Genomic DNA, 144179 nt, shown 5'->3' with positions numbered 1-144179 from the left:
CCCTTCCGGTATACCTGAATGTGTCATCATACATTTCAGTGATATTGTCTAATAAATTTGCAAGCGCAGATATATATTTATAATTTATCACTCCTCTGGCGGTACGAGTGGTATCTAACGCGATTAGGAATTGAATCCCGGTGGATTCATGGATCAGGTCAGAGGCCGGATGCTCTGTTCTTTCTATCAGGTGCCGTTTAACGAGGTGCTCGTAATGAGTGTGAGTATAAGAAGCTTGGGCACTGCGGTGAATATCCTTCATTTTAGTGTGGGATACGGTCATTACCTCAGGCAGTACTTTTCCAATATAACATAACCCTTCTGAGTTTGGGGCAAGCCACTTATACGCCTTCCACCCGCATATGAAATATGCATCATCGGGGAGAACATATGGGACGGAGTAGGACATAACCATATTAGAGATGAGCGCCTGAAATTTTTCGGGTTTTGTGTTTTGGTTTTGGGTTCGGTTCCGCGGCCGTGTTTTGGGTTCGAACGCGTTTTGGCAAAACCTCACCGAATTTTTTTTGTCGGATTCGGGTGTGTTTTGGATTCGGGTGTTTTTTTCAAAAAACACTAAAAAACAGCTTAAATCATAGAATTTGGGGGTCATTTTGATCCCAAAGTATTATTAACCTCTAAAACCATAATTTACACTCATTTTCAGTCTATTCTGAATACCTCACACCTCACAATATTATTTTTAGTCCTAAAATTTGCACCGAGGTCGCTGTGTGAGTAAGATAAGCGACCCTAGTGGCCGACACAAACACCGGGCCCATCTAGGAGTGGCACTGCAGTGTCAAGCAGGATGTCCCTTCCAAAAAACCCTCCCCAAACAGCACATGACGCAAAGAAAAAAAGAGGCGCAATGAGGTAGCTGTGTGAGTAAGATTAGCGACCCTAGTGGCCGACACAAACACCGGGCCCATCTAGGAGTGGCACTGCAGTGTCACGCAGGATGGCCCTTCCAAAAAACCCTCCCCAAACAGCACATGACGCAAAGAAAAAAAGAGGCGCAATGAGGTAGCTGTGTGAGTAAGATTAGCGACCCTAGTGGCCGACACAAACACCGGGCCCATCTAGGAGTGGCACTGCAGTGTCACGCAGGATGTCCCTTCCAAAAAACCCTCCCCAAACAGCACATGACGCAAAGAAAAAAAGAGGCGCAATGAGGTAGCTGACTGTGTGAGTAAGATTAGCGACCCTAGTGGCCGACACAAACACCGGGCCCATTTAGGAGTGGCACTGCAGTGTCACGCAGGATGTCCCTTCCAAAAAACCCTCCCCAATCAGCACATGATGCAAAGAAAAAGAAAAGAAAAAAGAGGTGCAAGATGGAATTGTCCTTGGGCCCTCCCACCCACCCTTATGTTGTATAAACAAAACAGGACATGCACACTTTAACCAACCCATCATTTCAGTGACAGGGTCTGCCACACGACTGTGACTGATATGACGGGTTGGTTTGGACCCCCCCCAAAAAAGAAGCAATTAATCTCTCCTTGCACAAACTGGCTCTACAGAGGCAAGATGTCCACCTCATCATCACCCTCCGATATATCACCGTGTACATACCCCTCCTCACAGATTATCAATTCGTCCCCACTGGAATCCACCATCTCAGCTCCCTGTGTACTTTGTGGAGGCAATTGCTGCTGGTCAATGTCTCCGCGGAGGAATTGATTATAATTCATTTTAATGAACATCATCTTCTCCACATTTTCTGGATGTAACCTCGTACGCCGATTGCTGACAAGGTGAGCGGCGGCACTAAACACTCTTTCGGAGTACACACTTGTGGGAGGGCAACTTAGGTAGAATAAAGCCAGTTTGTGCAAGGGCCTCCAAATTGCCTCTTTTTCCTGCCAGTATAAGTACGGACTGTGTGACGTGCCTACTTGGATGCGGTCACTCATATAATCCTCCACCATTCTATCAATGTTGAGAGAATCATATGCAGTGACAGTAGACGACATGTCCGTAATCGTTGTCAGGTCCTTCAGTCCGGACCAGATGTCAGCATCAGCAGTCGCTCCAGACTGCCCTGCATCACCGCCAGCGGGTGGGCTCGGAATTCTGAGCCTTTTCCTCGCACCCCCAGTTGCGGGAGAATGTGAAGGAGGAGATGTTGACAGGTCGCGTTCCGCTTGACTTGACAATTTTGTCACCAGCAGGTCTTTCAACCCCAGCAGACTTGTGTCTGCCGGAAAGAGAGATCCAAGGTAGGCTTTAAATCTAGGATCGAGCACGGTGGCCAAAATGTAGTGCTCTGATTTCAACAGATTGACCACCCGTGAATCCTTGTTAAGCGAATTAAGGGCTCCATCCACAAGTCCCACATGCCTAGCGGAATCGCTCCGTGTTAGCTCCTCCTTCAATGTCTCCAGCTTCTTCTGCAAAAGCCTGATGAGGGGAATGACCTGACTCAGGCTGGCAGTGTCTGAACTGACTTCACGTGTGGCAAGTTCAAAGGGCATCAGAACCTTGCACAACGTTGAAATCATTCTCCACTGCGCTTGAGACAGGTGCATTCCACCTCCTATATCGTGCTCAATTGTATAGGCTTGAATGGCCTTTTGCTGCTCCTCCAACCTCTGAAGCATATAGAGGGTTGAATTCCACCTCGTTACCACTTCTTGCTTCAGATGATGGCAGGGCAGGTTCTGTAGTTTTTGGTGGTGCTCCAGTCTTCTGTACGTGGTGCCTGTACGCCGAAAGTGTCCCGCAATTCTTCTGGCCACCGACAGCATCTCTTGCACGCCCCTGTCGTTTTTTAAAAAATTCTGCGCCTCCAAATTCAAGGTATGTGCAAAACATGGGACGTGCTGGAATTTGCCCATATTTAATGCACACACAATATTGCTGGCGTTGTCCGATGCCACAAATCCACAGGAGAGTCCAATTGGGGTAAGCCATTCCGCGATGATCTTCCTCAGTTGCCGTAAGAGGTTTTCAGCTGTGTGCGTATTCTGGAAAGCGGTGATACAAAGCGTAGCCTGCCTAGGAAAGAGTTGGCGTTTGCGAGATGCTGCTACTGGTGCCGCCGCTGCTGTTCTTGCGGCGGGAGTCCATACATCTACCCAGTGGGCTGTCACAGTCATATAGTCTTGACCCTGCCCTGCTCCACTTGTCCACATGTCCGTGGTTAAGTGGACATTGGGTACAACTGCATTTTTTAGGACACTGGTGAGTCTTTTTCTGACGTCCGTGTACATTCTCGGTATCGCCTGCCTAGAGAAGTGGAACCTAGATGGTATTTGGTAACGGGGGCACACTGCCTCAATAAATTGTCTAGTTCCCTGTGAACTAACGGCGGATACCGGACGCACGTCTAACACCAACATAGTTGTCAAGGCCTCAGTTATCCGCTTTGCAGCAGGATGACTGCTGTGATATTTCATCTTCCTCGCAAAGGACTGTTGAACAGTCAATTGCTTACTGGAAGTAGTACAAGTGGGCTTACGACTTCCCCTCTGGGATGACCATCGACTCCCAGCAGCAACAACAGCAGCGCCAGCAGCAGTAGGCGTTACACGCAAGGATGCATCGGAGGAATCCCAGGCAGGAGAGGAATCGTCAGAATTGCCAGTGACATGGCCTGCAGGACTATTGGCATTCCTGGGGAAGGAGGAAATTGACACTGAGGGAGTTGGTGGGGTGGTTTGCGTGAGCTTGGTTACAAGAGGAAGGGATTTACTGGTCAGTGGACTGCTTCCGCTGTCACCCAAAGTTTTTGAACTTGTCACTGACTTATTATGAATGCGCTGCAGGTGACGTATAAGGGAGGATGTTCCGAGGTGGTTAACGTCCTTACCCCTACTTATTACAGCTTGACAAAGGGAACACACGGCTTGACACCTGTTGTCCGCATTTCTGTTGAAATACCTCCACACCGAAGAGCTGATTTTTTTGGTATTTTCACCTGGCATGTCAACGGCCATATTCCTCCCATGGACAACAGGTGTCTCCCCGGGTGCCTGACTTAAACAAACCACCTCACCATCAGAATCCTCCTGGTCAATTTCCTCCCCAGCGCCAGCAACACCCATATCCTCCTCATCCTGGTGTACTTCAACACTGACATCTTCAATCTGACTATCAGGAACTGGACTGCGGGTGCTCCTTCCTGCACTTGCAGGGGGCGTGCAAATGGTGGAAGGCGCATGCTCTTCACGTCCAGTGTTGGGAAGGTCAGGCATCGCAACCGACACAATTGGACTCTCCTTGTGGATTTGGGATTTCGAAGAATGCACAGTTCTTTGCTGTGCTGCTTTTGCCAGCTTGAGACTTTTCATTTTTCTAGCGAGAGGCTGAGTGCTTCCATCCTCATGTGAAGCTGAACCACTAGCCATGAACATAGGCCAGGGCCTCAGCCGTTCCTTGCCACTCCGTGTCGTAAATGGCATATTGGCAAGTTTACGCTTCTCCTCCGACAATTTTATTTTAGGTTTTGGAGTCCTTTTTTTTCTGATATTTGGTGTTTTGGATTTGACATGCTCTGTACTATGACATTGGGCATCGGCCTTGGCAGACGACGTTGCTGGCATTTCATCGTCTCGGCCATGACTAGTGGCAGCAGCTTCAGCACGAGGTGGAAGTGGATCTTGATCTTTCCCTAATTTTGGAACCTCAACATTTTTGTTCTCCATATTTTAATAGGCACAACTAAAAGGCACCTCAGGTAAACAATGGAGATGGATACTAGTATACAATTATGGACTGCCTGCCGAGTGCAGACACAGAGGTAGCCACAGCCGTGAACTACCGTACTGTACTGTGTCTGCTGCTAATATAGACTGGTTGATAAAGAGATGTCTATGTAACTATGTATGTATAAAGAAGAAAGAAAAAAAAACCACGGTTAGGTGGTATACAATTATGGACGGACTGCCTGCCGAGTGCAGACACAGAGGTAGCCACAGCCGTGAACTACCGTACTGTACTGTGTCTGCTGCTAATATAGACTGGTTGATAAAGAGATGTCTATGTAACTATGTATGTATAAAGAAGAAAGAAAAAAAAACCACGGTTAGGTGGTATACAATTATGGACGGACTGCCTGCCGAGTGCAGACACAGAGGTAGCCACAGCCGTGAACTACCGTACTGTACTGTGTCTGCTGCTAATATAGACTGGTTGATAAAGAGATGTCTATGTAACTATGTATGTATAAAGAAGAAAGAAAAAAAAACCACGGTTAGGTGGTATACAATTATGGACGGACTGCCTGCCGAGTGCAGACACAGAGGTAGCCACAGCCGTGAACTACCGTACTGTACTGTGTCTGCTGCTAATATAGACTGAATGATAAAGAGATGTCTATGTAACTATGTATGTATAAAGAAGAAAGAAAAAAAAACCACGGTTAGGTGGTATACAATTATGGACGGACTGCCTGCCGAGTGCAGACACAGAGGTAGCCACAGCCGTGAACTACCGTACTGTACTGTGTCTGCTGCTAATATAGACTGGTTGATAAAGAGATGTCGTAGTAGTATGTATGTATAAAGAAGAAAAAAAAAACCACGGTTAGGTGGTATACAATTATGGACGGACTGCCTGCCGAGTGCAGACACAGAGGTAGCCACAGCCGTGAACTACCGTACTGTGTCTGCTGCGACTGGATGATAAATGATATAAAAAATATATATATATCACTACTGCAGCCGGACAGGTATATATTATATATTATATAATGACGGACCTGCTGGACACTGTCTGTCAGCAGAATGAGTTTATTTTTATAGAATAAAAAAAACAACAACACACAAGTGAAGTCACACGACGAGTGTTTAACTTTTTCAGGCAATCACAATATAAGTATACTACTAACTATACTGGTGGTCAGTGTGGTCAGGTCACTGGTCAGTCACACTGGCAGTGGCACTCCTGCAGCAAAAGTGTGCACTGTTTAATTTTAATATAATATTATGTACTCCTGGCTCCTGCTATAACCTATAACTGGCACTGCAGTGCTCCCCAGTCTCCCCCACAATTATAAGCTGTGTGAGCTGAGCAGTCAGACAGATATATAATATATATAGATGATGCAGCACACTGGGCTGAGCCTGAGCAGTGCACACAGATATGGTATGTGACTGAGTCACTGTGTGTATCGCTTTTTTCAGGCAGAGAACGGATATATTAAATAAACTGCACTGTCTGGTGGTCACTCACTATATAATATTATGTACTCCTGGCTCCTGCTATAACCTATAACTGGCACTGCAGTGCTCCCCAGTCTCCCCCACAATTATAAGCTGTGTGAGCTGAGCAGTCAGACAGATATATAATATATATAGATGATGCAGCACACTGGGCTGAGCCTGAGCAGTGCACACAGATATGGTATGTGACTGAGTCACTGTGTGTATCGCTTTTTTCAGGCAGAGAACGGATATATTAAATAAACTGCACTGTCTGGTGGTCACTCACTAGTAAACTCTCTGCACTCTCTACACTTCTACAGTACTCCTCCTAGTCCTAAGCTCCAGTAAATCTCTCTCTCTTATAATCTAAATGGAGAGGACGCCAGCCACGTCCTCTCACTATCAATCTCAATGCACGTGTGAAAATGGCGGCGACGCGCGGCTCCTTATATAGAATCCGAGTCTCGCGAGAATCCGACAGCGTCATGATGACGTTCGGGCGCGCTCGGGTTAACCGAGCAAGGCGGGAGGATCCGAGTCTGCTCGGACCCGTGAAAAAAACCATGAAGTTCGGGCGGGTTCGGATTCAGAGAAACCGAACCCGCTCATCTCTAAACCATATTACACATTTTCCATATGAAATCTCCTAACCCTAATTCTCCCATCTGTTTAGTACACGTATCTGTTTGTACGATATGTGCACAGTATCCTGGTGATACTTCTCCAACTCTCATGATCCTACTTCCTAGGGTATACCTATATCGGAAATATTTTCCACTACCGGCTATGTGGCGTATAAGTTCTGTATCTGTAGGCAATCTATCGGCTCTGTATGAAAAGGTCATGGTTTGGTTATTCCATGACGCTTCCCAATTTCCCGGCTTTCGGTGATTGGAAATTTTAAAACATACTAGGGATCTATCCACATGATATTGGTGGAGCTTCAAACTAGGAGGACTAGAGATATTAAACCTCTTGTCCACCGGCCTCCCACCACTTAGCTCAAGTACCTCCCCTATAGTTAAAGGGAATGGTACTAATCCTGATTTGCTATGGCCTTGAAGTACTTGAGAGCATACCCAACAATCTGTCTGATTTAACACTTTACCCACTAAGGAGTGATAGTCACTCAATGTATGCCGGTCCATGTTAATGTTAAAACTGGACTGACATTTCTTGATGCACCCATACTCAACTATACTGTCACAGTGTCTACAGATACAGTTCTCTTCAGCTAACAATCCTTCACAATGTCTATAAATAACATGGCTGCTGGATGGTTTCCGGTACTCGCCTTTGCTCAGTGATTGTGTTGCTATTGGAAATTTACACCTCCGTCTCAGTCATCAGAAACCCTTCTGGATCCTTTCTCGACCTCACTGGTACTCTCACCGAAACAGACTGCTTTGGTCAACATCATGGTCAACAGGAAAATCCATATCACAGTCTCTTGGGGCAAGTCCATCTTACAGGAGGAGAAAAGGAGAAATTTGTAATGGGGGTACAGAAAAACAGTTTGAGGGGGAGAGAAACTTGTTACGATAATTAGTTCTCTAGTCTTGTTGTTCTTCTTGTTCTGCTGTCATCTCAAAGATGCTGTCTCTCAGTCTTCTAATCATTCTGATGATACAATATTTCTTCTAGCTCAGCGCTCTTTCTGTAAGGAGAATAAATCTTGCATTACCATTTGTCCAACTAATGTGTGACATACCATCTGTAACGTTATGAGACCATGAGAAAGAAGAGAGATAGAGAGAAAAGAAAACAACAAGAGAGAGAGAACCGTTCATATATATATATGCGTCACATAAATCAACAATAAACAACAACAGGAAGAAAAACATTTTTCAAACATTTTTTTTCAGGAGAGAAAAAAAACATTGTCAAATCTTCCGTTCACCATCAGGCTGTCACATCTACATGTCCAATGGTATCCTTGCGCAGTCCCTCCCACCAGCATTTCCATACTCCACCCTTTGTATCTGGCCAGGATACATTGATGCGGGTAGGTCATGCTGGGGTTTGGTAGACTTCTGCAAAGACCAAGTAGCTATGTAATGTTTGAGTCCTACCGATAACCGTAAGAGATGGGGAGAAAAAAAAAACATTTTACAGATACTTAACAAATTTTACCCCGGTCATTCCTGTGTCTTCAGGGAATGACCTCCCAATTTATTAATCGTTACCTCAGGCTTACCATCAGTCCTAATGATCACCTTTCCTGACTACCTTTCCTGATTGCATGTTACAGGTGCGGCCCAAACTCCTTCCTATGTGATCTCTGATTACAATTTGGTGTATCATAACTTTGCTCATATCTTTGTCTAGGGGGTTTATATGAATTTGGTCTATTTCTTGATCTACAATCTCTTGCAAAGTGTCCCTCTTTATGACAATTGTAACAGACTACCACATTTGAATTTCTCGCAGGGGTTTGGGGCTTATGCTGGAGTGGCCTTTTGGTTAGAGCCTGTATACTTATGGCCATCAGCTTATTACTCCGTGACTCCCTGTGTCTGGTGATGTTCCGATCATGATCAATAGCGGCCTCTCTTAATGTAGCCACCGAGATATTTCTCCAGTTTGGGTTGGTGGTCTGTACCCTTGTTCTCAACACCACCTTTAAACCATTCATTAATAACTTAACCGCTACTTCTTTATGCTGTGCATTTGTTTTGATGTCTGTGATCCTAGTGTCTCTAGCCATTACTTGCAGTGCTTGATTGAAGTAGTCAGAAGTACTTTCCCTTTCTCCTTGTCTTATGGAGAGGATTTGTTCCACTTGGCAATGGCTGGGAAATATACTCCTAACTGCTGGTTGATCTGCTTAATACATTCCTGATTGTGTTCCTCCGTACGAGGTACCTCTGTGTTTAATTTACAATCAGCAATAAATTTCGCAGGGTCAACACTGGAGGGCAAACATGCCCTCAGCACTGTCCGCCAATCTTTGTTGGTGGGTTCTGTGGAGTTTCCTAGTTCTTTAATAAATCTCTGACATGCAACTAGATCTTTCCTAGGATCAGGGAATTCAGACATAATTGCTCTCAATTCTATCCGGGACCAGGGACGGCGCATTGCACTGTCCCTGGCGGGAATGATTCCCTGAGCGTCAGTCTTCCCATTGGGGACTGTGATCACCCTGACAGGACTAAATTCAATTACATCATCTTGCGTTGGTTCTACAATATGAGGTACATTTGTTTGTGCGTGATATATAACACCGTACGTACCTGTGGACACGACCTCACCTGACCCTCCGTTAGGGGGTTTGATTACTGCCTTTACCGATTTGATCATGTCCACCTGGATGTCTTGTGTGATGGCTGCTGGAAAAGGTGCCGACATCGTGCTGGGCCCACTTTCTTGCTGGTGATCCTGAGGGAAGTTTAACATGGGGTGCAACTTGCATGGGTTAATAGTTGTACATTTAACAGTATTACGATTATTCTTGTTACATTTATTACAATTGTTACTTTCAGTCTTAATACAGTTACTAAGTGCATTTTTATCGTACACCATCGTGCCATTCTCTGCAGCCATAATCCTCTCCATTGCCATGTCTCTCCTCCCAAGATGAGAGTCAGATATGTAAGTTAAATTTCTTTGCATTTCACTTTCCTGTTGCCACAATTTTAAATAGTCATAATGTCTAATATGCCTTTTTGAAGATTTAATCAGGCAAACTCTTCTCTTTACATTCTGTAACACTTCTGGGTTAAAACTACCTACCCGGGGAAACTTTTCCCCGTCATGCACAGTCATCCTTTCCCATTCATTGCACAACATTTCTGTGTGATGACCATATTTCTCACACATGATATACCTTGCCGACCCGATTGGTCGGTTTACCAAATCAACCTGAACCTCGGTTGATCGCCCCTTACCTGAACAACTGGCCCCCATCTTTGCAGGTGCTGCTTTCACTACCTCTGACTTCAAATCAGGGTCTTCGGCAACCCTTACAAAAACCAAGATGTCCGGGGTAAGGCTGCGGTGGGGGTTTTGCTTCGAAGTCCGCCCACTTAACTCCCGCCCACGTTGGCCAGTACTGCAATCACTGACTCAGAGCTGCTGTACCCAACCTAGGGCCCCTATGAACCTTTATTTACTGGGGCGTGTTGGACCTTCCAGTCCCCAGCAAGTATCGGTTGTTGGAATGTCCCTGAGTAATCAGGCTACTTCCCTTAAAATAAAAAAAATTACACAAATCACGTTAACAATGTGCAAGTAGCGTTCTTATGAATATTCAAGACACGCTAATGCACACAATCACATGCGGTACAATCGTATCTGCACACAAGCAACTAATCTTATGTGCGGAACGATCAGTGGAATTGAAAATTTCTGCTGCAAATTCCTTCAGCGATGAGCTTCTTTGGCCTATATGGGTCTCGCACCAACCCTCTTCGGTTGTGCTCTCTACTTCTAGTCTGCTGTACCTGAACCTCCTGTTCTGTGACCTCCTGGTCTGTTATGTACAGCAGACTCTACTGCTCATTAATATGTCGAGACTAACAAGGGACGCCTCCCAAGCCACCCCACGATATCACTCTCACTGGTGTACCTCTTTCTACTGGCCTATGGTTCCCACTTCCGTAAAAAAAGAGAAATCTTATATATATATATACACACTCTTACATTCGAACACTCTTATTTCTGTACAGAATTCCTTTCATTCGGTATTAGCCTAACCCAGAAGAATTGCAACAGAGAAGGTTTTTTCTTTTAACTTTAAACTTTTGGATTTGAGATAGATCTGTGTTATTATCGCGTTATTTCCTTATTGCCTACTAAACAATACTATCGTGCGGTTTGTATTATGTGGGTGTATCCGTACGCTCCGTTGCGTGATATACGCTCCGTGCGTCGACCCTTGCATTGCGTACGCCCTGCCCTTGTAAAGACACGTGTACGCAGACCAAGTACGTCCACAGTAACACACTACACGTTTATCAATGTGAATGATCTTTAACAGTATTCCTTCACTGAACACCACTCAAATCTCCCTTGTATTCAAGGCGAAATTGTGTGCGTGCCTTTTACAATTATTCCCTTAAATATTGCTTTTTATCTTTTAACTATTAATAACAACAAATGTCTCAGCACGTTTATCACTAGTGTGTGGCAATCAGGAGAATGAGGTACGGACAAATAATGCTAAACACGAAATACAGATGTGTGTGCTTATGCGTACGTTCGCAAAAACAGAAACTAAACAGGTTTTAAAAAATAATAACGTACTGTTCCTACCTTCCGGTTCCGGATTCCTTCAGCACTCCTTACTACGCGAAGCAGACGCTTATCTGGTCAGCACTACGAGGAATATTACCTCCCGCCTTTTGCTGACCGATAATGTCTGCTGAAATTACCTAGTGCAGATATGTGAAGAGCGGGCGAGTCCCCAATTGACAAAGCCTAATATATATCCTATATTAAACACGCTTAAAGGTTAAGAGACTTAGTACGCTATTGGAGTAAGTGGTACCGTAAGGGTACGTACTCAGCGTAGCGGACGCTTAGCCGTGGACGAGACGCACGAGCGGCACGTTCGCTCACGGCTTAATGCGTAAAGGCAAGCACGCTATAGGCTGCCGATTACCGTAATGATACGCTATCAGCGTAGCGGACGCTCGAGATCACGAGTGGCGCTGACGCTCACAGAGTTAAACCTTTGTAACAGTATCATAAACAATGTACTTATATTGTAAACCTTTGTGCAGTGATAAGGTGTAAATGCAACACAGTGTAACCTTGTTAGTTTAAAAGCTGTATGAGCGACTCTTACGCTCTGAGAACCCTTTAGCAATATAATAAACACTCAAATACCGGTCTAAGGGTCTAACACCTTTTAAGGGAATGAATGAACGTTCAATCGCAAAAGAATACACAATACAAGTTATACACTACCAAACTAACATAAAATATCTAACCGAGTTACTACACGTTAAAATACAACAAAGACACAATTACATTTAAGGGGGAAGGAGAGAGAGAATGGCTTACAACAAAATAGGAGATAAATATGGTTGCAGAGAACTTACGCACAAGGGGAACAATCGCAAGCGCCTTTCTGGATATCCAGCTCCCGATTATCAGTGATGAGAACCGTTGAGAAGAGTAGAGAGCTGGCCCAGATCGGCTTGTCTTTTTATACACTACACACAATACAGTACAATGGTCCCTACATTCTTATTGTTCATTGGACACAGGAATTCGTCTTCGCATTATAACAAAAGGTCATAGGTTGGTTCATACAGGTGGGCTGTGACTATTCCAAACTGCTCAGGTGGGAAGGAAACTGGGTTTCCCGCCGCATGGGTAATAAAGTGCAAATATAGTAAATGTCCATAAACTTCTTATGTCCATAACTATACGCACGAGCGAGTAATCCGCTTCAAACCAACACCGGAATATTGCTAATTATATTCTCTTCCGATGGATACTAAACACCACTGTGTAACCCCTGTCTGACCCTTCGTATCAAACAAAGAGGAATCTCTTTGTCCCCGAACATGCTACATTAACTAAACTTTCAGATTCTATCAAAGGGACCATAATCTACAAAATACATTATATGACTAAAATATGTAACGATCAAGTCGCCCGCTAGACGCACACAAACTCTACCGTAAATGCGCATACTGCGCGCCTGCGAGTGCACGCGACCGCGAGTATATGCACGCACGGGAGGGCTCATGCACGTGCAGCGGGCACACGCATGAGGTGCATATATGGCAATGTGCAGCGTGATATTTTTCTGACTTTGACAAAGGAGCCGCGCGTCGCCGCCATTTTCACACGTGCATTGAGATTGATAGGGAGAGGACGTGGCTGGCGTCCTCTCCGTTTAGATAGAGAGTGAGACACTTTATTTAGTAATTTAATTTTAGTAATTTTGGGGAGCATTAGGAGTACTCAGAGAGTGCAGAGTTTTGCTGATAGTTATACTAGTGACCACCAGTTTTATTTATTATTTAAAATCCGTTCTCTGCCTGAAAAAAAACGATACACAGTCACATACCATATCTGTGCTCAGCCTCAGTGTGCTGCATGATAATATCATCTATGTATCTCTGACTGTGCTGAGTGCTCACTGCTCACACAGCTTAATTGTGGGGGAGACTAGGGAGCAGTTATAGCAGGAGTACATAACAGTGCACACTTTTGCTGCCAGTGTGACTGACCAGTGACCACCAGTATATTGTCTGCCTGAAAAAGATAAACACTCGTGTGGTGTTTTTTTTTTTATTCTATAAACGCATTCTGCTGACAGACAGTGTCCAGCAGGTCCGTCATTCATTATATTATAATATATACTAGAGATGAGCGGGTTCGGTTCCTCTGAATCCGAACCCGCCCGAACTTCAGGTTTTTTACACGGGTCCGAGCAGGCTCGGATCTTCCCGCCTTGCTCGGCTAACCCGAGCGCGCCCGAACATCATCATCACGCTGTCGGATTCTCGCGAGGCACGGATTCTATCGCGAGACTCGGATTCTATATAAGGAGCCGCGCGTCGCCGCCATTTTCACACGTGCATTGAGAGTCATAGGGAGAGGACGTGGCTGGCGTCCTCTCCGTTTAGAGAAGAGAGAGACACAGTATTTTCGGGGAGCATTATTAGGAGGAGTACTACTGTATACTACTATACTACTTGCTGAAGTGATATATAGATTAGATAGTGTGACTGTAAGTGTATTATCTGACTTGTGGGGGAGACACTGACAGTGGGGAGCAGTTAGAGTCTGAGAGCAGGACTCAGGAGTACATATAACGTACAGTGCACACTTTTGCTGCCAGAGTCAGTGCCACACTGCCATTGTTGTGACCACACTGACCACCAGTATAATAATATATTTTGTGATTGTCTGCTTAGGCCTCGGAGTACTAGTTGCAAGTTGCAACGTGACCTTTCCTGAAGTGACCACCAGTTTAATAATCAATCACCACCAGTTTAATATATATATATATATATATATATATAATTGTATATAATATATATATATATATATATAATATTGTATACCACCTACCCGTGGTTTTTTTTTTTTCATTCTTCTTTATACATACTACTATAGTAGCTTACTGTAGCAGTCTGCGGTGCTGTGCTGACCTGACAGTGTCCAGCAGGTCCGTCATCAGTCATTACATAATAAATATATATAGTACCTGTCCGGCTGCAGTACTAGTGATATTATATTGATTTCATCTCATTATCAATAATTTATCATCCAGTCTAGACTCTATATTAGCAGCAGACACAGTACGTTAGTCCACGGCTGTAGCTACCTCTGTGTCGGCACTCGGCAGTCCATCCATAATTGTATACCACCTACCCGTGGTTTTTTTTTTTCTTTCTTCTTTGTAAATACTACTATAGAGTATAGTAGCTTACTGTAGCAGTCTGCGGTGCTGCTGAGCTGACAGTGTCCAGCAGGTCCGTCATCAGTCATCATTACCTAATAAATATATTATCTACCTGTCCGGCTGCAGTACTAGTGATATTATATATACATACATATATATATTGATTTCATCTCATTATCAATCATCCAGTCTATATTAGCAGCAGACACAGTACGTTAGTCCACGGCTGTAGCTACCTCTGTGTCGGCACTCAGCAGTCCATCCATAATTGTATACCACCTACCCGTGGTTTTTTTTTTTCGTTCTTCTTTGTACATACTACTATAGTATAGTAGCTTACTGTAGCAGTCTGCGGTGCTGCTGAGCTGACAGTGTCCAGCAGGTCCGTCATCAGTCATCATTACCTAATAAATATATTATCTACCTGTCCGGCTGCAGTACTAGTGATATTATATATACATACATATATATATTGATTTCATCTCATTATCAATCATCCAGTCTATATTAGCAGCAGACACAGTACGTTAGTCCACGGCTGTAGCTACCTCTGTGTCGGCACTCGGCAGTCCATCCATAATTGTATACCACCTACCCGTGTTTTTTTTTTTTTTTCTTTCTTCTTTGTAAATACTACTATAGAGTATAGTAGCTTACTGTAGCAGTCTGCGGTGCTGCTGAGCTGACAGTGTCCAGCAGGTCCGTCATCAGTCATCATTACCTAATAAATATATTATCTACCTGTCCGGCTGCAGTACTAGTGATATTATATATACATACATATATATATTGATTTCATCTCATTATCAATCATCCAGTCTATATTAGCAGCAGACACAGTACGTTAGTCCACGGCTGTAGCTACCTCTGTGTCGGCACTCAGCAGTCCATCCATAATTGTATACCACCTACCCGTGTTTTTTTTTTTTTCTTTCTTCTTTGTACATACTACTATAGTATAGTAGCTTACTGTAGCAGTCTGCGGTGCTGCTGAGCTGACAGTGTCCAGCAGGTCCGTCATCAGTCATCATTACCTAATAAATATATTATCTACCTGTCCGGCTGCAGTACTAGTGATATTATATATACATACATATATATATTGATTTCATCTCATTATCAATCATCCAGTCTATATTAGCAGCAGACACAGTACGTTAGTCCACGGCTGTAGCTACCTCTGTGTCGGCACTCGGCAGTCCATCCATAAGTATACTAGTATCCATCCATCTCCATTGTTTACCTGAGGTGCCTTTTAGTTGTGCCTATTAAAATATGGAGAACAAAAATGTTGAGGTTCCAAAATTAGGGAAAGATCAAGATCCACTTCCACCTCGTGCTGAAGCTGCTGCCACTAGTCATGGCCGAGACGATGAAATGCCAGCAACGTCGTCTGCCAAGGCCGATGCCCAATGTCATAGTACAGAGCATGTCAAATCCAAAACACCAAATATCAGTAAAAAAAGGACTCCAAAACCTAAAATAAAATTGTCGGAGGAGAAGCGTAAACTTGCCAATATGCCATTTACCACACGGAGTGGCAAGGAACGGCTGAGGCCCTGGCCTATGTTCATGGCTAGTGGTTCAGCTTCACATGAGGATGGAAGCACTCAGCCTCTCGCTAGAAAACTGAAAAGACTCAAGCTGGCAAAAGCACCGCAAAGAACTGTGCGTTCTTCGAAATCCCAAATCCACAAGGAGAGTCCAATTGTGTCGGTTGCGATGCCTGACCTTCCCAACACTGGACGTGAAGAGCATGCGCCTTCCACCATTTGCACGCCCCCTGCAAGTGCTGGAAGGAGCACCCGCAGTCCAGTTCCTGATAGTCAGATTGAAGATGTCAGTGTTGAAGTACACCAGGATGAGGAGGATATGGGTGTTGCTGGCGCTGGGGAGGAAATTGACCAGGAGGATTCTGATGGTGAGGTGGTTTGTTTAAGTCAGGCACCCGGGGAGACACCTGTTGTCCGTGGGAGCTCACGCAAACCACCCCACCAACTCCCTCAGTGTCAATTTCCTCCTTCCCCAGGAATGCCAATAGTCCTGCAGGCCATGTCACTGGCAATTCTGACGATTCCTCTCCTGCCTGGGATTCCTCCGATGCATCCTTGCGTGTAACGCCTACTGCTGCTGGCGCTGCTGTTGTTGCTGCTGGGAGTCGATGGTCATCCCAGAGGGGAAGTCGTAAGACCACTTTTACTACTTCCACCAAGCAATTGACTGTCCAACAGTCCTTTGCGAGGAAGATGAAATATCACAGCAGTCATCCTACTGCAAAGCGGATAACTGAGGCCTTGGCATCCTGGGTGGTGAGAAACGTGGTTCCGGTATCCATCATTACTGCAGAGCCAACTAGAGACTTGTTGGAGGTACTGTGTCGCCGGTACCAAATACCATCTAGGTTCCATTTCTCTAGGCAGGCGATACCGAAAATGTACACAGACCTCAGAAAAAGAGTCACCAGTGTCCTAAAAAATGCAGCTGTACCCAATGTCCACTTAACCACAGACATGTGGACAAGTGGAGCAGGGCAGGGTCAGGACTATATGACTGTGACAGCCCACTGGGTAGATGTATGGACTCCCGCCGCAAGAACAGCAGCGGCGGCACCAGTAGCAGCATCTCGCAAACGCCAACTCTTTCCTAGGCAGGCTACGCTTTGTATCACCGCTTTCCAGAATACGCACACAGCTGAAAACCTCTTACGGCAACTGAGGAAGATCATCGCGGAATGGCTTACCCCAATTGGACTCTCCTGTGGATTTGTGGCATCGGACAACGCCAGCAATATTGTGTGTGCATTAAATATGGGCAAATTCCAGCACGTCCCATGTTTTGCACATACCTTGAATTTGGTGGTGCAGAATTATTTAAAAAACGACAGGGGCGTGCAAGAGATGCTGTCGGTGGCCAGAAGAATTGCGGGACACTTTCGGCGTACAGGCACCACGTACAGAAGACTGGAGCACCACCAAAAACTACTGAACCTGCCCTGCCATCATCTGAAGCAAGAAGTGGTAACGAGGTGGAATTCAACCCTCTATATGCTTCAGAGGTTGGAGGAGCAGCAAAAGGCCATTCAAGCCTATACAATTGAGCACGATATAGGAGGTGGAATGCACCTGTCTCAAGCGCAGTGGAGAATGATTTCAACGTTGTGCAAGGTTCTGATGCCCTTTGAACTTGCCACACGTGAAGTCAGTTCAGACACTGCCAGCCTGAGTCAGGTCATTCCCCTCATCAGGCTTTTGCAGAAGAAGCTGGAGACATTGAAGGAGGAGCTAACACGGAGCGATTCCGCTAGGCATGTGGGACTTGTGGATGGAGCCCTTAATTCGCTTAACAAGGATTCACGGGTGGTCAATCTGTTGAAATCAGAGCACTACATTTTGGCCACCGTGCTCGATCCTAGATTTAAAGCCTACCTTGGATCTCTCTTTCCAGCAGACACAAGTCTGCTGGGGTTGAAAGACCTGCTGGTGAGAAAATTGTCAAGTCAAGCGGAACGCGTCCTGTCAACATCTCCTCCTTCACATTCTCCCGCAACTGGGGGTGCGAGGAAAAAGCTCAGAATTCCGAGCCCACCCGCTGGCGGTGATGCAGGGCAGTCTGGAGTGACTGCTGATGCTGACATCTGGTCCGGACTGAAGGACCTGACAACGATTACGGACATGTCGTCTACTGTCACTGCATATGATTCTCTCAACATTGAAAGAATGGTGGAGGATTATATGAGTGACCGCATCCAAGTAGGCACGTCACACAGTCCGTACTTATACTGGCAGGAAAAAGAGGCAATTTGGAGGCCCTTGCACAAACTGGCTTTATTCTACCTAAGTTGCCCTCCCACAAGTGTGTACTCCGAAAGAGTGTTTAGTGCCGCCGCTCACCTTGTCAGCAATCGGCGTACGAGGTTACATCCAGAAAATGTGGAGAAGATGATGTTCATTAAAATGAATTATAATCAATTCCTCCATGGAGACATTCACCAGCAGCAATTGCCTCCACAAAGTATACAGGGAGCTGAGATGGTGGATTCCAGTGGGGACGAATTGATAATCTGTGAGGAGGGGGATGTACACGGTGATATATCGGAGGATGATGATGAGGTGGACATCTTGCCTCTGTAGAGCCAGTTTGTGCAAGGAGAGATTAATTGCTTCTTTTTTGGTGGGGGTCCAAACCAACCCGTCATTTCAGTCACAGTCGTGTGGCAGACCCTGTCACTGAAATGATGGGTTGGTTAAAGTGTGCATGTCCTGTTTATACAACATAAGGGTGGGTGGGAGGGCCCAAGGACAATTCCATCTTGCACCTCTTTTTTCTTTAATTTTCTTTGCGTCATGTGCTGTTTGGGGAGGGTTTTTTGGAAGGGACATCCTGCGTGACACTGCAGTGCCACTCCTAGATGGGCCCGGTGTTTGTGTCGGCCACTAGGGTCGCTTATCTTACTCACACAGCTACCTCATTGCGCCTCTTTTTTTCTTTGCGTCATGTGCTGTTTGGGGAGGGTTTTTTGGAAGGGACATCCTGCGTGACACTGCAGTGCCACTCCTAGATGGGCCCGGTGTTTGTGTCGGCCACTAGGGTCGCTTATCTTACTCACACAGCTACCTCATTGCGCCTCTTTTTTTCTTTGCGTCATGTGCTGTTTGGGGAGGGTTTTTTGGAAGGGACATCCTGCGTGACACTGCAGTGCCACTCCTAGATGGGCCCGGTGTTTGTGTCGGCCACTAGGGTCGCTTATCTTACTCACACAGCTACCTCATTGCGCCTCTTTTTTTCTTTGCGTCATGTGCTGTTTGGGGAGGGTTTTTTGGAAGGGACATCCTGCGTGACACTGCAGTGCCACTCCTAGATGGGCCCGGTGTTTGTGTCGGCCACTAGGGTCGCTTATCTTACTCACACAGCTACCTCATTGCGCCTCTTTTTTTCTTTGCGTCATGTGCTGTTTGGGGAGGGTTTTTTGGAAGGGACATCCTGCGTGACACTGCAGTGCCACTCCTAGATGGGCCCGGTGTTTGTGTCGGCCACTAGGGTCGCTTATCTTACTCACACAGCTACCTCATTGCGCCTCTTTTTTTCTTTGCGTCATGTGCTGTTTGGGGAGGGTTTTTTGGAAGGGACATCCTGCGTGACACTGCAGTGCCACTCCTAGATGGGCCCGGTGTTTGTGTCGGCCACTAGGGTCGCTTATCTTACTCACACAGCTACCTCATTGCGCCTCTTTTTTTCTTTGCGTCATGTGCTGTTTGGGGAGGGTTTTTTGGAAGGGACATCCTGCGTGACACTGCAGTGCCACTCCTAAATGGGCCCGGTGTTTGTGTCGGCCACTAGGGTCGCTTATCTTACTCACACAGCTACCTCATTGCGCCTCTTTTTTTCTTTGCGTCATGTGCTGTTTGGGGAGGGTTTTTTGGAAGGGACATCCTGCGTGACACTGCAGTGACACTCCTTGATGGGCCCGGTGTTTGTGTCGGCCACTAGGGTCGCTTATCTTACTCACACAGCTACCTCATTGCGCCTCTTTTTTTCTTTGCGTCATGTGCTGTTTTGGGAGGGTTTTTTGGAAGGGACATCCTGCGTGACACTGCAGTGACACTCCTAGATGGGCCCGGTGTTTGTGTCGGCCACTAGGGTCGCTTAGCTTAGTCATCCAGCGACCTAGGTGCAAATTTTAGGACTAAAAATAATATTGTGAGGTATTCAGAATAGACTGAAAATGAGTGTAAATTATGGTTTTTGAGGTTAATAATACTTTGGGATCAAAATGACCCCCAAATTCTATGATTTAAGCTGTTTTTTAGTGTTTTTTGAAAAAAACACCCGAATCCAAAACACACCCGAATCCGACAAAAAAAATTCGGTGAGGTTTTGCCAAAACGCGGTCGAACCCAAAACACGGCCGCGGAACCGAACCCAAAACCAAAACACAAAACCCGAAAAATTTCCGGCGCTCATCTCTAATATATACCTGCAGTAGTGATATATATATATTTTTTATATCATTATCATCCAGTCTATACTAGCAGACGCAGTACGGTAGTCCACGGCTGTAGCTACCTCTGTGTCGGCAGTGCTCGTCCATAATTGTATACCTACCTGTGGTGGGGTTTTTTTTTCTATCTTCTTCATACTAGTAGTTTAGGAGTCTGCTGCTGACAGTGTCCAGCAGGTCCGTCATTATATAATATATACCTGTCCTGCAGTAGTGATATAAATATTTTTTTTATATCATTATCATCCAGTCTATACTAGCAGACGCAGTACGGTAGTCCACGGCTGTAGCTACCTCTGTGTCGGCAGTGCTCGTCCATAATTGTATACCTACCTGTGGTGGTTTTTTTTTTCTATCTTCTTCATACTAGTAGTTTAGGAGTCTGCTGCTGACAGTGTCCAGCAGGTCCGTCATTATATAATATATACCTGTCCTGCAGTAGTGATATATATATATATTTTTATATCATTATCATCCAGTCTATACTAGCAGACGCATTACGGTAGTCCACGGCTGTAGCTACCTCTGTGTCGGCAGTGCTCGTCCATAATTGTATACCTACCTGTGGTGGGTTTTTTGTTTTCTATCTTCTTCATACTAGTAGTTTAGGAGTCTGCTGCTGACAGTGTCCAGCAGGTCCGTCATTATATAATATATACCTGTCCTGCAGTAGTGATATATATATTTTTTTTATATCATTATCATCCAGTCTATACTAGCAGACGCAGTACGGTAGTCCACGGCTGTAGCTACCTCTGTGTCGGCAGTGCTCGTCCATAATTGTATACCTACCTGTGGTGGGTTTTTTGTTTTCTATCTTCTTCATACTAGTAGTTTAGGAGTCTGCTGCTGACAGTGTCCAGCAGGTCCGTCATTATATAATATATACCTGTCCTGCAGTAGTGATATATATTTATATTTTTTATATCATTATCAACCAGTCTATACTAGCAGACGCAGTACGGTAGTCCACGGCTGTAGCTACCTCTGTGTCGGCAGTGCTCGTCCATAATTGTATACCTATCTGTGGTGGGGTTTTTTTTTCTATCTTCTTCATACTAGTAGTTTAGGAGTCTGCTGCTGACAGTGTCCAGCAGGTCCGTCATTGTATAATATATACCTGTCCTGCAGTAGTGATATATATATATTTTTTATATCATTATCATCCAGTCTATACTAGCAGACGCAGTACGGTAGTCCACGGCTGTAGCTACCTCTGTGTCGGCAGTGCTCGTCTATAATTGTATACCTACCTGTGGTGGGGTTTTTTTTTTCTATCTTCTTCATACTAGTAGTTTAGGAGTCTGCTGCTGACAGTGTCCAGCAGGTCCGTCATTATATAATATATACCTGTCCTGCAGTAGTGATATATATATATTTTTTATATCATTATCATCCAGTCTATACTAGCAGACGCAGTACGGTAGTCCACGGCTGTAGCTACCTCTGTGTCGGCAGTGCTCGTCCATAATTGTATACATACCTGAGGTGGGGTTTTTTTTTTTCTATCTTCTTCATACTAGTAGTTTAGGAGTCTGCTGCTGACAGTGTCCAGCAGGTCCGTCATTATATAATATATACCTGTCCTGCAGTAGTGATATATATATGTTTTATATCATTATCATCCAGTCTATACTAGCAGACGCAGTATGGTAGTCCACGGCTGTAGCTACCTCTGTGTCGGCAGTCACTCGTCATCCATAAGTATACTAGTATCCATCCATCTCCATTGTTTACCTGAGGTGCCTTTTAGTTGTGCCTATTAAAATATGGAGAACAAAAATGTTGAGGTTCCAAAAATAGGGAAAGATCAAGATCGACTTCCACCTCGTGCTGAAGCTGCTGCCACTAGTCATGGCCGAGACGATGAAATGCCATCAACGTCGTCTGCCAAGGCCGATGCCCAATGTCATAGTACAGAGCATGTAAAATCCAAAACACCAAATATCAGTAAAAAAAGGACTCAAAAATCTAAAATAAAATCGTCGGAGGAGAAGCGTAAACTTGCCAATATGCCATTTACCACACGGAGTGGCAAGGAACGGCTGAGGCCCTGGCCTATGTTCATGGCTAGTGGTTCAGCTTCACATGAGGATGGAAGCACTCAGCCTCTCGCTAGAAAAATGAAAAGACTTAAGCTGGCAAAAGCACAGCAAAGAACTGTGCGTTCTTCGAAATCACAAATCCACAAGGAGAGTCCAATTGTGTCGGTTGCGATGCCTGACCTTCCCAACACTGGACGTGAAGAGCATGCGCCTTCCACCATTTGCACGCCCCCTGCAAGTGCTGGAAGGAGCACCCGCAGTCCAGTTCCTGATAGTCAGATTGAAGATGTCAGTGTTGAAGTACACCAGGATGAGGAGGATATGGGTGTTGCTGGCGCTGGGGAGGAAATTGACCAGGAGGATTCTGATGGTGAGGTGGTTTGTTTAAGTCAGGCACCTGGGGAGACACCTGTTGTCCGTGGGAGGAATATGGCCATTGACATGCCTAGTGAAAATACCAAAAAAATCAGCTCTTCGGTGTGGAAGTATTTCAACAGAAATGCGGACAACATTTGTCAAGCCGTGTGTTGCCTTTGTCAAGCTGTAATAAGTAGGGGTAAGGACGTTAACCACCTCGGAACATCCTCCCTTATACGTCACCTGCAGCGCATTCATCATAAGTCAGTGACAAGTTCAAAAACTTTGGGCGACAGCGGAAGCAGTCCACTGACCAGTAAATCCCTTCCTCTTGTAAACAAGCTCACGCAAACCACCCCACCAACTCCCTCAGTGTCAATTTCCTCCTTCCCCAGGAATGCCAATAGTCCTGCAGGCCATGTCACTGGCAATTCTGACGAGTCCTCTCCTGCCTGGGATTCCTCCGATGCATCCTTGCGTGTAACGCCTACTGCTGCTGGCGCTGCTGTTGTTGCTGCTGGGAGTCGATGGTCATCCCAGAGGGTAAGTCGTAAGACCACTTTTACTACTTCCACCAAGCAATTGACTGTCCAACAGTCCTTTGCGAGGAAGATGAAATATCACAGCAGTCATCCTGCTGCAAAGCGGATAACTGAGGCCTTGGCATCCTGGGCGGTGAGAAACGTGGTTCCGGTATCCATCATTACTGCAGAGCCAACTATAGACTTGTTTGAGGTACTGTGTCCCCGGTACCAAATACCATCTAGGTTCCATTTCTCTAGGCAGGCGATACCGAAAATGTACACAGACCTCAGAAAAAGACTCACCAGTGTCCTAAAAAATGCAGTTGTACCCAATGTCCACTTAACCACGGACATGTGGACAAGTGGAGCAGGGCAGACTCAGGACTATATGACTGTGACAGCCCACTGGGTAGATGTATGGACTCCCGCCGCAAGAACAGCAGCGGCGGCACCAGTAGCAGCATCTCGCAAACGCCAACTCTTTCCTAGGCAGGCTACGCTTTGTATCACCGCTTTCCAGAATACGCACACAGCTAAAAACCTCTTACGGCAACTGAGGAAGATCATCGCAGAATGGCTTACCCCAATTGGACTCTCCTGTGGATTTGTGGCATCGGACAACGCCAGCAATATTGTGTGTGCATTAAATATGGGCAAATTCCAGCACGTCCCATGTTTTGCACATACCTTGAATTTGGTGGTGCAGAATTATTTAAAAAACGAGAGGGGCGTGCAAGAGATGCTGTCGGTGGCCAGAAGAATTGCGGGACACTTTCGGCGTACAGGCACCACGTACAGAAGACTGGAGCACCACCAAAAACGCCTGAACCTGCCCTGCCATCATCTGAAGCAAGAAGTGGTAACGAGGTGGAATTCAACCCTCTATATGCTTCAGAGGTTGGAGGAGCAGCAATAGGCCATTCAAGCCTATACAACTGAGCACGATATAGGAGGTGGAATGCACCTGTCTCAAGCGCAGTGGAGAATGATTTCAACGTTGTGCAAGGTTCTGCAACCTTTTGAACTTGCCACACGTGAAGTCAGTTCAGACACTGCCAGCCTGAGTCAGGTCATTCCCCTCATCAGGCTTTTGCAGAAGAAGCTGGAGACATTGAAGGAGGAGCTAACACAGAGCGATTCCGCTAGGCATGTGGGACTTGTGGATGGAGCCCTTAATTCGCTTAACAAGGATTCACGGGTGGTCAATCTGTTGAAATCAGAGCACTACATTTTGGCCACCGTGCTCGATCCTAGATTTAAAACCTACCTTGGATCTCTCTTTCCGGCAGACACAAGTCTGCAGGGGTTCAAAGAACTGCTGGTGAGAAAATTGTCAAGTCAAGCGGAACGCGACCTGTCAACATCTCCTCCTTCACATTCTCCCGCAACTGGGGGTGCGAGGAAAAGGCTCAGAATTCCGAGCCCACCCGCTGGCGGTGATGCAGGGCAGTCTGGAGCGACTGCTGATGCTGACATCTGGTCCGGACTGAAGGACCTGCCAACGATTACGGACATGTCGTCTACTGTCACTGCATATGATTCTCTCCCCATTGAAAGAATGGTGGAGGATTATATGAGTGACCGCATCCAAGTAGGCACGTCACACAGTCCGTACGTATACTGGCAGGAAAAAGAGGCAATTTGGAGGCCCTTGCACAAACTGGCTTTATTCTACCTAAGTTGCCCTCCCACAAGTGTGTACTCCGAAAGAGTGTTTGGTGCCGCCGCTCACCTTGTCAGCAATCGGCGTACGAGGTTACTTCCAGAAAATGTGGAGAAGATGATGTTCATTAAAATGAATTATAATCAATTCCTCCATGGAGACATTCACCAGCAGCAATTGCCTCCACAAAGTACACAGGGAGCTGTGATGGTGGATTCCAGTGGGGACTAATTGATAATCTGTGAGGAGGGGGATGTACACGGTGATGAATCGGAGGATGATGATGAGGTGGACATCTTGCCTCTGTAGAGCCAGTTTGTGCAAGGAGAGATTAATTGCTTCTTTTTTGGTGGGGGTCCAAACCAACCCGTCATTTCAGTCACAGTCGTGTGGCAGACCCTGTCACTGAAATGATGGAATGGTTAAAGTGTGCATGTCCTGTTTATACAACATAAGGGTGGGTGGGAGGGCCCAAGGACAATTCCATCTTGCACCTCTTTTTTCTTTCATTTTTCTTTGCGTCATGTGCTGTTTGGGGAGTGTTTTTTGGAAGGGCCAGCCTGCGTGACACTGCAGTGCCACTCCTAGATGGGCCAGGTGTTTGTGTCGGCCACTAGGGTCGCTGAGCTTACTCACACAGCTACCTCATTGCGCCTCTTTTTTTCTTTGCGTCATGTGCTGTTTGGGGAGTGTTTTTTTGAAGGGCCATCCTGCGTGACACTGCAGTGCCACTCCTAGATGGGCCAGGTGTTTGTGTCGGCCACTAGGGTCGCTGAGCTTACTCACACAGCTACCTCATTGCGCCTCTTTTTTTCTTTGCGTCATGTGCTGTTTGTGGAGTGTTTTTTGGAAGGGCCATCCTGCCTGACACTGCAGTGCCACTCCTAGATGGGCCAGGTGTTTGTGTCGGCCACTAGGGTCGCTTAGCTTAGTCACACAGCTACCTCATTGCGCCTCTTTTTTTTCTTCTTTGCGTCATGTGCTGTTTGGGGAGTATTTTTTGGAAGGGCCATCCTGCCTGACACTGCAGTGCCACTCCTAGATGGGCCAGGTGTTTGTGTCGGCCACTTGGGTCGCTGAGCTTAGTCACACAGCTACCTCATTGCGCCTCTTTTTTTCTTTGCGTCATGTGCTGTTTGGGGAGTGTTTTTTTGAAGGGCCATCCTGCGTGACACTGCAGTGCCACTCCTAGATGGGCCAGGTGTTTGTGTCGGCCACTAGGGTCGCTTAGCTTACTCACACAGCTACCTCATTGCGCCTCTTTTTTTCTTTGCGTCATATGCTGTTTGGGGAGTGTTTTTTTGAAGGGCCATCCTGCGTGACACTGCAGTGCCACTCCTAGATGGGCCAGGTGTTTGTGTCGGCCACTAGGGTCGCTGAGCTTACTCACACAGCTACCTCATTGCGCCTCTTTTTTTCTTTGCTTCATGTGCTGTTTGGGGAGTGTTTTTTGGAAGGGCCATCCTGCCTGACACTGCAGTGCCACTCCTAGATGGGCCCGGTGTTTGTGTCGGCCACTAGGGTCGCTGAGCTTAGTCACACAGCTACCTCATTGCGCCTCTTTTTTTTCTTCTTTGCGTCATGTGCTGTTTGGGGAGTATTTTTTGGAAGGGCCATCCTGCCTGACACTGCAGTGCCACTCCTAGATGGGCCAGGTGTTTGTGTCGGCCACTTGTGTCGCTGAGCTTAGTCACACAGCTACCTCATTGCGCCTCTTTTTTTCTTTGCGTCATGTGCTGTTTGGGGAGTGTTTTTTGGAAGGGCCATCCTGCGTGACACTGCAGTGCCACTCCTAGATGGGCCAGGTGTTTGTGTCGGCCACTTGGGTCGCTGAGCTTAGTCATCCAGCGACCTCGGTGCAAATTTTAGGACTAAAAATAATATTGTGAGGTGTGAGGTGTTCAGAATAGACTGAAAATGAGTGGAAATTATGGTTATTGAGGTTAATAATACTTTGGGATCAAAATGACCCCCAAATTCTATGATTTAAGCTGTTTTTTAGGGTTTTTTGAAAAAAACACCCGAATCCAAAACACACCCGAATCCGACAAAAAAAATTCGGTGAGGTTTTGCCAAAACGCGTTCGAACCCAAAACACGGCCGCGGAACCGAACCCAAAACCAAAACACAAAACCCGAAAAATTTCCGGTGCACATCTCTACGTAGCTGGCCTGCTCACAAGCAAACTCTGGCCAGATGGATTAGAATGGTGATTGCACATGCTTATGTGAAGGCTGGTCTCTCTGCTCCTGATCACATTAAGGCCCATTCTACTCGGTCTGTTGGACCTTCTTGGGCTGCCCAATGTGGTGCGACCCTTAAACAATTGTGCAAGGCGGCTACGTGGTCCTCTGTGAACACGTTCATAAGGTTCTATGCCTTCGATACTGCCGCTTCCCAGGATGCTTCCTTTGGATGCCGGGTTCTTGTGCCCGCTACAGTGCGTCCCCTCCCATAAGGAACTGCTTTAGGACATCCCCATTGTCCATTCCTTGTGGAGCCCAGTGTACCCCGCAGCAGAAAACGAGTTTTATGGTAAGAACTTACCTTTGTTAAAACTCTTTCTGCGAGGTACACTGGGCTCCACAAGGCGCCCACCCTGACGCACTTCGCTTCTTTGGGTTGGTATGGCATTAGCTGCTGACATATCTCCTGTCGTGAGAATGCGGTGTTGTGGCTACTAACCGTTGTCGTCTCTTTTCCTGCTACTGCATTGGACTTGTTGAACTAAAAACTGAGATCCTGTGCAGGGAGGCGGGGTGATATAGGAGGCGGCGCTATGCATTCTGGGAACAGACAAAGCTTTGAGCCTGTTGGTGCCTCGGATCAAGATCCTACTCTACACCCCATTGTCCATTCCTTGTGGAGCCCAGTGTACCTCGCAGAAAGAGTTTTAACAAAGGTAAGTTCTTACCATAAAACTCGTTTTTCCAATGTGAACATGCCTAGCCTAAGAAGCCTTTCCTCGTAATCTAGAGTCTCCATCCCCTTAAACAATTTGGTCACCCGTCTCTGAACCTTTTCTAGTTCCAGGATATCTTTAGAGATGAGCGGGTTCGGTTTCTCTGAATCCGAACCCGCCCGAACTTCATGGTTTTTTTCACGGGTCCGAGCAGACTCGGATCCTCCCGCCTTGCTCGGTTAACCCGAGCGCGCCCGAACGTCATCATGACGCTGTCGGATTCTCGCGAGACTCGGATTCTATATAAGGAGCCGCGCGTCGCCGCCATTTTCACACGTGCATTGAGATTGATAGTAGAGATGAGCGGGTTCGGTTTCTCTGAAACCGAACCCGCACGAACTTCATGTTTTTTTCACGGGTCCGAGCAGACTCGGATCCTCCCGCCTTGCTCGGTTAACCCGAGCGCGCCCGAACGTCATCATGACGCTGTCGGATTCTCGCGAGACTCGGATTCTATATAAGGAGCCGCGCGTCGCCGCCATTTTCACACGTGCATTGAGATTGATAGGGAGAGGACGTGGCTGGCGTCCTCTCCATTAGAAATTAGATTAGAAGAGAGAGAGAGATTGTGCAGAGTCAGACAGAGTTTACCACAGTGACCAGTGCAGTTGTTGTTAGTTAACTTTTATTTATTTTAATATAATATATCCGTTCTCTGCTATATCCGTTCTCTGCCTGAAAAAAAACGATACACAGCAGCAGCCAGTCACACAGTGTGACTCAGTCTGTGTGCACTCAGCTCAGCCCAGTGTGCTGCACATCAATGTATAAAAGGCAAAGCTTATAATAATTGTGGGGGAGACTGGGGAGCACTGCAGGTTGTTATAGCAGGAGCCCCCAGGAGTACATAATATTATATTAATTTAAAATTAAACAGTGCACACTTTTGCTGCAGGAGTGCCACTGCCAGTGTGACTAGTGGTGACCAGTGCCTGACCACCAGTATAGTAGTATATTGTTGTATGTATTGTATACTATCTCTTTATCAACCAGTCTATATTAGCAGCAGACACAGTACAGTGCGGTAGTTCACGGCTGTGGCTACCTCTGTGTCGGCAGTCGGAACTCGGCAGGCAGTCCGTCCATCCATAATTGTATTACAATATATACCACCTAACTGTGGTATTTTTTTTTCTTTCTTTATACCGTCGTCATAGTGTCATACTAGTTGTTACGAGTATACTACTATCTCTTTATCAACCAGTGTACAGTGCGGTAGTTCACGGCTGTGGCTACCTCTGTGTCGGCAGTCGGCAGGCAGTCCGTCCATCCATAATTGTATTATTATTATAATATATACCACCTAACCGTGGTTTTTTTTTCATTCTTTATACCGTCGTCATAGTGTCATACTAGTTGTTACGAGTATACTACTATCTCTTTATCAACCAGTGTACAGTGCGGTAGTTCACGGCTGTGGCTACCTCTGTGTCGGCAGTCGGCAGGCAGTCCGTCCATCCATAATTGTATTATTATTATAATATATACCACCTAACCGTGGTTTTTTTTTCATTCTTTATACCGTCGTCATAGTGTCATACTAGTTGTTACGAGTATACTACTATCTCTTTATCAACCAGTGTACAGTGCGGTAGTTCACGGCTGTGGCTACCTCTGTGTCGGCAGTCGGCAGGCAGTCCGTCCATCCATAATTGTATTATTATTATAATATATACCACCTAACCGTGGTTTTTTTTTCATTCTTTATACCGTCGTCATAGTGTCATACTAGTTGTTACGAGTATACTACTATCTCTTTATCAACCAGTGTACAGTGCGGTAGTTCACGGCTGTGGCTACCTCTGTGTCGGCAGTCGGCAGGCAGTCCGTCCATCCATAATTGTATTATTATTATAATATATACCACCTAACCGTGGTTTTTTTATACCACCTAACCGTGGCAGTCCGTCCATAATTGTATACTAGTATCCAATCCATCCATCTCCATTGTTTACCTGAGGTGCCTTTTAGTTCTGCCTATAAAATATGGAGAACAAAAAAGTTGAGGTTCCAAAATTAGGGAAAGATCAAGATCCACTTCCACCTCGTGCTGAAGCTGCTGCCACTAGTCATGGCCGAGACGATGAAATGCCAGCAACGTCGTCTGCCAAGGCCGATGCCCAATGTCATAGTACAGAGCATGTCAAATCCAAAACACCAAATATCAGAAAAAAAAGGACTCCAAAACCTAAAATAAAATTGTCGGAGGAGAAGCGTAAACTTGCCAATATGCCATTTACCACACGGAGTGGCAAGGAACGGCTGAGGCCCTGGCCTATGTTCATGGCTAGTGGTTCAGCTTCACATGAGGATGGAAGCACTCAGCCTCTCGCTAGAAAACTGAAAAGACTCAAGCTGGCAAAAGCACCGCAAAGAACTGTGCGTTCTTTGAAATCCCAAATCCACAAGGAGAGTCCAATTGTGTCGTTTGCGATGCCTGACCTTCCCAACACTGGACGTGAAGAGCATGCGCCTTCCACTATTTGCATGCCCCCTGCAAGTGCTGGAAGGAGCACCCGCAGTCCAGTTCCTGATAGTCAGATTGAAGATGTCAGTGTTGAAGTACACCAGGATGAGGAGGATATGGGTGTTGCTGGCGCTGGGGAGGAAATTGACCAGGAGGATTCTGATGGTGAGGTGGTTTGTTTAAGTCAGGCACCCGGGGAGACACCTGTTGTCCGTGGGAGGAATATGGCCGTTGACATGCCAGGTGAAAATACCAAAAAAATCAGCTCTTCGGTGTGGAGGTATTTCACCAGAAATGCGGACAACAGGTGTCAAGCCGTGTGTTCCCTTTGTCAAGCTGTAATAAGTAGGGGTAAGGACGTTAACCACCTCGGAACATCCTCCCTTATACGTCACCTGCAGCGCATTCATAATAAGTCAGTGACAAGTTCAAAAACTTTGGGTGACAGCGGAAGCAGTCCACTGACCAGTAAATCCCTTCCTCTTGTAACCAAGCTCACGCAAACCACCCCACCAACTCCCTCAGTGTCAATTTCCTCCTTCCCCAGGAATGCCAATAGTCCTGCAGGCCATGTCACTGGCAAGTCTGACGAGTCCTCTCCTGCCTGGGATTCCTCCGATGCATCCTTGCGTGTAACGCCTACTGCTGCTGGCGCTGCTGTTGTTGCCGCTGGGAGTCGATGGTCATCCCAGAGGGGAAGTCGTAAGCCCACTTGTACTACTTCCAGTAAGCAATTGACTGTTCAACAGTCCTTTGCGAGGAAGATGAAATATCACAGCAGTCATCCTACTGCAAAGCGGATAACTGAGTCCTTGACAACTATGTTGGTGTTAGACGTGCGTCCGGTATCCGCCGTTAGTTCACAGGGAACTAGACAATTTATTGAGGCAGTGTGCCCCCGTTACCAAATACCATCTAGGTTCCACTTCTCTAGGCAGGCGATACCGAGAATGTACACGGACGTCAGAAAAAGACTCACCAGTGTCCTAAAAAATGCAGTTGTACCCAATGTCCACTTAACCACGGACATGTGGACAAGTGGAGCTGGGCAGGGTCAGGACTATATGACTGTGACAGCCCACTGGGTAGATGTATGGACTCCCGCCGCAAGAACAGCAGCGGCGGCACCAGTAGCAGCATCTCGCAAACGCCAACTCTTTCCTAGGCAGGCTACGCTTTGTATCACCGCTTTCCAGAATACGCACACAGCTGAAAACCTCTTACGGCAACTGAGGAAGATCATCGCGGAATGGCTTACCCCAATTGGACTCTCCTGTGGATTTGTGGCATCGGACAACGCCAGCAATATTGTGTGTGCATTAAATATGGGCAAATTCCAGCACGTCCCATGTTTTGCACATACCTTGAATTTGGTGGTGCAGAATTTTTTAAAAAACGACAGGGGCGTGCAAGAGATGCTGTCGGTGGCCAGAAAAATTGCGGGACACTTTCGGCGTACAGGCACCACGTACAGAAGACTGGAGCACCACCAAAAACTACTGAACCTGCCCTGCCATCATCTGAAGCAAGAAGTGGTAACGAGGTGGAATTCAACCCTCTATATGCTTCAGAGGTTGGAGGAGCAGCAAAAGGCCATTCAAGCCTATACAATTGAGCACGATATAGGAGATGGAATGCACCTGTCTCAAGTGCAGTGGAGAATGATTTCAACGTTGTGCAAGGTTCTGATGCCCTTTGAACTTGCCACACGTGAAGTCAGTTCAGACACTGCCAGCCTGAGTCAGGTCATTCCCCTCATCAGGCTTTTGCAGAAGAAGCTGGAGGCATTGAAGAAGGAGCTAACACGGAGCGATTCCGCTAGGCATGTGGGACTTGTGGATGCAGCCCTTAATTCGCTTAACAAGGATTCACGGGTGGTCAATCTGTTGAAATCAGAGCACTACATTTTGGCCACCGTGCTCGATCCTAGATTTAAAGCCTACCTTGGATCTCTCTTTCCGGCAGACACAGGTCTGCTGGGGTTGAAAGACCTGCTGGTGACAAAATTGTCAAGTCAAGCGGAACGCGACCTGTCAACATCTCCTCCTTCACATTCTCCCGCAACTGGGGGTGCGAGGAAAAGGCTCAGAATTCCGAGCCCACCCGCTGGCGGTGATGCAGGGCAGTCTGGAGCGACTGCTGATGCTGACATCTGGTCCGGACTGAAGGACCTGACAACGATTACGGACATGTCGTCTACTGTCACTGCATATGATTCTCTCAACATTGATAGAATGGTGGAGGATTATATGAGTGACCGCATCCAAGTAGGCACGTCACACAGTCCGTACTTATACTGGCAGGAAAAAGAGGCAATTTGGAGGCCCTTGCACAAACTGGCTTTATTCTACCTAAGTTGCCCTCCCACAAGTGTGTACTCCGAAAGAGTGTTTAGTGCCGCCGCTCACCTTGTCAGCAATCGGCGTACGAGGTTACATCCAGAAAATGTGGAGAAGATGATGTTCATTAAAATGAATTATAATCAATTCCTCCGCGGAGACATTGACCAGCAGCAATTGCCTCCACAAAGTACACAGGGAGCTGAGATGGTGGATTCCAGTGGGGACGAATTGATAATCTGTGAGGAGGGGGATGTACACGGTGATATATCGGAGGGTGAAGATGAGGTGGACATCTTGCCTCTGTAGAGCCAGTTTGTGCAAGGAGAGATTAATTGCTTCTTTTTTGGGGGGGGGTCCAAACCAACCCGTCATATCAGTCACAGTCGTGTGGCAGACCCTGTCACTGAAATGATGGGTTGGTTAAAGTGTGCATGTCCTGTTTTGTTTATACAACATAAGGGTGGGTGGGAGGGCCCAAGGATAATTCCATCTTGCACCTCTTTTTTCTTTTCTTTTTCTTTGCATCATGTGCTGATTGGGGAGGGTTTTTTGGAAGGGACATCCTGCGTGACACTGCAGTGCCACTCCTAGATGGGCCCGGTGTTTGTGTCGGCCACTAGGGTCGCTAATCTTACTCACACAGCTACCTCATTGCGCCTCTTTTTTTCTTTGCGTCATGTGCTGTTTGGGGAGGGTTTTTTGGAAGGGACATCCTGCGTGACACTGCAGTGCCACTCCTAGATGTGCCCGGTATTTGTGTCGGCCACTAGGGTCGCTAATCTTACTCACACAGTCAGCTACCTCATTGCGCCTCTTTTTTTCTTTGCGTCATGTGCTGTTTGGGGAGGGTTTTTTGGAAGGGCCATCCTGCGTGACACTGCAGTGCCACTCCTAGATGGGCCCGGTGTTTGTGTCGGCCACTAGGGTCGCTAATCTTACTCACACAGCTACCTCATTGCGCCTCTTTTTTTCTTTGCGTCATGTGCTGTTTGGGGAGGGTTTTTTGGAAGGGACATCCTGCGTGACACTGCAGTGCCACTCCTAGATGGGCCCGGTGTTTGTGTCGGCCACTAGGGTCGCTTATCTTTCTCACACAGCTACCTCATTGCGCCTCTTTTTTTCTTTGCGTCATGTGCTGTTTGGGGAGGGTTTTTTGGAAGGGACATCCTGCGTGACACTGCAGTGCCACTCCTAGATGGGCCCGGTGTTTGTGTCGGCCACTAGGGTCGCTTATCTTTCTCACACAGTCAGCTACCTCATTGCGCCTCTTTTTTTCTTTGCGTCATGTGCTGTTTGGGGAGGGTTTTTTGGAAGGGACATCCTGCGTGACACTGCAGTGCCACTCCTAGATGGGCCCGGTGTTTGTGTCGGCCACTAGGGTCGCTTATCTTTCTCACACAGTCAGCTACCTCATTGCGCCTCTTTTTTTCTTTGCGTCATGTGCTGTTTGGGGAGGGTTTTTTGGAAGGGACATCCTGCGTGACACTGCAGTGCCACTCCTAGATGGGCCCGGTGTTTGTGTCGGCCACTAGGGTCGCTTATCTTTCTCACACAGTCAGCTACCTCATTGCGCCTCTTTTTTTCTTTGCGTCATGTGCTGTTTGGGGAGGGTTTTTTGGAAGGGACATCCTGCGTGACACTGCAGTGCCACTCCTAGATGGGCCCGGTGTTTGTGTCGGCCACTAGGGTCGCTAATCTTACTCACACAGCTACCTCATTGCGCCTCTTTTTTTCTTTGCGTCATGTGCTGTTTGGGGAGGGTTTTTTGGAAGGGACATCCTGCGTGACACTGCAGTGCCACTCCTAGATGGGCCCGGTGTTTGTGTCGGCCACTAGGGTCGCTTATCTTACTCACACAGCGACCTCGGTGCAAATTTTAGGACTAAAAATAATATTGTGAGGTGTGATGTGTTCAGAATAGGCTGAAAATGAGTGTAAATTATGTTTTTTGAGGTTAATAATACTTTGGGATAAAAATTACCCCCAAATTCTATGATTTAAGCTGTTTTTTAGGGTTTTTTGAAAAAAACACCCGAATCCAAAACACACCCGAATCCGACAAAAAAAATTCGGTGAGGTTTTGCCAAAACGCGGTCGAACCCAAAACACGGCCGCGGAACCGAACCCAAAACCAAAACACAAAACCCGAAAAATTTCCGGCGCTCATCTCTAATTGATAGTGAGAGGACGTGGCTGGCGTCCTCTCCATTTAGATTATAAGAGAGAGAGATTTACTGGAGCTTAGGACTAGGAGGAGTACTGTAGAAGTGTAGAGAGTGCAGAGAGTTTACTAGTGAGTGACCACCAGACAGTGCAGTTTATTTAATATATCCGTTCTCTGCCTGAAAAAAGCGATACACACAGTGACTCAGTCACATACCATATCTGTGTGCACTGCTCAGGCTCAGCCCAGTGTGCTGCATCATCTATATATATTATATATCTGTCTGACTGCTCAGCTCACACAGCTTATAATTGTGGGGGAGACTGGGGAGCACTGCAGTGCCAGTTATAGGTTATAGCAGGAGCCAGGAGTACATAATATTATATAGTGAGTGACCACCAGACAGTGCAGTTTATTTAATATATCCGTTCTCTGCCTGAAAAAAGCGATACACACAGTGACTCAGTCACATACCATATCTGTGTGCACTGCTCAGGCTCAGCCCAGTGTGCTGCATCATCTATATATATTATATATCTGTCTGACTGCTCAGCTCACACAGCTTATAATTGTGGGGGAGACTGGGGAGCACTGCAGTGCCAGTTATAGGTTATAGCAGGAGCCAGGAGTACATAATATTATATTAAAATTAAACAGTGCACACTTTTGCTGCAGGAGTGCCACTGCCAGTGTGACTGACCAGTGACCTGACCACACTGACCACCAGTATAGTTAGTAGTATACTTATATTGTGATTGCCTGAAAAAGTTAAACACTCGTCGTGTGACTTCACTTGTGTGTTGTTGTTTTTTTTATTCTATAAAAATAAAACTCATTCTGCTGACAGACAGTGTCCAGCAGGTCCGTCATTATATAATATATAATATATACCTGTCCGGCTGCAGTAGTGATATATATATATTTTTTATATCATTTATCATCCAGTCGCAGCAGACACAGTACGGTAGTTCACGGCTGTGGCTACCTCTGTGTCTGCACTCGGCAGGCAGTCCGTCCATAATTGTATACCACCTAACCGTGGTTTTTTTTTCTTCTTTATATATACATACTACTACGACATCTCTTTATCAACCAGTCTATATTAGCAGCAGACACAGTACAGTACGGTAGTTCACGGCTGTGGCTACCTCTGTGTCTGCACTCGGCAGGCAGTCCGTCCATAATTGTATACCACCTAACCGTGGTTTTTTTTTCTTTCTTCTTTATACATACATAGTTACATAGACATCTCTTTATCAACCAGTCTATATTAGCAGCAGACACAGTACAGTACGGTAGTTCACGGCTGTGGCTACCTCTGTGTCTGCACTCGGCAGGCAGTCCGTCCATAATTGTATACCACCTAACCGTGGTTTTTTTTTCTTTCTTCTTTATACATACATAGTTACATAGACATCTCTTTATCAACCAGTCTATATTAGCAGCAGACACAGTACAGTACGGTAGTTCACGGCTGTGGCTACCTCTGTGTCTGCACTCGGCAGGCAGTCCGTCCATAATTGTATACCACCTAACCGTGGTTTTTTTTTCTTTCTTCTTTATACATACATAGTTACATAGACATCTCTTTATCAACCAGTCTATATTAGCAGCAGACACAGTACAGTACGGTAGTTCACGGCTGTGGCTACCTCTGTGTCTGCACTCGGCAGGCAGTCCGTCCATAATTGTATACCACCTAACCGTGGTTTTTTTTTCTTTCTTCTTTATACATACATAGTTACATAGACATCTCTTTATCAACCAGTCTATATTAGCAGCAGACACAGTACAGTACGGTAGTTCACGGCTGTGGCTACCTCTGTGTCTGCACTCGGCAGGCAGTCCGTCCATAATTGTATACCACCTAACCGTGGTTTTTTTTTTCTTTCTTCTTTATACATACATACTACTACGACATCTCTTTATCAACCAGTCTATATTATTAGCAGCAGACACAGTACAGTACGGTAGTTCACGGCTGTGGCTACCTCTGTGTCTGCACTCGGCAGGCAGTCCGTCCATAATTGTATACCACCTAACCGTGGTTTTTTTTTCTTTCTTCTTTATACATACATAGTTACATAGACATCTCTTTATCAACCAGTCTATATTAGCAGCAGACACAGTACAGTACGGTAGTTCACGGCTGTGGCTACCTCTGTGTCTGCACTCGGCAGGCAGTCCATAATTGTATACTAGTATCCATCTCCATTGTTTACCTGAGGTGCCTTTTAGTTGTGCCTATTAAAATATGGAGAACAAAAATGTTGAGGTTCCAAAATTAGGGAAAGATCAAGATCCACTTCCACCTCGTGCTGAAGCTGCTGCCACTAGTCATGGCCGAGACGATGAAATGCCAGCAACGTCGTCTGCCAAGGCCGATGCCCAATGTCATAGTACAGAGCATGTCAAATCCAAAACACCAAATATCAGAAAAAAAAGGACTCCAAAACCTAAAATAAAATTGTCGGAGGAGAAGCGTAAACTTGCCAATATGCCATTTACGACACGGAGTGGCAAGGAACGGCTGAGGCCCTGGCCTATGTTCATGGCTAGTGGTTCAGCTTCACATGAGGATGGAAGCACTCAGCCTCTCGCTAGAAAAATGAAAAGACTCAAGCTGGCAAAAGCAGCACAGCAAAGAACTGTGCATTCTTCGAAATCCCAAATCCACAAGGAGAGTCCAATTGTGTCGGTTGCGATGCCTGACCTTCCCAACACTGGACGTGAAGAGCATGCGCCTTCCACCATTTGCACGCCCCCTGCAAGTGCTGAAAGGAGCACCCGCAGTCCAGTTCCTGATAGTCAGATTGAAGATGTCAGTGTTGAAGTACACCAGGATGAGGAGGATATGGGTGTTGCTGGCGCTGGGGAGGAAATTGACCAGGAGGATTCTGATGGTGAGGTGGTTTGTTTAAGTCAGGCACCCGGGGAGACACCTGTTGTCCGTGGGAGGAATATGGCCGTTGACATGCCAGGTGAAAATACCAAAAAAATCAGCTCTTCGGTGTGGAGGTATTTCAACAGAAATGCGGACAACAGGTGTCAAGCCGTGTGTTCCCTTTGTCAAGCTGTAATAAGTAGGGGTAAGGACGTTAACCACCTCGGAACATCCTCCCTTATACGTCACCTGCAGCGCATTCATCATAAGTCAGTGACAAGTTCAAAAACTTTGGGCGACAGCGGAAGCAGTCCACTGACCAGTAAATCCCTTCCTCTTGTAAACAAGCTCACGCAAACCACCCCACCAACTCCCTCAGTGTCAATTTCCTCCTTCCCCAGGAATGCCAATAGTCCTGCAGGCCATGTCACTGGCAATTCTGACGAGTCCTCTCCTGCCTGGGATTCCTCCGATGCATCCTTGCGTGTAACGCCTACTGCTGCTGGCGCTGCTGTTGTTGCTGCTGGGAGTCGATGGTCATCCCAGAGGGGAAGTCGTAAGCCCACTTGTACTACTTCCAGTAAGCAATTGACTGTTCAACAGTCCTTTGCGAGGAAGATGAAATATCACAGCAGTCATCCTGCTGCAAAGCGGATAACTGAGGCCTTGACAACTATGTTGGTGTTAGACGTGCGTCCGGTATCCGCCGTTAGTTCACAGGGAACTAGACAATTTATTGAGGCAGTGTGCCCCCGTTACCAAATACCATCTAGGTTCCACTTCTCTAGGCAGGCGATACCGAGAATGTACACGGACGTCAGAAAAAGACTCACCAGTGTCCTAAAAAATGCAGTTGTACCCAATGTCCACTTAACCACGGACATGTGGACAAGTGGAGCAGGGCAGGGTCAGGACTATATGACTGTGACAGCCCACTGGGTAGATGTATGGACTCCCGCCGCAAGAACAGCAGCGGCGGCACCAGTAGCAGCATCTCGCAAACGCCAACTCTTTCCTAGGCAGGCTACGCTTTGTATCACCGCTTTCCAGAATACGCACACAGCTGAAAACCTCTTACGGCAACTGAGGAAGATCATCGCGGAATGGCTTACCCCAATTGGACTCTCCTGTGGATTTGTGGCATCGGACAACGCCAGCAATATTGTGTGTGCATTAAATATGGGCAAATTCCAGCACGTCCCATGTTTTGCACATACCTTGAATTTGGTGGTGCAGAATTTTTTTAAAAACGACAGGGGCGTGCAAGAGATGCTGTCGGTGGCCAGAAGAATTGCGGGACACTTTCGGCGTACAGGCACCACGTACAGAAGACTGGAGCACCACCAAAAACTACTGAACCTGCCCTGCCATCATCTGAAGCAAGAAGTGGTAACGAGGTGGAATTCAACCCTCTATATGCTTCAGAGGTTGGAGGAGCAGCAAAAGGCCATTCAAGCCTATACAATTGAGCACGATATAGTAGGTGGAATGCACCTGTCTCAAGCGCAGTGGAGAATGATTTCAACGTTGTGCAAGGTTCTGATGCCCTTTGAACTTGCCACACGTGAAGTCAGTTCAGACACTGCCAGCCTGAGTCAGGTCATTCCCCTCATCAGGCTTTTGCAGAAGAAGCTGGAGACATTGAAGGAGGAGCTAACACGGAGCGATTCCGCTAGGCATGTGGGACTTGTGGATGGAGCCCTTAATTCGCTTAACAAGGATTCACGGGTGGTCAATCTGTTGAAATCAGAGCACTACATTTTGGCCACCGTGCTCGATCCTAGATTTAAAGCCTACCTTGGATCTCTCTTTCCGGCAGACACAAGTCTGCTGGGGTTGAAAGACCTGCTGGTGACAAAATTGTCAAGTCAAGCGGAACGCGACCTGTCAACATCTCCTCCTTCACATTCTCCCGCAACTGGGGGTGCGAGGAAAAGGCTCAGAATTCCGAGCCCACCCGCTGGCGGTGATGCAGGGCAGTCTGGAGCGACTGCTGATGCTGACATCTGGTCCGGACTGAAGGACCTGACAACGATTACGGACATGTCGTCTACTGTCACTGCATATGATTCTCTCAACATTGATAGAATGGTGGAGGATTATATGAGTGACCGCATCCAAGTAGGCACGTCACACAGTCCGTACTTATACTGGCAGGAAAAAGAGGCAATTTGGAGGCCCTTGCACAAACTGGCTTTATTCTACCTAAGTTGCCCTCCCACAAGTGTGTACTCCGAAAGAGTGTTTAGTGCCGCCGCTCACCTTGTCAGCAATCGGCGTACGAGGTTACATCCAGAAAATGTGGAGAAGATGATGTTCATTAAAATGAATTATAATCAATTCCTCCGCGGAGACATTGACCAGCAGCAATTGCCTCCACAAAGTACACAGGGAGCTGAGATGGTGGATTCCAGTGGGGACGAATTGATAATCTGTGAGGAGGGGGATGTACACGGTGATATATCGGAGGGTGATGATGAGGTGGACATCTTGCCTCTGTAGAGCCAGTTTGTGCAAGGAGAGATTAATTGCTTCTTTTTGGGGGGGGGGGCAAAACCAACCCGTCATATCAGTCACAGTCGTGTGGCAGACCCTGTCACTGAAATGATGGGTTGGTTAAAGTGTGCATGTCCTGTTTTGTTTATACAACATAAGGGTGGGTGGGAGGGCCCAAGGACAATTCCATCTTGCACCTCTTTTTTCTTTTCTTTTTCTTTGCATCATGTGCTGATTGGGGAGGGTTTTTTGGAAGGGACATCCTGCGTGACACTGCAGTGCCACTCCTAAATGGGCCCGGTGTTTGTGTCGGCCACTAGGGTCGCTAATCTTACTCACACAGTCAGCTACCTCATTGCGCCTCTTTTTTTCTTTGCGTCATGTGCTGTTTGGGGAGGGTTTTTTGGAAGGGACATCCTGCGTGACACTGCAGTGCCACTCCTAGATGGGCCCGGTGTTTGTGTCGGCCACTAGGGTCGCTAATCTTACTCACACAGCTACCTCATTGCGCCTCTTTTTTTCTTTGCGTCATGTGCTGTTTGGGGAGGGTTTTTTGGAAGGGCCATCCTGCGTGACACTGCAGTGCCACTCCTAGATGGGCCCGGTGTTTGTGTCGGCCACTAGGGTCGCTAATCTTACTCACACAGCTACCTCATTGCGCCTCTTTTTTTCTTTGCGTCATGTGCTGTTTGGGGAGGGTTTTTTGGAAGGGCCATCCTGCGTGACACTGCAGTGCCACTCCTAGATGGGCCCGGTGTTTGTGTCGGCCACTAGGGTCGCTAATCTTACTCACACAGCTACCTCATGGCGCCTCTTTTTTTCTTTGCGTCATGTGCTGTTTGGGGAGGGTTTTTTGGAAGGGACATCCTGCGTGACACTGCAGTGCCACTCCTAGATGGGCCCGGTGTTTGTGTCGGCCACTAGGGTCGCTTATCTTACTCACACAGCGACCTCGGTGCAAATTTTAGGACTAAAAATAATATTGTGAGGTGTGAGGTATTCAGAATAGACTGAAAATGAGTGTAAATTATGGTTTTTGAGGTTAATAATACTTTGGGATCAAAATGACCCCCAAATTCTATGATTTAAGCTGTTTTTTAGTGTTTTTTGAAAAAAACACCCGAATCCAAAACACACCCGAATCCGACAAAAAAAATTCGGTGAGGTTTTGCCAAAACGCGTTCGAACCCAAAACACGGCCGCGGAACTGAACCCAAAACCAAAACACAAAACCCGAAAAATTTCAGGCGCTCATCTCTAGATATCTTTTTGTAGTATGATGTTCATAGCTGTGCACAGTATTCGAGATGTGGCCTTACTAGTGATTTATATGATGGGAGTATAACACTCTCATCTCTTGCATCAATTCCCCGCTTTATGCATGCTAATACCTTGTTTGCTTTCTTTGCTGCAATCCTACTTTGGGTACTACTGCTAAGTTTGTTATCTATGTGAACACCTAAATCTTTTTCCAATACAGAATCACCTAGTTTTTCCTCATTTAGTATGTAGGTAGTGTTTCTGTTCTTGCTACCAAAATGCATTACCTTACATTTGTCTAAGTTGAACTTCATTCTCCATTTTGCTGCCCATGCTTCCAGTTTAAATAAGTCGTTCTGAAGAGACTCAGCATCCCCCTCCGAATTTATAACCTTACACAGTTTGGTGTCGTCTGCAAAAATTGAAACTGTACTCTCTAGACCTTCTGCTAGATCATTTATGAAAATGTTGAACTATTTATGAAGATGTTGAACTTAGTTTATGAAGATGGGATTTCTTAGTTTTTTATTTTTAATAAATTTGCAAAAATCACAAAAAACTTTTTTCACGATGTCATTATGGGGTATTGTGTGTAGAATTTTAAGAGGAAAAAATTAATTTATACCATTGTGGAAGAAGGCTGTAAAATAACAAATTATGGAAAAAGTGAAGTGCTGTGAATACTTCTTGGAAGCACTGTATAATATCTACAGGGCCGGTTCTAGACCCGGGCGAAAGTTCCTTCCCCCCCCCCCCAACATGCAAAACAGGGTTAGTGCGTGCCGAAGACGCGCACAAATAAATAGGGGCATGGCTTCATAGAAAGGGGCGTGGCCACAGGACATTACCGATTCACATTACACCGCACAGCAATGTCTGTCAGTCACATTACACCACACAGTAGTGTCCGTCAGTCACATTACACTGCCAGGTGTGCCCCCAGTAGTTGTGCCTCCAGGAGTTATGCCCCCAGTAGATATGCCCCCTGTAGATTTGCCCCCAGTAAATGTGCCCCCAGTAGTTGTGACCAGGGCAGTCGAGATCCGGAATGGGCCCAGGTACTTTTCAAGGGGCGTGGCCTAATCACAGGAGGTGTAGTCATGTACCCTTAGAAAAAACTGCTGAAACAAAATAGTATTTTAAGCACCTCGATGGCCACACTGCAGCCCAGTAAACAGCAGCATGTCATGGGCTGAGGAAAAGAGCTGCAGCTGCTGCTGCTGCTAGGTAAGGAGGAGGGGGCCTGGCCCCTACTGGACCCTCACTGGGCCCTTCCATCAGACCTGGGCCCGGGTAATTTGTACCCTCTCCCCCCGTCTCTCTGCACTACTGGTTGTGCCCCTAGTAGATTTGCCCCCTGTAGATTTGCCTCCAGTAGATGTGCCCTCTGTAGATGTGCCCCCAGTAGATGTTCCCCAGTAGATATGCACCCTGTAGATATGCCCCCAGTAGTTGTGCCCCCAGTAGTTATGCCCCCTGTAGTTGTGCCCCCTATAGATGTTCCCCCAGTAGATGTGTCCCCAGTAGTTGTGCCCCCAGTAGATTTGCCAACAGTAGATGTACCCCCTGTAGATTTGCCTCCAGTAGATGTGCCCCCAGTATATATGCCCCCTGTAGATATGCCCCAGTAATTGTGCCCCAAGTTGATGGGCCCCCTGTAGATTTGCCTCAAGTAGATGTGCCCCCAGTACAGTAGATATTCCCCCTGTAGATATGACCCCAGTAGATGTGCCTCCAGTAGATGTGCCCCCTGTAGATTTGCCCCCAATACATTGCACCCCAATAGATGTGCCCCCTGTAGATGTGCCCCCAGTAGATGTGCCCCCTGTAGATTTGCCCCAATACATTGCACCCCAATAGATGTGCCCCCTGTAGATTTTCCCCCAATAGATTTGCCCCCAATAGATGTGCCCCCTGTAGATTTGCCCCCACTAGATGTGCCCTCTGTAGATGTACCCCCTCTAGATTTGCCCCCAGTAGATGTGCCCCCTAGTAGCACCGCTTACACACACAAATAAAAAAAAAGACACAATATTCACCAGCCCCGCTCCTGCTTCCCGACCACTGCTGCCCTCCGTCTCTGGCTGCCTGCTCCTCGGATCTATGGGAGAAACGTCATGACATCTCTCCCATAGCGCTGCACAGACACTAGAGGTCAATTAGGACCTCAAGCGTCTGACTGCACTGGACTACACACTCCAATTCTAAACATAAGAGGTGCTACCATGCTGAGACTTATAGCGCCACATAGGAAAATGGGAAAATGCAGGTGCAAACTAAAAACAGTGATCAGAACAATTAGAATAAACTCTGCAATTTAACACGGAGTAAAACTGAGGTAGGTTCTTAGCATAATTGTTGTCCAAAAATTTGGACCCACCTACCACGGCTAGTTGACCTCTTCGGGTGGGTCCATAACACTACTAAGGTTCAAGTCCACAACACGGGACCCCAAGGCCAGCACAACCCAACCGCCCTAAGGCATTACACTAGTAAGAAGTAACAGTTTAGGGGGCACATGTACTAAGCAGTTATAAAAGTGGAGAAGTGAGCCAGAAGTTATCCATGGCAACCAATCAGCTGCTCTGTAGACTTTTATAGTATGCAATTTATAAATGTTACATCAATGATGATTGGTTGCCATGGGCAACTTCTCCACTGGCTCACTTCTCCACTTTTATCACTGATTAGTACATCTCCCCATGAGTGTTATAAAGTGCCATGATTATCAGTGTTCTTAGTGCTTAGAGTAGGCACTTGCATTTTCCTAATGTTTGAATAATACTTGCTGTGTTGTGTTTTTATTATAGTTAAGCATAGATTCAGTTGATTATCTTAATTCACTAAGGGGTCTATTTACTAAGCCTTGGATGGAGATAAAGTTGCTGGAGATAAAGTACCAGCCAATCGGCTCCTAACTGTCATTTTTCAAACACAGCCTGTAACATGGCAGTTAGGAGCTGATTGGCTGGTACTTTATCTCCAGCGACTTTATCTCCATCCAAGGCTTAGTAAATAGACCCCTTAGTGTGTAACTGAAATCTGCCAATAGGACATTTAATGATAATAAATGTGTTCAATGGTAAGGCTTTTCACTACTTTGGTCTCTATTACCCCTTTCACACTGCCAATGCCGGATCCCACCAGGGAATTGGAAACGGGTCCTTCGCGGGTGGGATCCGGCATTGGCAGCTGCTGCAGGCTTCCCCGACCCGGCAAAATGCCTGGTGAGTTGCCATAGCAGCAGGGGGCGGAGGTGGAGGCGGCACTGGGAGATGAGATCATCTCCGCGCCGCCTCTCCCTGCTGTGGTAAACGGGTCCCGGGACGCATCGACCCGGGAGCCCGTTTACGCAGCCACTGACCCGGTATTCAACCCGTGTATTACACTGCTTTATTCCCGGGTTGAATTGGCGGGTCAGGCGACCCGTGATTTCGGCTATGCCCCTTTCACACCGCACGCCGACCCGTGTCGACCCGGCAATATGCTGGGTCGATACCGGGTTATTTTTGCGGTGGGAAAGGGGTATAATTAACATAATAATGGTTATCGCAGGGATAACAAATATTTATGCCTGTGACTTAACAATATTTATAGCCCTGACGCTCAGCTCCACAGTTATACCCAGTGAAGGTACTCCGTCCTCTGTTTATAAGAAAAAAACAGTAAATATTGTATATACAGTAAAAGGCAGACAGGCACAGTCATAACAATAAATCTACTTTCTCTGTAAAAATATTTCTGGGAGCTGGGCAATATCCCATTAGTTACGTAAAGGCAGAAATAAAAGAATTATTGCAGTTTGGTATTCCTAATGTGGAATGAAAAGCCCCTCTAAGCTCCTGCCACTCAGTTTTACTCTGCAGAAAAGGAATACATTGAGAGAGATGGTTTTTAGGGCTCTCACAAAAACCGCAAACATTTGGCTGTGAAAAGCCGGCCACAGACGCCACGATTAGAAAGGACCCAGGCGCAAGAAGACAAAGCACACCCATCGTCTTTACAACAAAATCTGTTTTGTGTTGAGTTGAATTGTTGGTCTACTAAACCAAAATGTTGTTTTCTGAATATAGCTGAGAACACACCTGAACGATGGTGCAACCCAGCGACACGGTGATGCGATGTACCAATATAATGCATTGCTGTACAGACTGCACGATCCACTGTGCGCCAGCAAAATATATCGTTACAGGCTTCCTGTAGCAATTACCACATCAATGGCGGAGTTGTCGCTTTGGACGTGCAGAACATCCAGTGGGACAATGTGACCACCCAATTCATCAAAAGGTGAATTGGCTGAATTTGAGGGTACACACATATGATGATCATTGTTATCCTAAACGGATCCCAATATCATCCAATGGGCCTAATTCAGACCTGATCGTAGATGTGCAAAAAAAACGCCCGACTACTATCAAAATCTCTGGCCCGCCGTACAAACAGTCCCGATGTGCCTGCGTTGACCAGACCGTGCCCCAAAAATACTGCCAAAATGACGTTGACACGCCGCGCAACCACCTCTGCCTGTCATCTCACTGTGTGCACACTCGCTGTACAGCTGCTGTGCGTGCACACACAGCACAGGGCTTCAGCCTGCATTCGCTGCAGCGACCAGGTCTACATTAGGCCCAATATAATGTATTGTATATAGGGTCTAATTAAATGCTGATTGCAAAACAACATTTTCCTCTCATGGGCAAAACCATGTGCACCGCAGCTGGGGCAGATATAACATGTGCAGCGAGAGTTAGATTTGGGTGGGGTGTGTTCAAACTGAAATCTAAATTGCATGGTAAAAATAAAGCAGCCAGTATTTACCCTGCACAGAAACAAAATTAACCCACCCAAATCTAACTCTCTCTGCACATGTTAAATCTGCCACACCTGCAGTGCATGGGGGTCATTCCGAGTTGTTCGCTCGCAAGCCGTTTTTAGCAGCTTTACACACGCTAAGCCGCCGCCTACTGGGAGTGAATCTTAGCATAGTAAAATTGCGAACGAAAGATTCTCAAAATTGCGATTACACACCTCTTAGCAGTTTCTGAGTAGCTTCAAACTTACTCGGCATCTGCGATCAGTTCAGTGCTTGTCGTTCCTGGTTTGACGTCACAAACACTCCCAGCGTTCGCCCAGCCACTCCTCCGTTTCTTCAGCCACTCCCGCGTTTTTCCCAGAAACGGTAGCGTTTTTTCCCACACGCCCATAAAACGGCCAGTTTCCGCCCAGAAACACCCACTTCCTGTCAATCACATTACGATCGCCTGAACGAAGAAAAAGCCGTGAGTAAAATACCTAACTTCATAGCAAATTTACTTGGCGCAGTCGCAGTGCGAACATTGCGCATGCGCACTAAGCGGAAAATCGCTGCGATGCGATGAAATTTACCGAGCGAACAACTCGGAATGACCCCCATGGTTTTGCCCATTGGAGAAAGATTTTCCTGTTGCGATCAGGTCTGAATTAGGCCCATAGTGTGTGTTCTCTTTAAGTTTGCAAGGTTTTTGCTGAGGGGGGAGGGGGGGGGGGGGTTAGTCTCATTTTCCTTTAAATGTAATCTAAGCATATTTATCTGGATTTGTGCAATTTTTAGGTTGTCATAAGAGAACAGATACAAGTGATAGTGGGTAACAGTTGTTGTGTGGTTCATGTTGTGAACGTGAATGTCAGGAGATGTGTTCCTCCTACGGTGAACTGGGTTTAGTGCTGACTCACAGAACATGTTTTCTGAGGGCTTCTGTCAGCTATGACCTATATAACTTCTCCTTAGCTTCAGTTATGCTCACTGTAATGTAAAATTCAGGAACTAGGGAATTGAAATAGGTTGGGCACCGCATAGATGTTTTTTGTCACTCTCATTTCATTAATAGCATCAGCCAAACGTACATATATAATGCTACTACTAATACGTACATATATAATGCTACTACTAATGCGTACATATATAATGCTACTAACAATTCTTGGGGGAAATTTTACTAAAGTTCGTCTTTGATCGATTTTCATCTATTTAAAATCGATGAAAATCAATCAAAATTGATGTAGTACTTAATATTTAAAAATGAATACAAAAAATCACCTGTTAGCACATGTGTGTTTCAGGCCCTGAAACCCAACATCGATTGAGATAGATTTTAATCGATTTTCATCTATTAAAATGGACCAAAATCAACCTTTAGTAAATTTTCTCCTTACAGTGAGTTTTCTCATTATCCAGATGGATTTCCTGTCATAACTTTTATCAATTGTCTCCGTGTCTCTGCTAGTAGGTACTTACCCTGTATTCAGATTTCCCTTGCCGCCGTCACAGGCTTTCCATCCTCCGGTGCAAATAGTGGCATGTAGCGTCAGCGTTGTAATAACAGGGTGGGAAGGTGAAGCACGTTTTCAAATATTGATAAAGGGATATTTTGAAAAAGGCAACTATACAGGTGGTGTGGTACAAAATGTCAACGAGCAGAATGCCGACACCAAAATGCCGACATATACTGAACGATTTCAGTTCTGAATGTTGACTTTCAGACCATACTGTACATACCCAATACATTATTATTTTAGACTATTTGCCAGCCAATGCATTGATGTAATATATAACAAGGAAACAAGTCTATAAACCGCAATCGATTATGATAAAACTTACTGATGGGTAGATTGGTAAGTAAAGAGTTAATCAAGGTATAAGATAGTGAAGCCATTAATTATTTTTAACTTACACTTGAAGTATTCCAGTATACAGTTTTCCTCAGGGGCGTTTTAAGAGAGGAGGAGGCCCGGGTGCAGCTCTCCTCCATTCGGGCCACCTCCTCTCTGCCGGCTGCGCTGAGAGTCTGAGCACTAGAGCGCTCAGACTCTACTGCGCATGCACAGATCTCCGTGAAAATGGTGCGGTGGCCATTTTCCCTGAGATTTCTCTACTGCGCATGGACATCGCCGAGGGACTTTGGAGGGGTGAGTATTCAGAAAATGGGTGCAGCGTGTGCGGTGGGGGCCCCCTCTGGACTCAGGGGCCCGTGTGCACCGCACAGACTACACCCATTATAGAAAGGTTGATTCTATTTCGGAGTGGGAGAAGGGACCTTCTGACGTATCTAGGGGAGGAGACACGTCACCAGGGGGAGGAGCTACGGGCGAACAGGGTACCCGAAAAGTACCCTCGCGGGCTCACTTCGCTCGCCACGCTTCGGGCTCGGTGGCTCGCTTCGCTCGCTACCTGATTACTAAAGGTAATAGTTGGTGGCGTGGATAGTAGAGGAACTATCCCGCTGGCATAGCTCCTCCCCCTTGTGTCATAACTCCTCCCCCTTATGGAAAAGGTCCCTTAGCCCACTTGATTCTACCATCTACCATTATAGAAATGCCAGTGGTTTTCCGTCAGTTCAACAAAGCACTCATTAACTACAAGGCAGAATAACCCATTAAAAGTGCAGACTGATGATAAATTACATAGAGACATCCTAAAATATTTACTTTTTTTTTTAAGTGTTCGCTCTATCTTTTACATTTTCTCATTATTCTGACTAATTAACATTGCAATGCCTCTCTTAAACAATAAGACCACGCACGCTGGACAATAAGTTCACGCACGCTGGGAGGGAACTAATTTTTTTACGTTGACCTTATCTCTGGCACTGAAACAGTTAAGCGTCCTCTAAATACATCATGGTACAGCTGTGTCGCTATCTGCCAAAACCAATTCTTAAAGTGAACAAAAAAAAAAAAATCACAAAAAAAAAAAATCCTTGCACCAGTCCTAGCCAGACTTAATAATGCCTTGAGGATTTTGGCTGCATGAACACAAAAGGACAAGTGGTTAAAACTCCGGCTAGGCTTCTTTTATGATTACAAGAATTAATGGAATCCTTTCAGGGGATTGAGAGACAAAATCTGACTTGTAAAGACAGCAGTCCACACATAGGAAGAAGACAAAAACAATCATATGCTTGCCAACTTAATACAAGATCCCATCTTCACGATCTCTTCTACATTGGGGGAAAGGGAGTTTTGCCTGGGACCTCCCATGTATGGGACGTATTCTGGTTTAAGGGATGTCATGGGTTTCCATCACAAATTCACATAATCCTTATACGGTGGGGAGATCATCAGCGTGTAGAACAATAAAGGAATGGCTTACAAAAGATTTACTAGCTGTGAGACATTAGCATAATTTTATTTAGTTTCTACTCAACCTAGTACATATGTTTTTACAATTAGTGGCCAACTTTGTATTTTCACCTCTAATCTCCATTCAAGGAGACCGTCAGGGGGCACACATTATTAAGTCTTTCTCTCTGTCTGTTTATTAACGGCAAGCTGTTGTAATAAAGCTTTCATGTATTCAAGATACGACTACAACTAACGTAATACTGAATTTAAATAATATATTAAATCGGGAGGATCCTGATCCCAATAGTCATCTGTTATAAGTCTGCTTAAAATGTAAAGCTAATGCGAAAAAAAATAAAAAAAATGAATGAGTGGTAAGATGATGAATGGTGTACAAAACTCTTACTGGGGAAAAAACACCCAGATCTGGTTATTACTAAAAATGAGAATCAGGTTCTGCTAATATATGCTTACATATAAAGTGTAATCGTTTTTTTTTTTAAAAACTGCGTTTCATGCACCTAGTCTACTATGTAAATTGCTCTCAGTTTTAGGATCATCAGAAGTCAGATTGCAGCAGGAGATTGTTGCTTTTGTCAGTAAAGTTTTGGTGGCAGAAAGGTTAACACATTTCTGGGGCTTCTGGTGCATGAGCAATAGGCACATTCTGTGGCCAGAAGTGACTGGATATATCAGGGCCGTAACTAGGGTGGTGCGGATGGTGCTGCTCAGCACACAGCTCATAAGGCCTGTGGGTGGAGAACTGGCCGAATCCACCCACGATCGCCTATGTACTATCGCCGCCGCTAGCAGCAGTGCTGCCTACTGTAATGTATGTAGCAGTGTACTCAGCTCCTTCTCTGCCAGGTGCACCGCTACATACATTACAACAGGGAGCGCTGCAGCTGCTTGCCCATGTGCTACGTCCCCTCCAGTCTCCCACAGTGTTTCTTGGGACTGGGAGAGACATAATGAAGTCTCTCCCAGCCCATACCCACAGTGCCCTGCACTGAAGTGCCACAGAACACTGATTCTATAGTGCAGGTATGATGGTGTAAGGGGCATTGCTGTGTGAGGGTAATGTGTAAGGGGCATTGCTGTGTAGGTATAATGTGTAAGGGGCATTGCTGTGTGTATAATGTGTAAGAGGCAATGCTGTGTGGGACTAATGTGTAAGGGGCATTGATGTGTGTATATAATGTGTAAGGGGCATTGCTGTGTGTATAATGTGTAAGGGGCATTGCTGTGTGTATAATGTGTAAGAGGCAATGCTGTGTGGGACTAATGTGTAAGGGGCATTGATGTGTGTATATAATGTGTAAGGGGCATTGCTGTGTGTATAATATGTAAGGGGCATTGCTGTGTGTATAATATGTAAGGGGCATTGCTGTGTGGGTATAATGTGTAAGGGGCATTGCTGTGTGTGTATAATGTGTAAGGGGCATTGCTGTGTGGGAGTAATGTGTAAGGGACATTGCTGTGTGTGTATAATGTGTAAGGGGCATTGCTGTGTGTGTATAATGTGTAAGGGATAATGCTGTGTGTATAATATGTAAGGGGCATTGATGTGTGTGTATAGTGTGTAAGGGGCATTGCTGTGTGTATAATATGTAAGGGGCATTTCTGTGTGTGTATAATGTGTAAGGGGCATTGCTGTGTGTGTATAATGTGTAAGGGGCATTGCTGTGTGTGTATAATGTATAAGGGGCATTGCTGTGTGGGAGTAATGTGTAAGGGGCATTGCTGTGTCTTGCAATGTGGAAAAGGGACACTACTGTGTGGTATAGGTTGAATTGGGGTACTATTGTGTGGCAATGGCACTTCCCCACCCACTTTTTTTTTTGTCTGGTGCGGCACTGGGATACATATATATGACTGACTGCTAGACAGTGCAGCACAGACTATGGCACACGGAGTAGAATCTTTGGTCTGAGGAGCTACTGTAGAAATTCTCCAGTAAGTGCAGCAAAACAAATAAGAGGAAAATCATTACTCCATTTCCAATGACTACAGGCTAACTAGCACACTGATTCATATTTTATTTGTTTTTTTTATCATTTACTTATATGACCCTCTTCCCTTCTGTCTTCTTTCCTAACACTGCATCCTTGTCTCACCTGTTTCCAGAGCCCATTCTCTTGGACATTAGCCTGTCTCGCACAGGTGCTACTTACCACTGTGCTCACTGCCTTGTCAATAGCCAGATCTGCAAGTCATGTATTGTGACTATATGTATTATCCATTGTTGTCTGCACTGGCGTGCGCAGCACATTTTATTAGGGGGTGCACCATCGGAGGGGTGTGTATAGCATCGCCTTTTGGGCGTGTCTAGCACCATCTATTGATGGTCAACGCATATAAAATATCCACCTTTGTACCAATCCTTATAAAGCAGATACATTGTCAGATGTTGTGGTGTGCACCAAACAAACACCCCTGATGGCACTCACTGCAATTACACTGCTCCTCCTCAGCCTGGTCTGGCTCCCCCTCTCTTTCCCCTGCAAGCTGCAGCAGCTTACTTACAAGTCAGTCACTCACTGACACTGACAGTCGCAGACTAGTACTGCTGCTGCCGGAAAAACGAGTGACGTGTCACTGTTGCTGCTGACCGCTGCTAGTATTGAATTTGTCTTCCTAAGAGGAACACTGGCTGCATGCTGCAGCTCATCAGTGGCTGGCATTGGCATAGCATAGAAGGAGAGAGGTGTGTATGTGGCGGGTGTGGCGGGTGGGCGTGCGAGCAGCATGACGTATTCACGTCACATCACACTGTTTTTGTACATTGAGGTGGAGCCAGGAGTTTGAAAGCCGGTGTCAGTGGCACCCTTGATTAACCCAGGCGTCCGGTCAGTAATGCAATCCTGACGGTGCAGCGCAGAGGGGACAGTAATCAGCCTGCTCGGCGATCGCTGCATCAGGCATGTGAGATCGGGGTGCCAGACATTAGGGGGTGCCTGTGCGCACCAGGAACCCCCCCTGCGCACACCTATGGTTGTCTGCATCAATACAGTTAAATATGTTCTCTGTCCACATCCTATGTACAGCACTGCAGATCATTTAAGGTGCTGTATAAATAAAAGAATAATAATCAAGTAGATTTTTAATAATCACTTTTTATATATCCTTTAATTGCTAGAAATACCACCGAGCATGTTTTATTATTAATAATATTATTTATATTTTTCTATAGTTTTCTTTACCAGAATACTTTTAATATTAACTATTAGAGCCTAAATAATAAAGATAGGTCGTAACAGGGCAATTCAATTGTTTATGTCCACCCAATCTCCTGTCTAAAGTGACAGGAGACGAGTGGTGCTATCCAGTGTGTATGTGTGTGTGTATGTGTGTGTGGGGTGGGGGGTTGCGCTGATCTTGTCCTGCAATGCTGGGTTTAGCTGTGTAAAATGGCGAAACCCGACCAAAGTGCTGAGCACGACACGAAAAGTACGAGCAAAAGAGAGGAGTGGGCCTATGTACAGCCTCCATGTGAGCCCCCTCCTCTCTAGCAGCCGACACATGTCAGTAGACTCTGGCACTATGCCAGAATCTACTTCACATGCACAGGTCTCTGGAAACATTGTGCCCCATGTGATTTGTGCAGTGCCACCACAACTGACAAAGAGGTTTTAAACATGCCTGTAGGCAGTGTGGTGTGTATCCCCCAGACCCAGTGGCCCTTGTGCGCCTCCCACCCTGCAACCATTATGGATACATCACTGATTGGAAGCCTTGTTTAATTCTCCCTTGCATCTACTTTGACTTATCTGCGCTGTGTGAAGATCCTTACTTCCGCATTTGTAATAGGAAATAAAGCATTAGTCACTGGGTATGATACTCAGAGGCCAAACTGCAATGTTTCTGGCCTTGGGACCAGACACCAGCTGGTCATCAGTTTGTGTTGTCGTGTAAGTAAGTGCAGCAGCAAGGCTTTGGTTCATGTGAGTAGGACAGGGATGACATTAGCCAACTATCTTTATTTATGAATATATCTCCCTATATTCATTTCCATTTTTCCTTTAATGAATGGGAATTTTTATTTTTTTTACTGGAATTTTTTTTTCATTTCGGCTAAGCACTTCACTCTCTTTATTACATAAGGTGGCAATTCTGCTATTCTAGTTTGGCACAAAAGACACTTCATTAAATAATTGTGAATGAACACATTGGAATGCATTCTTCCTCTTTCTCAATATTAGCCTGATGCTGGCATTTGCATAAATCCTTTCCCAAACATTCATTGTGTGCAATGTAAAGACTGAGTAACTAGCCCTCACTGAATGCGCAATCTTTAAGTTATTTCTTTACTATGTGTTTTAATCTATTTCTACATTTCCATTTTAGATGGAATCATTAGACGATGTTGAACTTTAATTATACATGCACAGGACTTACCGGAGCATGGGACTCTGACCCGCAGAAATTGCCATCTAAGAGCTCATTTTGCTTTACTCCAGATATCAGTTACCCTTGCCAAGCCATAGCCAAACTTTCCAGTTACACTTTCACTACATCTTAGGAAGTTATTAGACAGATGAAGCAAGTTGTTTTCTTTGCATTGAAGTGTAGGATGTACTCTGCCTTGAAAAATATTCACTATCCCTGAGTGGAGATAGATAGATAGATAGATAGATAGATAGATAGATAGATAGATAGATAGATAGATAGATAGATAGATAGATAGATAGATAGATAGATAGATAGATACATGCAAAAGATGTCCGGAACTCCAATAAAAATCTTAACACGCCCAGTGCCCTTACAGCCACAGAAGAATGAATAAAGAATGATAACAGGCGGCACTCACAGCATCACAGAAACTGGTAAATAAACGGCCACAATCCGTAATAGTAGATCAACGTTTCAATTTCATTGTAAATTATCGACAGGATCCTGACGACAATTTACAATGAAATTGAAACGTTGATCTACTATTACGGATTGTGGCCGTTTATTTACAAGTGTCTGTGATGCTGTGAGTGCCGCCTGTTATCATTCTTTTTATATATATATATATATATATATATATATATATATATAGTGATAAAAGCAGCCCAGAGGCAACAGCAAGTCACCATAGAAGAAAACCACCAGACCTTAAGAGAGGTGGTGCAGAAGCTAACAGCTCGGTCTGGAGATGCTTCTACTGATGTTTCAGCTAACACAAGCTCCATACGGACCAGTCACTTTCTGCATAAGATGGCCCAGACTGATGATGTTGAAGCTCATCTTACTGCTTTTGAAAGAACAGCTGAGAGAGAGAGAGAGAATTGGCCTAAAGATCAGTTGGCAAGTCTTGTGGCATCCTTCCTGACCAGACAACCGCAAAGGGCATATTGTGACTTGTGCCTGACTGATGCAAAAAACTATAATAAATTAAAACAAGAAATCCTAACTCGATTGGGAGTCACAGTGTTCGTTTGTGCCCAAAGAGTTCCTGTTGTGATCGGTAGCTCAAACAATTGAATAGCTCCAGTCACTTCAGATGGGAGATACAGGTGCACAAAACAATTAAATCCCCCCTAAGAGTTATTTGACATTACCATTCATTTAAAGATGCTCTGCAGATTTTTTTTTTTCCAGAACAAATATCTGTGTAGCTTAGATTTGTTTAATTGTTATTTGGTCAATTTTTGAGTCACTTTGCATATTTCCATCACACAAGCATAAACAATCAAAGCTAATGCATATTGTTTTGCATATGCTACAAATACATGTTACTGAGCATAAAATAAACATAGCATCCTGTGTATTATACAAATGCTCTATGTCCCGGATGTGTACACAGCATAATGCAAAAAACTTCACTAGACACAGGTGTTTGCTATTTTGTTTATAGAAAGAACATTTATGCATTACTTGGAGTGTAACAGATACATTACGTTGCATATATTTTAATATGGATCAATTCCCATCTTCCTGTAGGCCTATCTATTCTGTCTGCGTTTATACATCAAATGTACTTTTAAATTAAACATCTATGTGAAGTTTATCATTTAAGTTTAACAATATAATGCTTAAAAAATGCTGGTCATAATTAACAAAGAATATGCACTCTATTTTTAATTTATTGTGTTACCTTTTGTGGGCTAAAAACACAAATATAATGAAACCTTACCCTTTCTTTCTCTCACACACCCACTGACATACATTTACTCTCTCTCTCTCTCTCTCTCTCTCTCTCTCTCTCTCTCTCTCTCTCTCTCTCTCTCTCTTCTCTCTCTCTCTCTCTCTACTCTTTCCTACACACACACACACTAACTCTCCTCATACACACACACTCACCCTCCTCATACGCACAAACAATCTCTCTCCGCATACTGGGGGTCATTCCGAGTTGATCGCTAGCTGCATTTGTTTGCAGCACAGCGATCAGGCTAAAAATCGGCAATTCTGCGCATGCGTATGCGGTGCAATGCGCACGCGCGATGTACGGGCACAACGAACGATGCCGTTTTGCACATGGTCTAGCGATGCATTTCAGTCGCACTGGTTGCCGCACAGTGAGTGACATGAAGTGGGCGTTTCTGGGTGGCAACTGACCGTTTTCAGGGAGTGTTCAGAAAAACGCAGGCGTGCCAAGGAAAACGCAGGTGTGGCTGAGCGAACGCTGGGCGGGTGTGTGATGTCAAATCCGGAACTGAATAGACTGAAGTGATCGCAATCGCTGAGTAGGTTTTGAGCTACTCTGAAACTACACAAACATTTTTTGCAGGTGCTCTGCTATACAACCGTTTACACTTCTGCTAAGCTAAAATACACTCCCAGTGGGCGGCAGTATAGCGTTTGCACGGCTGCTAAAAGCTGCTAGCGAGCGATCAACTCGGAATGACCACCTCTATCTCTACATCTGCTAACACACACTTTCCCACACACTCTCCCTCCTGCACACTGAAATACAGTACACCGTATCTCCCTCTCATACACCCACTTACACACACACTCTCACTCACAGTAACACACTCTTCTTTCCCACACACACACTCTCCCTCATACACACTGAAATACACACTATCTCCCTCTCATAATCCCACTGACACACTCTCACACTAATACACACTCTTCTCTCTATTTCTCGGTCTCTCTCTCTCTCTCTCTCTCACACACACACACACACACACACACACACACACATTTCCTCTTATACGATGACATACTGTACACACTTTCTCTCATACACCCACTGACACAATTCTCACTCACATACTCTCCCTCATACACACTGACATACATAAGGTCTCCATCTCACACACTACACTAACACAGACACGTTCAATAATGTAAGTCATTTTTACTATTTGGTTCTTGTTCTGTCATGACCTATTTAAGATGAGAATAAAAATATCCCTCGTGAAAAATACAGGTGCAAGCTGTCCATCTGCATAATGTATGTGGGAATTACATTCATATAATGCCAGCAGGGCAGCTGATAGTCTACTTTTGTGTAAGAGGGTGGCGGTGCGGTGTAGTGCCTGCTGTCGTGCAGGTGTAGACTCACTACTCACCAGGCGCCGCACTCTCTCACCTTCAGGTACCGGAACCTTCAACGGACCTGGAAATCTTCAGTCGGACCTGGACACGATGACCTAGGAGGAAGGAGATTGCTGAGTGCCGTTCCTCCTAACTGTGGACCGAAATGCCCTCGGAAAAACAGAAAAAAAGCTTGGTGAAGGTCATCCTGGGCGCACGGCCTCAGAGCTCGAATTTCACCTATCGGTACTCTCACAACAGGTGTAAATTCGACCTTGCACCGGCGTGCAAGGTTCACCGTTCGCCCTTAAGGAAGGGAGACAGATAGGGACAAACACATGCAGAAGGACACACGGACAGATGTTACTCACCGTCCCAAGTCTTGTACTCCGATCTTCTCCACTTACAGGTCACTGTAAGGAGGCAAAGAGAAAACAGCCGTGCAGGGCCAAGAACTACCCTAGTGTGCGTCCGCTACACTAGCTACATGAACAGAGCCCTCAAACTAGCTCAAGTGTGGGTGGTACAACACAAACTATGCACAAACTTTAAAACAACACTTTGCCCTGCACAGTAACAACAACACACATTACAATATCAAAGTACAATATTAAACGGTGCTGTTACTTTAAATCCCTACCTGCTCTATGGGGGGGTGGCTGCCGTACAGCCGACCACTTCCCGCACCCCTATTTGGGCCTACTGCCCCCTATTTATCCACAGGCCCGAGGCCTGGCTTCATCCTTGGGCCTAGCGCCCGCCTAACTTGGTGCCCGTCGGGCGACCTGGGCCTAATTCCCAGGGTCACCATATATCCCTAACGGCCGCAAATGAACTAGGGCCTAATGCCCTCTAATGTGGCCCAGGCCTGATGTTATCCCATGGGCCTAGTGCCCGCCTAACATGGGGCCATTGGAGATATCTGGGCCTAATGCCCAGATCACTCTTACAGGTTGAGTATCCCTTATCCAAAATGCTTGGGACCAGTGGTATTTTGGATATGGGATTTTTCTGTATTTTGGAATAATTGCATACCATAATGAGATATCATGGAGATGGGACCTAAGTCTAATCACAGAATGCATTTATGTTTCATATACACCTTATACACACAGCCTGAAGGTAATTTTAGCCAATATTTTTTAGAACTTTGTGCATTAAACAAAGTGTGTCTACATTCACACAGTTCATATATGTTTCATATACACCTTATACACACAGCCTGAAGGTCATTTAATACAATATTTTTAATAACTTTGTGTATTAAACAAAGTTTGTGTACATTGAGCCATCAAAAAACAAAGGTTTCACTATGTCACTCTCACTCAAAAAAGTCCGTATTTCGGAATATTCCGTATTTCGGAATATTTGGATATGGGATACTCAACCTGTATTGAGGTACTCCTATTGAATTCGGGCCTAATGCCCACTATGTGCCCTCGGGCCCAATGCCTGCCTAAAAGGGGCCACGGCCCGGGAGGGCCCGACTACATGTGGCCACAGGCCTAGTGCCCGGCTAATAGGGCCACGGGATTGGAGGGACCGACTATATGTGGCCACGGGCCGAGAGGGCCCGACTATGTCCCCAAAGGCCGGGAGGGCCTGACTGTGCCTACGGGCCTAGTGCCCGATCCCTGATGGTCTAGGGAGGAAAGGGGGGATGAGTAGCCTCACTGAGGCCTAACCTGGTCCGGCGGTCCCTGGCGCCCTCTTCTGCCGCTGACCCGTCCTGGCCAGCGTTGTCGCCTCCGCTCCTCCGCGTCCAGCCGTCGCTGGACATCTTCTTTCAGGAGCCCGACGTCTTCTGGCCTCTTCAGCGGCCACCGGAGCTCTTCCTCCCACGTCTGCCGTCCTCTTCTTCCGACACGCTGCTTCTCCTCGTCCGGCTCTTCGCCGCTCTTCAGCACGGCCTCCTTCTTCGGCTCCCGCCCGGCGTCTTCTACGCTCCTCCACGCGGTCTTCACCTTCGGCTCCCGCGGTGTCAGACGCTGATTGGCTGCCGCTCCGTGAGCCGTGATTGGCTCATGGAGGGCGCCAACATTCAAATGCCTCCAGTCCGGTGCAGGGAAACGTCTGGTCCCTGCACCATACACCCGCCGCTCCTGCACACTGACAGGAGTTGGGGACAGACATGAACTGCAGGGGACGCAGATCCCCTGCACCCTGCCGTTCTGATGTGCCCTGGGACACGGGGCACATCTCTACATTTGTGTTGAGAACATGATACTTTTGGTGGTCTAACATGTGGCCCCTGTGGATGTATGCTGTGTGGTTGGCGGAAGTTTCACGCCATCATCTCTCTGTTCAGGCCATTATCCTTGTTGGCTATTTGTTCATCAAGTAAAGACACATTTCTGTTATGCTCTGGCATCCTGTTGTGTTTCACACACAAACAACTTTTTATATAGTATCAGAAGATTCGCAGTGATGGCTCAGGGTCTCTGGCATATAGAACCACTGGTCTTTGATGAAGCCATTACGGACGCTGGGCTCAAGTTCCTCAAGAGGGAATGGCACATATACTGCTGATCCGGATGTTGGATAAATCAAAATACATACAGGTATTTTTATACTGCTCTGGTGTACATTTGTCTACTCAGAGAGGGAGGATAATGAGGATCCAGACATTAATTAAGAAATGTTATTAATCAAACATACCTGTAAAAACCAACAACATGGACAGTCATACTTTCTGCTGTGCAGACTACCTCAATTATATAATGTCAGACTTAAATTTGTCAAGAAGTGTGATTATGGAGCAATCACAAGTGAGCTTTTAAGGATTGTTAACATTATTTACAATAATGCAACATGCACACACCTATCATGGGAGAAGAGGTTAACACTTACAATCCCCAACAATCTAACAAAAGTGTCCTAGGGCCAGATGTAATGGCTTGCAAGACGTCCGTGATCCAAGACTCTGGCCCAACTTGTATGTTTTTTTAAAGCTGCAAACAGTTACAATGCAAAACCAACCAGGTATTGCATTGTAAACGTTTGCTGGTTTAAAAAAAACTTCAGAGTTCGGCCGGAGTCTTGGAGCTCGGCCGTTTTCACCAAGATCTTCAACAAATCGCTGGAGCTACAGAAAGTCCCTTCCTGCCTCAAAAGGTCCACTGTCATTCCAGTCCCCAAGAAACCCTCTATTATGAACCTAAACAACTACAGGCCAATACCACTGACGTCTGTGGTCATGAAAACGTTCGAGCTCTGGTTTTGAATCACCAGAAAACTGTGACTGGTCCCCAACTGGACCCCCTACAGTTCGCCTATCGATCAAATCAGTGTGTCGAGGATGCAGTCAACCTGGGCCTGCACTACATTCTACAGCACCTAGACATTCCCAGTACCTATGCGAGGGTCCTGTTTGTTGATTTCAGCTCGGCTTTCAATACAATCGTCCCCAGCATCCTCCACCCCAAATTACTTCGGCTAGAGGTCCCTGAAGCTACCTGTTCCTGGATAGTAGACTTCCTGACAGATAGGACACAGGTGGTGAAAGCGGGGGAATTCACCTCTTACGCGTGGTTCATTAGTACAGGGGCCCCTGAGGGCTGTGTCCTCTCACCCCTGCTCTTCTCCCTGTACACAAGTGACTGCACCTCAGAGGCACAATCAGTAAAGATCAACAAATTCGCCGATGACACTACAGTCATCAGCCTCATCAAGAACGGGGATGAATCAGCCTATAGACGGGAAGTAGACAGGTTGGCCCAGTGGTGCAGCCACAACAACCTTGAGCTCAACCCCCTCAAAACTGTCGAGATGATAGTGGACTTCATGAAGAAGTCAACTAGTGCACCTCCGCTAACGATTGCTGACAGTGTGGTATCGCAAGTGGACTCCTTCAAGTTCCTAGGGACCATAATCTCCCGGGACCTTAAATGGGGGTCCAACGCTGACGCCACTGTCGGGACAGCACAGCAGAGGTTGTTCTTCCTCAGGCAACTAAGGAAGTTCAACATCCCACAGAAACTTCTGCTCCTCTTCTACTCCACGATTGTGGAATCGGTACTATGCTCCTCGATACTGGTATGGTACGGCTCCACCAGCGCGAGGGACAGATGCAGGCTCCAGAAGGTGGTCAGAACTGCAGAGATGATCATCGGGGCCAACCTTCCTTCAGTCCAGGACCTGTACCTGTCCAGAGCTAAAAAGCAGGCAATGAAGATAGAAAAGGACCTGCTACACCACAGCCACAACATGTTTAACTTGCTTCCTTCAGGCAGACGTTAAAGGGCCGTCCCTGCTGGTTCCACCAGAAGCCTCAAAAGTTTCTTTCCCCAAGCGGTCCGCCAGCTGAACTGCTGAACACTGACTGACTAGAAGTACATGTAACTCACTTGTGTCCCTACGGTATACCTATCTGTATGACTCCCCCCCCCCCCCCCCCACGCCTGCTTATCTGTTATCTACTTGGCTGTTGTATAGCAAACTGAAGACAAATTCCTAGTTACGTGGCCATTAGAGCTGATTCTGATTCATTCCATCCAGCCCCAAGTGTTCAAAATAGAGAAATCCAGCCTCACACCTAGCAATTTCTGCTTTGTGGTTTGTGGTTGTCATCATTTCTATAAGCATCATAAATTTCCCATGTTTTAAATACTCTGCAATGTTTTGGACACATTGAACCACTCTACCTGATGGTGCAGATCAAAGTACAAGAATGAAGACCGGCAGCCTTAAGTTGCACGCTTTAATACCAGAAACCATACAGTTGGGTTACATTCAATATCCTGGCTGTCAGGATCCCGGCTGCCGAAATACCAATGCCAGAATAACATCACCCATCAGAACACCGCCATCCAGAAAACATTGGGATCCTGATGCCGGAATCACGACAGACAGGATCCTGAAGGTAAGTACAGCCAGGAGGTTAGGGTTAGGCTATGTGTGTGTGTGTGTGTGGGGGGGTTTAGGGTTATGCTACGGGGGTAGGGAGGTTAGAGTTAGACTGCAGACAGGGGGATTAGGGTTAGGCACCACCGAGGGGGGAATTGGCTTTAGGCACTAGTCGGGGAGGTTAGAGTTAGACTGCAGACAGGGGGATTAGGGTTAGGCACCACCGAGGGGGGAATTGGGTTTAGGCACTAGTCGGGGAGGTTAGGGTTAGGCACTAATGTGGGAGGTTAGGGTTAGGCTGTTGTAAGGGAGGGTTAGGGAGGTAGGGGGGTGAGTTAGAAAGCTTAGCTCACCCCTGTTGGGATCTTCATCATCGGGATGTCGTCGTCGGTATTTGGACCGTCTGCATCCCAAGCACTGGTATATTATACCCAACCCATACAGTCAGTGCCAGGCAGAAACCAAGCCAAATACTTGCTCGCTCTGTGAAAGCATTGACCTTAGAACTGAAAAAAGTGACATATTTACCACCATAGCAGATAATGAGACCAACAATGCTATCAAGATTTTTAAAAATGGCACTGTCGCTAAGTGTAAGGTCATGTCAAGCTAACTCCAACCCCAACACACCCTTTGCACATTCCCATACTGTAAACTTAATTAAATTGCCTCTGATAGCCAGGTAATCAAGACTGTGGGCCTAATTCAGATCTGATCGCAGCAGCAAATCTGTTAGCAAATGGGTAAGACCATGAGGGTCATTCCGAGTTGTTCGCTTGTTGCCGATTTTAGCTATGCTGCTATTTGTTGCAAAATGTGCATGCGCAAGGCACGCAGGGCGCATGCACTTAGTTATTTAACTAAAAACTTAGTAGATTTGCTGTAGATTCTGCGGCGCTTTTCAGTCGCTCTGCTGATCGGTGAATGATTGACAGGAAAGGTGCGTTTCTGGGTGGTATTTGAGCGTTTTCCGGGAGTGTGCTAAAAAACGCAGGCGTGTCAGGGAAAAACGCGGGAGTGCCTGGAGAAATGGGGGAGTGGCTGGCCGAACGCAGGGCGTGTTTGTGACGTCAAACCAGGAACTAAACGGACTGAGCTGATCGCAATCTGTGAGTAGGTCTGGAGCTACTAAGAAACTGCAAAGAATTATTTATTAGCAGTTCTGCTAATCTTTCGTTCACTATTCTGCTAAGCTAAGATACACTCCCAGAGGGCGGCGGCCTAGCATGTGCAATGCTGCTAAAAGCAAGCAGCTAGCGAGCGAACAACTCGGAATGAGGGTCCATGTGCACTGCACCGGGGCAGATATAACATGTGCAGAGAGAGTTAGATTTGGGTGGGTATATTGTTCCTGTGCAGGGTAAATACTGGCTGCTTTATTTTTACACTGCAATTAAGATTCCAGGTTGAACACACCACACCTAAATCTAACTCTCTCTGCACATGTTATATCTGCCCCCCCCCTGCACTGCACATGGTTTTGCCCGGCCCATTTGCTAACAAATTTGATGCTGCGATAAGATCTGAATTAGGCCCCGTATTTGTGGTTAAACTCCCCTCCACAAGCTTCCAGGTGCAATTCTATGTCTTTGCACATGAAGTTCGTCAATGGCCCCCTGGATATATAGCCACCAAGCGCAGTGCTAAGGACGTCCTGTTCTGGCCCTGAATATCGGCTAATATTTGCTGACTGTTACTGCTTATGCTCCCTGCAATGCTATATGGACTTACCACACCATGGACTCTGCATGATTTGTTTGACCTTCCTTTGTCCATAGTAGCCACTGACACTGGAACGTGAGTTGATCCGTCGTATGTAGGCACATGATGGGTCGTAAGACAGTGTGCGCATCGTATGCACATCGTGTGTCCAAAAAAAAAAAAATTGTGGGCCCGGGAACCTGCCTAACAGAGAGATTTGCATTGGGAAGATTCATTGATTTGAGATCTGAAAAATCAGATTACATTGATCTAACTTGTACAAAACTTGCCGTTTAAAAACGTTTTTTACTGTATGCATATACATTATAAGGTTTTTCGGTTGTTTTTTAAATTTAGCAAAACCTGGATTGCTGAAGTTTTAACAGGCCTAGTCCTGTACGTAGGCCAAAGATTTGCTCAGTTTTAACACCATTGTGTAATTAGTTAGGTCCATTTATTGCAGTGCCTAAGACACAGATCATCGCTCTGTAAACAAGATGGTTGCTGCTCAGTGAATAATACAGCTGTGAATATCTTTACAGGTCCTTGGGAAAGGAGAAGGGACAGGCACAAACCCCACCGGACTGGAGGAGCTAATTATGTCCTGAAATGAAGTGTATGCCATTAAATAGATGGCATCTTTGGACTATTGATTGCAGTTCACAGGGAAATCTCAGCTTGTCGTGTCGAAAGGTTAATGTAATTACATGGTCGGGTGGTGGGATCAGCTACAGCTGGGGACATGGGGTAGCTGAACACTTAGTCCAAGACATATAAAGTTGTCAAAACATAAATAATATATTCTGGCTTTCTATGGAGAATCTTCTCTTGCGGTTAATCATCTCCACTTTGCAATACCAGTTCCAGCTTAGCACATAGCTGATTAGCACTTAATACTGTCAAACACAGATTTTGTGGCCTTCCTAATCCTTATGTGTTTTTTCTTTGGGTATCACCACTGTGATCTTAAGTAATGTGTGCAGTGTAAGATTCTTTTGTTGTTTTCATTATTTAATTTCCCTAAAATCTGTACAATATTCCTAATTTAAAGTATTTAGCCCAGGACCTTGCTGTTCTTGCTATAATACATATACTGTACATTAACACATGTAGTACTGTATATCCTTATTTTTAGCTAGTAGTTATGTCACCACTTATATTTGGAGTATAGTGATATCATGCTCATAGTGATGTCACTTGGGTGACATCATTCAATATAAATATGGTATGTCATTGAATGCATAGCTGTCAGTTACAGTAAAACATAACTGCCATTGAGGCAAATGGTTGCCCCTGATTTGATGGATGCAAGGTTGGGGGAGACCTCCTGGACCGCAGGCTGTTTTGCTTGATTCCCCATCTTTCTAGGGGCTGGGTTGGGGAGATAAAGGTACTTAATGTTCCTCCCCTCAGCATTTTTCATTTATTAAGCTTTTCACGATCCAGCCCAGGAGCTGCCACAAGTACTACAGCTTCTCACTGCAGAGATTAAATGGGGCTTATTCTCCACAGTCTAGATGTATAGCTGTAGGATGAGCTCCATTTACCCCTCCCCCCCCCACCACCACCACCACCACAGCGAATGAGTTAAGTCAATGTTGCTTTCCTGTCAGCTTGAACCATTTTGGCCATTCTTCCCTTATTAATAAGGCTTGTTCACCCACAGAACTGCTGCTCACTGGCTGCTCACTGGCTGTTTTTGTTGTTGTTGTTGTTGTTGTTGTTTTATTCACCAATCTCTGCAAACTCTAGACACTGCTGTTCATGAAAATCAAAGGAGATCATCAGTTTTTGAGGTACTCAAATCAGTCCCTCCTGCACCAACAACCAGTCTACAAAGTCATTTGGATCACCAAATTTCTTCCACATTCTGGTGTTTGATCTGAACAACTGGACCTCTTGATTACGTCCGCATGCTTTTATGCATTGAGTTTCTGCTACATGATTGGATGATTATAGGTTTAACATTAACATGTGTACAGGAGTATTCAATATGTTGACCACTGACTGTATATTGTTTATTCTTTGTATGGTTGGTGACATTTTTCTCATTCTGGAAAAAGTGATATGACCAAGCAGAATATTGATATATTCCAAACCACTGGCAAACTGGATCTGAACATTGACAACTAAGCCCTTGTAAGTATGTAATTTTTATATAAAAAGTTACAAAGCCACTCAGACAGGCCAACTGAAGATGGCTGAAGAACAAACAATTTAAAAAAAAAATTGCAAGTAGTCATCATGGCCCATTCATCACAGGAATTACATACATGCCAATATTTTCAAAAGATTTGAAGACCCCATAAAGTGAGCATGACCTTGAGCAATTTTGGGCCTTGTATGGCAGATTAGGTCAAACTTTTGGTACAGTAGATTCCAGCAGGGCTTAGTTTACCTTGATTACAAACTTTAAATTATAGGGAGGTATAGGATGAATGATCCATATTTCAAAGGATGCGGTTGCTGCCTTTATCATGTGGCTAAATGTACCTATGAGCTGGTGCAGTCACTTTGGGGTTCAGATGGGTAACAGAGCCTATTACTGTGGTTGAAAGATAACCATGGTCATCTGATTAACTGAGTTAAAGATATGCCAATAAATGACCTGAGTGATTTAGACTGGATCAATCTCAGACAGTGCGCTAGTTTTCATGCTTGGGTAATGTGAAGATATCTCTGGGTGTGTGTGAGAGTAAAAGCAGATTGATCTTGACTGTCCGCTGAAAGGGGTATAGAAGAGAAAGCAATTGCTAAGTCCAAAACAGCATGTATTTGTCCACTGATGTTTGAGATTTGCTCCACCAAAGTTATCATGTCAGGTACTGCTGTAGCTAAGGGTGGTGACTTTGTTTAGTCCCCGATAGTCAATTGTCAGTCTGTATGAGCTGTCTCGCTTTTTCACGAGCTACACCAGAGCATTATAGGGGCTTTGTGCTACACGGGACACTCTGTCTTAGTAGCAGAGCCTGCACAGGCTCCCCGATTTACTTCAAACCACCTGGTATGCAGTATTTCTTCAGGATAACTGGCTTTGCAGGAGAAGGTATGTGTACGGTGATGATTTTGCATTCCCTCTAACTATTGGCTTTAGCGCAGAAATCTTGAAGGCTCTTACAGAGCACCCAAGAACATTAAGTACCAGAGGGCTTGTCTTTGGACTGTCCTCTCAAGATATCAATTCCAATTATATTATTGGGGAGCTCAGAGGCCAACACTGAAACATCAAAGTAAGGACCTTCCCCTATTTCGAGTAGGAACCTTCCCTTATTTGGACTATATCTTACACCCGGGTCACCCATGTCTACGTACCTCCTAGCCCTCTACAGCAACACATGCACAGTATGTTTTCCTGATGTAATGTCATGCTGTAGTGTGCCTGCCTAAAGAATTAGGAAAACCTTGGCATCAGTATGAAACAGGGCTATGCACTGTGTTTGTGGGTTTATTCCACTGTATGTTATTATTAGCAAAAGGTTGTCAGTGTCGGTGTTTCATTAAACATTATTGTAGGAGATGGATATTTCTCAAGACCTGCCTCCCCATCATAGGCGCTGTGACACCTTCCCTAGCATTTCCTGTGCCTCTGCATAAAGGCTTTTGGCGGTATGGACAAAGGGTTGTGTAACCTGTATCTGATCTACCTCCCTCTTTCCCTTTTGAATGTAGTATGAATCTTTTTCACACTACAAACCTTATAGCATCATTTCCAATACCATCAATCTTATCTTTTGGGACCCCGGCAGATCAAAAAAACATTTTATTACATATAACTTAGTGGTATACTAGGCAGCACCTTGCTTTTGTACTGGATGGACAGTGGGAGCGGCCAATGCCCAAGCCTAGACTGCTTTGTCTGGGCCTACTCCCTTTGATTACAACATACACATCTGTTCTAGCACAATAATCATTTCAAGCACAGAACTTGCCTAGCTGTGCTAGGTGTAAGAATGAACAAAGACATTCTCAAATACAATGGGGTAATTTGCAGAAAAAAAAGAAATCATACACTGTGTGACATGGGTCTTATAGGGACCATCCTAACCAACTTGAACCTGACGTCCCCCTCATTTTTCTGAAAAGCAGCCATACACGTCAGCATGCTCAATCATTCAATCCCAGAACACAAATCTGGACAAGAGTCAATGGGATTGAGGGCATAGAGTTGGTCATACACAAAAGCTATTGCCTCTCACCCTATACAACAAAGAGAAGACACATATTCCAACCTTGTCATTTTGTTACTGCCGTCTGACTTGTGGATCAGCTCAGATGGAACCCAATCCTAATGCTTCGGTGGGGTTAAGCATGATAGAGTTTCCTCCATCACCCCATATCTGTAGGACCCATTACAAAAGTTCCTGCCCCTTGTAATGCCTGTATTTTTCAACCAACTCAGTTATATTACTAGGGGTATAATTACGGGTCTCTGTGGTGGTGTTATCAGCCTTTTTCTGACTCCTCATCCTCACTCTCTGCACTGTTAGATGCAGTGTTACCTGACACATTTCCATTTTTGCATATTTTCTGCTTATGTGAGAATACTTTGGAGGTGGTTACAGAGCGTAATAACCCCCCATTCTCCTGAAACACAATACCATCATCTGTGACATCCTCTGGGTCTACTCTACACAACCCAACCCAATTGTTTCCTTCTACAACAGTTCTAAAAAGTAAAGGGTCAATTGTCTGTCTTCTCCTGCTCAATTGTTTCTGGTTCAATACATTTACAACATATTACGTGGCATTATTTTATTACAGTTTCAATCTCTTTTTCATGATCTCTAATAAATGTACGTAAGTCAGCTAGTTGTTCTTTCAATGCAGCATTTCATCAGTTAATCTAGCCACTTCTTCCTCGGTTGCACACAAATCCTGAGCACACATAGATAATACATTAGCACATTGTACTTGTTCAACTTTTGTAATTTTACTTAAGTCAATATTTTCAACAGCATTTCTGTAATATGTTTACTCTCTTCACGCATACATGGGGTCCAATGTCTGTATCATGGCACCCGCGATGGTAAAGTTACACCCGGAACTTTATCAGTTTTAGGGACTTATGTAATAGCCTGTGAGTTGCCCACTCTGCAGCTTGGTTTTGCCTTTTAAATGATTGCCACTTTAAAAATATGGGCAGAATATCTGGAATTTCCACAAAGTGTGCAGCTCGCAGACTATTACTTAAGCCCCTTAGCATTAAACTATGCCATCATTTTTGCTGATCATTATAAAGAACTGTATTAGGCCCACTGATCACTACTAATCCTTCCGATCCCACTTCTAAATACCAAATTGTGTTCCCAGTGGGTCTATTATATCAGAAGCATAGTGAGAGTCAAGGACAATTCAACACAGTTTTAAATATCATTAACAATAGGAAATTATACTTAACTTCGGTTATTAAGGCAGGCTATACAGGGTGATAGGAGTCTTAACATAGGGTGTTGTTCCAGGGAGCCCTTTTTTGCTGCATAGCGCATGGATCTTTGGTTAGTCACAGGCACTCTATTTCAATCTCAAGTCCCGAGTAAAGGCCCATATAGATGGGCCGATGCGGGAGAGATGTGTGCTGAGCGAACCGCTCAGCACACATCTCTCCCGCCGCTCAGCACAGCGCGATCTGTGCTGAGCATGCGGGGGAATACGGGGGGCTGCTCATTTCACCCAGCGGGTGAAGTGAGTGACCCACTAGATTGGCCTGCATAGCGATGCGCGGGGTTGCGCATCGCTATCGCTGTAGGGGGTACACACGGAGCGATAATGCTCAAATGCTAAGCAATCTAGTCAGATTGCTTAGAATATCGCTCCGTGAGTACCCCCCTTTAGGCTAAAGTCAGTCTGCAGAGACACTGGATTTAATTTAGAATTCTGGGTGGTGGCCACTGGATTTTATTCCCATATTAGGTGACCATCTACGCTTACATTTTATTGAGGCCCTGGTCAGTGATTGTGTGAAATCTATTGTATAGAATTCTAAATTAGGTCAAACACTCTTCACTTTTTTGTATTTTGGATTGTAAGGAGGCTTCTGTCAAATGCCATAGCATATATGGACTTCCATAAATCTAGGTTACTTAATCACAATAAGCATCTATTTGTTGGCAACAATAAATTGTCCGGTAGCCAATGTAAAACAAAGGGAAACCAAGTTCTGATGAACATACTAGAATTACTAGTCTGTTCACAAATTGTTCCTCCAAAGATGCACAATGACTTACAACACATATATACAGTAGTTATATGCTCACATATAAACTGAAGACAAATTGTTTCCATAGCTCAAGAGTCAATACTGTTACAATATGTAACTGAAAATGTTTTCCTATAACATTTTATGGAATATTTTCTCAATCAAGCACAATATGAATTGTAAATCTTAACAAACAATTGTGGTTTTATTGTCTGTCTTTATCTGTAAATGTATCCAAAATTCAAATAACATATTATGTAAATAACAATATATTCAAATAGCAAAAATGTATTTTATCTAAATACTTTTGAAATAACATTTTCAGTAATCCCGTTATGATTTTCATGTGATTACTTTAATTTCATTTTTTTTTAAATGGTTTACAATTCCATCTTACAATTTAAGTCACTGGGGAAGTTGGGGATGTATCAAACCTTGGAGAGAGAGATAAAGTACCCACCAATAAGTTTTTTGTCATTTTTCAAACACATCTTGATTGGTTGGTACATTATTTAAATGAAGGAAGAACAAGAAATGGAAAAGGAAAGGAAGAGAAAGAGAAAGGAAAAGAAAGAGAAAGAAAAAGAAAGAGAAAGAAAAACAAAAAGAAGAAAGGAAACCGTCTCCTTTTGGTACATTATCTCTACAGTGTTTGATACCTCTGCCCCAGGATAATTTTCCTTAAAACATGCAATGGGCACAAATGATGCTGTACCCCTATCAACATGTCGATATTTGCTTTCATTTTCTAAATTGTAGTAGAATAATTAGATAACTCCACTTGAACCGGCTTGTTGCAGCATAATTATAACAATTATTAAATATATTTAAGACCACTTACAGCAACCCCTGCCCCACAGAATAGCATTTGAAAATCCATTTTCTCCTAACTGTTGGTCATCAATAGCATTTGACTTTTGCTTGGTGGATGTCCTCACAGTCTTTCTAACGGGTTCACTACGATATGCCGGCGGTCGGGCTCCCGGCGACCAGCATACCGGCGCCGGGAGCCCGACCGCCGGCTTACCGACAGTGTGGCGAGCGCAAATGAGCCCCTTGCGGGCTCGCTGCGCTCGCCACACTATTTTATTCTCCCTCCAGGGGGGTCGTGGACCCCCACGAGGGAGAATAAGTGTCAATATGGCGGCTGTCGGGATCCCGGAACCGGTATACTCTGCGCCGGGATCCCGTCAGTCGGCATACTGAAGACCACCCCTTTCTAACAGGTGTATTCAACAACTGTACAAAGCTTGTTCCTGCAGGTCTCTTCTTGTAAAGGATCTATTTGTCTTGAACGAAGCAATTTATATATTTTTACTGACACATTCGCACCTCTAACCTGTGATATAAGTAGCTGCATTCTTCGCAAACAAGACCACAGCCATAATTAGCATTTGGTACAGCTCGTGAAAAACGGGAAAATGCTTTTTAGTAAATATATTGTTCTTGTCATGGTTACACAAGGTTTGCAAAATCATTATTGCCATTATGTTATTGTTATTGTAGTTGTGTTCCTGATTCAGTTTGTAGTGTCTGCATAAAATAGCTATATTGTTCTATGAAGAGAATGTACACTGCACACTCAACATAATAAGGGAAAATGACTGTGCATCAACGATCTATTGTATTCATTTTATTCTTCAAGCTTCTTTAGTTATTAAGAGTGTTTAACCCCCTCCTCCAAAACTCATTCCCAGCACAGCAAGACTCAGGCTGAGCTGTGCTCAGACGGAGGCAGAGAATTAAACAAATTGCATTGTTATTTTTCTGTATTCTCTATAATTCAATGCGCGATAAATGAAAAATAGCTCTCCCAAATATCAGCCCCAGACATAATTTCCTGCATGTACTTATCAAGGGCTTGTATGGTTTGGAATCTCTTATGCTTTTTCACATTTACATGTTTTCTTTACTAGCCTGTAAACTATTTAATGAGACACAAAGTAATGATGTTTGATATGTTTTTTATTGTACACCATGTTTATGTAGTGTTTGTATTATTTTAATAATATAAACTGCTGTGCACCATATGGGCATCTGCAAAACAGACGCTGCCAGTGATGTGTGTTGTATTTTCAATAGGACTAAAGGAGACTTAATATTAAACACTATTGTAGTATTAAGTAAAAGAGAACAGATTATGTACATTGAAATCAGCAGGTTTACTCCAAAGCTTGTTTATGTGCAAACCGGTCTAGCACTGTGTCTCAATGGCTGTAGCAGTGTTATGCAGCCAGCTTGTGTGGACTTGTAAAGTGCCACTATGCTTAGTAAGATTCTGGCAGGTCATGCTGGAACTTACAGTGCCACAACAGCTGTAGAAAACAGGTTGGATTCCATTTCATCTGCATTCAGTGTCCAATCTAAAATATTATCCTGATAATAAGATTTTACTTACCGATAAATCTATTTCTCGTAGTCCGTAGTGGATGCTGGGACTCCGTAAGGACCATGGGGAATAGCGGCTCCGCAGGAGACAGGGCACAAAATAAAAGCTTAAGGATCAGGTGGTGTGCACTGGCTCCTCCCCCTATGACCCTCCTCCAAGCCTCAGTTAGGACACTGTGCCCGGACGAGCGTACATAATAAGGAAGGATATTGAATCCCGGGTAAGACTCATACCAGCCACACCAATCACACCGTACAACTTGTGATCTGAACCCAGTTAACAGTATGATAAACGCAAAGGAGCCTCTGAAAAGATGGCTCACAACAATAATAACCCGAATCTTTGTAACAATAACTATATACAAGTATTGCAGACAATCCGCACTAGGGATGGGCGCCCAGCATCCACTACAGACTACGAGAAATAGATTTATCGGTAAGTAAAATCTTATTTTCTCTGACGTCCTAGTGGATGCTGGGACTCCGTAAGGACCATGGGGATTATACCAAAGCTCCCAAACGGGCGGGAGAGTGCGGATGACTCTGCAGCACCGAATGAGAGAACTCCAGGTCCTCCTCAGCCAGGGTATCAAATTTGTAGAATTTAGCAAACGTGTTTGCCCCTGACCAAGTAGCTGCTCGGCAAAGTTGTAAAGCCGAGACCCCTCGGGCAGCCGCCCAAGATGAGCCCACTTTCCTTGTGGAATGGGCTTTTACTGATTTTGGCTGTGGCAATCCTGCCACAGAATGTGCAAGCTGAATTGTACTACAAATCCAACGAGCAATCGTCTGCTTAGAAGCAGGAGCACCCAGCTTGTTGGGTGCATACAGGATAAACAGCGAGTCAGATTTTCTGACTCCAGCCGTCCTGGAAACATATATTTTCAAGGCCCTGACAACGTCAAGCAACTTAGAGTCCTCTAAGTCCCTGGTAGCCGCAGGTACCACAATAGGTTGGTTCATGTGAAATGCAGAAACCACCTTAGGTAGAAATTGAGGACGAGTCCTCAATTCCGCCCTGTCAGAATGAAAAATTAAGTAAGGGCTTTTATATGATAAAGCCGCCAATTCTGACACACGCCTGGCTGAAGCCAAGGCTAACAGCATCGACACCTTCCATGTGAGATATTTTAAGTCCACAGTGGAAAGTGGTTCAAACCAATGTGACTTTAGAAAACTCAACACCACATTGAGATCCCAAGGTGCCACTGGAGGCACAAAAGGAGGCTGTATGTGCAGCACCCCTTTTACAAATGTCTGAACTTCAGGTACTGAAGCCAGTTCTTTCTGGAAGAAAATCGACAGGGCCGAAATTTGAACCTTAATGGACCCTAATTTTAGGCCCATAGACAGTCCTGTTTGCAGGAAATGAAGGAAACGACCCAGTTGAAATTCCTCTGTAGGGGCCTTCTTGGCCTCACACCACGCAACATATTTACGCCAAATGCGGTGATAATGTTTTGCGGTTACGTCCTTCCTGGCTTTGACCAGAGTAGGGATGACTTCTTCTGGAATGCCTTTTTCCCTCAGGATCCGGCGTTCAACCGCCATGCCGTCAAACGCAGCCGCGGTAAGTCCTGGAACAGACAAGGCCCCTGCAGTAGCAGGTCCTTTCTTAGAGGTAGAGGCCACGGTTCGTCCGTGAGCATCTCTTGAAGTTCCGGGTACCAAGTCCGTCTTGGCCAATCCGGAACCACGAGTATAGTTCTTACTCCTCTCCTTCTTATGATTCTCAGTACTTTTGGTATGAGAGGCAGAGGAGGGAACACATACACTGACTGGTACACCCACGGTGTTACCAGAGCGTCCACTGCTATTGCCTGAGGGTCCCTTGACCTGGCGCAATATCTGTCCAGTTTTTTGTTTAGACGTGACGCCATCATGTCCACCTTTGGTTTTTCCCAACGGTTTACAATCAGGTGGAAGACTTCTGGGTGAAGTCCCCACTCTCCCGGGTGAAGGTCGTGTCTGCTGAGGAAGTCTGCTTCCCAGTTGTCCACTCCCGGAATGAATACTGCTGACAGTGCTATCACATGATTTTCCGCCCAGCGAAGAATCCTTGCAGCTTCTGCCATTGCCCTCCTGCTTCTCGTGCCGCCCTGTCTGTTTACGTGGGCGACTGACGTGATGTTGTCCGATTGGATCAACACCGCCTGACCCTGAAGCAGAGGTTTTGCTTGACTTAGGGCATTGTAAATGGCCCTTAGTTCCAGAATGTTTATATGAAGAGACGTTTCCAAGCTTGACCACAGGCCCTGGAAATTCCTTCCCTGTGTGACTGCTCCCCAGCCTCTCAGGCTGGCATCCGTGGTTACCAGGATCCAATCCTGAATGCCAAATTTGCGGCCCTCTAGTAGATGAGCACTCTGCAGCCACCACAGGAGAGACACCCTTGTCCTTGGCGACAGGGTTATCCGCTGATGCATCTGCAGATGCGATCCGGACCATTTGTCCAGTAGATCCCACTGAAATGTTCTTGCATGGAATCTTCCGAATGGAATCGCTTCGTAAGAAGCCACCATTTTCCCCAGGACCCTCGTGCACTGATGCACTGAGACCTGTCCTGGTTTTAGGAGGTTCCTGACTAGCTCGGATAACTCCCTGGCCTTCTCCTCCGGGAGAAACACCTTCTTCTGGACTGTGTCCAGAATCATTCCTAGGAACAGTAGACGTGTCGTTGGAATCAGCTGCGATTTTGGAATATTTAGAATCCACCCGTGCTGACGTAACACTACCTGAGATAGTGCTACTCCGACTTCTAACTGTTCCCTGGATCTTGCCCTTATCAGGAGATCGTCCAAGTAAGGGATAATTAAAATGCCTTTTCTTCGTAGAAGAATCATCATTTCGGCCATTACCTTGGTAAAGACCCGAGGTGCCGTGGACAATCCAAACGGCAGCGTCTGAAACTGATAATGACAGTTTTGTACTACAAACCTGAGGTACCCTTGGTGAGAAGGGTATATCGGGACGTGGAGATAAGCATCTTTGATGTCCAGAGACACCATATAGTCCCCTTCTTCCAGGTTTGCTATCACTGCTCTGAGTGACTCCATCTTGAATTTGAACCTTTTTATGTAAGTGTTCAAGGATTTCAGATTTAAAATTGGTCTCACCGAGCCGTCCGGCTTCGGTACCACAAACAGCGTGGAATAATACCCCTTTCCTTGTTGCAGGAGGGGTACCTTGATTATCACCTGCTGGGAATACAGCTTGTGAATGGCTTCCAAAACTGCCTCCCTGTCGGAGGGAGACTTTGGTAAAGCAGACTTCAGGAAACGACGAGGGGGAAACGCCTCGAATTCCAGTTTGTACCCCTGCGATACTACCTGTAGAATCCAGGGATCCACTTGCGAGTGAGCCCACTGCGCGTTGAAATTCTTGAGACGGGCCCCCACCATATCTGAGTCTGCTTGTAAAGCCCCAGCGTCATGCTGAAGACTTGGCAGAAGCAGGGGAGGGCTTCTGCTCCTGTGAAGCGGCTGCATGGTGCAGTCTTTTTCCTCTTCCTCTGCCCCGGGGCAGAAAAGAGTGGCCTTTTGCTCGCTTGTACTTATGGGAACGAAAGGACTGAGTTTGAAAAGACGGTGTCTTTTTCTGCTGATGTGGAGTGACCTGGGGTAAAAAGGTGGATTTTCCAGCCGTTGCCGTGGCCACCAGGTCCGATAGACCAGCCCCAAATAACTCCTCCCCTTTATACGGCAATACTTCCATGTGCCGTTTGGAATCCGCATCCCCTGACCACTGTCGCGTCCATAACGCTCTTCTGGCAGAGATGGACATAGCACTTACTCTTGATGCCAGGGTGCAAATATCCCTCTGTGCATCACGCATATATAGTAATGCATCCTTTAAATGTTCTATAGTTAACAAAATATTGTCCCTATCCAGGGTATCAATATTCTCGGTCAGGGAATCCGACCATGCGACTCCAGCACTGCACATCCAGGCTGAGGCGATTGCTGGTCGCAGTATAACACCAGTATGTGTGTATATACTTTTTAGGATATTTTCCAGCCTTCTATCAGCTGGTTCTTTTAGGGTAGCCGTATCAGGAGACGGTAACGCTACTTGTTTTGATAAACGTGTGAGCGCCTTATCTACCCTAGGGGGTGTTTCCCAACGCGCCCTAACCTCTGGCGGGAAAGGATATAATGCTAATAATTTTTTAGAAATTAGCTGTTTTTTATCGGGGGAAACCCACGCTTTTTCACACACCTCATTTATTTCCTCTGACTCAGGAAAAAATATTGGTAGTTTTTTCTCACCCCACATAATTCCCTTCTTTGTGGTACTTGTAGTGTCAGAAAGGTTCAATGCCTCTTTCATTGCCGTGATCATGTAACGTGTGGCCCTACTGGACATTACGTTTGTCTCGTCACCGTCGACACTAGACTCAGTATCTGTGTCAGGGTCTGTGTCGACCCACTGAGGTAACGGGCGTTTTAGCGCCCCTGACGGTGTCTGAGACGCCTGGACAGGCACTAATTGATTTGCCGGCTGTCTCATGTCGTCAACAGTTTTTTGCAAATTGCTGACATTATCACTTAATTGTTTAAATACAATCATCCAGTCAGGTGTCGACTCCCTAGGGGGTGACATCACCAACACAGGCAACTGCTCCGCCTCCACATAATTTTCCTCCTCATACATGTCGACACACGCGTACCGACACACAGCACACACACCGGGAATGCTCTGATAGAGGACAGGACCCCACTTAGCCCTTTGGAGAGACAGAGGGAGAGTCTGCCAGCACACACCCAGCGCTATATATATATATACAGGGATAACCTTATATAAGTGTTATTCCCTTATAGCTGCTGTTATTATCGTTATTTGCTGCCAAAAATGCCCCCCCTTCTCTTTTTTACCCTGATTCTGAAGCAGGACTGCAGGGGAGAGTCAGGGAGCCGTCCTTCCAGCGGAGCTGTGAGGGAAAATGGCGCTTGTGTGCTGAGGAGATAGGCTCCGCCCCTTCACGACGTCCTTATCTCCCGCTTTTTTGTGTAAAATGGCAGGGGATTAAAATACATCCATATAGCCCAGGAGCTATATGTGATGTATTCTGTTTTGCCACCTAAGGTATTCTGTTATATTGCGTCTCAGGGCGCTCCCCCCCCAGCGCCCTGCACCCTCAGTGACCGGAGTGTGAAGTGTGCTGAGAGCAATGGCGCACAGCTGCGGTGCTGTGCACTACCTTAGTCTGAAGACAGGATGTCTTCTGCCGCCGATTTCACCGGACCTCTTCGTCTCTTCTGGCTCTGTAAGGGGGACGGCGGCGCGGCTCCGGTGACCCATCCAGGCTGAACCTGTGATCGTCCCTCTGGAGCTAGTGTCCAGTAGCCTAAGAAACCCGATCCACTCTGCACTCAGGTGAGTCCGTTTCTTCTCCCCTTAGTCCCACGATGCAGTGAGCCTGTTGCCAGCAGGACTCACTGAAAATAAAAAAACCTAACTAAACTTTTATTCTAAGCAGCTCAGGAGAGCCACCTAGATTGCACCCTTCTCGGCCGGGCACAAAAATCTAACTGAGGCTTGGAGGAGGGTCATAGGGGGAGGAGCCAGTGCACACCACCTGATCCTTAAGCTTTTATTTTGTGCCCTGTCTCCTGCGGAGCCGCTATTCCCCATGGTCCTTACGGAGTCCCAGCATCCACTAGGACGTCAGAGAAAATATATTTTAGATGCATCTGTGCAGGAATAGTCTGCATGCGTCAGGCTCTATATACATTTCAGATGCTGTCTAGTCAGGTGTATTCCCACACTATGGGTGTCATGGACACCCACGAGTGGGAATAGTCCCTGTTGGTCGGCATTCCGGCAGTCGGGGTTAGTGAGGGGGTGGGATGAAGGGGGAGGCAATGTGACCGCCGGTCACATAACTGCAACCCGTCTAGTCTACCCAGAATTGCTGAGAGTGTGGAAACACAGGGCACAATCCATGTGGAGTTTTTATGTTCTTTTCATATTTATGTGGGGTTTTCCTACAGCCTAAAAACACCTTATAAGCACCACAGGGGCCGGGACTGATGATTATTCTTCTCTGCAAAGTGCTGAATAATATGCTGGTGATATATTATGAAGTATTATAATAATTCTATAGTGGGTGACCTGAGTTTTGCATAAACAAACTCTGATGTGTTGCACTTGCTTCATCTATGTGAAAATCAAAATTGTGCTGCTGAGCTTTTCTGCAAATGTGGTTGCTTTGCACCCTTATCTGAAACCAATTTTATCTATCAATATGCTTTGGTTTCAATGGAAACAGTACATGGTGGGGTAAATGTAAACAAACTGGGCAGTGCGCATGGTGTATTGGTTAGCATTACTGCCTCAGACCACTGAGGTCATGGGTTTGATTCCTACCATGTCCCCAACTGTGTGGAGTTTGTATATTCTCCCTGTACTTGCGTGAGTTTCCTCCTGGTACTCTGGTTTCCTTCCATAGTCCTAAAATATACAGGTAGGTTAATTGGCTGCCAACAAAATTAACCTTAATGTGAATACGCCTGCGCATCATGTGATAGAGAATATGGATTGTAAGCTCCACTGGGGCAGGGACTGATGTGAATGGCCAAATATTCTTTGTAAAGCGCTGTGGAATATGTGTGCGCTATATAAATAACTGGTAAAAATAAACTACTAATAACCAATTAATAGCCACTTAAAGGTGTTTGACCCATACGTGCCGACATTTTAACAATGACCCCCTGGAGTTGCTGGTAGATGGAAAATGTGGGATTTGTGGCGCGGTGAGTTGCATTGTCGTACAGTGATCACCAACAATTGGCCAATGGAACCAGGATTCATGATGTGATTCATAAAGCACCCGGTTACCCACTTCACTATAGAAAAGGGTGGATCTTGGAGGCTGGTCTATACTCATGGAAGTCCAGGGGAGCACCCATACATTCCTGGAGAGTAGGCATCTACGGTTTGACCAAAGCTTGGTGTAATGTCCAATACACTATAATGACCATTCCCTACCGCTCTATAATTATAAATTTATAACAGGCTACTAAGAAATGTACATATACTGATTTACTAGGAAAAACACAATGCTCCACTCATGAATTCAGTAACTACTTTATTTTTTATTTTTTTGTTTGTTTTATTTTGTCCAGAATGCAAACATTTGCATTTACTTTGCTATTTTACAATTTTACAAACTAGGTATAAAAAGACCATAAATAAAGAAGATAAGTTATGCGTACCTAAATTCCAGGGAAGAGGAACCAGTTACTCTTCCCCAAGCCAAAAAAAAGCAACAAAAAAAAATTACAAATGAAACAAAATAGAAAAATGTAACAAGTCTAAACAATGTATGAACCAAGAACAAAATGCTCTGTTAGAACGATTTTTGTTTTAATTTTTTTTTCCGTTTTTTTTCTTTTTAGTATAAGCTAAATTAAAATTCCTCATTTGCAGTGACACAAAAAAATATAAATGTCCCTTTTGTTTTTATTTCTCTGGTTAACATTTGGTAGGATTAGGTACATGTTAGCAAGTGAAAAATACTGCTAATGCTGAACTATATCATTCAATAACATTTCCGCTCATAACTGTGCCTGAGACATCTTTAGGCCCTATTATAAGCATGAAATGACTGGATCCAATCAGAATTCGGGTATTGCTAGGTATACAATGCTTGCAATTATATAGAATTTTTGGCAGTAACACATCAATACTGATTAATATGCTTATCACTCTTTGTCTGCAGCTTGTATGTAATGTCTTGACGCACGTTGAACTATCATTATAGATGCGAGTGTCTACTGCTGAGTCTGCAATTCTATATAGGTTGGGTCTCCCATATCCGAAAATATGAAATCAAAAATCGTGACTGAGATAGTGACCTCTTTGCTTTCTGATGGTTCAATGTACACAAACTTTGTTTCATGCACATCATTATTAAAAATATTATATAAAATCACCTTCAGGCTGTGTGAATAAGGTGTATAAGAAACATAAATGCATTTAGCTATCTCATTATGATATGCAAATATTCCAAAATATACACAAATCACAAATACTTCTGTCCCAAGCATTCCGGATATGGGAGACACATCCTGTAACAGTATTTTACCCATAATGCCTTTATTCACATAAAGGGAGCACACTGTGCTTGCAATCTATCTCAATGTTCTTGCAATCGATCTCAATGTTCTGGAGTAAATAACAACTGCTGTTCGACATAAGTTACAAGACTTTTCTACATCTGTGTTACAGAATGGAAGAAACCTGATCTGATTTTGTGACATGCTTGTTACCCTTGTCTATGAACTTATCAAAATCTAATATAGCTGGCAGCAATTTCTTTATTACCATCATTGTTGATAACATTCTTAGCATCACTGGTTTTAAGAGCTCACACGTGGAGGAATGGAGTCTCTATAGGGAGGGCAATAGACTCTGGTGATAAAACTCACTAAAGTGGTCTTGCTGGCAACAAGACTTCCTGATGATATTCCTACTCCCTCATTGTGGTCAGTCTGCACAGTACAGAGGTGACAGAAGTCAGACAAACACAAAGGGTAAATCACAAAAACATAAGTTTATATATAAAATAGATCTTTGCTTCCATATATATATATAAACTTAATTGGCAGCTCTGTCTGGTTGTCACTGTTACCAGTAAGATGCTGAAAACGGATACATTGCATATACTGTATATATATATAATTTTCTTTTATCTTGAAAGGAATGTCATATTACATTAGAGGCCGTTACAGATGAGGAGCAGGCCTTGACCGGAGTGCATCATCCTTCGTTACCTTCTGGATAGACCATACAGAAATATTGTCCCATTGGCGCATTGTTAAGGTTAGTTTGGCATAAATTAACTCCTTAGTGATCTGCCTCTTATCTGCTCCACCCATTGTCCTGTTGTCTTTAGTGTTCAGTGTAACAAAAGAAAAGCTCGGCTTGGGTCAGCATCTGAAGTGCCTTTATTCCCTTTTATTGACGAAAATAAAATGGAGATTGCCTGGCCTCAGTAACACCATTTACTGAAGGCAAACACAATATCCTGGCCTGAAAACATGGCATCAATCGTAAACATCAAATGACTTCCATTGTCGTTATACTGTGGCCTCTTACGAGGCAGGTTCTTGTTGGGCATGAAGTACACAGGAAGACCTGCTGGAACTTTTTTCTTGCTGGAGTAATAGCAGCTGTGTCTGTGACATGGGAAGTCTGCGGAAGCCTCTCTGAAGTCTGGAAAAAAAAAACATGTTGGCTTCAGTTCAGTTGTGTCTCTGGACCGTGAGCTCACCATGGATAAGTGTAGGAAACAGAGTGCGGTTCTCTGAGAGAGGAAAGAAGGCAAATCTTCAGATAGCTATCATTTACAGCACCACAAAACAAATACAATATTTCTGCATTCCACAAAGGGTTCTTTGCTTAATTCAATTATGACTAACCAAGTAATCTATGAAAAGCATCAAACTACTGATGTTAGAGCGTTCAAGAATTCATATCATCCACCGTCATCTGCTCTGATTGTCGGTTCTGATAAAATAAAAGTCCTCCCTAACTTGTGCTAAATCTGGGAGAAACATGATACAGCCGGGACAGAAATCAGAGTCTTGCTGTGTGGCTTGTACACTGAACCCTAGAGTAAGATGTTGCTTCCAGATGACCCTACAGAAAAGCCATGGGGCTGGTGCCCTATACCACTGGCAATAAATACGCACCTTTATATGCTTTTCTACATTGGTGCCATTGGGTAGTAGAAACACACATCCATCAGAATCAAGGACATTCCTGATATCATTTTCTGAGCCAGCACATGACCGCAGGATCCTTAAATCTGCCAAAGACACTCAGGATACAGCTTCCAATGGTTCATTCTGCCCACAATAATTGTCTGTATCTCCAGCAATAGAAGACATGGTTATTTCATTTGCCAACAACTATGGAGTGATGTTTGCACCCATTCCAAAAAAAGATGTCCATGTGACATGCAAAAACAATCCACAATGAGATGACTGAAGTCTTGTACATCATATGAATCCTGCAACATGAGCGCCCAGTCCTTTTTCAATGGATGTCTGTATCCTCCTGATGCACAGTCTACTGTAAGTGTGGCACAAATGACTAAATTTTATTTTTGTGTTGAATGGGTTTCACCTCACTCCTTTGATAATTAAAGTCTCTGTCCAATGGGGTGAGGCTAATAAAAAAAAGTGCAGTTCATCAATTAAAGTGCATGGATGAGGTAAACTAATTTCTTTCAAGAGTTCTGAGTGTGGAACTTTGTCCTGTTACTTCAAACAGGAACCATCCTGCCTTGAATCTGTTGCATCTGGGTCCTCATTCCCTGGACGCTGCTCAGGATCTTGTTTTGATGTGCAGGGGAAGTGATACCAATCCGGGTAAGGTCACTAAAAAGAGTAGAGTATACAAAGGAAAACGTTATTAAATAGGCCTGTACACCATTATAGGACCCCAATAATAAGGCATGAGTCCAGAAACATCTCACTAGAGGCCTACACTGTAAAATTATCCTCACAGACCCAGTGTTCAATTTTTAGGGCAGCGTGTTGAGCACTGAAGGCAAGTTTTCATTTAGAAAGGCATATTTTACCTGCAAGTGGCAAAAATGGGCATGGCCTCACATGGAGAGGGTGTGGTCTCAGGGCATGCCTCAGTTTCAATTACTGGGGGCGTCCCCAGCACTCCCGTAGATGCTGAGCTGCCCCTAGACTCTCCTCAAACTGTGAACAGATGCCGTGCGCATGTCCCGCAGTGCTCCCCTCCAACTTTTCCCACCTGCAGGATACTGCGGCCCGTTGCTGGCATGGCGGGACAGCCCCTGAAAAGCGGGGCGGTCCAGCTGAAAGCAGGACAGTTGGGAGGTGTCCTACAGCTGTGTGGTGTATTATGAAGTGAAACATGTTAAATGTAATATTTAAACTATTTGCCCTTAGACCACCCTACATACCCCATCAATGCCTCTCAGACCATCCATAGTGTTCACTCTAGAATGTTTAGTGTTCACACAGTAAACTGCTCTGTCTCACCCGCCATGCTGACCCTGGCACCTGGAGTAAGTGAGGAGGAGCGCGGCAGCCAGAAAGAGGTGACATAGCGGGGAGGGAACATAGAAAAGTCCCTGAGAGGCCAGAAAGGTGCTGCTTCCATAAGGGCAGAGAGCATTTCAGCACTTTAAAATCAGACAGAGCATGGCACCTCGCTAAAACAGCCTAGCAGGAATGCTACAGAGCTGTGTGAATACTCACTCTTGGTTCACGAGGACGACTGCTTCCAAGTTGGTGTACCCAGCTGCTGTGAAGTTATCTTTGTATCTCTCCATTTTAATGGCCTGCAGCCAATCCACCACAGAGACCACCTGTGACCATTCGGGCGAACTGGGGTCCAGAAGAGCAGTGTTTGTTCTGCAGGAGAGACAAACATGTTAAATACAGCAAACATGTTACATAATGTGTGGTTATTAATACACAGATCACAGGGCTCACATAGAGAACATGGCTACCTATTGTAATGCAGAATCTCCCAGCATTCTCAGTCTGGTTCACACTTTTAAATATTTACATTTTAATGCGCCCGATTCAACTATTTGTGAGGTTCTTGTAGTTGCATCACATTATTTTTCCACGTGATGTTTAGGAAATGTTCTTCATTTGTTTTTGAGGTGTGAAAAAAATGAGCGGTTTTAATTAATGTAATTGTGGGTATTATACGCAAAAACATAATGCCAGTAGCTAGTGGCTAATGTTCTTTTTTTTCCCTTGATATCACTGACAAACTATTTTTCTCTTACCAACTATGTTTTGCGAACATTCCAGCACAGGTGATAAATAGCATTCCTGATATGTAAAGAGAGTCATGTATGCAGGTATGTATGGAGTGGATATGGGAACGTACTCCTACGGTAGCAGTGCTGAGTGGATGTGTGCAAGCAGAGCCTTCTACACCTTCCCATTATACAGTGTATGAGTTATGTTCTAATCAGTCTTCCTGTACTTATACAGCTTATATGGAGCTCACTCAGCCCAATCAACTAGATCCTCGCCAAGTTCCCTAAGAGCAGACAAAGCCCAGCTTGCAGGGGAGATAATCCGCTCTTTAATCAACATGTTCCTGAACAGTCCATATGATGGAATTGGCTAGAATAAGGTGGTCTTTGATGCTGGGTTTGAGGAATGTTATTCTCCTCCGTTCCCTCTGTGCTGGACCTTTGGGGTAATTGCTTTAGCAGATTCACTGCCGTGATTAGTAACATATCCTGTAGCTGATGCGCAAAAAGGCCAGACAACTGCTGTGGGTTTTTCACTCATATAGAGCAAGAAATCAGGTTTTCTTTTAAGTGCATGCTAGAAGCACAATGAGCGGAGAACACATTTTATGCTGGAAGGAGGAAAAGTCACATGTACAAGCGTCTACGTGTTTTATGCAGTAACATAACAAAATCACAGTTCAAGAAGTCCTTCCACACTGGCCAGCAGAGAGCACATCGCTGATATAAGCCTTTTTGCACCTCCATCTAATTAGTGGATCAAGTTTCGGAAATGCTTTTACATTTTACAGTTTTCTCTTTTCTTTAACCCATCTCAGCGTTATTGCAGGGAGCCACAGAGTTAGCTGGAGCATGGACAGTAGCTTAGAACAGTATCATTGTGTACAATAGGACCAATCATTTCTTCACTCTGAGCCTCTTCTGTGACTGCCCAGGGGAATCTGGCTGCTTCTAAACTATCTAATCAATAGCTATAAACACAGATACTTAAAAGTCAGTTCAATGTGGTTACAAATGTAAAGTGATCAGAGACTGATGCAGGGTCAGGAGAAGGGGGGGATTAAACAGTTCTTGCTCTGTAGCAGTGAAAACCCCACATCAGTTGTCTGTCCTTTGTGCATCAGCTACACAGGATATGTTCCGGTTATACTTCACTACCACTTGAATAATTTAACAGAGTGTAGTGCTGATTGACTGTGTGATGGTATCTCCCCACTGGGAATTAGAATGTAAAATGTGTCATATTAATTAGTAAGCCCTGTTTCTGCACCCTTGTCGTGCTGAGTGCAGTGCAGTATCACACAGCTGTAGAACTGCTCTACACCAACCTTGAGCCTTCCAATCCCGTCTTCTTTAAGCTGTTCGGGTTTCGGATGAGCTTGTCTAGCATGCTAACAATCTGTCCAAACTTTGGCCGGTCACTGCGCTCCTTCTGCCAGCAATCCAGCATGAGCTGATGGAGGGCGATGGGACAGTCCATGGGAGGAGGAAGACGATATCCTTCTTCTATGGCTTTGATTACCTTAAACAGAAGATTGAGAAATAGATTGCAGTTACAAATTTATGTCAGGTTGGTACAAATACATTTTGTGTGGGGTTTGTATGTTCTCCCAGTGTTTAAATTGGTTAACTGCATGTGCTCCAGTTTTCTTTCACAATCCAAAGAAAAGCTGGTTTATGACAAATTGTTGCTTCTGAGCGGTAGGGAATACATTTTTTACGTGTTGTGTTGTGTCATATGTATTTGATAAATATATAACAATTAATAAATAAATAATACAGCTGTATTATAGTTAAGATGATGTAATTATATTTTATGAAATTATGGGTGTATTGGAGAATATAAAGCTATTTCATATTTTAGTAATTTTAGCACACAGAGTTCTACTGTATTTATACAATATAATTGTATTTAGTCTCCTTCCTGTGCATCTATATTGGGGCAAGTTCAATATAATTTGGGGGGGACTGTGCACCTATATTGGGGCAAATTCATTATAATTTGGGGGGAATTCTTAATGAGTGATTAGGAAGCACTTTGACCAGCCTGGTTTCCATTTGCCATCAAGCTAATGTACAAGATTCAAAAGAATAAATTGATCAAAAGATGTTTAAAATAGTTAAAATCTATGATATATTGCATAATGAGCAGTTGGAGAAAAGAAGCTGCAAATGAGACACAAAGGGGTATATTTACTAAGGTGTGAGGTTTTTTTTAGCAGTGGAGATGTTGCCCATAGCAACCAATCAGATTATAGCTATTATCTTCTAGAAGCCGCTAGATAAATGTTAAGTCGAATCTGATTGGTTGCTATGAGCAACATCTCCACTTCTAAAAAAACTCACACCTTAGTAAATACACCCCACAGAATCCCACTGTACTATTCTGTTGGTAATTACCCCCATTTCATCAATGACAGTTTTGTTAATTCACGTCTACAATCTGTGCTGTAGATAAAATTTGAGACCACAACTTAAAAATGATAATAAAATGTTATAAATATAATAGAAAGCAGAGTACAATGCTGTCTGGTACAATACTACTAGTAATTAAACAACTGGTTACATGTGCACGGCATGGGCTGAGATAGCTCAGAGAAGTAGAGCAATCAATTTAAATGGCAATAAAAGAGTGTAATTACTAATTTATCTAGTGACAAAGCTCAAATTGTCTGGAATATTACTTTCTGTCTTAGGTTTCAGGATGTGCCGCACCAGCTGACCCTCTTATTATATATCCTTGGCTATCTCTCCTTTTAGCTGGCACGAGCGCATCGTATTTCCAGACGCACCTGGATAGGGTCTGCTCGCTTAATGACTTCTCAGTATTAGAGAATGAGGTAAAAATATCTCAGATGTTCCTTTCAGGACAGAGGAAACCTTTACACAATGCAGATTCCAGATATACTATGGGATCCCACTTTGAGTGTTATACTCAAGGAAACTAAGAGAGAATAAAAATCTTGCATCTTCTTCCTTGTTATTGTGCATGTACAAAACACAATGCAAGCTACTTCCCTTGCAACTATTCTTAGGTTTCAGTGGGTCACCCAGAGACAGCTGTCTGAATGTGATCCCCTATGAGGCTATACAGATGGTACACTTAAAAAAAAGATATGCATAATTTAAGGAAGGCCATTTAGTGAATTATTTTTTTAATGTCCCCTAGGGACAGTCATTTTATTGGCTCAAGAGATAATTACATCAAGCTCGCTGTGCTTTACAACGCACCCGTTATCAATGATGTGTTAATGACACATCAAGTAATGCCGTAATATTATTTATCCAGTCTGTAGCTCAGGTTTTTTTGTGTCATAGGTACCCTGCTGTGACATCACCAGCAGAACATCCAATTAAAATTAAAATCTCCAATCAGCGATTCACACACATAGAACAGCTGTCATTGCATTTTAGGACTCTTGTTCAAACTACAAAATAAGATATTGTTCAAGTATCTCTTAATTTTTAGATTTGTACTGCGATAATAGTTAAAAAAAATTGCTTACATCTTGATTGGACATGTCCCAGTAAGGCCTCTCTCCGTACGACATGACTTCCCACATGACAATTCCATAGCTCCATACATCACTGGACGATGTGAATTTCCTGTATGCGATAGCCTCCGGTGCAGTCCATCGAATTGGGATCTTACCTCCCTGCAAAATGCACAGAAACTCAGTGGAAACCACAACTGGGCACCAGAGATCATCCTGCCAAAGGCCCTACCTGACTTATTCATTCAGATGGCACAACTCATGCTTAATCACTCTTCCTTTTGCAAATAAAACTTTACAATATTTTTGTAACCTACTTACATAACCATGATCCTTTACTCTGCAATTATGTATAATAATAATAATAATAATAATTACACATCAAATACTGTGAACACATCAAATAACTAGATCATCAGTCTCATATATTTTACATCCTACCTACACCAGGTGGTGGAGTAAATTACAGACTGCTTGGCATACAGAAAATAAATTCCATGTAATCTATAGGTTCCCCGTGTTAGACTGTGTAAATGCAACATCTCTATCCTGATTCCCTACTTAAGATTCTTGTCTTGGAAGCAGAAATGTAAATCCAGAAAGTGAGGAAAATCGGCTTAGATTTGCTATGGTGCAGAGAGCCAGGAGTTTGGGTAAAACAAGAAGTACATCTTGTTCCTTCTTCAGTATTTTGCTACACATTGCTCCTTGGTAGAAAAGCTACCCTAGCTGTAAATCAGAATTAGACCCTTATAAAACCATCCTGGCTGGTATAGAGAATTAACCCCGATTCACTATCAAAATGTTCTTTCAACATGGGCTATGTAATGAAGATATATATGTCTTGCAGTGTATTTCTCGCCTCAACACATACTGACAGCTGCGGTCCTATTCAATTGCCCATCTAGTCTGCCTTACAGAAAGGTGACTGTAAGTGACAGATATGGCCTGTGGTCAAGCTGTCACTATGTCATCCGTTTATGAACAGCATATATTGTAGAACGTAAGTCAAGTGAGTGCCACAGTAGCAGTGACTAATGCTGCACTCCAGCAGTGAAGGTGTTACAGATCATCTGCAACAAGATCCGAGCTGGTATGCCTTCAATTAATGGAAAAGCCAACAAGGGCTTGGCTTCCGTAGCAGGCCTCAGTGGCTGGTTAACTTTGTAAAGGAACTCCTTGATTTTTATCTCTGCTGGATTCACTTGGCTGAGATCCTGCCACTGATACACCTAATTGTTGTGGTAATGCACAAAGTGTGTTCTCTTCCCACACCGTCCCCCTCCTTCTCTTGAGTACTTTTTTGTTCAACTCCAAGCTGTTTATATAAACTGTAAGTCATGGAGACTGTGGAATGCGGCAGGGAAATAAGGCGCTGCACATTGTATATATCAGGCCAGATGCATTGCCGGTGATTATACACCAAGATCTCTCTGCAGATGTGCATGAAACACAGCCAATGCTAATTGTACCACCAGTGCTTGCATACACCATATTTCCTCATAGTGTAGGATGAGCGCCATACATGTGAACCTATTCAATATAGCAGGCCTGGCCAACCTGTGGCTCTCCAGCTGTTGTAAAACTACATGTCCCATCATGCTTTGCCACAGTTTTGCTATTAGGGAATGCTAAAACTGTGGCACGGCATGCTGGGATGTGTAGTTTCACAACATCTGGAGAGCCACAGGTTGGCCAGGCTTGCAATATAGCATAAGAGCACTGCACCATGCAGAGAACAGCGCCAGGAGGTGACAGCTATGTGGATCACAGTCCAGTCACCACTGGCAATGCTGCTCAGTGCAATTACACCAGACGTCCCTGCTTACCCTGGTTGTATAGGCAGCCTCGGGATCATCCTCCAGAACGCGGGACATGCCAAAGTCAGAGACTTTACACACCAGGTTGCTATTGACCAGTATATTCCGAGCAGCCAGGTCCCGATGTACATAACTCATGTCTGAGAGATATTTCATGCCAGATCCAATACCACGCAGCATTCCTACCAGTTGGATCACAGTGAATCTGCCGTCGTTCTTCTGAAAGAAAAGCTCAGAATTAGTTCATGTGTACATACAGTAGAGCAGTGACATACGGGTGGGTCCAGGGCCTGTTGCTCTCTAGAAGTTCAGCTTTGCAGCAAAAGCCATTGCTTCTCACTAATTAAGCAGTCTAAAGCGTATATGTCAGGGCCTCATTTCTACCCTAGCAATGCAGGAGAACCATCAACTGCATCTTGGTAATTACTGAGAGATGTGTACAATTATTTTTAGATTAAGGGGGACATGTACTAAGCAGTGATAAGAGCAGAGAAGTGAGCCAATCAGCAGCTCTGTATAATTTTATAGTATGCAAATTATAGATGTTACTTCAGTGCTGATTGGTTGCCATGGGCACTTCTCCACTGGCTCACTTCTCCGCTCTTATCACTGCTTAGTAAATGTCCCCCTTAATTTCTAAAATCACCCATACCACCCTCAAGAAGTGGCAGATTGAAATCAACAAATGGGGCATTATAGGGCTGCCAGCTCTCTTGAATATCCCCATTAGACTACGTGACAGCATTCCTTTGAAGATAATTCACATGTTTAAAGCTTTACGAGGAGCAACTATTTGTATAGCAGACTGTACAATGGGGCTTTAATCACACGCTTGTTGCTTTGCTGTTATTAATTCAATGCTAGCCTGCAACAAGGTGTTTTTAAGATGGTCAGCTTGGGCCAAGTGTAGGCAAGTTGTAGCACGTAAGGAAACAGGACCATAAACCATAATTGCTTTTACCAGAATGTGCCACAAACATTGTCTGGTTTGTGTAACTATTAACTAAACATAGTTAAATAAAGTATGCAGCCTGTTCACAGATGCTGCATCACCCTGAATACAGTCATGCACCACCACCATCATAATGCATAGGGCCTGACGGGTACATAGTATAAATGGCTGCACTTCGGTCAGCAGTAGGCATAAAACAAGGAGCAAGCAGGCAAGCCAAGTGTATCCTCTGTGTATGTTATGCACACAGGACAATCAACTCACCCGAAGGAATGCATCCAGGGAGCCGTTTTCCATGTATTCTGTGATAATCATGACTGGCTTACCTAGTGTTTAAAGACAAGATTGCAGCACCATTAATAACCGATGACTGGAATATACAACAATTACCAGTGAACATCTTACATATGCTACAAATTTGCTTTTACTAAAATCACCATTTTACTGCATTTCCAGCCTAGCATATGAAACATGGATCTCATGACGAGTTCATAGTAAGCGTCTGTTTTTTGCATAATTGCAGTCTAAATGTGTATGGAAATGTAAGCACTTTTCCGTCTTACAGCCCTATTTTTCATGCAACACACTTTTTCTCCTTCCCTTGCTGCTATTAGAGCAAGCAGCATATTTTAATGCCATGCATGTGAAGACTTTATTCAGATTTTATGGTTTCATAAGTCACTGAGATGGTAATAAGACACTGCTGGAATCTAAATCAGGAGCTTGGAACATATAGGAAAAATTAGGACCAGCATTTTACCTCACACACATCATTCCCACCTCCCAACAAACAGTACTAAAATTAGCCGTGGAGCCCGTTATCTGTGCCCCCACCGCAACTCATTGCCATGCTGCCACAGTCAACCAACATGAGGGCTAAGGGAAAGCTGGAAATATTTAAGCAGATGGGAATCATAAAAAAGTGGAATTCATTAGCTGCTAAGGAGAACTGGAAAGCAGCGTCTCACATAAAGACTGAAAATTAACAAGGGGAAGGAAAACACAGTGTACAGCAAGCATTTGTCGGCTGTACTGTGCTATTCCACTAGCTTCTGCCATAGCAGATGACTGCAACTGAGATTTAATGAAAGCTGCCTCGACCAATATGTGCCATCCGTTGCCACTTGTGAGTCCTATGCTAGGGAAAAACGTGCCAGTGAAGGTTAAGCTTCAGACTATGTTTTCCTTCTGTCCAAAAAAAGAGAAGAGCTGCTGCCATCTGCTTCATGCCCATGGCTTAGTCTCACACAGCCCTGCAATATGTCCCTATGCAGAAAGGCGGCTCTGCGTACTTCTCTCAGGGACTTGCACCACCCTTGCCTAGGGAAAGAGTATCAGAGGTAGTCACCAAAGCCACTTCCTTCTGGCATCAAGATCGATGGCTTGATCTATGCCAAGCTCCCTCTCCTCTCTGTCTAACTGTAGTTGTTCCATCTGTCATTTCACATAGAGATTTGGTATCTGTGACGGGATGATCTATTATGCTTCTGAATATACACAGGAAACCGAAGGAGGTTCTACAGGACAGGCATCTATAAATACTGCAGAAAAGAACTGCACGTCAGTTTGATGCAATACATCATTCTCGACAGTGATACCTGGGGAAATAACACAGCACTCACTAGTATCATGTGACGGACTGAAGGCCTGCTGACTGATACACCTAGCAGCATGCACTGCAGACCATAAACAGGTGGCAGATGGCTTTGTGTGAGAATAGCAAAGGGCACTTATGTATAACAGCACAAACATGCACAAGATAGACAGACAGACAGAGGTGTACGATACTTACATTTAGTGACAACACCTTCCAGATGGATTATATTTGGGTGATCGAACTGGCCCATTATACTGGCCTCGCTCAGGAAGTCCCGCCTCTGTTTATCCGTGTAACCAGCTTTCAGTGTCTTGATAGCCACATAAATCTCCCTTTTTGCAGGGACCTTGAGACGCCCACTGCACACTTCTCCAAACTCGCCTGTTAAGACAGAAAGTTGATTGTAATTTACAATACCAGCAACACAGCTTTACGGTCTGCACAGTTGTGACAATAAATAATTCATCCAAACTTGTCATTTCCAGGTTCTCCCACTTACCTACGCCAATTACTTTCTCAATTTTGATACAAGAAGCATCAATCTCCTTTGCAAATTCACGGACTGCCTGGTTAGGATCCTCATACGTAAATGGGTCAACGTAAGTCTTCACTCCTAAAGAGGATAAGATGAAAACTAATTTGGAATAAGTCACCAAAACACAAAGTGGCCTCATCAGATTTGAAAAGCAAAAAACCGTATTCCAAATTAAAGATTAAAAGTAACACAGAGATCAATTTTCTGGCATAGATTAAAGGGACCCTTCATGAGTGTATAGTAAAATGCAAATAATGTCGCTTTTATTTTATTGTTTCGATAATGTTTTCAGACTGCTGAGATTTAAAAATCATTACCTTGATTTAAATGCTTCTCTTCGTCAGCTTCCTGTTTGGCTTTGCTGTACTTGCTCCGCCTAAGGGGTGACAGACAAAGCGATCAGCACCCTATACATATAACTGATGCTGCAAATTATAAGCCATCACTTAGGGAACTTGGTTTTCTTCCATTAAAGTCTATATGATTGGGAGCGGTTATTATGACAAGCGTAAAACATAGTAACCTTCTGTAACTTTTGCCTCCTCATACCAAATGTTAGAAACATTTCAAGACAGAAACCAGCTACGTACAGTATGTTAAGAAAATTCATGCGTTCCCAATGTTATCAAATAGGCTTTTTGTTTTTAATCTTCCCTTTTTTTTTTTTTCTTTAAGGAATGTTCCAACCTGTACAGATTCTAACAACATTTAGACAGGAGTTTACGTAGAACAAGGTTTGGTAGGAATAGTCAGTAATTATACTGTATCTAAGGGGGCTTTGTCTAAAGAACACAAGCTTACTGATAACTCACTAATTGAAGGCTCTGAGCATTTAATGATAGCTTCCCAATGCATATCTAGCCACCTGTGCGACCCTTTACAGACTGTTAGGAACACTGGCAGCTGACATTGCCCATTCGGCTCTACATTAGGGATCAATGCAATCCACAGAGAAAGATGCCACTCTGCTACTGACATCCGACAAGTTTATCTCATAATTAAGATTCATCACGACAGTGCTCATCAGCCGAAATTGATTTGATGAACAGGAATAAAATAACTGGAGACAAAGGCAACCTGTGGCTTCCATCATGCAATTGAACTTGTTATAGGGGAAGAGAGATAGTAGCATTTCAAGTTCAGCAACTGCTGGGGAGTCACTGGCTGCCAGAGCCTTAGCCAGAAAATGCTATGAGAGAGCTGCAGCACTCCACCCTCCTCCACATAAAAGCCAACAGGTGAGAGGGTCAGACGAGAGGTAACTTTTCCCACAGGACTGATCTATACACAAGAGACTGGTATGTGTCTGCATTGTGAAATTGCAGCCTTGTGTGAGAAGTCTTCCCCATGCATCATATCAGTACACAATGAAAGAAGGTGCATGTATCAGCCAGGTTAGCTTTGATCAGCCCTGCAGTGACCCTGATGGATGACAAGGTGCAGAATAAGAGCTCATCGGATACTCACAGCTGTCTACTGGCACCGGTGCTCATTAGGAAATTAAACAAAACCAAAAATATATTTCCACACCCCACAGAGACTTTCACATACACCCCACAGAGGATTTCCGCTGCTTGCATTAAATAGCATTTCCACATGCAGCAGATTCATGTGCCCTGGATGTCACAATACTGCTTCTTTATATAAAACAAACTTTGGCTGTCATTAGTTTGGTTTGCTGCAGTACTGCACCACTTACTAGAATGCACGTGAACACAGGCCTGGCATACAAAAAGTTAACATAAGGCAAGAAATTTCCACCCTTTAATGCCAGTCTGCTTGACTAAAAACTGCTTCCAAAAAAACACCCTTAAGAAAGCAGCTCTGGTGTTCTGGGGCGCCAAGCTGCCATGAGACACCATCTGCCTTCTTCTGTCAGCCGCTTACATAACCTCATTAAAGTGAACAGGAATAAATGCTAAGAAGTGTCCAGCAGGGTAATGACACTGTGCTAGCAACTGGAACCTGGAGACATCACAACCAGCCTAACTTCTAGCACGACCCTGACCAATATAACATCCATTTATACGGAGGTCTCCTTGACCAGTTCTATGGGTCAGTGTCTTGAAAGTGAAGGCAAAATGTAAAAGATAACAGATGCTCAGATAACCAGGCAAGTGTTATGTATACTTCATATGGTATGCAAAAGTCTTAGGTGATTGTGAGCTCACTAGCACAGAAAGGGTACTATGTATAGATTTATATTGCACCCAAGCAGGCTGCACACTCAGCGGAATGTCTTCCATACATTGTGCCATGAATGTTGCTGGAATGTGTTTCATCCTTTCAGGCAGACATTCCTGTAACCTGACAATCACAACATGACCCGCATGTTACAATCAGGAATTGCTATTTCTTTATATGTTTTTGCATTTAACAAAATGATATATTTAACGCTATAACCCTGGAGGTTTGGTTAAACTTTGCCTAAAGCTGTTTGAGATAATGAAATTAAGGCATTTTCACATAGTGAACCCACACAGTATGGAATATATTCTCTGTGTATGAATCTGAAGATGAAAATCAATTTGAATCCGCATTATTATCTATGAGCCCGAAATCTATGCACCCCTGGCTGTGTCACTGCACCAGCTCTCTGGCTGACATGATAGAAGAATTAAGAAAAACCAAAATAGTCGCCGTTTTATTTTTAGTGATTCGCTGAGGGCCAATTCTCTGTTGTTAGCTGGAGATCGAGACAATCTCCTACATTAATACATTGGGTCGAGTGTCTTTCACACATGAGGAATTACAATCTCACACAGCAAGAGTGACCCTGAGAGTGGTCGGATATTATGTATTCTGGCTGCACTAGGTGTCTTGCTTACGAAAGCCATCAAAACCGAACGTGCCTCATACACCTCCCTCCCTATAAACACTGCAAGGAGCACAGGCAAAAATGTCCTAAAATAGGAAGCTCAGGAATTATTAGAAGTTATTTTCCATCTGAAGCAGGTTTCCAGCTGCAGACATCGTGCTAAATGGCAGTCTGCTTCTACTGCTGCTTTCGTGCTGGGCAGAAGAAAGATCCTGGTAGGGGTTTGTACTGTGAATGCTGTGTTTAGATGCTAATCAGATACTTTCTCTTTGTTTCAGGTTTGAACTCTATCCAGGAGAGGAAGGTACTAAGTGTGGAGGGAGAGGCAAAAACTGTATTGAGCATTCTCAAAAACTTCTTGCGTATGACCTTTTTTAATCAAAGTAAAAAATATATATTCCGGTTCAACTAGTTTGGCTGCTAGAATATAATAATAGATTATAACATTACCAAGCTTCTATTGGCAGCAGTTGTTGAGCTCTTAATTATCTCATTTATTCTCCTTTAGTCGTTAGCCTAATTGCTCTGTGTTACTGGCAGCTTTGACATGGTGCAGGATATAACCCAATCTGATCTAATTAATATATATATATATACCGTATATACTCGAGTATAAGTCGACCCGAATATAAGCCGAGATACCTAATTTTACCACAAAAAAATGGGAAAAATGACTGACTCGAGTATAAGCCTAGGGTGGGAAATGTACGGTGCCAGGGGTGTTCATGCTCAGGGTGTCATGCTCGTTGCCAGGGGTTTCATGCGGTAGGTGTTATGCTTGTTGCCAGTGGGTAATGCTTGTTGCTAGGGTTGTGCCCCCAGTGCCACATATACCCCCAGTAACAGATATCCCCCCACAGTGCCAGATAAAAACATGCTGCCGTTGCTTTGCCCCCAGTAGTTATGCCCCTTCTTTGCCCCCAGTAGTTGTGCCCCTCTTTCTTTGCCCCCAGTAGTTGTGCCCCCTTTCATTGCCCCCAGTAGTTGTGCCCCCTTTCATTGCCCCCAGTAGTTGTGCCTCCTTCTTTCTTTGCCCCCTGTTGCAGTGCCCCCTTCTTTCTTTGCCCCCTGTTGCAGTGCCCCCTTCTTTCTTTGCCCCCTGTTGCAGTGCCCCCGTCGCCGCTTACAAACACACAAACACACACAAAAACAATACTTACCACTGCCCCGCTCCTGCTTCCCGACCGCTTCTTCTGCTGCTGCGCTGCTCCGCTCCGTCCGGCCGCTCGCTCCGTCCGGCCGCACGCTCCGTCCGGCCGCCGCTCTGTGCGGCCGCCCGCTCCCCGGCACCCGATCATCTCTATGGGAGAGACGTCATGACGTCTCTCCCATAGCAACGCGCACAGACACTAGAGGTCAATAATGACCTCTAGTGTCTGTCCTGGAGCCGGCTGCAGCGGACGCCCACACAGCCCACGGCGTCTGCTGCAGCCATTGACTCGAGTATAAGCCGAGGGGGGCTTTTTCAGCACAGAAAAATGTGCTGAAAAAGTCGGCTTATACTCGAGTATATACGGTATATATATATATATATATATATATATATACATACATACATACATACATACAAACATATACACACACACACACAGTGTGTGTGTGTGTGTGTGTGTGTGTGTGTGTGTGTGTGTGTGTGTGTGTGTGTGTGTGTGTGTGTGTGTGTTAGGGAGTTAGATTTTAAAAAATAATGTTGTTTTCACTTGGAGAGCAAACAAAATAATAAATGCAGCATTTTTGTGGTTGTTTTGCGACTTGCTGTTTTCATCACAATCTCTGAAGATTTCCCCAACAGAGCATCGTGTGAATAATGTAACAGTTGTTTAAAATGCCACTATTCATTTTAAAGTCTGAAATCGGCGATGTGGGCCACATACCTTCTGCTTATGACAAAGGCTGCGATGAGAATGACCACAAGGACAATGCTTCCCGCTACGGACACCAACAACACAGTAGGGCTGGCTCCCTCACCGATCATGGGAGACGGAACTACACGTGACAGAGAGAATAGAATACATTAATGTCACACAGATGAATTCACACTGTGGCTCGCAGATCCCTCATTGCAATTATCTTTAACAATGCAGTACTGACAGATAGGTTGGACTTACAGAAAGTTGTAGTATGTATATATGTAATAATGGCAGCAGAGATCAACTGCACTCATCTCAAGTCATAATTAACATTATAGAGGGTATCCCGGAATAATGGAAACATTTTTATATATAAAAACACTGTAGGACAAAGCTCTCACCAGTATTTGTAGTGAATTCGAAGGGTCCACTGAAATCGCCATATCCCGCCGCAGTCCGGGCACGGACATGGAACACGTAGGCGGTGAGGGGATTAAGGCCCTTTATGTCAGCGCTACGTGAACCAGTCTTTACAATGCGATAACTGCGCTCATTTTGGTCCTGTACATGAAAAAATATATAGATTTAGATGCTACTCTATAATAGTAAAGCAATCAAATACACAGTATTCCTTTTAAAGCCAAACACTTGACATCCAGGCAGTGGCTTAGCCACCAGCATCCATAATATTCTTTTGCACGTTATGTTTGTGCACATAAAAGGTGATTACAGTGATGCAAAAATGAACTAACTCATTTATCAAAACATCATGCAGAAACACAACCTGCGAGGCTGCTGGGGAATCTTGCAGGTAACTGAATAACCCCTATATTCAAGTAAATAAGCTTTGGAGGTGTGTGAACAAGTGTAACGTGACAGCTGAATGACAGAATATTCTACAGCATTACACACTGCATGCATATATTACCTTCTCATAATATTTGACTTCATACTCTAAGATGACACCATTGGCCCTGTCAGGTTCTGGCCAGGTTAAGGAGACGCTGTGTCTGGTGATCTCCTTTGGCTGGATCTGGGTCACAGTAGAAGGAGCTGAGAAAGACAAGTATCAAAGTTATTATTTGCCTTGGTCATTTTTCTTTAAAACAATGGACTGCTACATACGCTGACTGATTCAGGTTACTATATCATAAGGCAACCAACAACTCTATTATCTCTCCAAAACAAATCTCATTGTGTTTCCTTGTTGCTGAAACAGCAATGCAGATTTATGGTAATAATAGAGGAATTACATTAATTAGGAAAGTAAAAACCTTTCACCTCCTGCTGTCACAGGGTGCCTCCCTGATAACTTGTGAAACTAAGGATTAATTTGCACCTATGTAAAATGCCATTTTGGGATCGGAGGAACACCCTTAATTTGAGAATTAGGTGGTTTTTTTAATAACTCAACATGTTTCAATAAAGAATGAATAACAAGACCGGGTACATCACACTAACACTGACTCATTAGCAACAAAGTCTCCTGAATCAGCGGCCAGTCCTGACACCCTGGAGACTTCAATACTGGGAGGGCTGGATTGTGCTAGTAAATAAGAAGATATAATGACGTGTTCTCACACAAAGTAATGACAGGTTCTAGTGACAGAGCATGTTATTGTAATAACGTTCTTATATAGCAATGAAATTCCATGCACACAGCGCTGCTTAAAGTATCACAATAGGTCACTACCCATGACAAATTAGGCTATTACTTGTGATGAGACATAAGAAGAAGATAAAGTGACTTGTTCGAGAACAGAAGACAGAGAAATAAGACTGGGTTTGGCCAATTAATCATTCAAACAATTTTACTATTAAGATTTAATTACTTTCAAGACAAGCTATACAGCAAGCAACTCTTTTAATTCCTTTAAATGTGGAGAACAAAGCACATTCTGTCAGACTAGTCCTGTAATCTCCATAAGGGGGCATTTCATAATTTACCATGAAAACATATTTATTATTATAAATTATATTTCTTACATTGTTCACTTTGTGTAGTTACTGGAGTTTTGTATTTATACATTAAAATCATGTAGGACGTTCCCATTTCCTCCTCTGGTTTATAAAACACATTGCTGTTATAAGTAACTTTTATTTGACACCTTGTCATAATGAGAATCCTAGGGGTATATTTATTAAAATGTGGCTTTATATAGATGTGGAGATGTTGCCCACGGCAACCAGATAGAAGGTGCTAGATACATGATAAGTAGAATCTGATTGGTTGCTATGGGCAACATCTCCACATCTATAAACCCACACTTTAGTAAATAGACTCCTTAATGTCCACCATTAAAAAGTTGGAATAAAACAGATTGTCTTGTAACTAATTTTCAGATAACACTTCTAAAGGTGACACGATCCCAGACTGATTGAACAGCCTGCAATTGTCCTACCTGTTGGCCTTTTTGGGGCAATTTAGTTGTCGTGCAGGTTACCCTGCAGTAAATGTTTAGGGGCTGCAGGGTTGATGTGAACGAAACATGTATAAAAGAGTTCAAAGCTCAGAGGTTAGTGTCTCACAGTGAGCAGGTCCAGATGCAACGTTCACTTCCGCAGCCTAGCTATTAAACACCTATCAGTAGTTTTACTGGTACCATCAACGTGCTCGACAACATACCCACTGGCAATACAGGGCCAGCTACAAAGACCTGCTTCCCTCGCTTCCAGGTGTTATAAAATGTGTTTCCTGAGCACAGATTGCAGTTAAGCAGAACAGGCCTGGGCCCTGGGCTGAGAAGACAAGAGATGCTTGGGAGGAAATAAACAGCTGCAATTAAGGTTCCCCAGCCTCTAGGCAATTACAAGAGAAACAAGTCTTTGTGCACAAGAACCTGTAACCTGACCTGGACTTGCAAAGCATCAAGTTCTCTGTGAGTTCAAACCAAACAACTTTCCACATGTGACATGTTTGATCAACAATGCCAAAATACTCTGAATCATTTAGCGTTTGCAAATTCGGTTTATCTAATTTTATGGAGAAAATGTTTTCCATCCAGGAAAACTGTTTACGTGCACAGCAGCCACCAATTCCAAAACCAGTGACGGCATTATTGTGGTAAACTGTAAAGTTATATATTACGCCTCCAATCAATCACCTTCTGTCCAATTCCAGCCGCTCACATTGACTATAGTTAATAGTCTAGGCACCTGATAATTCAGTCTTCTAGTTCTATGTACAAGCACAACTGCAACTCAGAAAGCAACAAACAAAACATTCTACAGAACTGCAACATACAAAACAAAATCTAAGAACAAAACAAACAAAATAGTATCCTACAGAACTGTAACATGCAAAGCAAAATCTATGACAACTAATAAACAAAACAGTCAACATTACTGCAGCATCCAAAATTAAATCTAATAAAATAAACATAACACCATAACTGTAACATATAAGACAAAATGTGATATAATAAACAAACAAAAGGAAACATTTTACAGAACTGCAGCATAAATACAAGGCAGTAGTACATTATTGTCCCTTATGTTAAGGGGAATATTATTAAATAAAGAACATTGATTAGACACTTTGTAATTGCAGTGGAATTCCCCAGTCTCAACAATCTTTCCTTTTTATCCATTCAGGTGAAACACAGGTTTGTCCAGACTAGGCTTATTTCATTATTTTATAATAAAAAGGACAAATCCGTAACCAAACACACATCCCTGCATAGTAGGAGCCACCTATGTCTAGATTGTTGTCTTTGCTAATGTGTATACATGCCTGTTCCACATTGTGTAATCCCTCCCTAAACAGCTTCACTCTCCATTTCACAGGGAGATAAAGCTGGATCTATAAGCACATTCCACAAAGATTGTTTGTATAGTCACTGCTAGTCTTGCTTTGTTTTTCTTGACTTCCAACAACATTTCCACAAAACAAGTTTCCTTCAAAGTGTATTTAACCCTCGAGTCGCCTAATAACACATTGAAAACCACAACAACACAGGGTGAAACGCTGGCTGCGGATTTCAATCATGTAAATGGAGCTTCAACGCTCTCTAAATGCATCTCTTTGTATCATGTCCACATACATGTGAGGTGCTGGTTTTTAAGCTTGGCAGAAGGAAGCGATTAATTAATGACGAGGGAACAGCAACACACTGCGGCCTACCCCTTGAAAAAAGTTATTAAACTAAAAAGTCGATGTTAGGAGCAAGACAGGAAAACACACAGAAGTGCAATCCATCATCTTGTTAAAACACAAGCCCTGACTGTGTGTTTGATTAGTTTTGTGTCCTCCTGATTTTGTAACATTACTCAAACACCAGCTCTGTGCCCCCTCTGTTTCCCCAATCAATCATGTGGCATCAGTGGAAGGGATGGATCTGTCTCCAGGGAAGAGAAAGTACATTTCTGGAGGGTGAATTGGGAAACACACAAAAGAGTTAAGGGATGTGTTAAGCAAAGCAAGGGTGTTAGTTAAAGGGCTCTGAGTGACATGCATCCGGAGACATGGGCTGTATCTGAAGTACATCCTCCAGAATGACCAGTCAATTTATTGTATTGTTTCTTACACGAATGATTATAAATGAGGTATTGTAATAATTATACATTATTAAAAAATAATAATAATAATAGTCTTCACTCCCACTGCTTCTATTGCTAATAGAGTCTGAGAACCAGAATATCTGCTGAAAGAGTAAATTAATACTTATTGTCTAGTCTGGAGTCTGGTTCTTCATGAAATTTTCTGCTAATTATTTTTGACCCCCACCCCTCTCTCACTTGTGTTCCCTCTAATGCTCAAGGGGTTGGGGATGGAATCTAACTACATCCCTGCTCAAGCTGCCTCTTGTTACACCAAGGACACATGGGGAGAAACAGCTGCAACTTGCCAATTCCATGGCCCAAAATATTGAAGTAGTCACTGTAGAGACTGTCAAACAGCAAGGGGTCAGGGCTATCTGTCTTGCCTAACAAAACTTTCTTGTCTTTGAAAGGAGCAGGTGATAATATTACTTTCACAATCCCACAACGGTGGCCTGGCTAAAGAACATCCATTTTGGTTGCTTAGATAAAACTGAAGCAATACAGTTCAAGCTTAGCACCGAGAATGACCATGAATACCCCTTATATCCTTTTCAGACAGAAATCACAGCAATTTGCCGGTCTCTGCCTGACCCCCCTTTCACACAGAGAAGCAAATTACCGGGTCAAGAATTTCTACCCGGTCATTTGCAGATCAACTTGGGGATTTTGTAGAAATTCACGGATCTCCGACCCTGCTAAATTCCTGGGTCGATGTCCCGGGAATTTCAACCCAGGTTGACACTTTCACACAGAAAAAAGGACCCGTGTTTATCAGCAAATTACCAGGTAGAACTTCTTCACCCGGTAATTTCCCTTTCTGTGTGAAAGGTGTATTAAGGGGGGTACACACGGAGAGATCAGTGTTTAAAATCTAAGCAATCTAAGGATTGCTTAGATTTTAAGCAGGGATCTGTTATGTGTATGCCCCCCAGCGATAGCGATGCGCGGCCCATCGCTATCGCCGGTGCTAGATTGAGCCTGCATGCAGGCTCAATCTAGCGGGTCACTCACTTCAGCGCTGTGTGAAGTGAGCGGCCCCCCGTTATCGCCCCCCCCTCGCTCAGCACATCACGCTGTGCTGAGCGGGGGGAGAGATGTGTGCTGAGCGGTCTGTGTTAAGATCGCTCAGCACACATCTCTCCCGTCAGTACTGGCCTTTAGTCTACCAAACAGGGTGGTCTTCAGTATGCCGGCTGTCGGGATCCCGGCGCACAGTATACCGGCGCCGGAATCCCGACAGCTGGCATACCGACACTTATTCTCCCTCGTGGGGGTTCACGACCCCCCTGGATGGAGAATAAAATAGCGTGGCGCGCCACCGTGCCCGCAGCAAGCCCGCAAGGGGCTCATTTGCGCTCGCCACACTGTCTGTATGCTGGCGGTCGGGCTCCCGCCACCGGTATGCTGGTCGCCGGGAGCCCGACCGCCGGCATACCATACTACACCCTACCAAACAGGCTATAAATTCCACAAATAACTGTTGTTAACTACAAAAGTAAGTTAATACAGACTGATACCTTATCTGTATCTCAAACCTGCAAATCTAAAGTTCACTGCTTGAAAAGGAGTTGATATAGTAAAATCATGAAAAACAAATGTTTCCTTGTAAATCGCAGAGACCAAGATAACCCAGAGCTGGAAAAGTAGCAGCCAACGATTCCAATGCCAGTATATAACCCACAACACTGCAGTGTTGGTAAACAAAGCGCATGGACAGACAGTTCAGCCTTCAGGGCAAATTACTCCACCCAGACTGTTATTATCCTGGCAGAGATTAAACAGCAACATTAAACAGATAAAAGCAGTTTATCAAACAAGGGAAATTAATGTAAATCTACCAACTGAACTCTCTGCAATGAATCAACATTTCAACGGTTATAAGTATGACCATGTACAGTAGCAGCGATGGCTGCTGCAAGACTTGGTGTATAAAAACTAATTTCTTTCTGAAAACTGTAGGAGACATTGCATCATCATATACACCGTAATAGCTATACGGGGTCATGCACCAATCAAAACACACCAGTGGGCGCATGTGTAAATGGCAGGTAATTAGGGGAAGCGATTGTCTCTATACAGTTTTATATTTTCATCAGACACCAAAGAGCACAATGCTATGATCAGTGCACATGGTTTATTTCTAAAAAGGCCTCACTTTGAACAGCCAACAGCTGTTTAAAACTATCCATCGCCTCTCTAAGGCAAAAGGCTTGTTCAATTTATTTACACACTTTCAGTGCTAATTGGTGTATCCTGTGTCCAGCAAGCTGTGATGTGATGGAGGGTAAGAGCAAGAGGGGACTCGTTTGGGTTACTGATCCCAAACGTATTTTGTTTATGTCTGTTGGCAAAGCCAAGACTGTTGAGTCCTTCAAAAAAAAAAAAATGCGTTGGGAAGAGTAGAGGAGCCCCCCAACCCCCCCCATGTAAACGGAGGGGAACCAGAGGACCAACAGAGAGTCTTTCTTTCCAGCCCTCAGCCGCTTTTCTATTTTACATTTCATAGGTGATGGATTGTGATTACAATCCACTATTTCACTCCACTATTTGTGCACACGCTCCCCAGACCTCTCTAAACACACAAATCAACTTTTTGGAAATGGATAGCTTAACTCCGTAATTGTAATATTATTATTAAGCATGCTCAGGTTTCGCTGAGATGTGGTAGAGGGCTCCTGACAAATGCTAGCGCTGACTCAATATGAACTGTCCTCTTCAAGATTACAGACTATTGGGGAAGTTTAAAAAAAAATTACTTTATTAACATCGTAATGTAAACCAAGTCTGAACCACAGATAAAACAGTGAAGCCGCAACAGGGTACAAATGCGCCCTGTGACAGCCCTGCACCCTGAGCATGCAACAGCATGATGTCGCACACATGACATCATGACGTCGCACAGAGGGGTTGCTGAGGATGCTCTGAGTGGCAGCACAGACTGCAGGGTGCCCTTCTGGAGGGTCAACAGGATGCTCTGGCGAAGCTGCAGCAGTGATCCAGGCACCCTGCTAGCCAGAAGCAAGGTCCATGGGGCAGCAATGGTGCTACTCACAGAGCCCTTGTGTTGTGTGCGACAGCACCGGTCGCACACCCCTAGTTACAGCCCTGTAAAACATCACACATATCTTTGACACCTATGACAAGCACTACGGCCAATTCAATGTGCGTTTTAAGGTCTGCATAGCGCTTGCACCATAATTTGAGGTATACACACATATATATATATATATATATATATATATATATACACGTTTTTTAGGTTCAACACAAAACTAGACAAACAATCACTATGCATAATTATTCTTTACACATAGCAGTATCAGCACATGTAAAAATTCTAACTGTGCATATAAAATTGTTTTGTACATTGACTTTCTATATTGCATTCATCATTTTCTAGCTCTCAGTGATGGTGGATTCAATTAAATAAGATACACACAATAAAAGTATGTGTTACTTTCAGCCTTATGGATTCATACTGGTTTATATACTGGAATAAATGTAAGCAGAATGAGCTAGTCCTTTGAAATATGTTTCATTGCTGCATTGTAATAAGAGTTCCCATACTGTAGACAAATGGGCCTCAGTAACTGTACTGAAGGGGTGTAGGAGGGGCTGCACATATCTCCCTGTGTTACCCCTACCCCGTGGAGCGCCTGTCACAGTGTGCCACCATTCACACTTTGAAACTCTGTCATATTTGATCAAGAAAAATAACTCTGCTGATGGCTAAAGGAGCTACCCATGGATAATAAACAAAACAATGAATGATTAAATTTGCATATTCAAATGAGCTTGCTCCTCTTGCCTATTAATATAATATGTGGCAGGAGGTTTTCACACAGTTCAAGCTGCTGAATGCTTGATGGTCCAACTTCCCAGCAACCAAACATTCACTGAGTGACACAGGGAGATTATGTGGACCAGGCCATAACACTTGTGCCAGATAAGTGCTAACACACCTCTGCCATTAGCAGAAAGCAGCTCTGAACCTCTTTGGTCATACTTCCTGGACAATACTTGTCAGCACTAATAGTTATATTATTATATATTTACCAGCTTGGTTAGTGGTCACGGTAACCGACACGGCTTGGTCTTGGCCAGGGTTCTGCTTGGACACTCCATTCACAGCCCAGATCTCGAACGTGTAGTTGGTGTGAGCCTGTAGGTCAGTGATGGAGACTCTGGTTGTCTTCAGGCCATTCTGCAGGGGTGTGTAGTGAACACCACTCCCGCATGGTCGGCAGCGAGTCAGATCAGCACCACACCTCTTACAGACCACATTGTAGGAGACATCGGCCCTTCCTCCTGTATTTTGGGGCGCAGTCCACTCCAAATTCACAGATGTCTCATTGACGTTGGATATCAGGTTTTGTGGTGCTGATGGGGGTCCTGTGGAACAAATGTGTAGATGTCAGAAATAAAGTCTAAACCAGATAATTTTCTCTAGAGGATGATCAGCTAAGTAGTAAGGAACAATGAGATCTACATACAGATACGTGAGGGACAACGAGTCCAGGAACAATATGTATACAGAGCTGTGTACGGAATTGTTTGGGTAGGGTTAAAACCGTGGAACGTGTGGTTTCTAACACTATTGTGCCGCTTCCCATTCTCAGCAACATAGTGCTCGAGAGGGAACCTTTCCAAACTGTTGTGTCCACTTTCACGTGGGAAAAAGTGCCACATTGAATCAAGATCCTCAGAAAGCAAAAAGTCAGTAATTGGTATGTGGGACGAGGCCCAGGCAGCTTCTGAACACAGGGGCAGTCAAGCAGAAAACTAGGCACGCAGATGCTGGCAGGTCTGAGGAGAGAGATGGGTCAGGAAGATCCCCCTCCCAATATGAATAGAGATGGTACAGGGAGAGGAGGGGGTGACAGTTGAACAGCACATCTTGGAGGAGACAGGCAAATGTCTGCTGACGTTATCAGCGAGAATGAGCGGATGTAGAGGTGGCAGGTGGGTTTCAATCAATCTGCGGAGATGAGATCTTTTCCACATTTCTGTGTTTTTCTAGCAAAGTCATTTCTAAACCTCACTTGATAGTCAGGAAGCAGAAGATGGAAATTTTACTGTTCACATATAAACCATTTGGGTTTCAATAATGATTTCACTGGTAGAGGTGAATAGAATTAAAATGTGCACAATTATTTTTTTCAAATGCCTATTCCCAGAATCCTTTGCACCTATATTCATAAAACTTGAATAAGCAGAGGAACGCTATGGGCAAGCAGCTATATTTTCCGCAGTATCTGTCAGTCTTGGAGAATTTACCGCTTTTATTAACCATGGCCCTCATTCCGAGTTGATCGGTCGCAAGGCGAATTTAGCAGAGTTACACACGCTAAGCCGCCGCCTACTGGGAGTGAATCTTAGCTTCTTAAAATTGCGACCGATGTATTCGCAATATTGCGATTACTAACTACTTAGCAGTTTCAGAGTAGCTCCAGACTTACTCTGCCTGTGCGATCATTTCAGTGCTTGTCGTTCCTGGTTGACGTCACAAACACACCCAGCGTTCGCCCAGGCACTCCCACCGTTTCCCCGGCCACTCCTGCGTTTTTTCCGGAAACGGTAGCGTTTTCAGCCACACGCCCCTGAAACGCCGTGTTTCCGCCCAGTAACACCCATTTCCTGTCAATCACATTACGATCGCCGGAGCGAAGAAAAAGCCGTGAGTAAAAATACTTTCATCATAGTAAAGTTACTTGGCGCAGTCACAGTGCGAACATTGCGCATGCGTACTAAGCGGATTTTCACTGCGATGCGATGAAAAATACCGAGCGAACAACTCGGAATGAGGGCCAATGTTCATATTTGCTATAGTAATGTTGCACCCAGTTAGCAGTTGTTGTTTTTTGTATTGTTTTTAAATACATAGACCATCTAAAATGTTGCCAGGGTTCATTAAAACAGACTCCAGATTTGCAGATTTCCAGACCCCTCCGATTTCTATTCTCATACTAATCACACCAAGACCTCGACTGACCTTCCCATTTCTCCTCCAGCAACCCTGAATGCTTAGCCGCTGTTCAATGAGAATAGCGGCATCACATGGGCAGCGGCTGAGTCTCCCAAATTCATCTATATGACCCATGCATTGTGCAGCCAACCTGTGTTTTCAGTCAATCCTAAATTCAAATATTGTTTTCGCTTAGCTGGGAAACTTTGTTATGAAGTCTCTGACGCAGACGTTTAAAATTACGGTTTTCTGTTACTTGGCTGGGCGAGTTAGAACTGGAGAGGGCATGTGTCGTGGGCTCAGATTAGTTGCAAGTGAAGCCTAGCATGGAGTTTTGTATTATTATTATTATGATTATTATTTTGTTCTCCCCCTTGATTGCAGAGATCTGTCATTCAGCAGCTAGGAGATGCCCTGAGCAAAATAATTATTTTCTTGTTCAAAATAACGTGTAATGAGTACAAAACAGAACAAGCTCTTTAGGGTTTGAAGATTACAGCTATTTGCATTTGCAGCCTACAGAAAAGGGATGAGCTGGGCTATGAATAATTACCTACGGTCATTATAAAAATACATTATCAGCTAGCTTGCTTACAGGAAAAACAAAGAGTGAGAAACACAACAACTTTAGTAATTATTCTGCTAGATGCTAAGGGTAATACTGTACTATAGGGCAGCAGCCTCCCAGATAAACAGTAATAGTCAATAGTAATGTGCAATGAATGGGAATTGTTTATTAGTCTCTGGACAACCTGGGGTGTGGATAAAACACTTTTAAATTATCCAAGTAAGATTTACAAGCCGGTAAATTAACATTTGGCCATGGGTGACTGGGAAGGAGTCATCACTCAGGGTAGACGGCAAGCAGTGAGCAGTGTTGAGAAGACTTTCTGTCTTCGGTTTCAAAGCTTGCCAAGAAAGTCAGTAAAGTAGTTGGCGATTGATAAATAAAGTAGCAGCCTGTGACAGTTGTAAAAACAAGATCCCTGCTCTCCATCTTCAGATAATAACACTAGCCAGAATGTCCCAAGCATGGAAAGTGAGTTATAACCCTACATGGTAGACTGTGGAGACTGGCTGCCTGTTGTAATTGTAGAAGACAGCAAGGTGCAACCTGCAGCTTCAGTTACCTAACACAGCCATTATGTCAAGGTTCATTCATGTAAAATTCTGTTTCTAATCTCTTACTATAAGGCTGGACCAATCCAGGAGCTAAATAGCTAAATGGTTGCCTCCTATAAATGACAAGCAGATTACTAAATTTTAATAAGTAGCCAGGGTTGCGTAATGGATAGCTTTACCACCCAACAGCACTGTGTACATGGAATTAATTCTAACCAAGGCCTTACTGGTGTGGAGTTTGTATGTTTTCTCCATAGTTGAATGCGTTTGCTCTGAGTACTCCGTTTTCCTTCCACAATCCAAAAACATACTACTAGGTTGATAAAAATGAACTTTAGTGTGTCTTAGTGTGTCCATGTGATATGAAATATGGATTGTAACCTCCACTGAGGACAGGACTAACGTGAATGGCTGAAATATTCTCTGTATAGCAGTGCGTAATATATGTTTTCAATATAAATAACTGTTAATACATTCTAACATATCTATATTGGTTCCCCAACTCATCCACTAGTTACATCCAGTGAGGTCTAAGGCCAGGCAATATGGAATCTCTGCTTCTTTATGATTATGTTATTAAACATGAGAGGAAAGTACATTTCATGAATACTGCCACCCTTAATTACTCATGAAAGTATGCTCTGGAACTAGAATGAAAACTTTGGATTTTATTTATTATTTATTTATTTGGTTTTAATGCAATGTATCTACAACAAAGACTGTGCACCGAAACAATGAACACAATACAGAATACAGGGAGTGGGATAAGAAGAATAACAGAAAAGGGAGTAGATTTTGTGAAGGCTTCTGAGACCCTAAACCAATAATTTATGAAGCATTGGTATGTGTTGGAAGACATTTCAACCTGTAATTAATCCACTGTTCCCTAGAGGCTAGGCTACTTCTCTAGAACTGAAGTGCCCTTCCCAATACAATTGCTGGAGTCTAAACTTTTACAAAGGGGATTCCTATTAAACCAATGACACTATAAACTCCCTTAAGGTCAGAATGGCTCACAAAGAAGCAGCTGGTTCTTTCGGCTTAAATTACGCTGTATTGCTTGTGTCTTGGGAAAGCAGCGAAGTTACGACAGATGTGCCACCAGTACTCTGCCAAGCTAATTAATTGTGTCCATCCGCTCAAGTGCTGATGGGGTGTACTCATGGTGATGATGGAAAGGGCACTACTGTGGTGGATTTCTACTAATAACCTCAGTGAGACAGGCAGCCTCGTGCCTCTGTGTCCGTGTGTTACAAACTCTTACAGCTACATTTGAGACATTAAAAATATAAGAAATGTTACTGAGTACAGTAAATAAAGGGATAGAATACATCCCTATCCAATACAAATATATGGTCTCGACGATGACTCTTTAATATTCCATTTCTAGTTCAGAGTTTCTCTTCTTTAATGCTCCCTTTTGTCTCGTTATACTGTGTATAGACATATATAATCATGCACAAACATAATGCTTCACATGTAATTACACACTGCTGCCTGATTCCCATGACAAGCAGTACAACACTCAGAATTCTCTCACAGCCAACCATCATCCTCTTGCCTAGGTTTTTGCTGCAGCGTTCTCTGAATCAGTTATGCCAGCACCCCTGGAGAAATTCCTAGGCACTGCAGATGCCCAGATAATTGCTTTTCTGCAGTTCTGTACATGCTTAGAAGACGGTGGGAAGAGAAATTCAGTTGAAGGTTAAAACCAACAGGAATGGCAGGGGACAACAGTTTAGGATAACACTAGGAAACCAAAATCCTGCACTGCAGATACTTCCAGCAGCGAAGAAAACATACTCTGCATGAATAAACCCCACTGAGAGATGTTCACTATGCACAAGTCAGCGTAGATCTGCTATGTGTTTATCCATGACCTTGGGAGTGAGTGAAGGTTGGCCGGAGCTTCTCAATCTGCCCTAACATTACAACAAGTCAGATCCCAGCGGCAGCAGCAGAATTCACAGGCAGGTTCCACCAGTCATTTCATTAGGGTTCATTACGCAGATAACTGTCAGGATGCATTAGAGGGAGCAGCCAAGATTAATAGGGCTGCAATGGCCATTTAAAAAATACAATACAGCTTATTGAAGAAGTACCAACCCGAGCAGCAAATCTATTTTTTAAAATAAATTTAAAAAAAATGGTATACAAATGAAAGGCTTCGGAAGTGTGCTGGTGGAAGCCTGGAGGGTAGGAATTTTCTGACCAAGTCATACGCTTCAATACAAAACAAAGAATCTACTGCCTGTTAGCACATGGCTTTTATTATGTAAATTAAAGGGACACAGTCAAAAATGTTTTGGGTATTCTGTACATTTGAATGTAATAGTGTTCTATAATCAATGTCTCTGCTTTGTTGATTTGAAATCAACAAAGAGAGGTTGATTCATTTGCAAAATGTACTGGACAACTTGTTCTGTGGTAAAGCCTAGAATGGGGGTTATGTGTGCAGAAGTAGAGGCATTTGAAGTATTCTGTGCAGGAATACAAAATATCACATCAAGATGCAACCTTACAACATTCTCAAACCATCTCTTCAATTAAATGTAACTTTATTATTTATTTATTACCAGTTATTTATATAGCGCACACATATTCTGCAGCAGTAACTGCTGCTCACTTTACCCTAAATATGAATTCAATTAAGGATGAGACTAATGGGCCCTACACACTTAGCGATTTCACTGATAGATATGAACGTTCTCGTTCTTTAATGAACGAGAACTCTTTCATATAGGTCAGTATGTAGGCACCAACGATGAACGATGCGCGACTTCCTGCTCGTTCATCGTTGGGGCCGGGTTGCTTGTGCATGCAGGGCAATATGGACAATCTCATCCATATTAGCATGCACGCATATGGAGCCGGGTGACGGGGGGAGTGAAGAATCTTTATGTTGCTTCATAAATGTTCCATGACAAAAGGAATCTAATGTTTGTACTGTTCCCAAATATAACCCACTGAACCACCTCCTCAATTCTTAGAAAGTTTAGGTCCAATTAATCCACTGAGTCTGAGCAAATTTCTGGTTCCATAAACTGCGCTACAACCGTGCGCTGGGTCATATGGCACGACTAAAGATTTTTTACCTTTGGACATTTTGCAGAATCCACCGTTTTTCCAATATTTCTGCACTGCAGTTAGTTCTTGTCTCTATTCATATATTTTGCATAGGGGCTACACAGGCAATAGAGAGAGCACTGGCTCTCAGTTAGTGATAATGCAATTACTGATTGTTTACAGCTCTGTAAAAAGTGACAAGTGAAAGAGAAAGGTTCCAGAGAGGAAGAATAGAACAGCTGTATTTCCTCAGTGCACACTGCTATATTGCTGGCAACTTCTGTCTCATGTAAATAAATACAATTACTACCAACACTGCATTCTGCAACCAAATTCTACATCCTTTACTTTTTTGAATATCAAACTTTAAAGTGAAATACATTTCTATGATTATACAACTATTGGGCTCTTTGTGTGAGGTCACTACGGCACCTTCCAGATTCTGCATCAAAACACAGAAACCTTCCCTTGTGACACATGTTACACATGAAGCATGGTACAGCCAATGTATGCACAGTTAAAAACACAAGAAGATGTAAACGTTGCATGTTATTTCAGGCCGGTGCTAAGCATTCCCAGACACTAGGAAGACTAGGATACATATCGGTTGCAAGTTTCAGGTATGACCATTTTTGTGGAGTACAAAATGCCTCCTAGGAATAATGATAATATACGGATAAATCAATGGCATTTGCTGCAGGAGACTGTAAAACAGCTGATGTGTGGTCACATATAATTCTAGTTGACAATGAGTCTCCTTATAGAGAGCCCTGGCAGAGAGGTCACAGGGCTGTGGGAACCATTTAGCTGTGCAACATAAACCCACGCAGCACAATGGGTGGCACATTCAGAAATGCCACTATACTTGTGACAGCTGTGGTCAAGTATCTGCTATATTTTCCTTTGGTGTATATGATGACTGTATAGTAAAATAGGAGATAAAGGACAAATGGCAAAATGACAAAGATGATGTAGAAGGTGACATGAGATGAGATGTTGGCCTCTCTTTCACTGAGGGCTCATTTACAAGTATTTGGTCTTCAAGTTTAAATAGTAAATAATCACATGAAAGCTGATGAAAAACTTGGAAAAAGCGTAACATGTGGGAAAAGCATTAAACCCACAGAACGGACATGCCGCTAAAGCACACATTCTTTTTCATGGATTTTTACCCATTTTCCCAGTGCATACATGTGAAGGAGCCGTTAAGGCCTCATGTGACTTACGGGTGCAGGGCATGGAGGCCGGGTCACTGTCCGCGCGGAAATATCCTCGATCGCAGGTGCATGCTGTTGAGCCTTCTCGAAGAGCAAAGCTGTGAGGAGGACACTTGGAGCACACCAAATCCGACGAGACCGCCTTGTAATATCCAGCTTTGCAGGCTACGGAAGAGAGAATATTGCAAATAATGAGATTATGCAGGATGTGTCACAAATAACCACATATATCATAACACCAATATCAATATCTCTTATCTGTTGGCAAGGTTTGTTAAAGTAGACCTGACAATTGCAGGCAGTGGACGAAGCCACCTGTATCCTGGCAATGGTGGTCTCTGTTGTGCTTAGGTGATGGGCTCACCTCAGTTTGTCTCTGATAACAGCAGTATCACAGAATATTGATCTATTGGTCAGTTGGGGTGAATTCTAACTCTGGGGCAGATGTATTAATCCTGGAGAAGTGATAAAGCGGTGATAAAGCAGTGATAAGTGCAAGGTGATAACGCACCAGCCAATCTGGTCCTTACAGTCAATTTACATATTGGAGCTGATTGGCTGGTGCATTATCACCTTGCACCTATCACTGCTTTATCACTTCTTTATCACTTCTCCAGGCTTAATACATCTGTCCCTCTGTAACAAGTGACTGCTTATTGGCAGCATCTATTATTTATTCCAGAACATTTATTGAACTTTGCTTAGTGCCTCGCAAAGAGCTGATGACTTGCTAGGTGTTTGATTAGCTTCACTTGAAACAGACTCCGGGGAGAAATTGATAAGAATCACCAACCACAGCTTGGCAGACAGATATGCTCAGGTCAGGCCCCTATCCCCACATCAAACACAGACTCGTCCCCCTGCGCATAGAAAGCGAACCCACTGGAAACTGCCTGTCACTCAGCCGTCACAGATAAACAAAGACAGCTTGTGTACAGCCAGCGACTGTATGCAAGAAGGCCTCACTTTTCTCCTTTGGACTTGACAACATTTTAAATACGGCTGAATGAACACAGTCAGCCTTCTGTGCATTTACCGCTGTGTTGCATGTTCAGGAGAAACAAAATGCTCCCCATAAAATGAATATGCTGGATTTTAGAGTAGAGCTCTGCATTGTCTCCTTGCAGAAAAACTAGGCCCTGTGAAGGTAATGAAAGGTAAAATAGCAGCTAATAGTAAATTATGTTCATTTAAGTCTATTCAAGAAAAAAAACGCAGCATTTAAAAACTCCATGTGAGGTGTAGGTAGAATGTAAATTATATATTCAGATCCAGAGGGAGATAGCTTATTTAACATATTACTATAGGGCATAAAACGCTACACTGAATTATGTACATTCTAGTTTTAGGTGGCTGGAACCAGGGAGATTATGTGACAAATCCAAGGTCCTAAGAGCCAACACTGGAGTCCAGCCTTCTCTATAATATTATTGCTAGACAAACAATCACACAATTATCCTTTACACCGCAGATGTAGAGCAGTGCAGAGAATAATGACATTACCCACAATGCTAAGTCGTTACATGTCAAATATGTGTAAATACAGGTCATGAGACTGGCATCAAATGACTCAGAATTTATTTCACTTACACTGTGACAGCCTCAATAAACACCCCTTGGTGACACAGTCACTTGAAAAGAAATAAACATTTGGTGATCTGGTCACCTGGTTAGAAGATTCATGGGCTTTCTGTGCTTCATTTTACGTTATCTATGGAAACCCGGACAGACTTTTCTGCATGAGTTTCTGCAAGAGGTGAAGGTTATTCCCAATCTATGCACATTTATTATAACCAATAAAGGACCTATCCTTACGGAACTTGCTTGCTATGGCCTGTGTGACAGGGACACTCATTAACTATGTGTGCCATGCTATTGTCTGCTTCATTGTGTCCTGTTAATACATTCTCACACAAAATCCCTATTCTCTGTGCCCCAAATTAAAGTCTTTGGTGCGTGCTTAATGCTGTCCTCTGTTTTGTCCCTTGGCTTTTCTGCTGAGGATTTGCTGGGTAAGATTGTGGGGGAATGAGGAGGAGGAAAAGGGTTATTGCAGAGCTTTAGGTCCATCCTCTTTGTCCCCAGCTTAGTTCACATGTTCAATACAAGCCCCAAATTCAATATCTGTGGCATGGCTTTGATGAGTTTTCATCCCCTCTTTTTCATCACCTAACAAAAGCAGATCCACAGCCGAGATGACACAGCAACACCACTGGGTTAAAGTCTAGGATCAAGACTGGTGAGAAAAAGAATTTTAAGCACAACAGAAGGATTCTAGAACACACAGTCCTGTCCCTATAGATCAGCCTCATCGAAATGCACACGCACACTTCCTCCCACACAAAATGACCTTTCAATCCCCATAGGAAACATACCAAGTCCCTGCATTATATATGTGTATAATTGTCCTGTAATTGAATAATGTATAGCTAACAACTGCCAAAAGACAGACTCAGGTTTTAAAAAGTCACTTTTACCAGATCCTTCAAAATAATATACTAGTAATGTCTTTTATGATAATACACAATTATGGAGAACTAAGAATCGACACAGAAACTACAAGTCCCAGCATGCTTTGAAAGTCTAATGCTGGGCATAAACTGTCAGATAAAATAATGGTCAGACATGAGTGGCTGTACACTGAGATAATTCACTGTATGGCCATGGTATATGTGTTATTCCACTGGGAAAGAGACATGTCCCCTTTCCTTCACTGTGAGGGAACAGGGTATATGCCCGTTGGTTGGCCATGGCAGGGCATACACTTCCAGCTGCAGCCGTCCGATGATCAGATCAGTCGGGCATGTTGGAATATTTCTCATGGCGTCCAATAGAGTATGGGTCGTTGGGTAGACACAACTTAGGTCGACAGTCATTAGGTAGACCATAGAAGGTCGACATGCATTAGGTCGATAGGGACAATAGGTCAACATGGTTATTAGGTCGACATGTACTAGGTCAACAGGTCAAAAACTTGGCACAGGTTACCATTCCCAATCGTAATCCACGTGGATCGTTAAGTATGAAAAAATACCAAAAATGTAAAAAAAATTGTGAAAAACTTATTTGACCTGTCGACCTAGTATGTGTCAACCTATTGACCATGTTGACCTACTGACCATGTCGACCTAAAGCATCTCGACCTTCAGTGGTCGACCTAATCTGTGTCGACCTAAAGACCGTATCCCGTCCAATCACTGTGGATCAGTCGCGGCCACACATAATTGCATAATATATGGCCAGCAGTAATAAGAAGTGTGAATATGATGCATTCACAGAAACACAGCCTCCCACCTTTTGCTTTTATTCTAAATCGGGTGTCTTAGTATTTCCCACTATTACACCAAATGATGCAACATATATATCCATGACCCCAGAAACATGAACACTTATATCACTGCAATATGGAACCTAGGTTTTATCCACACTTTGATTTCTAGAAATTAGACGCATTTATTTTAACATACATATTTTTACTAAGCTACAGACATGGAAAGTCACGCCACTGGTTTGTGACCATATTTTACCAAACCAAGAAAATAAAAAGGCTGATACCAAGAGAGACAATTCTGAAATGACAAAACCAGTTACTCCTAGAATCTTATTTCTTTCGTAAGAGGGTAGAAGAGCTCAGTATGAGACATAATGCTTAAGGTCGTGCTTTTGCAAAAAAAACCCCACAGTGCCGGTTGCCTGGCTGCCCGTGCTTCAAGCTAATTAATTGGTTAACTGCTGAGTGACAAGTGCTAATCCTGTTATCTAAAGCCCTTCCCTTATATTTTCACCCCTGTGGAGAGGAACAAGATTTCTGTCTTGTCTGATCGGTACATAATAAGATATATTATATATCCCTTCATTTTCCTATAACCGGATATACCTCAGACTTGACGAATGCCGGCTGTATTACAAAAGGTCAAATGACTTTCTGAAAAAGAAGTATCCCTATGCCTTGGATGGAAATGCAGTATACAAACTTGGTGCATCATTTTAGCATTAAAGCATGTACCTGAAAACCTGCCCTGCAGTCTACTAGTTAGTTATCAACATTCATTCTGTATAGTGATTTAATAAGTCGTTCAATCCTGTGTACAATGTGCTCCTTTAGCAAAGAGGTTACTTCAGATCCGCACAGCTCAGAACTAACAAACTGAATAGCCATAATTTAGCTATCTGTTGCAGTAATGCAATCATCAGTGCTGTGCATATGACCTATTGCTAGCAAAGCATTGTCAGAACAAATATCTCAAGATTTTTAATTTAAAAAAAAAATATTTTTTTTTCAACTAGAAAATCTCTCCAGGTTCAGCACCACTGAATTTTCCATCTGAGAATCAGTTTCACGAACTTTCAGGTCTCTCGTGTTCCTACATTTGTTTTCTACTGATTCATTTACTGACGAAAACAGCTAAAGCTTACGCAGGTGCTGAAGCCAATAGAACACACTTGGGTCGATTCAATTCTCCAACAGTTGAATAGCGCCGGGAATTCGCTCCCGTCGCTATTCAATTCAGCTCAAGTTTAGTCGGCGAATGCCCGTTCTCACGGACTTAACTGGTTGATTTGTCGGGAGAACGGGCACTCTCCGACTTAACTCCCCGCCACGATGCTGATTCCCGACAGAATCAGCCTTGCGCCGGCCGCGCAGCAGCACTTTTCTAGGATTTCCTCTCGCATCCCCCGGGGGTGAGAGAAGAATTCCCGACAATTGAGTGTCACTTGGCGCTGTATTGAATAGCACCAGGAGCTAATTCCTGAAGCTATTCAACTGTCAGAGAATTGAATCGACCCCACTGTGAGTTGTATGCTATTGTGGCCTGTGCTAATCATTTATACATAACAGATGAGGTTTACTTTCAATTCCATTTTCGCTATACTAAACTTTGTGTTACTAAATATATTTATTTTTCAAAACCATTTAAATAATATTTTTAAATAACACAGGTTGAGTCTCACTTGTCTGAAATTCCAAAATATTACATATTGGCATTTTGTGAGCGTGACTGAGATAGTGACACTTATTTTTTCTGATTGGTCAATGTAGACAGACTTTGATAATGCACAAAATTATTACAAATATTGTACAAAATTCCCTTCAGGATATGTGTATAAGGTGTATATGAAACATAAATGCATTTTGTGTTTAGACTCATTATGGTATGCAAATATTCCAAAATACGGCAACATTCAAAATAATAATTTTGGTCCCAAGCATTCTGAATATGGGAGACTCAACCTGTATATAAAAAAAAAAGTTTTTTTTATAAATTGGAACAGCAAACAGTGCACTACAGTATTTGAAGTTCACATTTAAAAACCATCAACGAGTATCAATTTAAGATTTAAATGTGTTCGCATATTTTCAGCAAATAAAAATCTGAGAAATCCTGTCAATTTGTTTTACATTTTTAAATCAATTTGATTCACTTGATCATACAAATAAGACTTGTACTAACTCCATTGTAAGACTCCTTGATAAACTTTCTAAAAACTAAAAAGTTACATGTTCCTTCTAACCATCCCTAGACCTCTATGGTAATAAATAAATAAATAAATAAATAAATAAATAAATAACTATATAAATAAATGGGAAGCTGTGACACTTTTGTTACGAGCATTCCGGATTTTATTTAGGAGAGGTAGTTAACGTTCCCTGTGGTCCATCATTATGTTTTGTGTCCATATTAGTAGCACTGACCTCTTTATCCTTTACTAGGCATACTTCTCTCATTATTTTTCTCTATGCATTATGCTCTACATAGGGGGACATGGTAGCCATGATGGATTAGAACATATCCTGCCCACCCAATGTTTGGACTGGCCCAAATGGGTGGTCTCCCACAAGAAGAAAAGAAGACATTTTCAAGGGGTTGTGACTCCTGCTGACATTTTTATGGAGATTGTGAAATACCTCAACCATTTGTTCTAGCGGACCTTTACTCTTGGAACTGCAGCCTCTATATAACCTCCTTCTGTCCTCTTCTGTATGTAAGGGACACAGTCTAATGCCTTAGAGCATGGTTGGAACCTGTGGCTCTTTAACTGGTGTTGAACTGCAAGTCCCTACATGTCATCTGCCCAAATCGCCAGCCATAATGTAAAAAATGAAAGCTAAAGGGGGTCATTCCGAGTTGATCGCTCGCTAGCAGTTTTTAGCAGCCGTGGAAACGCTATGCCGCCGCCCACTGGGGAGTGTATTTTAGCTTAGCAGAAGTGCGAACGCTGTGCAGCCGAGCTCTGCAAAACCAGTTTGTGCAGTTTCAGAATAGCTCTAAACCTACTCAGCGCTTGCGATCACTTCAGCCTATTCGTGTCCGGATTTGATGTCATACACCCGCCCAGCAAACGCCCAGCCACGCCTGCATTTTTTCAGACACGCCTGTGTTTTTGAAAACACTCCCTGAAAACTGTCAGTTGACACCCAGAAACGCCCCCTTCCTGTCAATCTTCTTGCGGACGTCAGTGCGAAGGAAAACTTCGCTAGAACCTGTGCACAACCACAAAGAGCTTTGTACCTGTACGTCGGTATGCGCATTGCGAGGCATACACATGCGCATAAATGCCGTTTTTCACCTGATTGCTGCGCTGCGAAAATCGGCAGCTAGCTATCAACTCGGAATGACCCCCAAAGACTGGCATACAAATCAATAACACAAATTAAGACATAACATAGACAACTAAAATATAAAACTTTTCTAGAAAAAGAAGAAGAAAAAAAATCCAGGCTGCTGCAATTCCACAGTTACTCACATGTTGTCAGCAAGGATCTGCCAATAAAATACCAGCTACCTTAGCAACCATCAAAAATATATATAATTCTAAAAATGTTGCTAAATCATACAGAATACGCATCGTTAAAGAGCATCTGGTGCTTTACTTCATTGTAGGCAGACACTTTGTGGATAAAAGAGAATTAGGCCTACCAAATGACTAGAAGCCGCTGTTATGTGCCTTGGTTATGCTACTAGCGCCTATTTTTGTGGAGTGAATCTAAAACATACATCGTAAAGCCCTGTTCAGATTATGAGGTAGATTTACTAAAGTTTCTAAAAATGATCAATCATATTCTAGCTATTCTTTCTCTATTGCAATCTAGAACATGGGAGAATCTAATTGGATGCTATGGAAAGCACTCAGGATCCCGGCAGTCGGGAACCCGCCAGTCAGAATACTGATGTTAGGATCCTGACACTAGTCTGAATGCCGACACCAGCATTCAGGGAGGGAGCTACATCCCAGCGCCGGAATCTAGACAACGGGGATCCAGAATGAGGACACACCGCGGCGCTGCAGAGGTAAGCCGCGGTGGTGGTGGTGGGGGGAGGGTTTTGTTTAGGCTACATCCCAAGGGGTTAGGGTTAGGCTTTGTGGAGGGGGTGTTAGGGTTAGCCCCCCTCCTCGGAGGGTTAGGGTTAGGCTATGGGGTGGGAGAGTTAGGTTTAGGCAGTGGAGATGGGGGGTTAGGTTTAGGCACCTCCGGGGGGATGGTTAGGGTTAGGCTGGGGGTAGAGACGGGGATCTCATACCGAGTCCATTGCTATGGGCAACACCTCCACTTGTCTGTTTTAGAAGCTTTAGTAAATCTACCTCTATATGTCTTATGCTTTGGAAACTCTTATAAATGCAATAAATAATGTTTGACTCCTCACTATGTAATTACTTTTTTTTTCCAATCAAAATGGTGGCCACAAACCAAAGTCCATTTAAAGAAATCTACCCTTAGTAACCCTAATATCATTCAGTGGTGCGGCAGCATTCTAATGGGAATGCTGCCTGCAATGACGTACAGTATGAGATGGAGTTTAACGCAGGGTTTTCAGTGCAGATAGTTATTTTCACAATCACATATAAAAGTATGAGTTTGCCCATAGGAGGATCATTATTACATGGCAACATGACCAATGTGGCAATGTCATCCAGGAGACATATGACTGGTTCAATATTACCTAGATAATAGTGGACAGCAAAAGTCCTAGCACACAGATTATGACCCGGGAGTCATTCTGCGCTTGTGTCGGATGATGTGCATGCCGCAGCAAACACTGGGAGGGATCTGACTGGATTCCCCTCAGTGCACATTACGAGAAGACAAACATAGGCGTCTATTTGGCAATGTCATCTACAGATGGCGCTGCCAACCGAGTCCAAACTATGGAATGTATCACATTCCGAAGCTTGGTGCACATGAGAAATGCAGGAAATACTCAGAAAATGCCAATTTTGGAGGTTTGACAGATTTTTACCTTTGATGCATCTCGCCCATCCTGATGCATCCCGCCCATCCCGCCCACCCAGCATGATGCTGTATCCCTGGATGTTCTACTTTCATACATTCACTTGATCCAGATATTTCATGGCAAAAGGATTCAGTGAATCTGGAATGATCTTGGTGCAGCACACAAATCCATTAGGTGGATGATCTTGCTATTATTTGCACTGTGTATGCTTCGTTGACAAGCATTCACAACTTTGAGCAACTACGGGCGATACAGAGTTGTACGTACCTCAGTCGCGGCTGAGTTGGTGTAACCGGGGGGCAACTATGAACTCGCAGGTAGGATAAGTGTTCTAGTGGGCGGACCTGTGGGCTATGCAGAGAAGTTTGTCTGATTTCAGTCGCATCTCTTGCGCCAAGTGTAGTAGGGCTGGTGCAAATAATAACGGCTACTTTCACAAGATGATGGATAGATCATGTGACCAACCCTGAATACAAGCAGAGATCCTCAAACATTTATGAGCACGCACTGCAGCAGCAACTGCGGCCAACTTGTGGGCAACTCTGAATTTAGTTTCATTAAACATAAGAGGCCTGCCCTTATGTTTAATGTGACTAAATGAATATCGATCATATTCAGCAGAGAAATGAAATGATGAAACTCCGCGAAAACTCATCTGGTACGGCACTGTACATCTGAACAAGCTGTAATTTTAGCTAACACTGCTTAGTATTGATTATACATCTCATAGTACATTAAGATATGAGGGACTCCAGAATCGGCGTGCATTGCTTTCCTGTCAGTGCAGTAATGCTTCTACTTTGGATATAGTGGTGCTTGGAAAGGGATTTCCTTTCCCCGGGCTGGGGCAGCCTGCCAGGACAGCACATAGGTGAATGGCTGAATCCTTGCAAGCTCATCTCTTATGTGAAGAGAGGGCTGGTAGGAGATGTTATCGCTCCATTCACTGTGTTATTAACGAGCTCTGTGTCCCCCTCAGTGTTGGGTGCATTTATAAATCAACCTTTGCACAGCCAGGCAGAAAATGAGGCAGCAGTTTCTCAGGCGTGTTACAAGGGGGCAGGGAACCCTGGGAGGATTTCATGTTACAGTCTCTCCAAGGACATCAGCGAGCCAGCACCAATCCCCAGCAACAGATGCCACAGTACACAATGAGCATACAGTGGATCGCTATATGCAACTCATGTCTTCAGGCTCCCTCTAGAAATAATATCTGTAATAAAGCGACTATTTGCCCCACAAAAATGTTTTACATGTTAGTTTTGAGACTGCAGAAGTTCATTTTGTAGCATTTCTGTGAATCCCAACAGCAGTAGCTACTAAATGTAAAGAAAAGATATCTAGAACTGGATACAGTACCATGTCATGGTGCGACCCAGAGACGTGACAACGTCATGTAACGATGCATCGCATGCGCAGTACACACTGAGCGATCTGCTGTTGGAACAATATAATGTACAATATATCTTATAGTGTGTACCTAGCTTTACAGTGATATCATAGCACTATGTGCTACGTACTTGCCTACTGTCCTGGAATGTCAGGCAGACTCCTGAATTTTGGGAAGTTCTCCCAGACTCCTGGTAGAGCAGATCAGCTTCTTGAATCTCATCCTCTTCCCAATGATGATGCAATTTGCTGCAAATCGTGTCATCATGGCCCTGCTCCCCCAATCTGTGATGCTGGGAATCATGGCAGTTGCCCCTTAGACCGCCCCTCCAGGATCTCCCACTGGGGTCCTAAGATGTAGGCAAGTACGATGTGCAATGACTGTGGTAGTAAATTACACATCACATGGGGTCTAATTCATATTTATACACACATGCCTAAGCTGCGGCGAAATTTTATGCTACAGACTTGCTAATCATCGCAAATGAAGCAGCGCAAAGTCCCCAGCAACTGCGCAACACTGATGCAATGCCGAGGAACAGTGACTCCTCAAGTAAGTCTATGGTCACGCACACTGGATGCCACAGTAGCGACGCTGCTGCCATGTTTCTCTGCGTACATTATTGCAGCTGAAGGCAGATACACACCCCGAAAACGGCCATGACACACCTGCATTTTTGCCGCCCCTCCCCGTTACCGCCGTCAAATGGTTTCTTCCTGTAATCACACTGCATTAAAAATCTCATTGCGAGCGGCATTGCAAAGGTACCTTGGCGAGTACGTACTGCAAACTTGGCGCATGCGTCGTCTGCCGATAATCGCTAAGTTGTGTGAACATCGACATTGCCTACAAACATGAAGTAGGCCGATAGTTCATTGAAAATGTGCATCCAACAGCAGCACAGAACACTACCTATTAAATGAATAAATATCACTTATTAGGCCTGGTGACGTCCTCTATCCAACAGGAAAAGATTCTCTACCTATATGTAAATGTAATATGAACAATGGGCATCTGAAATTTAGGGTCTATTCATGAAGCAGTGAAAAGTGTGGAGAAGTGAGCCAGTGGAGAAGTTGCCCATGGAAACCAATCAGTGTTGAGGTAACATTTATAAAGTGCATTCTATAAAATTATACGTAGCAGCTGATTCGTTGACATGGGCAACTTCTCCCCTGGCTCACTTCTCCACACTTTTCACTGCTTCATGAATAGACCCCTTAATCACAAACGAGAAAGAGACAAAGATGGAAGACTGAAATTGGAAAACAGGTTTGTGCACAGTGTTATGGTTGCCCGGCATTCCCATGGGCTCGATAATCTATTTCTTTATAGCAATTTGTCTTTTCCTTTTGATTAATTGTTTTAACCTAGCAACTGTTTCACTGCCCTGGCTCGTATATTTGTCACTAACCCTCCCAGAGATCAGCTCTGTGTGTCAGAGCTCACATATCCCGATATTCCAGTGCAAACTGGACATCACGCTGGTCTGTATTACTGAACCTCATCCAACTTCCTTCCCGAGAGCTGTGGCTTTCCTGCTTCGTGACAGCGGAATGCTTCTCATCGACTTCAACCACAATGAAACAATTTTACTTCTGTGTATCCTAAAAGAATATCGCCCACACCTCAGAAATAACATAGTATTTCATGTATGCAAATTAATGTTACCTGTGATGCAAAATGTATTTTATTTAGATTCAGCAGTAACAAAAGAATCAGACAGAAATGAATAGGAAATTGCCCTTTCTACGCTGTAATTGCCCCCACCTGTGCAGTGGCAGACAGAGTGGGGAAGTGGGAGGCGTTAAAATGTTGCAGTGTTCCATTTATAAAAACACATTAACAGCCGAGAATGAAACACTTTTCACTTGGGCGATGTTATTTACTACAACCAGACACCTAAGAAATTCTAAACATGAAAAGAAAAGAAAAAACCTCACAAAGGCAAGTATGCATTGGTAGAAGAACAGTTACAAAATAAGTGTATTTGATTCCAAAATCCCTGGACAGTCTGTTTGCCAGTGCACAGCAGTACCGCATACATGCTTTATGTGTGCGGTCATCAGTATGTACCATGTGCAAATTCACAGGAGCCTGGCCGTACGTGGCATTGGCTGATGCTGTTACGAATCAATACAAAACAAGCGCTGCGTTCTCTCTAACAAAGCATTTTGTTCCCATGATCATCTTTAACATGCAGGCAGATATGCAAGAAATGTCTAGCTCTACCTTGGGGAGCTGAAAGGTGGAAAACAGCAAGGAACTCTTATCAGCAAGTAGCAGTAATAGGAAGAGCAACACAAACACAGAGGAAGGGAGTAGCTTTTGTTTTTCTACAACACAAACCACGTACTTAGCTTACAGAATGAGAGCACGGAAAGGTTCCACAAAACATAATGAGCTTAGACTAGCGTCAAAGGTGGCGAAACACAGGTCCACCCTTTTTTTATGCCTCCACCCAGGAATCAGGGCTGTGAATCACCGGACACCTTACATAATACTGGACAGACAGAATGGCTGTGGCTCCTGAGTATACAGAACATTCCTCAGAATGAAACTGGGGGGACCACAACCGTGTAAGTGTTTCTGCCCTAAGCATGGAGAAAATGAAGGCTACAAACCATAAGCTTTGCTGGCAGCAAAAAAGTCACTCTTAAAAATAGGATGTGGTGGCTGTTTCTGTAGTTGCAGGCAGCCACGGAAACTTGATTTACTACCCTACGCTAATGCGACAATCTGTGGGACAAATTAAGGGTATGGTGCAGCTGCAAGCAGAAACATGGGCCGCTCATTGATTTTATGCCAGGCACCGCTACCGCTACAGACCTTTATAATGAGGCCTTACTGTAGACAAATCACATGGCCCTATGTGGGCACTGCTATTATGTAGTGTTAGGATTGCTGATATCGGAGAAGCCTTGGCGCAGCTCAGCAGCTAAACATGTCTTTGCAAACGCATGTGACCAATTCTCTGAAATTCTATTACCAGATAGGTTCAGAAATGGTTACAGGTCATTTTTTTTAGTGTGCTGGGGGGATACCAGGGGGGAAAAGGCACCTCCCCTCTCTGTCTACCGCTACAGTAATCATTAGTATTGGCTCTTGAACCAGCCACATGCTATGTGCATGAGATCTTGCCCATAAGTCACACTCCCACATGTCATGGCGGCTCTGTGTGCTTGCATTGTTGTGGCCCTATAATGGCCAATAAAACATAGATCCAGCTTGGACAGACATGCAAATATGCGGAAATTTGTATTCGCCATTTGTGGCCGATAACAGAGATCCGTCCAACTCCGTATCAGCCCCTTTGTGTCTAGTAAGATAGAAATTAAGGGTTCTATGTACTAAGAGCTGGAGAGAGATAAAGTACCAGCCAATCAGCTCCTAACTGCTATGTTACAGACTGTGGGGTTAATGTATTACAAGTCGATGTGGGGAAGAAGTGGTATCAGTGCACGCTATATGCATATCAGCATGATGTCTTCTAGATACACAGAGCTAGCACCGCTCCTGTAATACATGGGAGATGTATTACAGGAGCGGTGCTAGCTCTGTGTATCTAGAAGACATCATGCTGATATGCAGGGTAATGTATGAATGGTCAGCAGCGCTAACTGTTTCGACATATACAGCTATCAATATCGACAACTGCAGGTGTCGATGCCCATACACAACAGCCAGGGACATTGCGGTTACTGGCTGCGGGCTGCAGGCGAGATCTCGCGCATACCCAGAGTAGCTGCCCGGGGAGGGGGGTGAGGGTTGTGACACAGGGGCTGCTGGGACATGGAAACAGAGGCATGCGCTTAAGAGACAGGAGTACCGGTAAGAGCTGCCGATAGTGGGAGAGCACACATAACAAGATGGATGATTTACCGCTCTCCCACATCGGCAATATTAAGGTTAATACATGACATCGTTATGTGGACCCACTTCACCTCAATCCGGAGGTGAAGCGTGTCCAGTCACATAAGGAACGTTAAGAGGAGCATAATACATTCAGGGGTCTATTTACTAAGACTTGGGTGGAGATAAAGTGGCCAGAGATAAAGCACCAGCCAATCACCTCCTGTTATTTTTCAAACACAGCTTGTGACATGGTAGTTAGGAGGTGATTGGCTGGTACTTTATCTCCGTCCACTTTATCTCCACTTTATCTCCATCCAGGGCTTAGTAAATAGACCCCTTACTCCTGTGTTTGAAAAATGACAGGAGCTGATTGGTTGGTACTTTATCTCCGTCCACTTTATCTCTCTCCAAGGTTTAAGACATAGACCACTGAAACCCTATCGGTACCTAAAACCGACTCATAGAACTGCAGCAAACCAAACTGGTGATAAAACATAACCCTTTCATCACCAGATACTATGGGTTCTCACATTTCCGAGCTGTATACTCTAAGGGCAGACAATATTTATGCTGCAATGCCCCTTATTTTGATTACTCACTAGGCCTTTGCTTCTTGGGAAGCTTGGAAGAAAAAATAACACATCTTCTTTTCCAAGCGAATGGATCATCTGGACCATTCCTTCCAGCATCCAATGCCAAAAATCTGCAGAAGGGGTGAAGGTGGCACGGCAAAGAGACGGGAGAGCCAAGAAACAGAAAGCAGATGGGATGATTAAAAAAATAGGCAGAGGAAAACAGTCAGAGTATTGATTCAGGGGAAGCATTGACATGCTAATTTATTTGCAATGGTCCTGCTCTTGTTTTGGTCCATTGCTGGCACACTCCGAAAAGGAGAGGGGGTTTCAATAGTCGACAAAGTCTGTTATTTTATTTATATTATTTTTTTTCTTGCTCTGCTCGGGTCCAGGCTAAAACTTCAACGGGAAACAAATTGTATAAGGAGGGGCAGACTAGGCTGGGGGTGCCCATGGGACACTGGAAAATCCCTTCTATAGCAGCCACAAAGCAAAACTGCTGAAAGCTGGTAACATAATTCCTCTTATGATTTCTGGACGTTACACTGCTCTAGATTTTTTTTTTCTACAAGAAGAAATGTTGGAAAATTAGTCAGGCTAGCAGCACCACCCAATCTATGGCGCAGCCATACTGTTCTGATAATGAGTGTCCTTCTTGGTATAATACAATGGGGGTCATTCCGAGTTAATCGCTCGCTAGCAGTTTTTAGCAGTCGTGCAAACGCTATGCCGCCGCCCACTGGGAGTGTATTTTAGCTTAGCAGAAGTGCGAACGGTTGTATCACAGAGCGGCGACAAAAAATTTTGGTGTCGTTTCAGAGTAGCTCAAAACTTACTCAGCTCAGCGCTTGCGATCACTTCAGACTATTCAGTTCCGGATTTGACATCACAAACCTGCCCAGCGTTCGCCCAGCCACGCCTGCGTTTTTCCTGGCACGCCTGCGTTTTTCCACACACGCCCTAAAAACGGTCAGTTGCCACCCAGAAACGCCCACTTCATGTCAATCACTCTGCGGCAAGCAGTGCGACTGAAATTCATCGCTAGACCCTCTGTAAAACTACATAGTTCGTTGTGCCCGTACGTTGCGCGTGCGCATTGCGCCACATACGCATGCACAGAACTGCCGTATTTTAGCCTGATCACTGTGAACAAATGCAGCTAGCGATCAACTCGGAATGAGCCCCAATATACGATGCTTATGTCGCCACCATGTTAGCAGAGCAGATTGCAGGAAAATCACAGTTTGGGGTCTACTGTATTACATCCTAACTAATTACAATACAAATTACTTTATCACGTTGTTTTCATCTGTATACACTAATAAGATTATTTTTCTTCACCCAAAAGATAAAAACAAAATGCCCATTTTATTTGTAAAGATGACAAGGAGTCGATAATACAGGATATTTTTCTAGCAATCATGCCCACACCACACTAGCAGTGGCAGTGTGGAAATGACAGTAAAAATTGCCAATGGTGGTACTTCTAAAACTAACGATACTTACAATTTATTCACAAGGAGAAGGATGCAGTATATATAAATTCAAAACTATAATTCTGCTTACACATCTTTGCTATGTTTTTTTTTAATTGCATATTAAAACACAATTAGAATAATGGTTATTAACACTTTCATGTGAGTTTACAAATGTGCTCACTCTGCATTTTTTCAAACACGCGCCTGTGACACATCAGTAAGGGGTTGACAGTGATCTCTGAGAGCTTGGTCCTGGGGAGGAGAGTAAGGAGGACGGGTGTGTGTGTGTGTGTGTGTGTGTGTTACAGGGGCGATTGCACTGACCCACCTCCCTCCTTCCCGGTTCTGCCAATGCGCTACTTGCACTAACACTCAGTATCATAACCCCTCCCCCATTTTACAATGCTTGTAATCATGGTATTATATTCCGGGGGCAGAGCCACAATAACAAGATTGTGCCGTCACTCCTGGAGGGGCAACCAAAAAGTCTGTACATATGTGGCGCACGTGTGCACTGATGATGACGACTAGTATCAAGCCAAGTATACAGACAGGGGCGGGCGCACAGAAAGAGGCGCTTAACTCTGTGTTTTATTCGCAATGCGGTATCACATATGCCCCTTTTCCATATAACTCTACACCAGGCACTAAACTTATCTGGTTCAAGTCATGCACATACCAATTAGTTTACAATGTTTTCTCATTGCAATTAATCAGTTTTCCATCTGGATAACAAACTGACTGTGCAAACACAAATATGACTGTCTCAGCTGATACAATGATTCTTACTTTCACATACGCTTGCATATGGTTAACTTTCATTAGTACAACTATGCAGAATTTTAACGTTAGTCTGCACAAAAACTAGCTAAGAGGATTCATTTTGCTGCTGCATTAGCTTATGGTAATTAACTTATGTTGGTAAGAGAAGCTATGGGCAACATATTCTGGTATCTTCTAGGGGATCTGCTATCCCTTCCAACAATTATTGCACATTGACATATTATGCGGCCCTTGTGGTAATAAACCCTACAATATACATATAAGTGTTAAGAAATAACTAATAAATACTTTTACTGACTGATAGCTGAGAAAGTTATGTCAGCAAAATAGGGCAAATAGAGAAAATTAGATGTTGATGGTTCATTATCATCCTGTCGTACAGACCACGACTTCACTATCAAACAATTTGAAGTTAAAGAACATAGTGTCCCCTTGTGGCACAGCTGCATTAACCCTCTTTCTGCCCATATTTCCACCAATGAACTGTTCCACAACTAACAGCCAGGACGTCACGCTGATAGGAATAAAAAACTTAGATCGGCTTAGCGAGTATGTTTGGCGTCCTAATTACTGTTTATCCTGCAGTTAGCCTCTTATTAAAAAGTGAATAAATGCAACCCCCCACAAACCTCCCTCCTTCCAGCAGACATTCACCCCTACCAATGTCTAGTTGATCTGTAAAACAAAATATAAAGAGGGCACCACTGGGGAGACCCCATTGAAGGCACCCCCCCTCTCAAAAAAAGTCTCAGGAGGTGGGAGAGGGAGATAAAGAGCAGAGACAAACCTTCGCTTCCTCACTCTACTTCATTTTGAACTTGCAAAACAATAAAAAAAACATAGATGAATGGAATATATTTGCATTTGATCACAACCTGATAGGCCTTCAGGGAGTACAGAAAGGGGTTTTGGCCGCAACCCTTTTGTGATAGGTTTGTGTTAAGCGGTGGTGTGACAGGAGGGGGCAATGTGTATTATGCACAAAGCATCATATATAATATGCAAATAGTAAATTCATATCATGCAATGGAAGAATAGGAGAAGCTCCATAGACAGCTGAGAATCTCTATTCACTAGGCAGCAGAGAGTGGAAGAGTTGGAAGCATGTGGAGATACATCCTAGCAATGAGCAGACCTGGTTTCCCGGACAGTATTGAGCGTGGGGAGATGACATACGGGAATATTCATGATAGATGTATGAAGTTATGCAAATTAGTATTGGGAAATTTGAATATTATTCACCTGCTGCTCATTTGAAATTGTGTACAAGGCAGGAGTCAGTTGGCAACTCATATATTGAAGACTAGGTACTGTTATCTAAGAGCAACATAACCAGCAGGGTCTAGTAATCAAATAGTGAATTATTTCATTATGATGCAAAAGAGTTTACAGAACATTAATAAAGTGGGTATGGCTCATTAGGTCAACAGTCATTAGGTCGACCAATATTGGTCGACATACATTAGGTTGACATGGTCAATAGGTCGACATGAACAAGGTCAACATGGGAAAATGTCGGCATGAGTTTTTTTTTACTTTTTTTGGTGTCATTTTCTTCGTAAAGTGATGGGGAACCCCAATTAGTGCACCGTGTCCCCTCACACGGCTCGCGAAGGTGCCTCGCTGCGCTCGGCACAGGTTTGCGCTCGGCACAGGTTACCATTCCCAAACGTAGTCAACGTGGATCTTAAACTATGAAAAAGTTCAAAAAATGAAAAAAAAATAATAATTTTAAACTCATGTCGACCTTTTTCCATGTCAATCTTGTTCATGTTGTCCCTAATGTCCATGTCGACATTTTCACCATGTCGACCTAATGCATGTCGACCAATAGTGGTCAACCTAATGACTGTCGACCTAAGTTTTGTCAAACGAGTGGAGTACTTTCAGGTGAGCGCAGTACTGAAAATGGTGCTGCCTGGGTCCAATATAGAGGAGATAAACACTAATCTCCAAAAGGTACAAACAGAAAAGAGGTAATATAGGACCCCTGGCGCACAATATTCATAGATGCTAATTAGTACTTTTTGGTACTAAATGATTGAACCAACATGTGCAAATTTCAAATACACAAAAAACTCAATATTTTATTAAAACACAATCCCAGATTGGGCATGGTACATAATATAAGATAAAAACAAAAGTGCAAGTTGGGGTGAGGTAGATGGGAAACAGGTGACTTAGTAAAAGTGCTTTTAGTGCTTTGAGTCCTCCTTAAATGGAAAACAATCTCTCACCATAGTCCGTGGCTGCGGTGGGCTAGCTTAAGAAGGTAGCTGGGGTCCTAGGCTGAATGGCCCAGCACCACCGCACTGTGCATATCAGCTTAAAGTCTCCTGTCCCGAGATACACCCCTCACTGTTCCTCGTTCAAATAACGCGTTTCGGTCCTTTGAGAAAGGCCATTAAAGGACCGAAACGCGTTATTTGGACGAGGAACAGTGAGGGGTGTATCTCGGGACAGGAGACTTTAAGCTGATATGCACAGTGCGGTGGTGCTGGGCCATTCAGCCTAGGACCCCAGCTACCTTCTTAAGCTAGCCCACCGCAGCCACGGACTATGGTGAGAGATTGTTTTCCATTTAAGGAGGACTCAAAGCACTAAAAGCACTTTAATTAAGTCACCTGGTACCCATCTACCTCACCCCAACTTGCACTTTTGTTTTTATCTTATATTATGTACCATGCCCAATCTGGGATTGTGTTTTAATAAAATATTGAGTTTTTTGTGTATTTGAAATTTGCACATGTTGGTTCAATCATTTAGTACCAAAAAGTACTAATTAGCATCTATGAATATTGTGCGCCAGGGGTCCTATATTACCTCTTTTCTGTTTGGACCTAAATCTTGTCGACCTAATGACCGTAAGCCAATAAAGCGGAGTGTCTTGGCTATTCAAGGTAACCAAAGTAAAGACTTTTGCCATCTCACCTGGGACATTAATTCCCTCTCTCCTATGACCATTTGCTCTCTTCCCTAGCACTATATCCCCTCTCCTAAGATCTGTCTCCTGACATACTCTCCCTTCATCCAGTTCGACCTCTCCAGCGACCCTTCCATCTCTCCTCTAAAACTACTGCATATCCCCTCTCCTGGAACCCAGTTCCCTTTCCCCTGACACACTCTCTCCTGGTTCCCACACTACCTTCCCTGTCTTCCCTGACAATATTTCCCCTCTTTAGGTTCCCTGCCCCCTTTACTCAGACACACTGAACCATAATCTAAGTGCCTCTCTCCAGGGACGCTTCCTGTCTTCCCTGGCACTATGTCCACTCTACTGGCACCCTGCCACCATGCCCTTTCATCTGGCTCCCTCTCTTCTGGGACTCTTCCTGTCTTCCCTAGCACTAAGAATCCTCTCTTGGCTCCTTGCTCTCTTTACCCTGACATATTGTCCCAAACTGTTCCCTCTCCTGGGATCATGTCCCTGTTACCCTCTCCAGTCTTTTCTGAAAGTACAAAGAAAAAAAAGGATTGCCATCAAAGTATTCAGACTTTAAAAAAAAAAAAAATTATGTTAGTTAATCAACTCTGGAAAAACGCTGTTTTGTTTTGTTTTTTAGCATATGAAAATAACCCTGAAATGTTGAATACCAAGTGCAGAAGTCCACCCAAAATAAACAGGGATCCCAGTTATATATTTTTCCAGTAAATATTGTATACACATTAATTAGTGTATACCCTTCCTTAATGTATATTAGAAGTGAATTAAGGACTTCTATAACCACAAAATTAGAATAATTTCATACGCAACCAACTCTATCCTCTTACAACTGGGGGAGCATTAGGTTTCAGTTTGGAATAAAACAATATGCCTCTATTAGGTGATCCTTACATAAAAACATGCTTTGTCTTCACTGACAATTTTACATTTATACATGACATGACAACACTAAGCACCAGTCATAAGAAATGACAACACTTAGCACCAAATTTAAGTATATATGTAGATACATTTAAACACATTAATATTAATTGTGCATTCTATGTCCATTCTGTACAAATTATTAATATGTATATATGTATGGTTTATGATAATACACAACGCAAAAGAATAGCTTTCCAATTAGATAATTCTGGCCACGGTAGCTTGTTGCAGGCCTTAGATCAATGTGTTGCTGAAGCCCCTATACCAACAAAGTGACTTTCAAAGGCCTACAGGTTTGAGATTCCCTGGCTCTGACCCTTGTCCACTGAGACCCAGCAGGCCTTTGTCAAACTGAAGATCTTAATCAATCTTTGGCTGTGTCTAGGGAATGACAGGAGGAAGATAGATGAGGGATTGAATGACCCCCGGGACCTCCTTCTTGTGTTCAGTCTGCTTGGGTCCAACCTCCCGTGGACAGTCATGGAACAACCTGCTAGCAGGGGTCACAACCTTCAGGCTGGTGTGTCTTTCTTATCCTCTCACTAGGACAATTCATTTTCACCAAATCTTTGCCCATGGCCTTTATCTTTCTAAGATCTAAGACAAACCTGGACACTAAAGAGGGAAATCCCAAGAGAATGCATGAATGCAAATAATTTAATTTCAAGGAGAGTAGCCCTGACATGAAGGAGTGTACAAGTTAGAAGATACATAATGCACAGCCAACCAAATGGTGGTCCAGATGCTGGTCCACTGAGGCAACATTCCACCAACAAATCTCTAGTACAAAAAAAGAAAAGTGAACCAATCACCAGGAACGTAGCCACTGTATTAATAAAAAAAAAAAAAAAAATCCACACTATTGGCTAACACAATTTATAAGCAGCTCCTCCTGACCAAATCATTTTTATTTTTCTACATTGGTTGCTACCAAGCGTAAGTGTGAAATTAAGATCTCTCCAGCTAGAGATGTGTGCCTGGTCTATATTATTCATAAGGTTACTAATGAGCTCTTCTTAATCAGCAGTTTCCACAGAACACCATCAGACAAAGGGTTTGCAGCACGGATCAATTTGAGAATGGTGCCATAAATGCTTCACAGAGGAGTTGAACCCTAAGTAATTTGCTGAAAGCCCTGTCCTAGGATTACGGTGCTCTGGTCCACAAAAGGGTGGCAAGACTTAAAAGCACTGCACAGTCCTTTCAATTAAATGGATCACGGGCAACCTGTTGCTTCTTAGAAAGCACCATAGTATTAGCCAGACATTATATTTGCCAAAAGTAGGATTTATCTCTGTGTCAGAGTTTTTTTTTCTCTTTGCACCATCAGTACCAGTGTGATCTGCCAAATACTGTTCCACAAACTGCATCCTCCTTTACTACAGGGAACACGAAGAATATATATTGTTCTCTCACAGGTCCAATACTAGTTGCCATAAAACAAGCCCTTGTGTAAGAGTCTAGACTCTGGTCTAGGGTAACCCTGGAGCCAAGATACATATTACATTGAACAGAAGACAAGGCCTCTTTCAGGTGTATCACACACAGGCTGCCACTGTGCTCAACACACAAACTACAAATGCTTGCACACTAATGCCAGAGTCACAGTCACTATGTACCACTCTTTTTCGTTTTATACGTTTGTCATTTTTCTACACATATGTTCAGGTTGCCTACAATTGTATAGAAGGCAATCAAATTCTGATTACATATTACAATTATTGCGGAGCTTGTGGACTGAAGGAACGTTCTAGATCACTTATTTAAAATCAAACTGTCATTAATCAGTAAAATTATTGACAACAAGGTTATGAGAAACAGACTTGTTTAACGTATTGGAGAGTAAATTAATATTGAGCCTGATTCAAGAAGGGGTGTTATAGTCATTATAGTAATGTGTCCAAAGTGATAAATGGGATCTATAGCTACTTGCTTTGTTTAGTCCTTATTGCACATGAGAATGGTTAATTCATAGTCATCTGTACTAAGCCAGTATTTGAATATGTCTCCCTGCCTTCTGCCACGCCATTTGTTCAAGTTACCCCCTGTGCCAGCCCTGCCACCTGGACCTCTTGGCCTTCTGTGTGCAACCCTTCTGTCAACAGCCCTCTCGGGATCTGCTAATTAATGGCTTATTTTACTCATCTTATGGCAGATTCAATTACAAAACTTCATACCATATGGAAAACGAAACTTGGTGTTCTTACCTTGACACCCGCCATTGCGTTCTTCATACCCAGCATTGCACAGACAGTTCCCGATAGGAACCAGCCATTCACCATCAGCTCCACAGTACATCTTAGGCACATCTTTCTCCTCTGAGTTATTAACACAAGAACCCCGAACTTCCACCAATGAAGAGGTATCAGATCCTGTAATGGTGTCAGGAAACTGGGCCAGGTTTCGGACAGTCAATGGACACTTCTTATAGAAAACCCGGACAGACACAAGAGCAATACAAGCTCCAACATCCTGAAAAGCCAGGTAGAAACCTTTCTTGCTGAGTGGCCCTACATCTCTGACCTCAGTGTTGAGCTTCATAATTCGGTCTCCAATGTCTACCTGAGTGAAACTCTCATCAGCTGCTATTGTGTCAATTTTAACAAACTGGGTTTCACGGATATAACGTTCTTTGTCATTGTTGGATTCATAGTAGTACAGATTGAATGTCTCCTTGCATGTGCCCATCACTCCAGGCAAGCTGTTACAGTCCCTTAGAGTGAATTTAATCTCAACATACACCCTTTGTGCCCCACTTCGTGGGATCCAGTCAGTCCTCAACCAGTTGTTCTGGCTTGATTCCATTACATTGCAGACTTGATAGGTTCTGATAGGAGTGTTCTTCTCATCCATAATGCTCACCTCTTCCCACTGCAATATAATAAATCAATTAACATTTGAGCCATATTAGTATCACTAAAACCCCATACTTGACTCAACACAATCATATTAAACCCACATGATGCCTATAGTACTTGGGATAGGCTTCAGAATGGTGCTGTTTTTTTCTTTTAAGAAGGCATGGGCTCATTGTAACCTTTAAGCAGCAATAATCACTGTTAGGCTTAAATGGGAAATTCGGTGTTACTGAAATAAATACAGACAAGCATTCAATTACAGAGCTGCAATAGCAAATGTCATAAAACAAGACACTGTCAGAGCAACATTGATGAAGTACCTCTATTATATTCCCTAAACATAATAAGTCACAACAAAAACAGATGTTAGCTCATCTATCCAAATTATTTTATTTTCTAGCGCCTCCTGTTGGTCATATAGTAGACAAGACATGCAATAGACAATCAACAAAAGTAAATTGTATGTGTCACAAATTCATATTAACCGACTCAGAGACAGCCTAACATAAACTCCCAACCTGCAACTCTAGTATTGGAGAATTAAAATATGCAACCTAAAATTTACAGAAACAAAATCAATTAAATGTCATTGCAGGCTGTCCACCCTTCTATTAGCTAAAATAAATTTTTATTAACAGCAGTTCAACTTCAGCAAAACATGCCCCAAATCTCTAATACTAGAGCCCAAGTGTGTATTATGAACACAAGTGCTACCTGCTGAGGATTTCTGACTGTCCGTGTACTATTCAATTTTTCACTAGAAGTATAAAAATAGCCTGCACACGTATGTAGGGTTTGCAGAAAACTGTCACGTCCACAGGGAGACAGCAAAGTGGCAACAAAACTCAGCATCACTTAAGTATGACTGCAGCCCTGACAGTCTAGATATTACCAATAACACAAGACATTAATATTATGTCAACTTATAATTCAATGTCAAACTTATATGTCTATTGCAAACAGCTTTACAACAATAAATTCTCCAAATATTTGGTTGGTTATATATAAATAGCACTTACATAATTTTGACATATAAATGCTGAAGTAAAAAAAAATGTTATATGTAATTTAAATTGCATTCATACCTGTCGTGTACAGAGTTATAAAAAAAAAAAAAATGGATGGAAAATGGATTTTTCATTACTAGTATGTATAAAACAAAGCTGTACAAGAACCAAAGACTAAACAATAATTTAAATACAAAATAGATCTAGAGTTTGTTGTTTCCTATAAACTGATGGTGACTTTTTTTCTTACAAAAAGAAATATAATGCAAAAATTAAAATCATTCCACCATGCACTGGGCCATTTAAAGCTTTTCACCGATTGGGTGCTACGGTTTGTTGCACCCCATCAGTAAATCATCCTTATTATATTCTTACTGCTTCATAAGTGAAAAGATTATGTATCATGTTTCTGAAGGTCACTCTCAGCTACCTCAAATAGACATTTAGCTTATTCTCCAAATGTGTTGCCCCTTGTGCATGGGGAATAGGCCAGGCTGTGGCTGCATAAAAGCCCCATAATCCACAGAAATGTAAAATACACTGTCTATAGAAGCAATCAAGGTGCAGATATAAGCTACAGCGTATACGCACTGCTGACAGTCATCTGAATTCTATGCTGCTGATATATGCTACAACCATTACATCCACTAGGCTAGGGATGAGCTCGGAATCAATGGGAGAGCAGTTTAGTCACTGGGCCTGGTATTGTATTGTCCCTTAGTTCTGAAAGATGTTTCTAATATGCAATCGGCCTATATTCTCTTACAGTCATATGCACCACTGAGTACTTTATGAGTCTATTTTCCATTCTCGCCTGCTACAGGTAATGTATGCACCACTGGGAAGAACAATGCAAGTTCGGAGTGAGACAAGATACTTTAGTGTCTCTTATTGTTTATAAGCAAATTGTTACTATACAATCATGCAATTCTGAGCTACCCAAAATATTTCCTGTTATGGCACTTAAATCCTCATTTTGGTATTTACATTTAGAGTAATTCATCCTCCTTTGTCATAATTTGGTATTATTCTAACATCAAACAATGACGATAGCTGTGAATAATAAATATTTTCCTATTCTTAGGACATATATATGAAAGAAAATATGACGTACCAGTCTTCTTCACATACAGTCTTTTTTACACAGTGTTGGAGTTCTTCAAATGGCCACATAATGTACTTATCATTATTACATGATGTGCTGTTCAACCATACACAGATTAGATACCAGACTTAGGTTTGAAGAGATGTCTTTCACCAGTTCATTTTGTAGTGTGAGCAGAAAGTATTAAATCCTTTATATATTTGGAGAGCTATATTGCCAATTACAATTTCAAAATAATAAATTCGGCCAAAAAACTCATTAGTGCTCTCTTTCAACTAGAAATATGGCAACATCAAATATTCACCTAATTCCCACCGTTCTATTCTAAATACCTTACAAATTACCATCCCCTATCCACGGCATTATGTTTCGGATTTCAGGTAGCCGTATAAACGCTGCCTTACTTTTACAAAAGGACAAAAACTTTACATTTTTTCCTTTCTAGTCATTACTCAGTCAGTGATGGTTACCCCACTAAAATATAGAGTTTCAGCCCCACAAAAGGTAACTGATATGGTGGACTGTAGAGGTAATAAGCCACTCTGCACAATCAACCAAAAATGAGCCTCTCTGGATCGGCATAAAGAGCCAATCATCCCATTACAGCCTCCTAATTGTGCAAAATCAAGAACTTACCCCTCCTTCTAAAGGACTGGCTATCCAGCCAAGTTCTCCTTGTACAGACCTGGAATCCAAGAGGGTAACTGAAAAGAGAAGAGCGTGTATACCTGTGAGTGACATGTACGGGGAATGCTACACCACAGTCTACGAGACCCATCTTGGAATTCTACTGTATATAGCAAATCCTGTATCAGTCATGCTGTAATATGCATTGTTCACATAAACATACATGCCTGAATTACAGATACTTTATTGTTCATACTGATATGAATACTGAGCATTGTTCAGACCTAAGTATATGAATACATGCAGATTTGCTGGCCAACAACTCAAAATATCTGAGGAAAGGTTGATCTCTGCACCATATACAATGCACACATTTGAGGCCATCATGTTATGCCACTTGTATGTACACCCCTGCAGTAGCAGCAGGCAGCATGAGTAACCATCAAGTTAAGGGAGCTTAACTAACCCTCTGGTTAACACGCTCGCTTGTAATAAAACATTGCAGCAAAACGCAATTGCAATCGACCATATGGAGGAATACACAGAATATATTTACATTCCATCAGTCATTATACAGCTGCAGTAATACACTGCTACATCCAATACTGTAACATGCCTATTCCTTATATTTCATTTTTATCATGGAGATAGATAGATAGATAGATAGATAGATAGATAGATAGATAGATAGATAGATAGATAGATAGATAGATAGATAGATAGATAGATGTAGATAATATCATGCTCTCTTTCATTGGATACTTTTGAATAATACACATTTTATTTATATTTTATACTATTTCACAAATCTGTTTGCAGAATGTGGGTCACTGATATGTGATAAGTGACCTTCTCACTGCTTTCTGGATGATGAGGACAATGATGATGTAACTCCTGGGTGACATTATTCCACTATACTGAATATTGTACCAATTCCCAATTTCTCTTTATTTCAAGGAAAACCTTCCCAGGACCCGGACTCTATAGCGCCACGATCTACATCCATCTAGGTTCTTATAAGGTAGACTGGAGATACAAAGAGAACAATGGGGCTCAATTTATACAAAAACAGGGAATAAGGGGAGAGAGAGGGAGGAAGACGTGATCAGCATTCAAAGCCGCAGAACTCCTTGTGTGTGTGTAATACTGAGCGTCTAGGGGAACTTTATGGCAGGGACATAAATGTACAGATCTGAATGAAGGCACAGAGGCAGTAATACCCCAGCAGCAACCACACACTGTATCCATTACATACTCTACTGCAGGTACAGTATAGAGGTACGTACTGTAGAATAGTATGTGCATAAAGTCAGCAGTAAAATAGGAAACTACTATAAGCACAATACATGTATCCTTATATTAGTATAACACATATATAAGAGAGAGGGATTGCACATTAGGAGTGCTGTGTGCACACAATAGGCTGTGCTCATACACAGTGTATTGGCACTAGCCAGTATACAGAAATGTATCTCCAGTGAAGATGACACTGAGCGCTGTAGCCATTGGTGAGAGACACCAGGGCAGCAGTGGGCGCAGAGAGACAGACGCATATTCCGTATACCTCTACACCGCTGTCGCTCACACCGCTGCGACTGGATGTAGCGCAGTTGCGGCACATTGCGCTTATACAGTGACGGAAAAGATTAAATAATGAGCCATAGATAGGACAAAGTTACCACTACCGTATACAGAAGGGACCATTGCTCCCCGGTATCTGCACAGCTCCACACACACACACACACACACACACACACACACACACACACACACACACACACACACACCACTATCCATGGTCCTCATACACACCGGGCAGCGCTGCCAGGGCACCATCCTATGTACAACAGAAAGCTTTGCCAGGGAACCAGCACCATCCTATACACAGGGCACCATCCTATATACACCTGGAAACTTAGCCAGGGCACTGGACACATCTATATACACTGGGCAGCGCTGCCAGGGCACCGTACACCATCCTATACTCCAGGCAGCGTTGCCAGGGCACCGGGCATCATCCTGTACACCGGGCAGCGCTGCCAGGGCACCGGCGTGACTGCAGGTAGAAGTATCCGGAGCGACATCCAACTTCGTTTGCATCCTCCCCAGGCTGCCGGCAATAAGCGTCCTCTGCCGGGTCCAGCAAGAAACTCCCGCTGCTTGATCCTGTAAAACCATCCATAGATCCACCTTTGGTGCATGTCAGAAGCCGGGGTCACCCCTCCAGCCCCCGGCCCAGAGTAGCTAGGTCACCCACAGCCAAGAGATTCCAAGCACCAGCAGCAGCAGGGTCCGAGCCTTACCTTCGCTGGCCGGGTAAATCCTGGATCCTGTGACTGCTGCACACACCCCAAAGAGCAGAGAGGACACAATGCAATGTACAATCCCGGCCATGGCGGCCGCTGCAGGGGGTAGCTGTGGAAGGATGAGGATGTGACTGCTGCCCGCACTTTGCCAGGTCCGGAGCCCGCACTAGTCACTATCCCAGTGGAATCACTGCCTGAAGTTTCAGTGCTGCTGCAAGACATTGCCAGGGAGGCGGGGCCTCAGCGCTCCTGCTCCCCGTCACTCATCCTCACATTCACCAATCACAGGGCGGCGAGGGCGGGAAATATGGGCGGGGTGACGACGCCACGCCCCACTTACCTGGACTGGCCCGTCGGTGCGAGAGAGAGGCAGACGGGGAAAGACATGGGAAAGAGGAGAGAGAGAGATTTGCTCTAAAGGCGTGTGACTGTGAGGGATCTGCTCTTCCTTCACCCAGAGACCTCTGGATATTACTGTGTGACCATTGCCGGGCTCAGTGCATATTAGGCTATTATTACAGTGCAATCAGATGCAGCATCTTATTACATAGTGACACACTTGCATCAGGCCAGAGTAACTGTAGCTCAATGATGTTCTAGAATCACACTGTAGAAAGTTCCCAGTGGAGGAAGATATACAGGAACTTCTCCATGGTTTGCCCTGGGCACATTACACAAGTGCTATACTGTCTTCCTCAGTGCGTGACCCTGTAATTCACCTTCATCTGATCATACAGCATTTTACCACCCAATCTGCAGCCAGCATTCTACCACCAATGCTGCAAGCAATTATTTGCCATACAAATATAATCCCCCCTCGGATCTCAATCTGCGGCATCGCACTCAATTTTGAAGCTACAGTAGGAAGGGGAACTGCAATGCACCACGGGGAACGTTAACTGTTCGCTGTCATTTCTCTCGCAGATCCCAGAAATCGCTGACATTTCGGCGACGTATATCTGCCCGTATTTCCTATACGAGGACGGCACACGTGCGCATGCATTTCTTGTTGGTTTATTATAAAACACATTCTGCTCACAGCTGAACGAGAAAGCAGGTATAATACACCTACTACTATAAACAACTATTAGAAGCAGTACAAGTACTTACCTGGAAGAATAAAAATGTTTTAAAGGCCTAACAAATTTCCTGTTAAGAGAGTGAAACAAGTTAGACATAATAATAATAATAATAATAATAATAATAATAATTATTATTATTATTATTATTATTATTATTATTATTATTATTATTAATAATAATATTTATTATTATTATTATTATTATTATAATAAAAAAATAATAGAAATCTGTCTGAATCACTAATCCCACCTTCCATAGCAATATACATAAAGACTAGCCTTGTATAAAGGCATTTCTACATTCAATAATCATTTAAAAAGTTAGGTCCCCATTAGAGCTGTTTGTAGCACTATAGTTAGGATTCTGCTGAAAGGAGGTCCCCAGTTTGTAGCACTATAGTTACAGTAGGATGCTGTGGAAAGGACGTCCCTTGTATGGAGCGCTATAGTTAGGATCTGTGGGAAGGAGGTCCCCAGTTTGTGCCACTATAGTTAGGATGCTGTGGAATGGAGGACTCAAGTTTGTGACACTATAGTTAGTATCTGTGGAATGGAGGACCCCAGTTTGTAGCACTATAGTTACAGTAGGATGCTGTGGAAAGGAGGTCCCTTGTATGGAGCGCTATAGTTAAGATCTGTGGGAAGGAGGTCCCCAGTTTGTGCCACTATAGTTAGGGTCTGTGGAATGGAGGACCCCAGTTTGTAGCACTATAGTTAGGATGCTGTGGAAAGGAGGACCCAAGTTTGTGACACTATAGTTAGTATCTGTGGAAACAGTTTACTTGTCTTGTTAAAATTGCAGATTTGATAAAATAGTCATTTTATTTTCAATTGAAACATATAAAAACAAAATGAGGAATGAGCCATCTATTATTGTGTAAAGTACATGTCATTATTTTAGTGTTAAAAGTATGATAAAACTATAACCTACCTAATAAACACATGTTCACCATTTAATTAACTTGTTACTTAAATTTGGATTTATTGCCTACTGGGTCCATGGTTGAAGAGAAGCTGCTGGCTGAGTCGTGTAATGCTGGGTCCACATTTAAATGACTGTTTCTATTGGTGAACAGGCGGTTAACTTTCCCTGCTACAAGCAATGCAGAAAACGCTGACGATTTGCACAGTAGTGCTGTGTGGGGGCATCATGGGCATAAACAGGAATCAGCTATCTCTCCTTGTAGATCAGAGGTAATACTTCCTTTTTATGGATCTACAGATCCCAGTATAACATGCCTATACAACCTGACAGGAGATGCTGGTACTTGTAGTTCCACTACATCTATAATCAATCATGGCTTAAAAAATAACAAGTGTCTGGAAATTACGTTTTGCAGAACATTTTGTGCCTGTTCATGTAAATGTGTCTTTCAGGACCATAAAATAAATGGGAACCTGCCTACATAATTTGCAGAGACTGATACAGTATGACAGATTTACAGGTAGTGTAGAGTGATTTTACATTCAGTTATTTTCAGTAGGTCTTTAAGGAGTGCTGTATTAACATACTGTATAGACAATATCAAAGCTGCTATTGATCAAAGAGTACTGTCTGATTATTTAGCCAATAGTGTTGCTAAAATCTCTAGTTTGCATACTGTAACACAGAATTCCAGGGAAGAGCTATTGCTTCATTTTGATTAAAATGTTGCAGTGTGATGGAGAGTGTGACTATTTCCCTAGTACAATGTGCTGGCAGTATTTAAGGAATAGTCTCCATGAAAGAACCAATATGCATGACTCCAGGCAGCTCTGCAAGCACAGTGCAATTGTCAGTGAAAAATGGATGGCTCTGTTAATGAATTTGGTTGTTAACAGTGTTTGCGGTGCAGAAAGTGGCAATTTAAAGTCCTTCCTACTTTCATGTGGCGAGCTGCAAGC

At 43.8% G+C, this 144179-nt stretch overlaps 1 protein-coding gene across 6 annotated transcripts; it reads right to left on the bottom strand.

The window, feature by feature from the left end:
* Window positions 1-79458: 79458 nt before the first annotated feature.
* On the bottom strand, window positions 79459-141416 carry EPHA4 (EPH receptor A4). Of its 6 annotated transcripts, none has more exons than XR_010175869.1 (18): window positions 141211-141415; window positions 138917-138984; window positions 135518-136181; window positions 113137-113292; window positions 105814-106149; window positions 98144-98268; window positions 97617-97776; window positions 97240-97351; window positions 92865-92923; window positions 92512-92646; window positions 92208-92393; window positions 90680-90741; window positions 89473-89682; window positions 87656-87805; window positions 85478-85671; window positions 83632-83787; window positions 82084-82773; window positions 79459-81695 (listed from the first exon to the last, which is right to left on the bottom strand). XR_010175869.1 is itself a non-coding variant. In XM_063915912.1 (17 exons), the coding sequence occupies exons 1-17, from the start codon at window positions 141299-141301 to the stop codon at window positions 82659-82661; spliced, it is 2976 nt and encodes a 991-aa protein (XP_063771982.1). In that variant the 5' UTR covers window positions 141302-141416; the 3' UTR covers window positions 79459-82658. The 6 variants fall into 6 exon arrangements, 4 of the variants coding, with proteins under 4 accessions (XP_063771982.1, XP_063771980.1, XP_063771983.1 ...); XR_010175870.1 differs by having other exon boundaries at window positions 79459-81604; XM_063915912.1 differs by having other exon boundaries at window positions 79459-82773; window positions 89473-89679; window positions 141211-141416.
* Window positions 141417-144179: the final 2763 nt, after the last annotated feature.

The sequence above is a fragment of the Pseudophryne corroboree genome, chromosome 4, assembly GCF_028390025.1.
Source record: "Pseudophryne corroboree isolate aPseCor3 chromosome 4, aPseCor3.hap2, whole genome shotgun sequence".
Classification (NCBI taxonomy): Eukaryota; Metazoa; Chordata; class Amphibia; order Anura; family Myobatrachidae; genus Pseudophryne; species Pseudophryne corroboree.
This window is presented reverse-complemented; position numbering and strand designations above follow the sequence as displayed.

Excerpts from the sequence above, each read along its gene's own strand:
- EPHA4 (XM_063915910.1), bottom strand. The coding sequence starts at position 141,301 with ATGGCCGGGATTGTACATTGCATTGTGTCCTCTCTGCTCTTTGGGGTG. Across the intron at positions 98,269-105,813 it reads CGTGACCACTAACCAAGCTG|CTCCTTCTACTGTGACCCAG; the intron begins GTAAATATATAA and ends TGTCTTTCTCAG. Across the intron at positions 92,647-92,864 it reads AGAGAAGCATTTAAATCAAG|TTTTCATCTTATCCTCTTTA; the intron begins GTAATGATTTTT and ends ATTCCAAATTAG.